The following is a 141,670-nucleotide window of genomic DNA, read 5'->3' as shown; positions in this document are numbered from 1 at the left end:
AGAAGGTCGGTGCACAATCAATGATTCAAGGGAACAGTTCTGAGGAATGAAATCTCACATGCGTTTGCATTAACCGACGGGCGCCCGTCTTCCGGGGACACCCCAGTGTTGTCTGCTGCCCCACCCCCACCTCCCTGCATGGACTTGAACTTCGAGTTCATTTTCAAGCCCTAAGGCACTGGACATTCTCACTCCGGCACTACTGTTCCCGATGATTTCTGAAGGGTCTCTTTCATGGCTGTAGATGACTCATTTTATCAACTATCTGCCATGAATTGTTCCCCATCTGTACTTAAATAACATTTCTCCTCTGATTATAAAAAGCCATGATAGTCACCGTACAAAATAAAATACCACAGGCACAAAGAACAACATGAAATGTCCTACAGTCAACCCCTCAGGGTTAAGTCCACCTGTTGCTTTTCATTCCGTGCTCCATGTTCTTATATCTGCATCACAAATCTGAACGATACTGAACTATAATCCCGCATCCCTGTGGCTTTTTCTTCCCCAGCATTGCAAGGTGAGGACTTTTGCCCTTTCTTTAGCTATTCTTTTGAACATCATTTTAAGAGCTGCATAATATTCCACCACATGGAATGCCGACTCCAGCCTGAGCCATCGCCCTTCCGCCAGACCCCCCCAGGGCCATGCCTGTCCTCACAGAGCCGTGGCAGTCGGAAGAGCATCTTCCTGTTGGTCTGGGCTGCTCTTTGGCTGGTTTGTGACGTGTGTGTGGCCCCCGTGGTCTTCCCCCCAGGGATTGAGGCTGACCCAGTCCACCCCACCACGGACGGCACCCACTTGCCTGCTGTGCACCAGGGCAGCAGAACTTGATTTCAGTTTGGACGGAGCGGTGGTGGGGTGACGGCGTGTGGGGCTCCAAACGAAGCCAGACTTGAAGATGTGCAGAAGGCACGTTGAGACACGCGGAACCATCCAGGGCCTCAGTGAAAGCTCTTCTGTAGGCCCTTTCCTCTGAGAGCATGAATTTACTGGGTTTTCCCAGGTTTCCTCCGTGCTCCTAGGGCGGGGGGCAGAGGGCCAAGTCTGGAGCTCCCCCGCCCGCCAGCCCCCATCTCTATGTCGTCCCGCCCCGAGGGCCCCGCGAGGCTCTTCCTGGTGGCCCGCCAGTCCCTGCACTCTGTGCCAGGGGATGTGCTTTCCTGGGTCCCTGCTCGCCACCCAGCCCTGCTCCTCTTCCCCCGACCTCTGCTGGGTGGTGGCTCCTGCCGCTGTCCCTGTATGAACACCCAAGTGTCTCCCACCTTGAAAAGCTGTCCTTGCTCACATCCTTGAGACCACCGTTGCTCACCCTCGTTCACTCAAAAGTCTGAAAAGAACTCGGACTCCACTGCTCCCCCTTCCCGGCCCCCACCTCCTGGTGCTCCACCCTGCTCCTGGGCAGGTGGCAGGGGGCTTCCTGAGCCACCCCTGGGGTCCTGGGGGCTCTTCCCTCTCCGAGTTCCTGCTGCACCTGTGTCACCCACCTCACCCTTGTTCCTGGAATCCTCTCTTTTCCTTCAACCCATCATCTCTGAGTTTATAGCCTACTGCTCACACCTGGGGCTCAGTCCTTGACTGACCACACCCTCCTCAGTCTGCGTCTCCCAGGGGGATGCTCGCCTTCACCTGGACCATGGGCCTCCTGGTCCTGATGGCTCTGGTGGGCAGCCTGCGGGGCTCTGGTCTGAGTATCAGATCTCAAGTTCTCATAGCCGCCCCATGGCCCAGACATGGTCTGAAAGCCTCCTTCCCCTGTGTCCTTGTCCCCTGGCAGACACCACCCTCCCTGGGTAACAGGAGAAGCCCAAGGTCATCCAATGGAGAACTCTCTTCTCACACAGGGGCTTGGTGTCATGAATCTCCCCTTGACCACTACTTTAACAAACTCTCACAAAATCTGATGAGTTCCTTTGATTCGAACCTTTTCCAACTGCCCTCTATGTCTTCTCCACGCAGGGTGTTATGTGGAACGTGCTCTTCAGTTTGCACACACTGCGGGGGGCGGGGGGGGTTTCCAGGGATATTCCTGTTGTGTGTTTATAATTTAACTCTACCTTCATCCGAGAACGTCACATCTCCTTGGCCTTCTGAAGGTACCCTCTCTTATCTGATGGCCGGAGCATTGTTTATCTGGACACATGCCCCTTGTATACTCGCAAAGCTCAAGGTCAACTAAGTTGCTTGATGGCTGTTCAAATCCAGATCCCTGCTGTTTCCTGGATTCTATTTCTATCACCTATGGACAGAAGGGATAGATAGTTCTGATTATAAATCTAGATCTGTGTTTTTCTCCCCGGGGTTCTGTCAGTTTCTCTTTTTGTGTTTAGAAGCTGTTATTGGGTGCATAAGCGTTTAGACCGTGTCCCTTGATGAGTTCACCCCCTATCACTTGAATGGCCGTCTTTATGTTGGGGAACATGTTTACTCTGAAGTCAGCTTTGCCTGATGTTAAGGGGCCACTCTGCCTTTAAGCCCTAGTGAGAGCCTGGAGCTCACGTGTGCATGGGTTTCCGTCCTCAGCCTCTGTGTGTCTCTGTGTGAAAGTCCACTGCTCAAAGGCAGCGAGGAGTGAGGCCAGCTCCCTTACCTGCTCCGACAGCTCTACTTCTTTTTTTTTTTCTAAAGAGAGAGTGAGAGAGGAGAGAGAGAGAGAGAGAGAGAGAGAGAGAGAGAGAGAGAGAATTTTTAATATTTATTTTTTAGTTATCGGCAGACACAACATCTTTGTTTTGTATGTGGTGCTGAGGATGGAACCCGGGCCGCACGCATGCCAGGCGAGCGCGCTACCGCTGAGCCACATCCCCAGCCCGACAGCTCTACTTCTAACTGGGAACGCCATGCACCTTTCCTGCGGTCGCCTGGTTAGGTTTTAGGCTGTCCCTGTGCCTCTTTGCCCTCTGTTCCTATTCCACCTTATCTGCCTTTTCATGAATAAATAAAATCTTTCTTTCGGTTCCTTTCCATCTGCTTCTTTGACTTCCTGGCTCTAACTTTTGGATTTGCTGTTGTAACAGTTGCTTTGGTGTTCACGGTGCCAACCTGCAGCCTGTCGCCACCTGCCTACAAGCCCCACGGTGGCTCTGGGTCTGTGACCCTGCAGTGCAGTCCCGTGTGGCATGATGGCCTTGGGACAGCTCTCCGTGTTCCTGCTGCACCGCGTCATCCGTCTCGTCCCCTCCTGACTTTATGTTACTGTCTCACATGATAAACTGCCATGCTGACTTAAAATATGTTACATTACAAAATAAATCATAAGAAGTCTGTGCACTGACCTCCATGGTTACCTTTTCAGCACCTCTGATTCCTGTGTGGAGCTCTAGACTTCCACCCATCACCACCCCTTCTTTTCCCTGAAGGATGTCCTTGAACATTTCTTACGGTGAAGGTCTGCCAAGGATGGATCCTTTCAGCTTTTCTTTTATGTCTGTGAATAGTTTTATTTTGCTTTTGTTTACAAAAAAAAAATGTTTTTCCACGCGTAGGATTCTAGGTTGACAGTATTTTTGTTTCCGTTCTTTAAAGAGGGCTGCTCCATTATCTATTCACCTGCATTGTTTCCAAAGAAAGTCTGTAGTCATCCGTGTCTTTTTTGCTGTGCATAAAATATTTTTTTTCTTGCTGCTTTTAAGATTTTCTGTTTGTTGCTAATTTTGAGCAATTCAGTTATAATTTGCTTTGCTGTAGTTCTGTTTTGTGTACTTTGGGTCTGATGAGTTTCTTGCATTTCAGTGTTTCTAGTTTGCATTAAAACTAGAAAACTGGAAAGTCGCTAGTCATTATTTTTTTCAACTCTTTTTTCTTTGTTCCCCCTTCCCAAATACAGTTATGGTAACTTAAAATATCTGTGTCTACCACTTTGGACATCTGTGTCAGCTCTGGTAGGGTTTTGATTGAGTCCCTCATTATGGTTGAATTTTCCTCATCTGCTTTGATTGGACACCAGACACTGTGAGCCTTAACCTTGTTGATGATTTGATATTTTTGTATTTCTGCACATAGTTATTGAGCTTTGTTCTGGGAAACAGTTGATTTCCTTGGAAACAGTTTGCTCATGTAAAGTAAGACCTTTCTGCTAAGATTTGTTTGATGGAAATAGAACAGTGCCCAGAGCTAAGTTGTCCCCCACTGTGAGGACAAAGCGTTCCTTCTCAGTGCCCCGTGACCTTTGCAGCCATCCTGGCTACCTGGAGCAGGCACTCATTATTCAGGGCCCCTGTGAGCAGTGGCACGACTAGATCCAACTCTTCAGGGTTGTTTTACACCTAGCTTCGGGCATGCTCCTCATATGTGCAGGTAGCTCCCTCACACCTGGGTGCTGGTTGATACCCAGATGGATTCAGGGTCCTCTGCTGCTCTTGCCTCCCTGACGCCCTGGGTTTCTAATGGAGTCCTACTTGGTCTCCCTGGACTTGAGCCCCTTCTCTTTACTCGGGGAGTCTGCTGAGCTCTGTGCTGCCCAGAGCTGGGGTGAGTGGTGGGCTCACCTGTTCGCCTCTCTTCTCTGGGGATCAGCACCCTTCATTACTCAGTGTCCTTGTGTGGAAGACCCGTGATCTTTTGCTCACCTTGTGGTTCTTACAACAGGAAGCTCAGTCTTGTTTCTTTTTCACCTTCCAGGATGATTCTCATCCTAACGGTTTTACTATAACACGTGTGGCTTGAAGATGGGGTCCTTGTCTTGTTCATCAGAATATGGTCTGCAGTGACCCAAGTCCTCATTTTGAATCTTCCACTCACCAATTATGACCTGGGACAAGTTACTTAATTTTCATGAGCCTCAGTTTCTTTACCAATAAAATAAGAATAGTAATAGTACCTCTGTTTGGAGTAATTTTGATGATTGAAAGATGCATGCAAAAAAGATACATGATTAAAAGAACAGCTGGGGCCTAGTTTTTTAATAAAAGCAACTATTGATCTAATAACAATACTCATTGTTGAATTTTGTACTCTGTTCCTCACAGGTAGAGAGCAATAGATCTAACCAAGAAATATTAGGATAAGTGAATGAGGCTTGGTGATTATCAGCTGTTAGCTGTCAAGACAGCCACACGCACCGTTCCTAAGTGGGATCCTTCATCTCTGTGCCAGGTGTTTCCTCACCATACCCAGAGTTGTGGTCCACCCTCCACCCAGGGAGTTGGAGAAGTGCAGATCCTGTCCACTTCACACACTGTTTGGGCAGCAGAAATTCAACTGTTGCTTGATTCCAAAGGCATAAAGTTGTCTGCGGGCAGTGTGGAGCCAGCGATGGCCTGGAGGGAGCTCTAAGTGGACAACGTAATGTGTGTGTCGGGGGGCAGACCTTCCCCATGCCCTTGACTGAGCTGGTGGCTTAAGATCGGCCTCAGACCACTGAGTCTTGGGTGATTCTTTCACGCTCCTCCCAGGGCTGCAGCAGCAGGCAGATCCCGATGAGTAGGAGATGCCGGGGCTCAGGAATGGTGTGTTCAGAGGGAGGTTTACTTGACAGGTTGTGTTGACAATGCCACCTGCATCACAGACTGCAGTGCCATAGCCCAGTGAGAGCTCTGCTCTTTCAAAATCCCCATCAGCTCCCATTCCGAGCTGGTGCAGATTGATACTGCCCTGAAAGGATCATATGCAAACAGTCTTCTTTCTGGTACATCTCATCACACAATTTTTGATCCTCAAGCACAAGTTTCTACATGACCGGTTTTCATTTAAGAATCCTTTTGGTTTCCGAACCGGTGGATGATCTCCTCTTCAGTTGTATTAGATTTTCTCTTTGGTGAGGTTTGAACTAAGAGCCTCATCTTCAAACGAGCCCCCGGGTCATTAGGAGAGGAGCTCACGTAGCCTGAATGAATGTGAATGTGGAAAACACATCCAACAGGGAGGGCTTCTGGCTCCCAGATCCACAGGTCATTTGTTGGAGGAGAGGAAAAAGGGCAGCACCCATCAGAGTGGGCGTTGGATTTATATCCCCATCAGGATGAGCATCAGAGATCTTTCTTTCAGACCATTGGGACATGACTTTTATGGGTTTTTAAAGTGAGGCAGAGACGGGAGAACGTGAACGGTACCGACTCTGTATCGACACGTTTGCCGAGACCGACTCGGGGGCACCCACAGCCCACCACGCACATAAAATGGGTCATTGAGCGAGAAAATGGGCACTTCTTGCATCTTAAGTACAAACTGTAAGTAATTAGCTTCATGCTCAAAAATGCTTCCATATCGAGTTGACGCCTCTGCTCGCATGATCTTATGTCTGGAAGTAAAGAAACCAAAGAGAAATCACCTGTCACAGTAGGCACAGTGGTGACCTTGGTCCCAGTTCCAGAGTCAAATGCATTCTCAGGTGGAGTATGGGATGCTTTTATTTATTTATTTATTTCGTACTCCTAAACCTTGTGTAGTGCACAGAATTCATAGCGGATGACATTGTCATTACATTTTTGTTATTTACATATTTGATATTTTGCCTTCCAATAGCTCTGGGATGGGTACAAGTGCTAATATGCCCTGAGTGTTGTTGCTCCACAAACAGCTTAGAAAGTGAGATTGTTAAACTGGGTGCAGTGGCGCACACCCGTGATCCTCGTGGCTTGGGAGGCTGAGGCAGGAGGATTACAAATTCAAAGCCAGCCTCAGCAACTTAGTGAGGTGCTAAGCAACTCAGCAAGACGCTGTGTCTAAATAAAATACAAAATAGGACTGGGGGTGTGGCTCAGTGGTTGGTGCCCCTGAGTTTAATCCCTGAAACCTCCCCCCCCCTGCAAAAAAAGAAAGTTAGATTGTTGCCACTGTGTCAACTTCTGTAGTTTTCTTTAGCTTATACCAAGTGACCACTCTTTCCCTGGTGGTGCCCCAGGTTCTTGTAGAGGACAGTGGGTCAGTGAAAGGCTGGCTGATGCTCCAGGTGGCAGCACATCGGGAAGGGCCTACAGAGGCGGATGGTGACCCAGGCAATGCTCTCTCGGACCGTGCACTCCTTGGCCAGGGGGGTGGTCTCCCCTTCTCCACCCCAGTGCCCCGTGGGGACTCCAGAGCCAGAGCTGCTTTGTGAACCAACAGATCAATCTGTGTGGACGTTTGACCCTAGGGCAGTTTTCATCACTCTCCTATTTGCTCACATGAAGACGGGTGTGTCTAAGGGTCACCTCTGAGGAGCTCTGCGGGGGAGAAAGCCCCTGCCTCTGACCGCCGTCTGTCCAGCGCCCTGCGGTGGCTTTCCCTCCACCCCTCTGAGCTCGGCGCCGTCTGCTCTTTGGCTCGCCTGGCGTGTGGCTGCTGGAACTTGCTCCTTTCTCGGCAGCAGCTCTTCCTGGGCTGGAGCTGGGGTCGGCCAGGGCAGGGCTCTCTCTCCTAGACGGGGACAAAGAGCGTGACACAGGCCAGTCCTCGGCCATCTCAGGGGGTTCCCTTTCGAGGTCTCCCATCTCCTGGTCTTTGACTCTGGTCTCCCATGTCTTCTTACGTACTCTGGGAAGGTTCTGGAATTCCCACACTTTTAAAGTATCCCATCTCCCACGGGGATTTGGACTGCATCCGAACCAGAAGGGAGTTTCTGGTCTGTGGTCAAGATGCGTTCAACAAGAATTCCCTGAGCACTCGCGGGCGGCAGGCCATGTTTCAGGAACAGGAGACAGAGCCGAGAACAGAGAGAGGTTCCCTGTGCCCTGGATCCTACTTTCTGGCTGGGGAGACCCACAGTGCACAAGGTCCCCAGCTGGAAAAGGAAAGTCCAGACGCCTGGTTAGCCGGGGCCGCAGTGCTTGCCTGGCTTGTGCAGACACGATGGTGGTGGGATGGGTGGACTTGCAAGGGACCTGAACGCGGTCAGTCCAACTTTGTTAGTGGGGTCTTCACAGAGTCATACCACCCCTGCAGTCCGCCCGGTCTCACATCCAAACCTCAGTATGAAAACGCGTTCTGTAGGTTAGATTCCTACTTAATCCTTTGAACTCTGGGCCCTGATGGGCCCTGACGCACTGTCTTTGAGGGCTTGGCTGGCGCTTCCTGGTCAACAGGTGCTCATGCAGCCCTTCAAGAGGTCACCACGTTGAAGGCAGAGGGGGCGGAGGCAGCCATATGTCGATGGGAACTGGGAACCGACACCTGCCCTGGGTCTGTTGAGACGGTGGCCCAGCGTGTCGAGCCTCCAGTGTCTCGGCTGGAGATGGCGTCCTCTTACCTTCCGTGCAGCACCTAGCAGAGCATCAGTGAGCCAGCGAGGGGAAGGACACTGCAGCGTGGGACACAGAGGCCATGTCTCGTTCCCAGACCTGTGAGCAGACTCCTCATGTGGCCAAGGGGACTCCACAGGTGTGAGCCAGCTAAGGAGCCCCACACTGCCCCATAGAGGCCCCCGTGATGGTGGTGGTGTGTTTGCTGGAGCGGTCCCCAAGTCCGGGGATGTGGCAGCTGGAGAAGCTACAGAAGGAAGGGCGGTGGGTGGTGTCCCAGGGTGCAGGAGGGAGCAGAGCCCACCACACCTTGACTCCACAGCCGGGGGACCACTCTGGATGGCTGACTTCAGGAACGGGAAGACAGCAGAGGTGTGTCACTGTGTCACCAAGAGTCACAGCAGCTGCAGGAGGCTCCCACAGGAGCCCGCGGGCCGACCCAGCTTGGGCTGGTCCTGCGCTATCCGCCCACTGGGCAGGCTCTTCTGGAAGAAGAGGAGCAAAGAAAGGGCAGCTCCCTGGGCCCCGAGGAAGCGCAGCACTTCTCTGGACCGGCAACGCCCTGCTCACCCTGGGCACCTGCACTTTTAAAAAGGGCTCGATTCCCATGATGTCCCTGTAAGAGGTGACAGAATCAGAGGTAAAGAGCTCGGGCGTGGCAGGCCAAGGGGCCCACTGGAGAAGGTGGCATACGTAGGCGACCACAGACAGGGTCTCCTCTCTCACTTCCCTCCAGCAGGTCAGGGTGGGCTTCCGCCACGACATCAGATAGGACTGGAGATGATCCCTCCACCTGTGACTGGCCAGCCCCAGGGCAGCGGCCACCCCAGGCACCTGTGGAGGTCAGTCAGCATGCTGGTGGGGACCCCTGACCTCCGGGTACTGTCCCCGGGAGGAAAGAGGACGGCCAGCAGCCTGGGGCGCACGAGCCCTCGCCCTGCAAGCCACAGCTCCCTGCCCCCTGGAGCTCCCTGCTCCCTGGGGCTCCTGAGCCGCACCCGGTCTGCCCAGGAGCTGCAGGGTGCTGCCGATGCTCCTTGGGTACAGAATGATTGGAGGCATTTATCTTTCCCACTTCAACATGGAAGTACCTAGTCAGAGAGCTGGATGAGGCTTTTGTCCAGGGCAAGGAGGGCGGTGGTGCTCACGGGTGGCCACCAGCCCCTGCAGCTGTGTGCCCGGTTTCTCCATCCACAGAGTGAGGCTGACGGTAGCCCTCTCTGTTCGCTACGAGGCTCCGTGGAGTCAGGGAGGGGAGGTGCGGGGCCACTCGGGCGCACAGCAGTGCTGCCGGAGGGCTGGTCCTGGCGCGGCACTGACCCAGGTGGGCGTCTTTGCCTGGACACTGTGTGTCCTGTTGGTTCCCTCACACCTGCCCTTGCACGGGGAAAGGACGGGGGTGCGTCAAGAGCCCAGTGTCCTGGGTGTCCTTGGAGGACACTGCTCCAGGCCGTGGGGAGAGCTGGTTTCTATGGTGATTCTTTGTGGACAGGAATGAGGGAGGGTTGAGGCAGCAGGAGCAGCAGGTGCCGAGGCGTGGAGGGGACCAGGGAGCCTGGCCCTGGAGGATCTAAACCACCCTCCTGCGCCCAGGGAGGGCCTGCGGGAGGGCGCGGGGTGGACATGGGGGCCGAGTGGGAACAGGAACGCTGGCTTCCTCTTGATTCCTGAGAAGGAGGGTAGGGGTCGAGGAGGGGCTGCAGAGAAAGTTTCACAGAAGAAGGGCGGTCGGCAGGATGCCGGTGTGGGGGGGCTCCCTGGGGTCCCGCAGATGGCCGTGCATGCCTGATGAGGTCAGAAAGGCACACTGTTCCCAGTGGCAACAGCCACAAAGCCCCTAAGTGGCCGTCCTGCTGAGAGTAGCCCACCCTACCTGCTGGAGGGAAGCGACAGAGGAGACCCTGTCTGTGGTCGCCAGGCGGGTGGGCCGCAGCGGGCACCCTCCTGTCTGTCCTCCGGCCTTGGCCCCGTCTGTATGCCCACCCCAGTCCCCTGCAGAGGCTCCTCCTTGGTGGCCTCTCCCCAGGTCCCCTGTGCTCTGGGTTCAGGTGGAATGGTAATTCTGCTCCTCCAGCGCTGCCCCTCTCGCTGCCTGCTCTCCCCCCACCCCCATGGTGCAGAGATCAGCTGGTCCTGGCTAGTTGACCAGAGCAGCAGGGAGCAGCAGCCAGGCTGGGAGGCCGCTCAGCAGGCGGCTGCCCCGGGAATCTCACTGGCCTCAGCACCTTCTTCCCCAGCGGCTGTGCACACCTGGATTCCTCTGTGAAGGGCTTTGAGGTGGGCTGTGTTTAATGAGCAGGTGCCTGCGTCCTGGCCAGTCTGCTGCCCGGCTCCGCTGGCAACACCGAGCGCACTGCTTAGAGGACTCCGCGTTGCTTCCTGTCCTTGGTCCCAGCTGGGATGGTGGCTTCTGCAGCCTTGTCCCCACAGCTTGCATGAGCGTGGGCCGCCACGTTCACCCTCCTGGCCCGCCACGTTCACCCTCCTGGCCCCTGCCCCGGGAGCCTCTGGACCTCTCGAGGTTTCTGTCCTGGCTGGTGACCGCCAGGTCCTCCAGGCTCTCAAGACCCAGCACCAAGGGAAGCCATGATGGTTTCAGATCATCCCTTCACGCCAGGTCACGGTCACTTCTCACAGGTCAGAGGTTGCGACCCAGGTCACCTGGACACCCATGAAGGCTGTGGGGGTTGACTGTGTCCCCAAGGTTCCAGCTGGAGCCAGTCCCCAGGGCAGCAGTGCTGAGAGGCGGGGCCTTCAAGATGGGCTTGGTCTCGGGGCAGCTGGCTGTCCTGGGGCAGCTGGTTATCCCTGGAGTAGGTTAGTTACTGTGGGAGTGGGTTAGTTACCCTGAGAGAGGGCTGCTGATTGTGGGAGTGGGCTGGTTATCCTGAGAGTGGGCTGGCTACTATGGGAGTGGGTTAGTTGTCCTGAGAGAGGGCTGCTGATTGTGGGAGTGGGTTAGTTATTGGGGAATGGGCTGGTTTTATGGTGTGGGTTCCTGATGAGCTGAGCTCTGCTTCCTTCCCTCTGTCCCTCTGTCCCTCCCTCCCTCCCCTTTGCCCTTTCACCTTTTGTCCTGGGATGGTGCAGCCCCAGGAGCCTAGTCAGATGCCAGCACCTTGATCCTGGACCTCCCAGCCTCTGAAACTGAGCCTAGGACATTTCTGTTGATCATAAGCCAGACGATTGTGTTTTCCCAACAGGAAATGGCTCAGCTGGATGGCCACAGGCCAGCTCCCTCCAGGAAGCCACCGCAGGGCTGGAGGACATGGCAGCCCTGTGGCTGCTGCCCTTCCCCTGGGGCCAGGGGTGAGGAGTTTTCCATGCAGGGGCTGTGAGTGGGGTGGGCACACGACGTCTCCTGTCCACCCTGAAGACCTCCTACGGGGCAAAGGTAGAAGATTTCTGGAGTTCAGTCATTAACCAGCACCTGTGTGCAGTGTGGGCTGCAGCCAGGGCCAAGCCTCAGCTCGGAAGCAGGACTCCTTATCAGAGGATCAGCAGAGGCAGACACTGGCCATGAGGTCAGCTCCCCCAGAGGACGTGGCCTCCTCCACTGCGTGGCCCTCCACGGAGTCTGGGGAGTTCCCTGTGCATGCTGCCTCTCAGTAGCCAGGTGGTGTTAGAGTGTGGGGGCCCCAGGACGCTCTCCCTCCAGGGTCCGGCAAACCTGGGACGATCTTGGCGTGAGGCCTGCCCACGCGGAGCTCACCTCTGCAGCAGGGAGCCCCCGCCATCCTGTTGGCCTTTGCTGAACACCTGGGCTTCCATTCTCAGAGGGTCCCCAGCAGGAAAGGGATGGTCCTTGCTTTCTGTGGTAGCCAGAGGAATGCTGGGCGAGGAGCAGAGATAAGCCCTCTGTTCTCCCTCGTGGGAGCGCAGACCTGCCCAGGTTCGTCCCACATGAAGGTCTGAAAAACCAGCCTCTACCTCAGAGCAAAGCCTGTCCAAGGAAGGGACATGACTTTTGTCCTTGGAAAGACCCACAGAGCACTCCTAGGCACATTCCCACCTGCTAAGTTGTTTATCTGCAAATAACAGGAGAGGTCTGCGGCACCAGGTGTCCCTGACTTAGTCAGGCTAGGTGGGGACCCATAGCAACCCCCTATCAGCCACCAATCAGCATGAGACAGGGGAATACCTGGGATGTCAGATGACCCCCAGTAGTTTAGGTGGTTGATAATGTGTTGGGAAACCATGTAGTTCAGTACAAACACCCTCTTGGCTTAAACCAATCAGTTCAAATGAATACCCCTTTTGTACTGACCAATATCCCCTACCCAACTTGTTCCCGCCAGTGAATGTGCTAATCATGTTTTAGAGTTGTTATTTGATTTTCCCGCGGTGTGTGATGATTTGTTAAGAGATGCTATGATGTATGTGGGGGTCCCTGCCTTCCCCAAAGAGTGTATAAAACTGCTGCAAACCCTGGGCTCGGGGCCTCTTGGTGTCACCAGTGGCTGTGTGTGTGTGCGGAGGACCCAGCTAGCTCGCAATAAACATCTTTTTGCTGTTTACATTGATCTTGGTCTCTGGTGGTCTTTTGGGGGTCCCAAATTCAAGCATAACAGGTCAACAAAGTTCTTACCTGGTTTTTAAGTGATACTTCCTGGGTCGTCCCCTGGCCACCAGCTGCTCTTAGAAACTACTTTTTTTTTTTTTTTAACCAAACCCAGTTACACTAAGGACACACAATTAGAGAAATCTAAAACACTCAGTGAAGCTTGTAAGACTTCCAGTGCTACGAGCTGGGCTCAGACCAGTCCTACCAGGTGTCTGGCCCCTCCCTCATGCTGCCCACCCGGCCCTGGTGACCCTCTCTTCTGACCACTCAGTAAAGACTCCATGGGCTGCCTTCCTTCTCTCAGCGCCGTTCCTGGTGCGGATTTTCCTTTTTGGATTATGAAAGTGTGATGAAGGGAGGGAAAGGCGGGGCACAGAGGAGTGCCGTGGTCCTTGGCTGGGGATCCAGGCAGCGGGAATGGGGCTCCCAGGAGGCAGTGACCAAGGAACCCCCTGAGATTCAACATCAGAACCACAGAGGCCGACGTTGGGAGCTAGGTCATAGGGCAGGAGAGAACCCCCTGGAGCCCAGTCAGCAATGCCAGCGACTCCTTCCCACTAAGCGCGAGTGTGAGCATGTGTGTGAGAGTGTGTGTGTGAGCGTGTGAGCGCGTGTGTGCATGTGTGTGTGCGTGTGAGTGCATGTTAGTGTGTGTGTGTGAGTGTGTGCGCATGTGAGCATGTGTGTGAGAGCGTGTGTGTGAGTGTGTGTGTGAGCATGTATGTATGCATGTGAGCATGAGAGCGTGTGAGCATGTGAGAGTGTGTGTGTGCATGTGTGTGCGCATGTGAGCATTATGTGCATGTAAGCATGTGTGTGAGAGCGTGTGTGAGTGTGTGTGAGCATGTGGTGTGCATGTGAGCATGTGTGTGAGTGTGTGTGCATGTGAGAGTGTGCGTGTGAGCATGTGAGTGTGTGTGAGTGTGTACGTGTGTGTGCATGTATGTGTATGTGAGCATGTGTGTGAGAGCATGTGTGAATGTGTGTGAGTGTGTGTGTGAGCATGTGTGTATGCATGTGAGTATGTGAGCATGTGAGAGCGTGTGTGTGTGCATGTGAGTGTGCATGTGAGCATGTGTGTGTGAGTTTGTACGTGTGTGCATGTGTGGTGTATGTGTATTGAGCATGTGTGTGTGAGCATGTGAGTGTGTGTGCATGTGAGTGTGAGGGTGTGTGCGTATGTGAGCGTGTGTGCATGTGATAGTGTGTGTGAGGGTGTGAGTGTGTGTGAGTGTGTGAGCGTGTGTGTGTATGAGCGTGTGTGTGTATGAGCGTGTGTGTGTGAGCGTGTGTGTGTGAGCATGTGTGTGAGTGTGTGAGTGTGAGTGTGTGTGTTCTAGCTGTGCTGGTTGGCTCCTGGGTACATATTCAGGATTTTTCCTTCATCTTTCTTCTTCCCCTTTTTCCCTTCACTCACTCGTCGTTTTGTCTGTTCTGACTGTAGAGGGAGAGTGTGTGTTCAGGTGTTTTGTCTGCTCTGACTGTAGAGGGCGAGTGTGTGTTCAGGTGTTTTGTCTGTTCTGACTGTAGAGGGCGAGCGTGTGTTCAGGTGTTTTGTCTGTTCTGACTGTAGAGGGCGAGCGTGTGTTCAGGTGTTTTGTCTGTTCTGACTGTAGAGGGTGAGCGTGTGTTCAGGTGTTTTGTCTGTTCTGACTGTAGAGAGTGAGCGTGTGTTCAGGTGTTTTGTCTGCTCTGACTGTAGAGGGCGAGTGTGTGTTCAGGTGTTTTGTCTGTTCTGACTGTAGAGGGTGAGCGTGTGTTCAGGTGTTTTGTCTGCTCTGACTGTAGAGGGTGAGCGTGTGTTCAGGTGTTTTGTCTGTTCTGACTGTAGAGGGCGAGCGTGTGTTCAGGTGTTTTGTGTGTTCTGACTGTAGAGGGAGAGTGTGTGTTCAGGTGTTTTGTCTGTTCTGACTGTAGAGGGTGAGCGTGTGTTCAGGTGTTTTGTCTGTTCTGACTGTAGAGGGAGAGTGTGTGTTCAGGTGTTTTGTCTGTTCTGACTGTAGAGGGCGAGCGTGTGTTCAGGTGTTTTGTCTGTTCTGACTGTAGAGGGAGAGTGTGTGTTCAGGTGTTTTGTCTGTTCTGAATGTAGAGGGAGAGTGTGTGTTCAGGTGTTTTGTCTGTTCTGACTGTAGAGGGTGAGCGTGTGTTCAGGTGTTTTGTCTGTTCTGACTGTAGAGGGAGAGTGTGTGTTCAGGTGTTTTGTCTGTTCTGACTGTAGAGGGCGAGCTTGTGTTCAGGTGTTTTGTCTGTTCTGACTGTAGAGGGCGAGCGTGTGTTCAGGTGTTTTGTGTGTTCTGACTGTAGAGGGAGAGTGTGTGTTCAGGTGTTTTGTCTGTTCTGACTGTAGAGGGTGAGCGTGTGTTCAGGTGTTTTGTCTGTTCTGACTGTAGAGGGTGAGTGTGTGTTCAGGTGTTTTGTCTGTTCTGACTGTAGAGGGTGAGCGTGTGTTCAGGTGTTTTGTCTGTTCTGACTGTAGAGGGTGAGCGTGTGTTCAGGTGTTTTGTCTGTTCTGACTGTAGAGGGAGAGTGTGTGTTCAGGTGTTTGGTTTGACTGTATTTGTTCTGGCTCTTGGGTTTTTTTTTCTCTTATCACTTCTTCTCTCCCCTCCTCCCCTCCAATCACAGACTCACTTGTCCTCTCCTCTTCATTCTCTATTTCTTTTAGTCATTCTTACTCCTTCTTTACAGCCATCACTTTCTACCTCTCCATTGCTTTAATCTCTGCCCACTTTTTGAATATTTCATAATTTCTTTTGCTTTCCTACCCCATTTCCTCTCCTCTTAATGAACTACAATTTTACTTCCCTAATTCCTGCCCCACCACTCATATGCTTCCATTGTCGGTGCCCTGGAAGACAGAACAGAGGACACAGAGCAAACCCACCTAAACATGGTCACATCACACTAGACAAAGGTGCCAAAAGCTGGAGAAAAGATGGACTATTCAACAAATGGTGCTGGCAAAACTGGAAATCCATATGTTCAAAATGAAATTAAGCCTCTGTCTCTCACCCTGCCCCCAGTGGTCCACTCAAAGTGGACCCAGACCTAGGCACTAGCAGAGACCCTCGCCTAACAGAAGAAAAATAGGCCGAATCTTCACCGCGTCGGCTTAGAATCTGAGCTCCTGACCAAGACTCCTAAACTCAAGAAGTAAAATCAAGAATTAATAAACGGGATGGACGCAAATTAAAAAGCTTTTTCTTGGCAAACGAAGCAATTAGTAATGTGAGGAGAGGGCCTGCCGATGGGGAGGACACCTCACCAGGTGGACCTGCGTGGACTCAGTGCAGGTCCAGTTCCTGGTCACTTACTGAGGTGGTGGTTCTCCATGCTCACCTGCTGCTCCCCTTGTGTGGTGTTAATGGTGTCCACCTCACATGGACACTGGACTCTTCATCCCCTGTGGCTGGTTTCCCGTTTTCTGAAAGGGGCTAGGACACCCCAACTTCACAGGAGGGGACTCACAGAGGGACTCACCCTTCCTGCCCACTCACTCAGCCAAGCTTCAACAGGACCTTAACCCACAGAGCAGGGGAGACGGGACCCCAAGACGATGGCTAGGCCCTGAGCAGTAGGGAGCAGAGGAGGGATCAGGCCCCACCCTGGGCTAAAAATCAGAGGAAGATTTCAGAATGATGGCTCAGAAGAACACAGTGTCAGAGCCGCCTTAACGGGGAGAACGGAATCAGGGCTTCTGCAGTGGAAAACTGAGGTGAGGCGTGAGCCCTTGAAACTACCCCCGGATCACACGGAGCCTAATGTGGAAGGTAGGAGACGTCAACGGCAGGGGACTGATTACAGAATATATGACTGTATACCAAAGGGCATCCTCACCAAGGAAGAGGAGGCAGCTTCCACAGATGAGCAAGCCCAAGACTTCTGAAAACCCCAGGAATCAGGCAAAAAAGCCTCCTTCCAAAGTTATAATCCCCCAACCAAGAACTCACACAGGGAAGGAAAGAAATTCCAGAGAAAGAATTTTAAATATTGATTATTAAAATGATTAATGAACTAAAAAAAAAGTCTCAAGGACAAATCAAGAGAGCAAAGACCACTTCAGTAGGATCATGGAGAGAAACTGCTCAGAACCCTGAACACAAAAGACAAATGGAAAGTGACCTGAAAATGTGACCAATAGACAACGAAGAAAACAGAGCTTGTGGCCTCGGAGACAGGGAGGCTGGAAAACTCAAGAGAAAGTAAAGAAAAAACGATCATCATCAGGATGTGCAAGAACTTTGGGACAATATTAGGAGAGAAAAGGTAAAAATCACTGGGATAAAACATGGCAAAAAAAATTACAGGCTAATGATGTTGAGAAACTTTTTAGTGAAATAATAGAAAGATTTCCAACCTGAAGAATGAGAAGGACAGCCACCTGCAGGATGGATGTGGAGCCCTAAATAGACAAGACTGAATGAAAAAGAGAACCTTTCCAAGACACATTACGATCAACTGCCTGACAGAGAATAGGGATACGAGGATCTCTTGTAAAAGAAACATCAGGTCACATTTAAAAGTCGATCAGTGAGACTCACTTCAGACTCCTCAACTCAGAACCTAAAACCCTGGTGGACTTGGAAGGAGAAGATCCAAGCTCTGAAGGAAAGTGATTGCCAGTCAGCGTTGCCATGTCCAGCAAAACTATCCCTCAGAATCAGGAGAAATGGAAACTGTCCACGATAAGGATGAACTCAGAGAATCCATGACCACTAAACCAGCACTACAGAAAATATTTCAAGAAATGCTACACAAAGAGGAATTCAAATACAAACCCCAGGGTTCTCAAATGGATAAAGCTCCCCAGAAGAGCAATTAAACAAATGAGAATTCAGAGTAAATAAATCCATGAAATAAACCAAAAGACTAGAATAGTAATAAACATTTTTCCGTAAGAAGTCTTTTTTTTTGTACTAGGGATTGAATCCAGGGATGCGTAATGACTGAACCACATCCCCTCTCCCCTTTTTATTTTATTTATTTTTTTAAATTTTGAGGCAGGGTCTCACTAGGCAGTTGACAGCCTTGCTAGGTTGTGGGGGCTGGCTTTGAACCTGCGGTCCTTTGCCTCAGCCTCCTGAGTCACTGGGATCACAGGCGTGCACTAACATGCCCAGAAATAAGTATATACACAGTCTTAACTCTCCAATGAAAAGATAGGCTGGCAGAATATATTTAAAAACTAGGCCCAACTATCTGCTGTTTGCATGAGACTCATAAGCAAAGAGGCTAAAAATAAAAGGATAGAAAAGATATGCCATCAAGTAAAATACAAAACCAAGCAGAAGAGCTCTTCTTATATCTGACAAAGCAAATTTTAAGCAAAATTAATAAGGTACAAGTGATGTCATTACATATTGTTCAAGGGACTAATCAAACAAGAAGCTGAAATAATAGTAAATATCGATGCCCTAAATATTGGTACAAAGAAATACAGGCTAAGGGCATATCATTCCATAAGTCAAACACTTTCTGATCCCAGATAGATCCTAATACAATAATGCTGGGTGAGTTCCGTCACTCTTCTCCATAAGAGAGAGGTCATCCAGACAAAATTAATAAAGACACTTGTAACCTAAATACACTATCAATCAAATGGACCCAATAGACATTTACAGGCGATTTCACCCAACAACATATACTTTCTTCTCAGCAGCTCAAGACACCACTTCCAATGTAGACCATATTTCAGGACACAAAGCAATTCTTGGCAAATACAAAAATATCAGTATTATTCCATACATCTTATCAGTTCAAACTGAATTGAAATTAGAAACCAGCAGCAAAGCCTTAGAGAAACCCCAAACAAAACAAAACAAAACAAAACCCGGGGAGATTGAACAACACTTCTAGGTATGGATCCTAGAATAAATTGGAGGGGAAATTCAAAAATTCCTAGAATTAAACAGGAACAGTGATAGAACATGCCCAAATCTCTGGAACACTGAAGGCACCTTGTGCCATTGGAACCCTCCAGCCCAAAGGAACATAAGGGCTATTGTTTCTCCAGCATCTGACAGAAATCAGATGAACCCTGGAGTGGTCCACACCCATGTCAGCCCCTTTGCCAAGGGAAAGTTAATACATTAAGTGCCCACATTAAAAAACAGAAAGATACCAGACGGATAATTTGATGCTATGTCTCTTGGCCCTAGGAAATCAGGAACTCAGTACTTCCAAAACCAGTAAAGAGAGAAAATAATATCGGAGCCAACACTAATGAAATAGAGGACAAATGAAGCAGAGTTTGTTCTTTGGAAAAATGAACAAGATTGATAAACTTCTAACCAAAAATGACCCAAAGAATAAGAGATTAGAGCCAAGTCAACAAAATGAGAGAGGAAAGAGGAGATATTGACATAGACAGTTCTGGAATCCAGAGGGTCATGAGGGACTATTTGAAAACTTACATTCTAATGAATTGGAAAATATAGAAGATATTGACTAATTTCTAGATGATATATATATCACTAGCCAAATTGAACAAAGAGGAAGTAAGACCCTAAATAGATCGATATCAGGCAATAAGATTGAAGCAGTGAGAAAAAGTCTTTCAACAAAGAAAGTCCAGGACCGGGTGGACTCTCATGTGAGTTCCACCAGACCCTTAAAGAAGAACTGGTACCATCCTCCTCAAGTTATTCCATGAAATGGAAAGGGAGGGAGCACTCAAACTCATTCTAGGAAGCTAGTATCACCTTGATACCAAAACCAGATAAGGACCCAGCAAGGAAAGAAAACGACCTACCAATATTCCTGATGAACATTGATGCAAACATCCTTAATAGAATATTAGCAAAACACATTAAGAAGATAGCACACCATGATCAAGTTGGATTCATCACAGGGAGGCAAATATGATTCAATATATGTAAGTCAATAAATCAATTCATTGCATCAGTATAATCAAGGAAAAATCACAATTATATCAATAGATGCAGAAAAAAGCATTTGAGAAAATTCAGCACCCATTCATGTTAAAACACTGAAGAAACTAGAGACAGAAGAAACCTACCTCCAGGTCACCAAGACAACATATGATAAGCCCAAAGCTAATGTCATACCAAATGGAGAAAAGCTAAAATTCAGGAAAAAGACAAGGAAGTCCATTCTCACCACTCTTATTCATTTATTTTTTTCAAATCTAGCCAAAGCAATTAGGCAAAAGAATTAAATAAAGGGATACAATAGGAAAAGAAGTCAAATTATCTCTGTTTACTGATGACAGGAGCCTATACCAATGGGACCCCACAACTCCCCACTGAAGACTCCTAGAGTAGATGAACAAATTCAGCAATGCAAGGGTACTGGTCTTGGAAATCAGGGGCCAGTCTCCATTCCTCCAGGGCTGAAAATCAAACGTTTGAGAAATGCTGGGGCAGGCGTAGGAAACAAGTTTTATGTAAGGGATAGGCTTATTTAAGGGATAGGCCTCTCCGGGAGAAGGGGACCGGAACTGGTATTTGTGGGAGTAGGACTTCTAGTTCCTTTATGGGTCTCAGGTTTCCTTCTCTCTCACCCCCTTCCTCTGTCTGGCCTATGTGACCCAAAGCAGGAAAAGACCCACCCAAGGGGAACTGGTTGGCAACTCCTTCTGTTGAAAGGACAACTCCCTGGAAGTGTAGGTGAACTTGGTAACGGGGATTGGAGTGGGGAGTGCTCCTTGTAGTTGAATGATCCCCCATCTTCCTGACCTGACCTCTTGTCACCTGTGCTGACTGTCACTATCTCAGCAGCAGGATACAAGATCAACATACAAAAATCAATAACTGTTTTAACACTCCAAGAATGAATTATGCTGAGAAAGAAATCAAGATAGCCTCAAAAATGATTTTAAAAAATAATCCTGAGGAATAAAACTAACTGAAGAGTTGAAAGAATTTCTACAATGAAAATTATAAAACACCGAATAAAGAAACTGAAGACCTTAGAAGATGGAAAGACCGACCGTGTCCATGGATAGACTGGGACCCAGGCAAGTGCACATGACTCCACATTCCTCCCTCAGAATCATCACAGGCCTTTCCCTGGGTCACTACAGTTCAAAGTCAATGCCTTGAAGTCCAGCTACTCTGACGTGAGCAAGAAAATGCGTATCCTGGGGTTCCAGTGTTGGGTTCAGAATCCTTCTCCATCGGAATCAGACTCACACCCCCAGAAGGTCGGCCTGGCTGAGGCAGAGAAGAGAAGGTCCTGTTCAATACAGAAAGATGAAGGACAGATGCACTGGGAGGGGTTGATGGAGAGACGCCTCTCTCTGCCCCACGGATGTCTGCTAACAGCCTGGACCTTAGCTTCCTCCTGGCAGAGATATTTGGTCTGGCCCATGGATTGCACCACCCCTGCCCCACCCACGCGCCCTCACCAGCGGCTCCTTCCCGAATTGCTCCACCTCCCCTGTGGACTCCTGCCTTTGAGGTCATGGGTCATGCACCCTGGTCTCTCGTGGCCGTGTTAACTGACCCGATGCTCTTTAGACCGTGGATGGAGGGCCTCGGTTGACTGTGAAGCCAGCCACTCCGCACGATGCAGCCCTCAGCTCCTCACCTGCCAAACAGCACTCTGATTCCCCACGTGGACCCGGGTATCTCCTGAGAGGACACCGGTCCCCTGGCCCGCAGGCGGCTCTCTCCCCGCCAGGCAGTAACAGCAACGCACTCTTGCTGGGTGTCGTAGAATCATAAAGCAGAACCCAAGGGGCTTCTCCCACGTGTGACTGTGACTCAGCCAATCGCCTTACAGACGTGGCTGAGCCCCACCCCAGCAGCACAGGGGACTGACGAGGTCTGCTCAGCTGGAGGAGGGAGGAGGAGGGAGGAGGAGGGAGGAGGAGGGAGGAGAGGGATCAGGGAGAATATCGGGCACAAAGGGAAGGTGACTTTACTCTGGAAAGTCTGACCTGGCTCTTGGGGGCCAACGCTCCCCAGCAGTGATCTCTCATTGCCCATGCTGGGTCACCCCCAAGTCAAACAGAAGGACCACGTTCCTGAGTCCTGACCCTCTGCTCCCATGAGCAGGTGAGCACGGACCGTGTACGCAGGGCTGGCTGGAAGCAGCTCTCCCCGCACAGCAGGCCCGGGCTCCACCCCGAGGTGTGTCACAGGCCTTGAGATGTCTCAGAGGCCTCCCGAGTCCCACCTCCAACTGAGAACCTGGATCTTGTTTCACAGATCCTCCCCCGGGCTTGCCGGAGTCACCTTCTGGGTACAGACCCTTAACCGCTCAGAAATCCATGTGAAATGCCTGTTGTGCAAGATGGTGGGGATCTCTTGACAGTTTACAGGCTTCAGAAGAACAGGCGTGGGACCTGGAGGAAAAGAAAGCCAGCCGTAGGTTCATGTACAAGGGTTTGTACTCTGTGGGAGTCCAGAACTGATGTACTTGGTGGGGCTTGTGCCGTCACGGTAATCGTGAGAGTGATAGCATTGCTAGCGGTGTGTCATGAGCACTGGTAATACTAGAGTAACAGCACAGTAACAGCAGAAGAAGAACTTTAGCAAGAGCGCCACAGTAACGTCTGGACCAGGGCAAGGTACTGTATAAATATTACTCTGTAGAGCATTTTCTTGGTCCAAATTCTTGTCTTCTCCATGTTCTGGCCTCGTGACCTTGAAGGAGCGATTCCACCTCCTGATGCCTTTCTGCCCTCACCTGGGAAGACCACACACCTGGCCCAGGTGACGTGAGCACCATTACACATCCAGCATGGAGCCTGCCGTGCGCGGGGCATTGGATGCTTGGTAACAATGTGGTGACCTCAAGACCTCGGGGCATGCAGAGATACGCGTGCCGTGGACTGCCTCTGGGCAGTTCAGGGGTGCACTGGTGAATTTTGAATGTCCACTTGAGTGGGCTTTGGAGGCCCAGACGTTTGGCGGAGCATCATTGGTGGGTGTGTCTGTGAGGTGTTTCTGGAAGACACCAGCATTTCAATCAGTGTCCTGAGTGAGTCTCCCTACCCTCACCAGTGTGGGCTTCATGCCGTCCACTGGGGGCCTGAGTGGAGAAAAGTCCCCCAGCAGGGCATCCTCTCTGCCTGACTGCTGGCCTGGACACCCCTCTTCTGCTGTCGGACGTGGGCGCACACCATGGTTCTCCGGGTACTGAGGCCTCTGAGCTGGACTGGAGCGCCCACCTGCCCTCCTGGGGGTCCTGCTTGTGTGTGGCTGTCGGAGAGAGAGACTTCTCCGCCCCGTCATCGTGTGGGCCAGTGGCTCTTCTACCTGTGGCTTCTATGAGTTGTGTGTCCCATGAGTCTGGGCTGGGCTGGCCTTGCTCTTGTCTCCGGGGGCTCTGAACTGTGTTGTCCTTGGCTGGGGCACCGTGGCTGGGCTGGTCCCCAACCTTCCTGTCTTCTTGGGCATGGCAGGAGGGCATGGGAGGGACTGAAAGCCAGTCAGTGCCAACCAGTCCAGTGCTTCCCTGACGCGGCTTGCAGATGGACTGACGCCCCATTGGTCCAGGCGTGTCTCCAGCCTAGGCCAGGGCGGGCAGTCATACCCCCGCCCCCCCACGTCCCCCTGTAGAAGGGCACTGCTGATATGGCCAAGGGTGTGGACCTGCGTGGATGCAGTCTTCGGGAATGGTGCCAGCGTTCGCTCCAAAGTCTGCCCGAATTCTCAGCTGTACTCAGGTGGGCTGTGGCCAGGAGTGGACTTCTCTGAGCACGTACAGAAAGTGCCAGACACCGTGGTAAGGTGACCCTTTGTCACATGGCCAAACTCTCCTTTGTGGGGTTGCAAATTTTAATACCCCAAATGAGTTTGAATCTGATGCGCTGATGTTCTTCCCTTCCCAGGGGGACGAGGAGGAGGTGGCGGTGTGTGGGTTGTGACATCATCCTGAGACATCTTATCTAAATCCTCCTAACAGATGTTTGGTAAAAGGTGAAGCTGAGACATAAGCCTCTTAGAGGTATTGTCGAGACTCACAATCGCCTGCCACACATGGTAGCAGCGCCCGTCCACCCAGGTGGCCCCCATGACACACCTTATCAATACTCCCCAGACTCGGCTCTGTGCTGCCAAAGCGCAGGTGACTTTGAAGCGGAGAAAGGACTCCTTTGTGCATAGGAGAATGGGGCGGCACAGACCACTGAGTGTCTGGAAGGGAGTCGCTATCGTTTGGACAGATCTTATCTTGCTTATTTTTTAGAAGAAGAATGTCAAGGATCGCCCAATCGTCTGTCCGGAAGGAATCTTGGGCCTCATGGAGTTGTCGTCTCTGCCTTCCTCGAGCCTGTGTGGAGAGTGCGCCCACCCTTCCCTGCACCCAGGAGGGCAAACCAGTGTCTCTGGAAGCCCTGCCTGTCACTCCCCTGGGTGGCTCTGGCCACCAGACGAGCCGAGCTCATGACTGATCTGCCTTTAACAGCCCAAAATGGGAAAAAATGGGAACCTGGGGAGGTTCCGGAGGGTGGGGTGGAGGGCAGGGTCTGCAGCCCAGGGACAGCCAGGGGGCTGGACGCTGCCCACCCTGGCAGGAGCTGCCCGGCCCCGATTAGCGTGCCTGTGGTTCTGTCAGGACTGGGCACCTGATCCTCGTCCCCCAGCACCCTCTCAGCTATGAGCTCCCAGGGCCGAGGACACAGTGCGTTGTACTGATCCTCATTTTCATGTCTCTGTCTGAGAAAGATCCTCAGAAGATGGGTGGGTGGTGTTGAGGGGACAGGGCAGGGAGGAGGCGGGCGCAGGGCCTCGCAGAGTTCAGAGAGCCACTTGCCTCCACCACCCAGGCTGAGGTGTCCGAGCAGCTGAGTTCTCACTCAGCAAAAATGTTTAAAAAGGATTTGGAGGAGAATTTTTTTTTAAACCTTAAGCAATATGATCACTATTTTGGTGAAATAAAACAAGATTTGTCTATTTATTTATCGTGAAACCACTGTATTGGCACGAGAGTGGTGTACACAATCTGTGTGATGAGCCAGCTCCTTACCTTGGAGGCTGGGTGCACCTGGGAAGCGCTTAGTGGGTGCACGTGCCGGTCCTGCTGCCTGCCTCCTCCCACCTTCTTCTCTTACCTTTGTGGTAAGAACTCTTAACAGGAGCACAATCCCCTGGGCCAGTTGTCAGCTGTGGGTGACATGTGCATCGGCTCCTGGGATTCACTGCCCCTGCGTGGAACTCTGGATCCTGTGACTGCCCCTCCCTGGCTCCCTCCCTTGGTCCCCCCCTTGGTCCCTCCCTGGCTCCCTCCCTTGGTCACCACTGTGCTGCTGTCTGGGTTGGCCACGCTGGGCTCCTCCTGTAGTAATCTCGCAGGGTCTGCCCTCCTGGGTCTGCCTCCTGCAGGTTCATCCAGCTGGTTGTGAATGGGGGTCTCCCTCCTGTTTAGGGCTGAGTGATGTCCCGTGCAGGGGGATGGGACACTTCTGGATCCGTCACCCATCCGCAGGCCCGAGGCTCCCCCATCTCTCCACTGCCACAATCAAAGCTGGGAGGACGTGTGAGGGCAGATGTGGCCAAGAGAGCCTTTGGCTGCACACCCAGAACTGAGATTGCTGCATCCCGGGGCAGAGCTCTTTGTGGCTCACAGGGTCCCTCTGGATTGTCCCCGAGTGGTGTACCATCAACGTCCTGGCAACAGTGGGCAAGGCTCCCTCCCCGCCTCAGCCACACAGCACTGCCTGTCTCTGGGGTGACGGCCACCCTGGCCACCCCCGCAGGTGGGAGCTGCATTTCCCTGACAATGAGCTTCACGGAGCAGCTTGCAGACACCTGTTGGCCATTTCCATTTCTTCTCTGGACCAATGTCTCTTTAGTTCCTTTGCTTATTTTTAGTTAGGTTGTTTGGTTTTCTGCTACGGAATTATAGGAGTCCTTTGCGTATTTTGGACCAGCAATACCACTGTGTCTCGGGTCATGTGTTCTAATCACATATTCTTTTCCTAGTACATTTTGAAATAAATGCCTTCCTGTGAACGCCAAAGGTCTTGCCACCCCGGGAACCCTCCTCCCACTGACCTGCAGCATCCAGGGTGGCCTCTGCTGCCCAGCCCTGGATGCCCAGGCTTCTTCCAGGCAAGTTCAAGTCCATGTGCTCCAGAAAGACCCCCAGGGCCTGGGCTGTGTGGAGTGGAAGGAGGCTGGGCCCCAGGCAGGCGCTGGCTCTCGGTCAGCACAGGGAGAGAGGTGCCCAGGGGGCCGCTTTGGGTCCAGGTCCCTGTGACCTGAGTGGACTCCCCTTCCTCCCTCTCTCTGCCTTCCTCCTCCTCCTCTGCAGCTGCGTGAAGCCCCCAAAGAAATGGCAGGCCGCACTCGAGCAGAGGCGAAGACGGCGCCCCTGAGGAACACTTGGGATATTTCCCCCCCAAAAAGCCAGGGCTCCCCGGAAGAGCCACTCGGCCTCTGAGCTCATTCCAACAGGGAGCTGGTCTCCAAAGGGGCCAGGGCGAGCATGTGCGAGAACCCGTCCCCAAGCCAGAGCTCACTAGGAGGGTTGGGGAAATAGGCCTTCGTCTCCCTCAGGCTTTGCTGAGCCGAGCTGGGCGTCTTCTGTACCAGGAAGGCAGGGGACCATGGCTGTCCCACGAGGTGAGTCGGGGGACTGGGGGAGAGCCAGGGCCAGTGGTGGAGTTGGGGGGGGACATCTGCCTTCAGGTGCAGGGGCTGGTGGGGTCCTCTGGCGGTCCTGCTTGCTGAAGCAGGCTGCAGGTTGACACGAAGCCCGGTGTCCGTACTGCCTGTGACACCACGGATGTTAGAGAGGGATCGGGGGCATGGCCCGTGGGTGGTGACTCTCCTGTCCCAGGCTGAGACCCGGGTGTCTTGACGCTGCGCCCAGTAGTTATCAGGCCCTGCTTACCTACCGCACTCTCAGGTGCGTGTGAGTCCAAGGGACAGAGCGGCAGGCCAGGGCTCCCGTTGGCCCTCTTCCTTGTGACCAGTGTGACAGTACGCTTGTCACCGGTGGACACAGTCCCACGTGGTGCCACAGTGAAGCATGTGATAAAATGATGGGGTAAAGTTAGGTAGTAATTAAGATGAGTTAATTATACATTTCTTGAAACTCTAATTAAGACTCCTTTAATGGATGTCTCATTTCCATCATTCTCAGGGCATTGAGACCCACGAAAACCGTTTTGTGAAAGCTCAGTGATGCGTCAGCAATGATATTTAATTCTCAGCTGAGTGAACTTTAATCAGCAGTGTTATTACAGGACCACAGAGCAGGGTGCCAACCTCGCTGCCAGGGACCACACTTTATTTATGGGGTCTCAGGGACCTCATCGCCAAGGAGTTCAGACAAGCAAAGAAATTTTAAAAAATCCACCCTTGAAGAGGAAGCGGAACCCTGGAGAAGGGAATCCAGCTGAAGAAACGCCCACTGGCTCGGGGACGGGGCTGCCTCCCAGTCCAGCTGACAGGACGCAGGGGCCGCTGCACGCAGGATGTGGGAGCCTTTCCCGTGAGCGCTCCACAGGAGAAACACGGCGGGCGCAGTTAGGGGCGCAAACCGTACGACTCGATGGAGTTCTGTGCATTGAGCGCCCCTGTGTGAGCACCCGAGGTCCCCGGCCGGCTCCAGGACACGGCCAGCACCTGTGCCCCTCTGCCATTCCCACCCGGCTTCCCACCGTCTTCTGGTTTCCAGGGGGACCCCGCTGTTTGGCTCATTTTCTTCTTGAACTTTTATTTCACGGTGACCAGAGGACACGCCCTTTCTGTCTGGCGTTTTGCCTGATGTCACCTCGAGGGACGGCCGCCTGGCTCTGGGGGCAGCAGGTCCCCCTTCCCACCACAGCGTGAGCACCCTGTGTGGATGGACATGGGATCCTTCCCCACCTGGGGCCATGTGCTGTGCCCACCCTGGGTCCGCGCTAGGTACTGGGCACCCACAGCTCGGCCTCTCTCTGGGTGACCCCTCCACATTCCAGGCTTCAGGTGCTCATGCCCTGAGGACCGCCTGTGACCCTGGGAACTTAGTTCTGAATCGCAAGCTCCTCCGTGGAGCGTCCCCGGGACTCCCCCCTGGGGTCGGTCACTCCCGCCTAGCGAGGGCCCCTCGGCGCCCACCCCCTCACCGCCCCCCTCACTGCCCTCCTTACCGCCTCCTCCCGCCCTTCCTGCTTCTGCGGCTTCACCCTTGTCCGGTGGCTACTGCTGCCTCAGAGAGCAGATCTGTGGCCTTATAAGGACAATTCCAAATGTCCCTGGACCCCGTGGGTCAGGAATTCAGAGCACCAGGGACGGCCTGTCTCCACTCCACGGTATCTGGGGCCACCAATGGGAAGATTCACAGCCGGAGGTGGTTGGCACTGGGACAAGAGTGGCATCTCCACTCAGCTGTCTGGGGTCCAGCCAGGAGGACCCAGAGACCAGGGTGGATGGCCAGAGCCCATCTGTGGCCTCTCTGCGTGGCGTGCCAGCCACGGGCCACCAGTTGAGTGCTCCGGGGAGCAGAGACAGGGTGCGTGGCTCTTTAGGAGCGGCCTGGCTGCCGGCTGCCCAGTGACGCACTGCAGCCACCAGCCTGCTCTCCCTGCTCTCCTTCCAGGGAGGACAGTGGGACTCGCCCCCTAAAGAGGAGGTCACCCTAAGGATGGGGGCCCCTTCTGTAGGCTGCGTCTTTGGGAAACAGTCCGCCGTCCTGCAACATCAGAAGTGCACCACCGCCATCTTCCTCGGGGCTCCAAGACGCCATGTCCCTCTGTATCACGGGTGCTGCTGGTGGTCATCTCTGCCAGGATGGCACTGGCCGCACAGATGTTGGTGCACCACAGGAGAAGCAGGTACTTAAGTTAGCTCATGTCAAGTGATTAGAACCCAGGCCACGGGCAGGACCTTGGAGGCAGCACCCGCTGTATGGGAGCCAGTGGCCAGTCCAGGCCCCAGGGCTGTGGTGCTCTTGCCGACCATGGTGCACTGCATCTGGGTGCTGTCGTAAGGGATCCTTTGAAGGCCAGGTGCATGGACCCACTTGGCCCAGCTTGAGTGGCGGGAAGGTGTTGCCCATGCACCGGTCAGCTGCCAGGGTGTGGCTGGGACAGCTGGGGCGAGGAGCCAGCATGCCCAGGCTGGCCCTGCCCTGCAAAGGTGTACATCCGTGCACGTCACCTGCCATGAGTCTGGGTGGCTCTTCACTCAGACCTCTTCGTCTCTGGTGGGGATGCAGCTGTAGGAAGCCTCACCGGGCAGTGACTGGGGCTCCCACAGCACTTACGTGCTCTGCCCAGCAGTGGCAGGGATGTCCCCTACCCCTTGGCCAGAACCAGTAGCACAGTAGCCCCACCTGACTGCAGGGGCACAGTAGGGCATGGTCCCATCATGTATCCAGAAGGAGGTCAAAGCTGGAGGGTGAGGGTAGAGTCTGTCCATCCCACACTCGGGAACGGGAGATGCTCCTGACGTTCTGTGTCCAGTCTTCCTGTCTCTGTCTCCTGTGTTCCCCGTGGCTGCTGCTTCCTGCCATCTGTCTTGGGCATCTGCCTCCTCTTTCAACTCCACTAATCACCTCTAACTGGTGAGTCTTAGAGGTCCCAATGCCAAAATTCTGGAGAGAGGACACAGGTAGGTCCTGCTTCACTTTTCTTGCCAGGTCATGGTCACCTTTGGCCCCAAGTTCAGTTGGACCTGGTTGGGGGATAGGGAGTCTCCAGGGAGCAGGGAACAGGGATCTCAGAGGAGGTCCCAGGGATTCACACTGTGGATGCTCACTTCCCCCAACACCTACCAGTCTCCATGACCCATCAGCGGGAAGAGGGGGGCAGGCTCAGCCTTGGTTCAGAAAGCTCCAAGAGCCACACATGGAAGAACTGATCAGAGGTGGGTTTGGAGCCGTCAGGACCTGTAGTGGCCTGCACAAGGCAGTCTTTGTCTCTGGGCAGACCCCAGGCCCAGGGCGCGGCACCGCAGAAGGCCGCGTGAGCCAGCGGCTGTGCTGTTTGTGTCTCTGCTGATTGCTTCATTTTGCTGGGCCCCACGCGGCCAGAACCCAGAGTGCTGTGTGCGGCCCCCGCGCCCCATCAATCACTTATTCATACAGTTTGAAGATTATAGCTGCTCATTTGGTACTTCCAGTCCAACTCGTCATGGCGCGTCTCGCGGGAGACATCGGCACAGCTGTATGAACACCATCGACTCCTTCTCCATGGCAACAGACTGGGAAGACGGAAACCCCACAGGCTGCCGCTCATGAGTGGGATGCGCACTCCCACCCGAGCCCGCCACCCACAGGAGCAGGGGGCGTGGGGGGTCTTCATTAGTGCCTCTGCCTTCCAGCCAAAGCTCGTCAGCTTGGCTGACGGGTGGCAAGCCATTTGTCATTGGCAGGGCAGATGCGCTCGGCTGTCGTTTCTAACAAGGCCCTCTTACCCTCCCTGGGTGATAAGATTCAATCTAGGGACTGTCTGTTGGGAGCCTGTTAGCGTCAACCTCGGGTCTGGTGGCAAATTTTATTAATCATACTGTGTTTCCAGCCAACTCCGGCTCTCCCAAGAAGATGGGCCATTATGGAGGGCCAGTTGGCAGGGGAAGGAGTGTGGCGGGAGGGGTCTCCCCGCGGTGCTCTGATGGGCTCAGAGTCTGCAGGGAGGTGGGAGGGGCCCTGCCACACAGAGTCTCTGCTGCTCGGCAGCCAGCCTCCTCCATTCACCTTCAGGTCAAGACGATGCACCTGGGTAAGGTCCCTGAAGAGGCATTTTGGACGCAGAGTGGATAAAAGAGGACACATCCATGGGCAGTGTCTCATAACCTTCTTTGTCTCCCTGAAGCCTCCTCTATCCAGGGAGCAAGCATAAACCCCTTCCTGTGGTCATCTGCTCTGGGGGTCTCAGGGAGCCCCTGCCGGTGCCGAGCCCCCGGATGCCTCCTGGTTCGAGCCCCGTTAGCCAGTCAGTGCGGATGGCAGATGAGGTATCCTGCCGCTTCCTTGGGCGGGCAGATGCCTCTGGGTTTCCTTTCGCTCCAGTGAGGAAGCTTCTCTCTTTGGGCAGAAGGCTCCTGGAGTCCCCGAAGTTGATGTTCTATTGTGACTCGGCCCAGTGCAGAAGTTGCCAGGGAGGCCGGCGGCTCCTTGAGGCCCGTCCACCAGCGCCGATCCATTATTAATCACTGTAAATCTGGAATAATCTCTACAAACATATTTTGTTCCCTACAAATATATTTGTGCCAACCTTCCCTAATAAATCTTGTGTCAGAGAGGCTATTGTCTCTTCGCATAGCGTCTCCCAGCTGAAATATTTAAACAACACATGAGCAATAATAAAAGCCTCTTGCTGCAGCCACTTGGCTGCAGGAGAAGAGGCTACGGTAGCGGTGGATTCATCACACACAGAGGGCTCCGTCGGAGGCTGTATTTTTCCTCCTGGTGGATTTTTTTTTTTAAGCTCGCCTTAAAAAACCGTTGAAGAAATCCATGTTTGCCCCTGACTTTCTGCAAAAAGGGCATGACATTATTCTTTCTAATGAGAAAGGATATAAAGCAACCTCGGAAAGGAAAAGGAGCCCTTTTTAGCCCCACGGCCCCTGGCCCTGGCCTCGGGCAGGATTGGAGGAGCTGGGTTCCCGGGGGCTTCTCTCCCAGCCTCTGACCTCATGCAATCCACCGGCACAATGGCCCCGAAATCTGCTCCCTGCTCTGTGATGAGGCAGGAGCTTGAGAAGGGGCAATCAGGAGGAGAAGAAAGCGGACTTTGATGGGGTGTTCTCAGTACAAAAAGGGATGCCCGGAGCCAGATCCTAAAGCTCTTTTGCCTGGGCTTTTGAGAGATGCAGCTCAGAACTTTCCTTTCCCTAGATGATTGTCTCTGAATTGCCCAAAGAAAATAGGTATCACACTAGACTGCCCCGTCTCTGCCGAGCAGGAGGCCACAGAGAGTGCCCAGCGAGTCCCGGTGGAGGAGACGGGACCGCAGGGCAGTGGGAAGGCCAGAGGAGACAAGGAGCCAGTCACAGCGCACACGGGACGGGAGGTGGGGAGGGTGTGGACCCGTGAGGGGCTGGAATCTGCGGGGACTTTGCAGCAGGTAGGGGCTGCTGTCCAGGGGAAATGCTTCTCAGCCATTAGAGGTCATAGCACCTGAGTTGACAGGGGACCCAGGGAGGGTGGCCGCGAGCTGCGAGGCCCGTGCTGGAGCCTGTGGGAAGGTTGAGTGCCAGCTCCTGGTCCACACATTCTCCTGTGGGTGACAAGGTCTGAGCCGCCCCCGTGAGTCACACACACGAAACTTAACGGAACGGGGAGCAGCCGCAGAGATGAGCTCCTGGGTCCCCGAGGAGCCTCTGGCCAGGACGGGAGCCGTGGTTCTGTGAACCGCAGTCAGCAATGAGGACAGTCCAGGTGACTGGGTCCCTTCTCAGCAAAAGTTCAGCCACGTCAGAAAGTGAGTCCACTGGGCCAGGCTTCACGCACAAGCGCGTTTCACAGAAGTTGGTTTCTAGAAAGTCAGAGGTCAGCCAGGCAGACGGGTGGGTGCTCTGGGAAACGGGCCTCTCGCTGGGTGAGTCGCGGCTGTTTGCGGAGGGGCTGGCGGAGTTCAGCCTCCCTGAGTGGCCGCGGCTTTGTCCAGATACCTCCTGCTCCCAAGGCGACTTCTGTGGGAGGAAGGGAAGCAAGCTAGTGCCTCACCCCAAGGTCTAGCAGGGGGCACTGGGGGGCCCTGGCACCTCCCAGCTGTCCAGCCCAGGTGGTGCCCACCAGAGGAGCAGGGCAGGTCTGGGTCAGAGACCTGGAGGGGAAACCGAGGCAAGGAGCCAGGCAGGGTCTCAGAGCAGAGCGGGAGGCAGGACCTCGGGGAACACGGCCCTGCCTGGGGCTCCGGAGGCTCAGCTGCCCCACCTGAGGGGGCACGTTTGACTTTGGCTCGGAGACAGGGCAACTGGCCCCTGAGGGCCCTGGAGAGCTGATGCCCAGCTAAAGAGGACCCTGGAGCTCAGAACTGGTGTTCTGCAGAAGAGGGGGTGATAGCCGAGTCTCACGAGCCTGCCTGGTGCCCGGCCCCCAGGGAGCTGAGCCTGGGCAGGGTCCTAAGGGTCAGGGGAGGCCTGCTGGGAACAGCTTCACTATTTTGTCCACCAGGCACCGTGCAGAGCCACGTCTCAGGAGAAGGCCTGCTACCAGCAGCTCCAGCAAGCCCTGGGCGGCTTTGGACTCTGAGGGTGGCCTCTGTGGCCAGGTCTCAGCCCGGACCCTGCATCCTTCCTTCTTCTTGGTCCCTGGAGTGTCAGGAGCTCTCACCGTGGAAGTGGGTAGAGGGACGGAGCAGCCAGCTCCCCCAAGGACACAGACGCTGGAGACTCACCGAAGCCTTCCCATGTAGGGGTCCCGCCAGTCTGTGGGAGGGTGGCCTGGAGCTGGGACCCGGGGGGACCTTGCCGGAAGAGAGTTGGACGTCCCTCTCCCTTCTGCGATCATAGGTCTGGGGATTCTTACATATCTCTGATGAACTATGTTCCCCTGGGGCAATGCCTCCTCCTGCCCTGTGACATGCCACCAGCCCAGGGACTCCAAATGCAGAGTCACTGTCTTTGCTTCTCCACCATCACTCAGGATGGAAACCCAGCTGATCACGGACTTCAACACGGAGGGACAGAGGCCACTTGAGAATGGAGCGGCACCTTCAGGAGAAAGCCCAGGGTCCCCCATGGCCACCTGGCGTCTGTGTGCTGTTTCAGATCCGCCTGGGCAGGACCGGGGCTCCCTGGCTCTGACGCCTCACGGCAGGGTTCACTCTGCAGATCCCGCCCCAGGTCGGCCTGTGCAGGCTGGGTTCCAGCGCAGATTAATGGCCCGTGGTTGCCAGCATGATTATTTCTAATAGGCTGATTTGAGAAATAAGCGATTAATCGCTGTCACCTACAGGGTAACATCATCTCTCTGCAGCAGGAGCCGAGCATCACCGCCTGCCCAGCGCTCTCTGGATCACGCCGCGGGAAGGCTCAGCACCCAGCTGCTTTGAGCATGTGGCTCTGGGGCTCCCACCAAAGGGGGTGACGACACCCAGGCAACCACCTTGGGCTGTCCTCTCCTTGTGCCTCCTCCTCCTTTCTACCACTCCCCTGTTTACTTCCTGTAAGTATCTCCGGAGACACAGCCCAGGGTTTGGGGTCACCGAGACCTAGATTCAGTTTGGATTCTGGATCCACCCCTTTGTTAGGTGGCATTCTGCAGTCACCCCTCCGGGTGCCTCTGTCTTCTGCCTGTGAATGGGGTTATCATACCCTACTCCAGAGTGGCTGGGTCGACGGCACTCAGCGCCTGCCGATGTCCTTTACCCTATCCTCCCTGACCTCTCCTGGGCCCATCACACATCTCGGAGGGGTCCGCCACTTCCAGCCCTCACCCTGAATCACGGTGTCGCTTGGCTTCCAGACAGTGGGTGGCTCACAGGGGACACTGTGGTCTCTTCTTGGTCACCCTTTTCTTTCTCGTTTTCCTCGTCCCTTAACTGCGTCTTTGTCCTGGGAACATACGCCAATGCCCAGGCAGACGAGGGTGTTATGTCCAGGGCTGAAACCTGAGACCAGCTCACTATGAGCTGGGGTACCTGGACAGCGCTGGCCATCCAAAGGTGCCTCAGCCAAGTGTCCATCTGAGCAGGAGAGCCACAGAGAAACGCCCAAGGTCCTTGATAGAGAAACATGGACCAGAACTGAGGGGAGTGGCTGACATGACGTGGCAGGGAGGACAGACTGCCTGGGACAGACAGGCCTGGGCCTGTCACCTCTGTGCTCAGTTTGAGGGGCCCCACTTCACATCAGTCTGGTCAAGTTCTTTCCTGTCTCTTATTGACTTAGTAAGAGTGAATGACAAAGATTGGCCCACCTGTCTGTCCACTGTCCATCTGCCCCTCAACCTGTCCTTTATCCACTCATTAATCCATCCATCCATCCATCCAAGCCACCAGTTTATCCTCCAACCCAACAACCATCCGTCCATTCACGTGTCCATTTATCCACACGTCCATCCATCCGTTCATTCAGCTATTTGTTGGGGAAGAAAATTTTTATTCAACCCTCCTAAGTTTGTATCTGAACCTCTGTGGCAAAAAAAAAAAAAACCCAGCTTAACAAGAGGAAAACAATAGGAAATGTCTTCTCATGTGAATTTCATGTCCACAGATATACCAAAGACACCCAGAGAATGGGTGGTTCTTTAAGAGGGCGTGCTGGATTCCAGGTCATTTGGTATCTTCAACAAAAAAAAAACCAGTAAATTCTTGGAGAAGTAGAAGGAAGGGGAAGGGCGCCGCGTCTCCAGGGGCAGCAACGTGGGGGAGGCTCCCTGGCAAGCTGGTTAACCTAGATTCCTCTGCTGCGTCTCCAGGCTTAGGGCTTAAAGTTGTCTTAGTGTTAACCTGTGTGCTCCCTGGAGGAGGCCGGACAGGATCCCTCTTGTCTTTGTAGATCTGTGTTCTGCTTTTCTGAAAATGGAGTGAGGAGAGCGTTCATGTACCTGCTCTTCTTGATCGGTTCAGCTCAACAGCCCTTCGTATTCTGGGATGGTGTGCTCGCCTCTCCCCCACATCCACCCACCCATCCCTGTGTCCGCCAACTAACTACCATCCACTCATCCATCCATCCATCTATCATCCCATCCATCTACCCTTCCTTCCATCCGTCCATCTGTCCGTCCATTCATCTGTCCATCCATCCATCCACCCACCCATCAGTGCAGGCATAACAGGCATCCTTAGGGCCCATGCTGGGCCATGCGCTTGGTATGGTGCGGATGCAGAGATGGTACAGAATCCTCGCGTCTCCGTCCTGCAGAGGGAAGCCTCGGCAGTCAACAGGGAGTGGCTCTGAGCTCAAAGGGGCGGGAACAACAGTTCCTCCGGAGGGACTGGGGCACCTGTGGAAGCTGATCCAGAAGAGCAATGCAGGCAAGCACCGTGGACAAGGCAAAGCAGGAGGCCTGGTGGCCTGGGCAGGGGCTGATCCCTGAGGGGAGGCATCTGCATGGGGACAGGGGTGTCCACAGGACCCTGAAGCTTCTGGACAAGGTGAGGCCCGAGGTGAGTCCAGGAAGAGGAGGTCGGGCAGGTGCCAGGAGCCCTGCACACACCCAGCTGAGCCGGTGCATCCCAGGCACATCAGGGAGGCGGAGCGAATGTGTGAGGCACGGGGTTGACTTCGTACCCAGGACCCTGGCTCGTCACTCATGAGGGAGCCCTGCCGAGAGGTGCCTCAGTCACGTGGCTGGGCGGGGACAGCCTCTCACAGACGGATGGCAGTGGGGAAAGATTTCAGTCCCTTCAGGGCTGGTGTTTCAGCAGCTCAACCAACACCAAAGCATGGCACGGGCTGGCCGGGAGCCAGAGGGTGTGCCCAGGGCGCAGGCTGCCCACTCAGCCCTCAGTGTTGCTCTTGGCTCATGGGCAGATGCAGCAGGCAGCTTTGGGGCGAGTGGGCGGATTGGCAATGCAGCCAGAGTACACTGGCTGTACGGTGTCACACAGATGCTTGGGTGGCACCACGAGTCAGGTGCTTTTATAACCCCCTGTTTACAAGGGAGACACAGAGAGGTCAGGCAAGCTTGCTGCTGTCACACAGAGGGCAAGAGCTGCACCCGAAGCCCAGGGAGCGGCTCTGGAGTCCACGTCAGGCCTGCTGTGCCGCTCGGACCCTGAACACCCTTAACTGTGGCAGATGGGCCTGGACGCCAGGCTCTTGGCCCCTGTGCTCTGTCTGCAGCGTGGACATGGCAGAGGCCCACTGGAGACAGCTCTCCTCGCTTCCTCCTTCCTTTCCACCTCGCAGACACACGTCCCTCTAAGTGGAAATCACAATTTACGTGTATCTGTTGCTCAGCAGCAGGGTTTGCAGCTTATACAGGTAACTGAGTAACAGAAGGAGAAACGAAGAGAGGCCAGCCTGGCTAAGTGGCAGGGGCCCCCGGCTGGGGCCAGCGACAGAGGCAGAGCAGCTGCAGCCCAGAGGCTGTTCCCTGCCTCACGCGGGGCCTCACACAGCGGCAGGGAGCTGCTATCGATCCTGGACGGCCATTTGTTATCAGAAAATGAAGGTGCCGGCATCTGGCGGGATGCGCGCTGTGAGTTTATTCCATTCAGAAAACTCACATGCACACACGCACACACACGCACACGCATGCACACACACAGGCACACACATACACACATTCATGCACACACACACACACACACACACACACACACGCCCGCACACGCCTGGCTCAGGACGCCTGTCCTGCTGGTCCTCCTCGTGCTTTCCTCAGTGATGAAGATGCTGCCTGTGCCCAGATTCTCCCCGGGGCCTGGGTCATGCTTGGCTGAGGGTGGCCTCTGAGGGGCCAAGGCTGATGACGGGGGAGGACTGACTCGGGAGGGCCTGGTCCCAGTGACGGAGTCACTCTAGCGGATGAGGCTGCCCCCAGGGTGGGATGATTTCAGGGCCAAGGGAGGGAAGGGAAGGCGCGGGTGCTGAGGGGCCCGTGTGCTGCGCCTCCTCCCTGTGGGCAGCCCCTCCTGCCCAGGGCTCCCTCCCGCCCCCTTCCAGGCTGTGTTCTTCCCTCTCTGCCTCCTCCCTGAGGCTCCCTGGCCTGCACTTAGTGGTCAGAGAGCTCCGCCAAGCTCTCCTGGCCGTGGTTCCAGGCCCTTCCACCTGCTCTGTGCCTGTCGGGCGCCAGCTCCCGGAGCCCTGGCCCCTCGGCCTAGAGAAGACCCAGAGGAGGGGGTCAGCTACAGCCATCATCTCCCCAATGCCAGCCGTGAGCAGGACCTGGCGGGGAGGGCTGGACTCTGAGGAGCTCCAGTGTCTGTGCCCTGCGGGAGAGTCTCATGGCACAGTGGACTTCACAAGGACAGGCCATCTGGGGGGCTGCTCAGGTGACCTGGAAAGGAGCAGTCTCCTGGCACCAGCCTTTCAGAGCACGAGAAGGGCAGGGCATGACAGGCTCCATGGCTGGCTTTGAAGATGGCGTGACCACAGGAGGGGACACGTAGAGGGGCACATGGAGGGGTCAGTCCTCTAGGACCTGAGTGACAGCCCGGGAGAAGAGGGGGACCTCAATCCTACCCCCAAGGGACAGGGTTCTGCCAACATTGAGAGGGGTTTGCGGGTGAAGTCTCCGCAGCCTAGCTGGGACCGCAGCAGAGGGCCTCTGACCACAGGGCTGGGAGCCGTCACAGGGCCGAGAAAAGCCACGAAGCAGCGGTGACTCGTGGAGAGAGACGACAGACAGAGGGGAGCCCCTGCACCTCCCCCGTGGCCTGTGGCGTCCTGTGGGAGGTCCAGCGGGGACAAGCCTCTCACGCTCTGAGACGACCACTTGGGGGCCTGACCTCTCCAGGCTACTCTCCCCTGGCCCCTGGCTCCCCTGCCCAGGCCCCGCTGGCCCTCATCTCAGGCCCGAGCTCTCCCCTCCCTTGGCCCCAGGATGATGCCCTCCTGGACCTCGACCACTCCCTCCCGCCTGCTCTCTCTCCTCCGTCCTCCTGCTCACGTGCCTCCTGCTGCCCTCCAGGGAGCGGGGTGAGTTTCCCGCGCTGCTGAAACAAGGGGCCACAAACTGGGGACTCAAAGGACATCCGTCTATTGTCACACAGACTGGGGCTTAGAAGCGGGGGTCACCTGCGGGCAGGGCTGGCTCCCGAGGGCGCCCAGCTCAGGCCTCTCCCTGGCCTCGTGGATTGGTGGTGGCTCTGCCTGTCCTGGGTTCGAGAGGTGCCACTCTGGGCTCCACCTCTAGCATCATGAGGTGCCCCCCTCCAGCAGGTCTGTGTCCACAGCGGCCCCTCTGTAAGGACTTCAGTCAGATTGGACCCATCCCCAAACCTGTTCCCCTATGACCTGACCGTGGCTTCTCATGACATCTGCAAAGACCCCGGGTTCACGTGAGGTCACGTCCAGAGGCACGGGGTGAGGACTTCAACATGGTTCAGGGTGGGACACAATTCAACCCAGAGCAAAGGTGGAGCCCAGTGGCCTCGTCTGGGCTGGGGCCCTGCAAGGGGCTCCTGACCCACTGCAGGGGCTGCGCGGCCTCCAGCATGGGTGACACATGGCGCCTGTCATTAGATGTCCCCCTCTCCCCCTCCCTCTCCCTCTCTTCCCCCTCCCTCTCCCTCTCTCTCTCCCCCTCTTTCCCTCTCCCCCCTTCTCTCTGCTCTCTCTCTCCCCCTCCCTCTCCTCTCCTCTCCTCTCCTCTCATCTCATCTTCTGTATCTCTCCCTCTCTCTCATCTTCTCTCTCCTCTCTCCTCTCTCCCTCTCTCTCTCTCCCTCTCTCTCCTCTCATCTTCTCTCTCTCTTTCTATCTCTCCCTCTCTCTCTCTCCCTCTCCCCCTCCCTCTCTCTCCCTCTCCCCCTCCCTCTCTCTCCCTCTCCCCCCTTTCTCCCCCTCCCTCTCTCTCTCCCTCTCCCTCTCCCCCTCCCTCTCTCTCCCTCTCCCCCTCCCTCTCTCTCCCTCTCCCCCTCCCTCTCTCTCTCTCTCCCCCCTTTCTCCCCCTCCCTCTCTCTCTCCCTCTCCCTCTCCCCCTCCATCTCTCTCCCTCTCTCTCTCTCCCTCTCCCCCTCCCTCTCTCTCCCTCTCCCCCTCCCTCTCTCCCTCTCCCCCCTCTCTCCCCCTCCCTCTCTCTCTCCCTCTCCCTCTCCCCCTCCATCTCTCTCCCTCTCTCCCCTCCCTCTCTCTCCCTCTCCCCCTCCCTCTCTCTCCCTCTCCCCCCTCTCTCCCCCTCCCTCTCTCTCTCCCTCTCCCTCTCCCCCTCCATCTCTCTCTCCCTCTCCCTCTCCCCCTCCATCTCTCTCCCTCTCTCCCCTCCCTCTCTCTCCTTTCCAATTGGAACTATGTCTATTCCTGCTTGTTTTTCTCTCTGCCACTTGCAGTACCTCACTAAAGACTCTTTAAAATAAGACCCTCCTCTTACACCCCATTCTCTACGCTGCACCCTGACCCTCTCCCTCTGGAGGTTTAAGTACCAACCAGGCGTCCACAGCTTGGGCCGGAGGTCAGGATGCTGTGACGTGCATCCCAGTGTCCTGATGTGTCCTACGCACCCTGCAAGAGCAGCAGGCCTCTGCTGCTGCCGCTCAGGGTCCACACCCAGCCCGCAGGCCACCTGCATCGGCCACCTGGGGATCTCGCGCTCTGGACCCGGGCACCATGGGGGGCCTGAACCGACTGTGGGTCTGTCCAGTCGCTGTGGGAATCCCCGTCAGTGAGGTGCGCAGGGAGTTCCTGCAAAAGGAAGAGGAGACCCTCTGCTGAAGGGCGGCAGGGACGGTGGGATGCCCGGGGCTGACCGAGGGCCGCGTTCCGTGGTCTGGTAAAGCCTGCGATGTCAGTGCTTCAAAGACCAGGGCCTGGGGAGTGGTCAAGCTGAGTCGCAGCCGAGTGGGGACGCCAGCGCCCTGGACCCTCCCGAGGCCTGGGCTGTGGCCTGTGGTGGGGGTCTTCCAGGGTGGCCTTGGGAGCCCACGAGGCTTTCCAGCAGCCACCGTCCGCCTGCTTTGTTTCTGAGACGGTGACCCAGCCGCCGAAGGGACCACCCGTAAGTCCAAGGATGGTTTCAACTCTCAGCTCAGTGCTCGGCACGGGGGGCAGCAAGGAGCACATCGAGGTCCCTGTCCCAGAGTTCAAATTTGCAAATGATCAACAGGACAGAGAAGCAGAATAAGAGGGTTTGGTTGGTGACAAGCACTAAACAGGGAGTGGACGGCAAGTGGTGCTGGGAAGGAGGAGAGAGTTTCAGCAGGAGGAGAGTAAGGAAGGCCTCCTGGGTCTAGACCCCCAGGGCTCAAGGTGGCTGTGGGTCTGGAGAAAGAGTTCCAGGCAGCAGGGACCAGTGCCAAGGCCCTGTGGTAGATAAAAGGGCCAGGAGGCAAAGGTCTGAGGAGGAAGTCGTAGGAATTGGAGGGTGGCAGGGAGCAGGACAAGCCGGGCCTCACTGGCCATTAAGGCCTTTGGCTTTTCCTGGGGGAGCAGAGAAGCTTCTGTCCTCCTCTGACCCGTGGCTCGCCCTGGCTGGGCTGCTCTTCGGCCCTCGCCACTTACGTCTGTGAATCTCTACAGCTGCCCAGTAGCTCCCTGTAGGGGGCCTGGGCTCCAGGAGCAGAGGCTCACGTCAGGTCCGTCAGGGAGGCCCAGCCTCGTCCCCGGGAGGGGCCTCCTCTGTCTCCGCCTCCGTGTCCTCCGGGGGCACTTGAGCAACCAGAGCCCCTGTTGTCAGGGGTGTTATCCGGGGTGGAGCCAGCGTTGACTGCATGTCCCCAGCCGGGCTGGCTCTTCTGCCCAGAACAGAAACCGCATCCCCTCGGCCTCCCCAGTCACAAACCAGCACAGGTGACCAGCAGGCTCCTTCCCCTGCTCCTCCCAGTGGAGGTCGCTTGAAGAGCGTTTCTGGGCCACCCGGAAGGGAAGGGCCAGCGGTGGTGCAGGGACCTGGGGGCACGTGTGTCGGGCCCTGGCCAGCTGGGCCTGCTCTTAAAGGACACCAAATCTGTGTTCACAAAGAGCACACGCAACACACACACACACACACAGACACACACACACCCAGAGATGCACATGCACACGCACACACAACACACACACACAGAGACACACTCACACACAGACACACACACATAGACAGACACACACAGAGACATACAGAGATACACACAGACACACACCCAGAGACACACAGATACACACAGAGACACACAGACACACAGTCACACACGCACACACAGAGACACACACAGACACAAACACACACACACACAGGCATGGAGTCGTGTGTGGCGTAATGATGGGACTCTTCTGAGAGGTGCTGATGCAGATTTGAGCCGCAGCTACGTGGACCCCACTGCCCAGGCCAGCCACTGGCCATGGCTCGACAGCCAGGAGGTGTGGGGCTGCCACAGGGGCAGTGCCGCCCATGGTCAGCCAACGTGCTTCTCACAGCAGAAGGAGAACACTCCAGAATAACAGGAGGAAGCAGCCAGCAGGGACAGGTGGCGCAATGAAACACGCGGTGCCCTCAGCGCAGGCAGGGGGTATGCGTGGCACCACGTGGCCGTGACGTTGTACCACGTGGCCTGGACACTGTACCATGTGGCCACGGGGATCCTCAGCTCTGCTGTGACCCACTTCTCTCCGCGTGGTCGGTTACCAAGGAGAACGTCACCTGAGTGTGGGACAGTATTTCTTGCCTGTAATTCCATGGAGCAATGGTGCCAATGAAGGACGACAGGAAGGAAGGAGCCGGGAAGGGAGGGCCCACCTACAGGAAAACGCTACTTTAGAATTTTCCGGAATGCCAGAGGGCTTGTTAGCAGAGGAGAATTCCTTCAAAGAGCGCATCGTAGACTCGGGTCGTCCGAGGGCATCTTTGATCCGTTCCTTGAAGCTGATTAGGTCTCAGTGGCCATCTCCTCCTGCGGAGCCTCCTGGACACTGGCACCAGGCCCAGTGCAGGACGTCGACCCTCAGCCTGGCTGGGACGGATCTCTTGATCGTCTGCGTCTGTGACACTCCGCTTTTCCACAAGAACCCCTCACTGTCCTGGGAAGCCCGGTGGGCTCAGGCGTCTGCTGAGGGAGGGCAGCCGGCCTGGGCCACGACAGGGAGGCTTCCAAGAGGACGGGCCTCCAGGCGGAGGGCAGCAGGAGCAAGAGCACGGAGGCCGCTTCCTGCCAGCCCAGAGGCCCCCGGGAGCTGCGTGGCCGCGCAGCTCAGCACGAGGGCTGTGCCTCCCCTGGCTTCTTGGGACCACCCAAGTCCACCCAGAGATTCCGGCGCTGTCTCCTGGCCTCTCCAGCCAAGTCCAGAGCTGGCCGGGACCTGCAGAGCGGCAGACGTGGGTCGCCGGGCTCTCTAGTCGGGGGGATGGGGGATGTGCCTGGGAGGTGAGGTGCTTGGGACAGGTGGGGCGCTGCCTCGGGGCAGCCGCAGGGAGGGCAGTGGGTGAGGGGTGTGTGGCTCTCTGCGGCAGGGCCTTCCTCACCTGGGCAGGGCCCCACTGGCCCTGAGTCTGGGATCCCTTTGCCCTCAGGTAGCCAGGAGGTCCCAAGTGAGCGTGCAGGGGCTGGGCCAGGCCAGGCACAGCTGGGTGCACCTCACCTTGGCCTCTCTCTGCACAGAATCCACCCACGTGGGGAATGCCCTGCAGGTTTGGCCAGAGGAGGCCTGGGATTGGGCCCCTGGGCCAGGAGCTCTGTGGCTATGTGAGAACCAGGCGGAGACCCTGCCTGGGGACTGCTACTGGGCCCCCAGGGAGCCCCTGACAGTGCCTGGGCATTGGGACTCTGGGGGCCCAACAGCGGGGTCCAGGCAGGGCTCCTGGGAACAGGAGTCTGCGGCTCTGCGCACCCCTCCCTGGCCCCCCCTCCCTGGCCCTGATTCTGGGGTTTAGTATTTTATTAGGCTCCTCCTGTACTGACTCGAGCTGACACCTGTGACACACATGTGACGGTGACACTACAGTCCCCTCCAGGCCCGTCACCGGTGGCACAGTCTGTGTCAGAGCTGCCCCTTGCTCTGGCCCGCCCCTGCACCACCCGACCAGCTGTGGCATGTCCTTGCTGCCAGCACTTGCGCTCCGAGTGGCCGGGCACTTGTCCACCTTCTCTCCTGCCTTCTGTGGGTGCCCTGAGTGGCCCCTCGCTTGGACAGAACAGATGTGCCTGGCAGAGGGCAGCTGCCCCTTCCCAGCCTCAAGGAGGGCCCCCCAGGTCTCCCCAGGCAGCTTCTCCCTAGTGGACAGCGGCTCGGGCAAGGGTTCCTTTATCTGGGGACTCTGAGGACCCCACCCAGGCTTTCAGCCGCACCCTGGCTCTCAGCCCTGGTGCTCACAGCAGCAGACACAGCAATAGCTGTTTGGAGGATGGAAGCCTGGACTTGGGGTTCCGGGTCTCCCATGACCATCTGGGGGGTCGTGTGCCGTGGGAAGGAGGCATGAGTCCCTGGCAAGGACGGAGTGTGAACCGCAGACACTGTGGCAGCCAAGGGAAGGGGCCGCTGCCTGGGAACGGTGTCCCTTGCCTCCGTTTGTGGCCGTGCAGATGATTCACTGTGTGATAAGATTGGGGCTCTCTTGGGATCTCAGGCTCAGTGCTCCCTGTCGCTGGGCCTCTTGGCTGCAGGATCCCCTCTCCGGGCTGGGCTGGCAGTGCAGTGCCTCTCCCGACTCCCCCTCGGCTGTTCCTTCCTGAAATCACAAGCGCCCGAAGCTCCCCAGCACAGTCAGCCCCCACCGCAGAGCTCCCTGGCCTTGGCTCCATTTGCACAGGAAAACATGGGGAAGTTATTCTGCTCTAATTAATTTCCCTTGGCTGCGTTTCCACCCTCTCTCGCCCTCGGAATGCAAACCTAAAACGGGCCCGGTGTGTCCATTGGGCTGCTTGCCCTGGCCACTGGTCCTTCTCCAAGTCGTTGGCCTGTCCCGTCCAGATGGAGGCCTGTTTCTGCTCACTCCCCCTCCTCTCCTGCTCTCAACCCTGGGTCCAGAGTCCCCAGACTGGGGATGACGGGTCTTTCTAGAGATGCACAGCAGGCCCATGCCGGAGGTGGGCTCTCCTACCTCCAGGTGGCCAGCAGCTCGCCCTCCCCTGGTGCCCAGCACTGGCTCCTGCTCCTGCTGGGGTGGCTGACCTGGCTAGGGGACGCAAGGCAGGTACTCAAGTGTAGCACTGAAAGCTCTCGCCAGGTCACTTGTGAGACAAGGGGTGGCGCTAAGGAAAGAAGACACAGTGAAGGTCCTGCAAGCCAGACAGCGGTCCCCAAGCTCTGGGAGGAGGGAGTCTTGTATCTGTAACACCCAAAAGATAAAGACTCAAGCACAAGATGGGCTTGAGGCTCTGACACCCCCTTGGGAGGATCAAGGACCACCATCTTCTCCCTTCAAGGACACATTCTCTGAAAGTCTAGGGGACCGGCCCCCCTCCCCGCCCCGGATCCACCCATTCCAGGGCCCCTCAGGGATCCCTGAGCACCACTCTTCCCTTGCGTTGATAAACAGGCGATAAAACCCGCACAGACTCGCACAGACTGGGCGGATCCCTCCACTCCCCTGTCTCCCCACAGCCAGTGGGAGGGGGGAGGACTGTGAGTCCGACAGTGCTGTTCCCAGGGCCGGGAGTGGCCTGCCGCTGGGTGTAAATCATCCTCCAACGTCACCTGGTAATGAGGCTGCTGTCAGTCATCCATCTCCTTTCTCACCCAGCCAACACTCCAAGCTGGCAATCAAGCCAGGCTCGATCACGACACAACTTTTACGGATATGAAAAATGGTCCTGAGAATTTATGGGGTGCCAAAGCCTTGGTGAGGGCCTCTACTTACAGCGTCTTGGGATTTCAGACTGGGAAAGGCGGAAAGCAGAGAGAGAAGGAGCCTGAGGGTGCAGGTCAGGAAGCAAGGACGGTCCTGGGCTCCCGTTTCCCTCCACGGTGCCCCAGGGTGGTGGCCGCAGCAGAGGAGGGGGGTCTCAGCAGCTGGACAGGAAGGTAGGGCCTGGCCTTCCACCCCAGGTCTCCTGCAGGTGGCCTTCCTAAGGAAATGCCTTCCGACACCAGCGACCTGAGGGAGGGTTTGTGGCTACTGACTTCTGGGGACACTTCCTCTCGGGCCCCTCCTCTCGAGGTCTGGGCTGGTCTCCCCCACCTTCTCTGGGCCTGGTTTCTTTCCTTGGGGGGCCGTTCAGACCACTCCCCACCCCAGCTGCTGTCCTCTGGTTGCAGCAGCTCCAGCTTTTCCCGGAAGGCATCGGCATGACTTGGCTCTCCCCAAACCCAGGACGGTGGCTTCTGGAAGGTTCTGTCCCCCACTGGGACAGCAGGAGTTTTACCCTGAATTCTTGAGGCCCGCCTCCTGACTCAGAGGAGGAACATCAGCTCTCGCCCATTAGGACTGCCCAGAACTCGCCGTGTCTCCTGAGCAGGGGCATTAATTCCAACACAAATTGAAATCACCGCTCGCGTCCCTCGGTGGGAATTCAGCCGGCAGAAGGCGTCTGAAAGTGAATTAGCTGTCCACCGAGGAATCAAAACCTCCCTCCTGGCAAAGTGAGAGGAAACGTCCGACCTTTCAGGACGATTTCCCTCCTTAGTCTTCTGGAGCCTCTCCCTTCCCAGCGAGGTCTGAGAGCGGAGTGGTCCTCCGGGGCCCCCGGATGTTAGTGGAAACCCCGGGGCCGGTCCGTGTTGGGTCTGCGAGGTCTTCATCTCCGAGGATGCTCCTGTTCTTCCCTTTCGTCCAGGCTTGCGCTGGTGGGCTCCCTGCATGGTCTCAGGAGAGGAGCGTACAGGGCTCTCTCCTCAGGGTCAGGACCGGGCACCGCAGAGGTCGCGGCAGAGGAGACCCGGCTGCTCCCCACACTCCGTCTGCCTTTGCCTCCCGACCCCAGCCTCAGCCTGGCTCAGGGAGCACACACGAGGAGGGGGCCGAGGGCTGGCCCTGCGTTCATCCACTTCTGCAACAGGGGTCAGTTGAGCACCTACTGTGTGCCATGCCCTGGGCTGAGCAAAGCAGGCCTGGGGCTATGTGGGGTGTTCATGGTCCAGCAGGAGCCAGGCGGCAAGCCGGTCAGTGGAAAGGGCTGCAGGAACTGCTGCCAGGAGTGGCCGTGGAGTCCCCAGGGAGAACTTGCTGTGGAGGTGAAGGGAGGGACGGAGGGGGGAGGGCCTCAGAGCAGGGACCCTCCCCCGAGAGCCCCCCAGCCCAGGCAGCACCTGGGAGCTGTGGCTCTGAAGGTGGCGCTCACTCCTGGACCCTCTCGGTGGAGCGGAACTGTCTGTGTTAGACACGAGCAGGAGGGCACGCGGGCCACCCTGGCCTCCTCTGGGGGCTGCCCTGTCCCGCGGATGAGACTCCCATTGCTGCTCTAACAAAACATCTCCCGTCAGGGCCCCCACCTCACCATCCTTCCCCAGCCCAGGAGGAGGCGGGAGCCACTGGGCTCTAGCCCATGACGACCCTTGTGCACCCTCAAAGTCCCTTGGTCACTGTGAGGGACAGTGTCTTCCGTTCATACAGGGACAGCCAGCCCGAGGTGCGTCCAGAGCCCTCCCAGGTGTGGACTTCGTTGGTCCCAGAACGTGACCTCACCTGCTCTCCCGGTGGCTCCCCTGAGTCTGGCCAGTGTCATCCCGATTTTTCAGCTGAACACCAGGGTTAGCGAGCCCCCGAGAGGAGCCTGGCGAGGTGGACTCCTGGTCTGGGGGTCCCCCGCTCCTGGCTTGTTGGAATAAGGGACCCTGTGACCAGCTCAGGGTTTCCTGGTGGTGCTTTTGGCCCAAGTAGAATTTGATGGGGGAACGGACAGGGATTTCATGGGCAGTGGGGGGGGGGGGACGGTCCCCTTGGTCTCCTTGGCTTGGGGACCAGCTCTGTGGATTCCTGTTCCACACCAAGTCACTGTTAAGAAGTTGATCTTTTTCTCTGAAGGGAGAGGTCTACCTCTGCATCTGCTGTGCCACCCGAGGCGCCTCAGGCTTGGGGCCTGGCCCTGGACGGGGTCTTTCTGGCTGACTCCGGTGGTAGGCGGCCACAGGTGTGGGTCTTCACTCCGCAGCCCTCTCTGTGGCTGCACATACACAGCCCACCCTTCCCCCCACGGGGCTCTCTCCCAGCTCTTGGGAACTCATCAAGGTGCTCCTGTGACAGTGGCCAGTGGCCGTCTGGATTCTCTGAGTGCAGCCCTTGCTGCTCAGCCACTGCGACTTGTCTTTAAAGTGCTCTTTCTCTTCCTCTCCCCTCCCTCCCTAACCCCTCCTCTCCCTAATTTCTCCCAGCCTGGCCTCAGGGGAAACAGGATTAGCTTCTTCCGCATCCTGGGCAGAGCTCTCTGTCCTTGAGACACACACCACAGGACAAAGTCGTCCCGACTTGGAGATGACACCAGGAATCTCAGGAATGACTGTCTCCGGAGTTAACAAGGGGATTCCGCCTCGGACAGAGACAGCTCTTAAAACCCCACTGTTCCCCCGATGGGCAGCCACAGCCTCTGGGACAGGAGTTCCCGGGCTTCTCCTTGTTGGCAAAGCAATAAGCCTTCTTTTCCCTTTTTCTCAAAGTCACGTCCTTGTTATTGAGCGGGCATCAGGGACCAGGACTGAGCTCTCAGTGATGTCCATGCTCCAATTTCCTGCCCCCCGTCCACCTCTCCAGAGCCACAAGCTCCTTGAAGAAGGCAACCTTTGTCCCTGCTGGAGTGTCCTGCAAAGGCAGGGCAGAGTCGTGCTGAGCTGGATGGCCGTCTTCCACGTGGCCAGCCTGTCTCCAGGGCGGGTGGGGGACCCAAGGGGCTTTCCCAGTTGTGGGTGTGAGTTTTCTAGAACTTGGTGTTTGTTTTCTGAGATCAATGAAGCTGAGGTGGGGAGTAGATTGGAAGGAGCTGGAGCGGGTCCCCTCTCCGGTTCTGAGGGCCAACCCTTCCCTGTTGGTGTCACCCTTAAGGACCAGGGAGCCATGGGGAGCTGGGTGTCTAGGTCTGGCCTGTAGCTGGCCCCAGGAGTTGACCTCAGACACCGTCCCTGCAGAAACCTCGGCAAGGACACTGAAAGAGGAGTCAGGTGTGACATGCAAATGGGGCTGTCATCAGGACGTCACCGTCTGCAGGGGATGTGATGGGGACAGAGTGTAGATGGGACTTGGCACACATATGCCCAAGGCACCCTCTGGGGAGCATGCTCAGCTTAGCTCAGCCTTCTTCCCTGATCCTGCCCCACCAGTCCACGGGGCAGTCTGGTCCCAGGGCTGAGTTTTCCATTGACAGCTGGCCCACGGGCAGTGACCAGTGAATCTGAATGCAGTCAGCACCCAGAAGGGGGAGTGGGCAGGAAGTCCATCTGCTGACTCAACTGTGGCAGATCCTCCTGGACAGGTGGCCAGTGTTGAAGCACGTGAGCCTGGGACAGGGGACCCAGCTGGGCTCTTGGCGGCAACCACCCTGGGCCACTGCACGAAGCTTCCGGAGGGATCTACCCCAATGGTCAACTCAGGCAGTACCCAGGGCGCATGCGAAACCTGGGGGGTGACCCCTGCAGCTGTGCTTGTCTGCTTGAGTTTAAATTTGGTGAACTTCAGAATGTCAAAAACCGGCCCTCCTGGGCTCCGGACTCCGCCCACTCGGTCCTTCTGGACACACCTCAGGAACACGCCGTGATGGCTGCCCGTCAGTGCTGCTGCTCTGCGCTCACTGGAGACTTCCAGTGCTGTGGCTTAGGGCTTTGTCACTCTGTGGATTTGATTCGCCACTTTCAAAGCTGATGGACACCTAGGCTGGCAAATGCAGAGACGATGGATGGAAAGACGTGTTCTCCAGGGTCGAGATTCCCGGCACGTTGTGCTTGGCCACTGGCCTGGTGACACATTCCCAGCCACCCCTGTATCACGTCAGACTGGACCCTGGCTTCCCCTTGAGCCTCATGCCAGGACGGTCTCCCTGATGGGGGGAGGAGTAGGTTTTATACATTTTTGGTCCTCGAGATTGAACCTAGGGGCACTTTGTCACTTGACCACATCCCCAACCCTTTTTATTTGTTTTTATTTTGAGACAGGGTCTTGCCCAGTTGTTTAGGGTAGCACTATGTGGCTGAGGCTGGCCTTGAACTTGCGACCCTCTTGTCTCAGCCTCCTGAGTGGTGGGATTTCAGGCGTGCACCTCTGTGCCTGGCCAGGATTGGTTTGTATTTCCAGTTCATCCTCACATCAGGCTGAAAGGCACAGCCCCAAGCTCTCAGGGAGACGTTTCAAGACAACGTCTTTGTAGCAATCTGCTGTCCCTTGGGATGCTTCTCCAGACAAAATAACAGCAGTGTGCTGAGAGCAGTTGTCATAACCATAATGACAGACGGTAAAGGGACCCTGGAAACCACGTCTGGGCGCTCAGTCTCGACTCAGGATCCTGGAGCTCTGACCCACGTGGCTCTCATCTGGGCCGTGGCTGTAAAACGTCTCATCATCAAAGGCTTTTTATTTGCTCTCTGCTTTTGTTCTGTTGTTCACTCACGAAGACAGACCAAATCACTGCCTACAGGGTGTGTGCAAGGGTACGAACAGAGCCCGGAGGTCAGCCTGCTCCTCCCGAGTCTCCAGAGTGCCAAGCGGGTTTAACTGGGTGATAACTGGCATCGTTGGTGCACCTGTGTTCACACACACGTACACACATGCACACACAGGTGCATGCACACACACACACACACACACACACACACACACACACGTGTTTGGAGCCCACTCCGGAAGGGTGGTCTTTCGGAGGACCTTGGAAATCCTGTGAGCAGCGCAGACCTAAGCAGGCAGGGCGGGGCTCCGAGCCAGGGAGACTGGCTGGTTGGTGGAGGCTCTTGGCCTCCAATCTCAGAGCATGTGGGAGGCTTCTGATGGGCAGGGTGGTCTTGCAGCAGCATCCATCCCTGGAGGGAAAGATGGGGGGGTCTCTACAGGCAAGATTTGGATCTTTTTGTTCATATTCTAAGAAGGTGCAGCCTGGAAAGACAAGTGCAGGAGAAATAACACTCGATTTTGAAGTAGGGAGAAGTGGGAGGAGGACCAGGAAGCCCCTGCCCTGTTGAAGACTCAAGTCCCCCTGTCCCTGAGTGACTCACAGGACGTCTAAACGCCATCCTGCTATGCTTCGCGGGAGTGTGCAGGCAATTTTGCCTTCTGATTTGGATTTGAGTCCCTGAAACTAACGACACTAAATTACTCCGTCAGCAAGAGCAGAGGCCTTCGCCAGTTGGGATCGCTTAGTGGGTGCTGACGGAGGTGCATCCTCCTGCGTGAACCAAGCCCCGGGCTGTGGACAGCAGACATGATCTCAGAGCTGTAGAGTCTCAGAAAACACCACTTGAAGACATCTAAATGGCTGGGAATTCTCTGACAAGACGGTTGTTGCTCCTCGGATGTGGACGCCCCCGCACACAGATCCGTCCCATCCCTGCTGCGAAACCCTGCGTCTGGGGTCTTGCACAGGCCCTGGGTCCACAGCAGGCAGACGCACGGCTCTTCTTGACCCACCGGCAAGCTGAGGGCACAGGGAAATGGCTGGCCTTGAATCCCAGGCCAACAGGCCCCGTGAGGCCCAGGGCACGCGGCCCGAGCCAGCCCGTGGTGGAGTTCTGGAGGAATAGGGACTGCCATAGACGTGGACGTGGGAGGGGCCAGCTGGAAGCCCAGGAGCAGCTGGAGCCCAGCGTGGGCCAGCACAGCAGCACAGCCCTGGGGCCGCAGCATGAGCCCTCTGGACAGAGGCCGCCAGGCCAGATGTCCCAGGGAGGAGGGAGGGACCCTGTGCTGGGGAAGAACAGGGAAGGGCAGGGGGAGGGGGGAGGCCTAAACCCAGGTTCACTGCAGTAGCCTCAGGGGCCGCTGGTCCTGGGGCAGCAGGAGGAGTGAACCCCCAGGAGGGCCCTTTCACTCACCAGGCAGAGCTGGCTCTGGCAGGAGAGGGGGATGGCTGAGAAGACCCCCCAGAGGTGCAGGCACACAGGGCCGGACTCACGGGGAGGCTGTAATGGAGCTTGAGCAGCCCCCGCCCCTGCCCCTGCCTCCTCCCACCAGCCTCGCAAGAGCAGGGTGGCCAGGAGGGAGGCCCCCTCTGAAGCCCAGTGGACATCAAAGGTGAGGATAGAGCACAGACTGTGAAAGTAACCCTGGCATCCTGCTCACCTGCTAAACGTGAGGCTCTGAGGATTTCCAAGGCTGGGCGCAGTCAAGCCGACCCCAGACGTGACGATACACAGACCAAGTTGATCCAAACCCCCAACAACTGACAGAGAAGAGATGCGTCATTTCTAGGCAAGAACACAGGACCGCAGCCCTTCCTGTTACTTAATATGCTTGGTGCTTGTACAGACTGAACTGTGTCCCAGAAAAAGATGTTGAATCCCAGGAATTGCTCTTTACGACCTGCAAATGTGACTTCACTGGGACACGGTGAGGTCTCAAGTTCCCGGCTCTGTCTTCAGCTTTCAGCGTTTGAACTTTGAGTTCTGTTGGGTCATGCCTGGTTTCTACTTTTTTCTCTTTGACCTTTAACACAGTGATCACAGTGACTTTATGGGCCCTGACTGATAGTTCCGATATCTGGTCATCTCTGGGTCTTGTTCTGTTAGCTGTTTCTCCTCTTGACGATGACTTCTGCTTTTTTCTTTGTTTTTCACGTCTCATGACTTTTGATTGACGCCTTATTAGTCCCCTAGGTGTGCCACAGTGGAATCCCACATTACCTGGCCCTGGAGTGACCAGGGCAGGGGAATATCCACCCAGAGTGAAAGAGCTTCATAAAGGAGGTGGCTGTGGAGACGGCTCTGGATTAGCTGGTCAGCATGTGAGATGATTCCTATCTCTAGGCAGTGGCCATCCTAGGAGGGACAGTACCCTCAGGGTCAGCAAGACCCTAAGATGTCAAAGGATCAGAAATACAGAAAGTAAAAAGACATGGCTAATATAACCTGAAAAAAGGATATCTAAGAAAAACATAGAGCTAAGCTTCCCTTTAACATCCAAGACCAGGACATCTTTTCTTGCCAGTTAAGTTTGACACACTTTTGCCATTGCAATAAGGTATGAAAAAAAAAAGCCACTCAGGTTATAAAAACAGGAGCAAGTCTGTTTTTGCTCACAGACAACATGCAGAAAAATCCAACAAAACCTACAAAAAGCTACTAGAATTAGTAAGTTAATTTAGTGAGATTGTAGAAAATCAGGTCAAAAATTAATTGTGTTGTGCTAGTAACAAGCAACTGGAAACTGAAAATACCACAAAAGTGTCATTGATAGCCTCCAGTTCCATTCATTTACTGGCAAATGCCATAATTTTATTTTTCTTTATGGCGGCGTAATATTCCCTTGTGTTGATGTACCACATTTTCCTTATCTATTCATCTATTGAAAGGCATGTAGGTTGGTTCCATAGCTTAGCTACTGTTAATTGACCTGCTGTGAACATTGATGTGGCCCCTCACTATAGAATGCTGATTTTAAGTCCTTTGGGTATAATTATGGCATTTGCTGTAAATGGAAGGTCCTGGAGGCTATCATGCTAAGTGAAATAAGCCAATCCCAAGAAACCAAAGGCCCAGTGTGACTTCTGATCTGCAGGTGCTGACTCCCAGTAGGTGGGGGTCAGGGAGAGGGAGGAGGGGAGGTTCATGGGATTAGACAGAGGCGAATGAGGGAAGGGGATGGGGGCGGGGAGGGGAAAGACAGTGGAATGACTCGGACATCACTCTCCCCCTGTGTTCATAGATGAATACACAACCAGGGTAACTCCACGTCACGTCCACCCACAAGAATGGGGAGGTACACTCCATGTGTGTATGGTATGTCAAAATGTACCTACTGTCACGTATAACTAAAAATAAAAGAAAAAAGGACATAAGTTAAGATGATGTCTTCAATAAATGCATCAAAATATGAATTCCTAGGAATAAATCTATCAAAGGATTTTTTAGACATGTGCCCTGGAAACTATAAAACATTCCCGAGGGAAATTTAAAAAGATGTAGATATGCAGAGAGATACTAAGTCCATGATGACAAGACTTGGCATCTCCAAGACACAGGTTCTCTGCAGATGGATCTGTGGATTCGGGGGAGTGCCGAGCAGAGGGTCTTTCATAGAAATCGACAAACTGATGCTGAAATTCACATGAAAATACAAAGGCCATGGAGCAGTCGAAGCCGCTCAAGGGGAATAGAACGGCCCCCAACACTGCCTGGTTCCAGACCTGGTGAAGCTCACAGAGCTGAGGCCAGGGGTGTGGGCATCAAGTGGGACAACGAGGTCAGCGGCAGGGAGCAGGCCAGGAACAACCTGCACAGGTGGGGACCTGATGTCCGTTTCTTTTTCCTATTCACATGTGTATCTACAATGATTACATATTCCTGCGAAATAGAACGGACTTGGATTTGTTCCTTGCACCGAATGTAAAAATTAACCAAAAATCGATCATAGACCAAAGTTAAAACTGTAAAACTTCTGTCAAAAACATGGAAGATCTTGGATTGTGACCTTGGATTAGACAAAGACCTTTTAGGTGCAACATCCTAAGTTCTTCTATAACAAAACACGTTGAAGAATCTGTCTCCATGACAGTCTACAGTACCACTCTCTATAAGATATGCTAAAAGAAAGTTGGATCATAGACTTGCAGAAAGCATTTGGAAATCATATATTTTAGGGTGGACTGCTGTCCAGAATGTAAAGAGAACTTTCAGACCTTGGCCCCGGCGGGAGCTCAGTGGTAGAGTGCTCGCCTACCACGTGTGAGGCCTGCGCTCGGTCCCCAGTTCCGCAACAAAACAAAACAATCAAAATTCAGTACAAAAAATGACCCAGTAGAAAAAAAAAATGGCAAAGATTTGAACTTAGGTTCAAGAAAAGTTATTGGATGATGTATGTATGGTGAGGCAGACTTTATTCAGGACCATGGACAGAGGTGCAGCGACCCTGGCAGAGTCTCACTGCAGTGGGGAGGAGAGGCCGGGCTGGGCTTTGAACAGGATATGGGCAAGTGGGGACTTCAGCCCAGGATGGAGCAGGGCCAGTGTCTAGAAAATGACTAAGAAGAAACATCAGGGCGGGGGGCTCCTGGCTGACTGAAGATGATCCAGGGGACCACTCTTGGTATGGGGAGGAGGAGGAACCCAATCACCATGGAAGGTGGTCAATATTCAGGAGGGCGTTTGGCTAAGTGGACAGGGGAGATGGGCTGGGGGAGGGTTCAAAAGCCTGCTTCAGGTTTGGACAAGCTAAGAATCTGTCACATACCCTTCACTAAATGACACACAGAGGAAAAGTAGGCACCTAAGTAGGTGCTCGTCATCATCAGCCGCTAAAGAAATGCAAAATAAAATCAAAAGGACATGTCACCGATTAGGTGTGAAATCAGTCCATTTAGGAGATGGACTCTATCAGGTGTGGGTGGGCATGCAGAGGACCAGGACCCCCACTCCCTGCTTGTCTGGTCTGGATGTGAAGTGCCCCCAAGCTCCTGGCTGATGCAGGGGTGTCCAGGTGAAGGGGCTGACCTGAGAGCTCTGACCCCATCAGTCCGTCCTAGTAGCGTGCACGTCCTGGTGGCAACTGCAGGCAGGTGGGGCGTGGCTGGAGGAGGGGGATACGGAGCTGCCCCAGAAGGTCACTTCTTCCCTATGTCCTCTTCCCCTTTCTCTCTCTGCCTCTGGCTGCCACAAACAGAGCAGAGCTTCTCCATCACACCTCTCCGCCACGAGGCTCCACGTCACCTCTGGCCCAGAGCCATGGAGCTGGCCGGCCATGGACGGTACCACGGAAACTGTGAGCCCCAAATAAGTCTTTCCTCCTCTCGGTTGTTCTTGCCTGGTACTTTGGCCACAGGGACGAGAAGCCAACTAACACTGTGCTGCTGGAGAGGTGGCGTGGTGCCACCATTTGGGGACACCAGTTTGGCCATTTCCTGAAGAGTCACACATGGGTCTGTCATAGGACATGGGCACTGTGCTCCCAGGCATTTCCCAAGAGAACTGAAAGCAGACGGCCTTACAGAGGCGTGTGCACCGATGTCCATAGCAGCTGCATTTGCAACAGCTGAAAACCAGAAGTGGCCCGAATGTCCCTCAATTAACCCCTAAGCAAACAGCCCAACTTGAGGTGTGGATGAGGAGGGCTGGGGAGGAGCACATGGTCACTTTGAGAGTGGTCTGTTTTGAGTGTCTTTCTTTTTCCTGACTGAGTAGTACTCGTGTCTGCAGAGCCCTGTCTTCCCACTTGCTGATACAATCCACTTCTCTGTCCCTTCTTCCCCGTCCTCCCACAGAGAGGCTTACCCAGGAGGGGTGCTCCGTCTTGCTCCCTGACATGCCCCAGGGCCTGGTGCAGACCAGGCACCACTGAGGGGTGTGTTGCTTGTGGAAGGAAGGACTGCAAGCTAGTGCTGGGGAGGGCCGGTTCCTGAGGCCGCACCACGGGGACCCACAGGACCCTGCAGGACGTGTGGACCCAGCTCCTGACACAGATCGGGGCAGTGACTGCAGCTGGCTGGCCACAGTGAGGGCTCTGAACGACAGCCAGCTTTGGGACACTGGAAGACCCGGCGTGGTCACCCAGTGGCCCGGACGGAGCCTGCCACTGACCCTCTAGGGCCCAAGTTTGGCAGTTCATGGCCACTTGCTTCTTTTCTTGATGATTTAAAAAAAAAAAGTTCAAGACCCTGATAAGACACGAGCCAAAGGTGTGGCTTTGGAGGAGGAGGACTGTCCCATTGGGCTGTCCCACTGCTGTCACCAGAGCCCAGCGTCCTCAGAGGACTTCTGCCGAGGACAGAGGCCTCCCGTCAGGTTCACTGCCAGCCCCATGGGGGAGGGCCACCCACAGACCTGCAAGAAAGGACGTGGGAGGACCCTCAGCCCCTGCCCTGGGAGTGTGCTTCTGCAGACGGGGCAGCGCTCCACCTGTGCTCTGCTCGGCTGCCACCGTCGTCCTCAGGCTGGGACCACGCTCCTTGGAGCGCCTGGTGAGTCTCCCTGGACACGGTCCCTGGGTCTGGCATGAGTGTGGCGTGGTCAGAGGAGCTCGGGAGGATGCCTGTTTCTCCTGGAGAACGGGCTGCCCAGAGACATGGGCTTCTTAAGCCCCAGGCACAGCCTCAAGCCGCAGACCCACGCCTCCTGCTCCCAGGGCTCGTGAGCAGCTCTGGTTGTCATCTGCCCAGACCGGCCACGGTGGGGCTCACTGGGGTGTCCACTCTCCACTGTGGACCCTCCAGGGTGTTTCTGGAAGCTTCCACCCTCTGCTTGTTAAGCCCTCCCTCCTGTCTCTGGCCCCCGATCGCCCATCCATTTTCTCCCAGGCGAGACCATCTTTCCAGAGCCTGGTGCGCAGTTCCACGTCCCATTAGCCTCCTGTCTCAGCGGGCGGCTTGCAATCCTATCACGTGTGCCCGGCACCCCAGCCATCACGGCGCTGCTGTCTGGTGGCGAATGGAGAGGAAAGGGTCTCAGTTTGATGACTCCAGCGATCTTGGCTGGATGTGGGCCGCTCGGAGCTGCAGCTTCTTGAGGCATTAAGCTAACGCCGGCCATTTGTGCTGCCTCAGCTGCAGGGGTGTGGGGGGCCTGGAGTGCTCAGGGGACCCTTCAGCCCTTTACTGTGCACAGAGAGCCAGCCGGCCCCTTAACCCCTTCCTCACCAGGGCAGGGCTGAGGCTGGCCCAGGCGCTGAGCCGGGCAGAGCCTGCTGGGGCTGTGGAGGGTGGAAGGGGCTGCTCTTCCCAACGACGGGCGTGGGGTCCAACTCTGCTCAGCCCGGGCTTGCTCTCGTTCTGAGCAGGCTGGAGAGGGAGCCGTCTCTGAAAACCTGGCATGGCACATTTTTTTTTCTTGTTTGCTTAGGATTTTTTCCCTGCTCAAAACTGTTGAAAAGAGGTTACGACATTGTTGGCTTAATAATTAGCGGAACTTTCATTTTTTTTATCCCTGTATTAAGACATCGCGTTCCCTAGCAGGGCCAGAGCCAGCCGGCCAGCCCTGAGGGACGCAGCCCGGGCCCGAGTGGGGGGGCAGCTCTTGGATCCTCCCCTGCTTCCCTCTAATACTGACCCTGGGCAGCACTTTTTTTTTTTTTATTAAATTAAATTACCCCTGAAGGGAAGTCTTCATCCAACACTCAGCTTTTGCAGTAAAATTACAATTATAGTACAGACTCAGAAATAAAAGCCCAGGGTAAAGCCTGTCATCGGAAGTGGTTCTGCCGTACGGCCGCGCTCGCCCTCCCCCGCCCCCCACAACCTGCCCCCCCACCAGGGCAGCCCCCCCAGCTTCCTAGTTGGTCTACAATCCCCAGAATGCACTGCAATAAAACTCCTGATCTGTGATATTAAATAGGTCATAAAAATGTCAGCAGGAATAACTTATTTTTTAAACTGTCATTAAAAATGATATACAATTAAGGCAGACCATAAAAGATGATTAAAACTACCGCCCTCTATAAATTCCACGGGGCTTGGGTTTTTTGCTGTTGTGTGCAAAATGGTCATCACCGGACATACATTTCAGGGGCAGGTGTTTTGGAGGGGACAAGCCGGGAGCACGGTACGGGATTTTACGTATTTGTCTTTCACAAGATAACAAAGACCGAGCGGAGCCACTGGGTGGGTGTGTTCCTGGAAATCAGCTGTGAGCTCTTCTAGAGCTTAGAGAACACCACCACGCGGGTCTGGGGATCTTTCTCCCACTCATGCCTGGGTGGCGCCGACCCTTGATTCGGGAGTCGTTTTACACGTGAGAAGTGGTGGGTTGTGTCTCTGTCCACACCCTTGCAGGCTGGGCCATTTATTTCACAAAACGGCTTTGATTTGGCTCGTGGTCCTGGAGGCTGAGAGTGGACGAAGGTGGCGCTGGCGTCTGGTGGGGGTCTCTGCATCGCAACATGGTGGAGGGACATGTGTTGGCTGGGGCCTCTCTTCCTGTAAAGCCACTGGTGCCCCGGCTTTGGGACACGCCCCACCTCAGCAGGATGGGGCAGGACTTGTCCTTTCTGGGTGTGGAAGACCCAGGGTCAGTGCAGGCCCTGCTGAGCCCCCGGACAGCTCCCCTCTGCTCCTCCGGGGACAGGAGAGCAGACAGTTTCCAGTAGGGCGACTGAGGGGTGGAGCAAACCCTTCACTCCGGTGACGATTCACTTGGAATCCTGTGGGGTCCTGGGCCTGTTTGCCCTTGGACTTGACCCCACAGCTGTGCCTTCCAGGCTTCTGGGTCTGTAACTGGTCTGTAACTGGGTCGGGCAGAGGAGAGCCTCAATGGCTGCATTGGGCTGCCTCACCTCGTGCCCAGCAGGACGGGCTCCTGTGGCTGCAGCTCCCACCGGGTGACCTGCACTCCAGGACCGGCCTCCCCCTGAGCCCCCAGCACCACAGGGGCTGAGTGGTCTTGCTCCTGAGCTCTCCGTCGCCTGTACCCCCAACTCCCTGCTTTAAATCCTGCAGGGCAGATTCTTGGGTGGCTGCTGTACCCCGACACGGAGCTGACTGTCACAAACTCAGGGCAAAGAGCACGTGAGCACGGTGACTAGCTGGCGCAGTGGGGAGCCTGGCGCCCCTCCACCTTGGCCACTGCCAACTCCCCTCCTCCTCCACAGGTCGACCGTTGGCCTGATGGACCCGAGTCCGTGGGGCAGGATTGGGAACCTCAGGCAGGGCTTCTGCGGTCTAGGGAGCCTTGGTGGCTTTGCCTGCACGGCACAGTGCTCTCTGGAGAATGTGGGGAAGTGCCACGTCCAACTCCATCCTTGGGACGTGGGCCTGGCTGTGCTGCAAAAATACAGAGAGCTCCCCAGGCCGTGTCCAGCTGCTGCAGGGACAGGCCACTGCAGGCATTGCTCATGGTCCTGGAGGGAGGGAGGAGGGAGGGACCCGGGGAAGGGTGAGAGGAGGTGGGGTGGAGGAGGGTCCGCCAGCCTGAAGGAGAGGGCCCTCAGTGGCCCCTCCAGGAGTAGGGAGGACTCAGGGTCCAGGCTCAGGCACATTTGAACCCCTTTGCTTTGTTTCTGGAGAGGGGCCATGCTGACCAACTTAATTTTTATTTTTTAACTTTTTTGGTTTTCAGGCATCCTCTGTCTCACCTCTGACTCTTCCCTGCCCCTTCCCCCAAACATCCGCTCCTCCTTCCCCGCCTCCGGCATCTCTGTGCTCCCAGCTGTTCCACCCTCACTGACCACGCGCCTTCTCCGTGGATCGGTCAGTTGTTCACCTGACAATGGGGGTTGACGTTTCTGTGTCCTGTCCAGCAGGTCGTGTCCCTGAACCCAATCCCAGGTCTGGCTGCACTTCAGAGGGACAGTGTCTGGAGTCACCTCTCCAGGCGGTCGGGGGCCTGTCCCCAGCTGCAGCGTGGTGGCACTGGTGGCCCTGCGAGGCTCCCGGCCTGACCTGCTGGCGTTTCTCAGTTGAACGGGGCAGCCCTGGCCCACAGCTCAGCTCCGGTAACTGTGCCTTTCCTGCCCTGGGGACCCCAGCTTCCTGGCTTCTTTAATCGGTGGCTTTGTGCATCTACAGGGAAACGGCCAATGGATTCAGAACTTCAGGGCATCAAAGGAAAATGCTAACTTTAAATGAAAAGCCTTCCCTCTGCCTGGTGCCCGGCCCAGGGAGGGAGGCCACGCTGACCAGCCTCCAGCCTGAGGAGTGAGCAGAGGGGGACATGGGGAGGTGGCTTCCTGGGGGACCATGTTCCGGGATGACTGGCAGGCGCTGATGGCCAGGTAGCAGCTTCTGTGTTTCTCTTCCCAGTGACAGGAGGGAAAGAAGCAGAGCTTGTGGAGCGTGGCATCCTGGATCCTGGTCCCAGCTGGGGGCTCCTGTGGGTCTGTCCCTGTCTCTGGCTTCCCATCCTCCCTCTGCTCATCACAGAAGGTAAGGCCAGGCAGCTCAGAGCACGCCTCTGCTCTGGACTGGCCATTGGTGGACCACCTTTGGCCTGCAGAAGTGGCCACATCCCGCGGTTGGACCTAGGAACCAGCCGGGGACACAGAGCAGGCTCCTCCACCCTCGGGCTTTCTCGGCTGCTGGGAGAGGGGAGCGAAGTCCCGTCTCACCCCAGAACAAAGGGTTATGTGGCCCTCGTCTGGACCGCTGCCTCGTCTGCTTCTGACAACTGGACTGTCTGGAAGTCTGGAGAGCCCTGAATACCCGAGGTCAGATCTGCGGCTCAGACGAGGAGAGGCCGCTGTTCCCTGAGGTCTGCCTGCTGGGCTCGGGGCTGGGGCTTGGGGGAGTCGTCCACACCCCACTCCTCTCCTGCACCCCCACCCAACCCCACCCTAGCCAAAGCCAGACGGACCTCAGAGCACAGGATCAGAGGGGGCTCCAGGGGGCAAGAGGGTGTCTCCACAGGGGACACAGGTGCTCAGGTGAGGACGTGGGCGTGGCAGGGCTGGGCCGGAGCTCCTGGCTCCTGGCTGCCTTGAAGCCTCACCTGCAAGTCCATCTGCCAGTGGGAGGGAGCAGGACGGGGAGTCTGCCACCCTCCACCCACCCCAGGTGTTTTCCCTGGGAGGAGGCAGGGGTCGCCCCTGAGTGTATGGGAAGGACCTGGCCGTGGAGCTGGCGGGAAGGGCAGAAGCCCCGCCTGCAGGGGAAGGAGGGAGGCCCGTGGTGCTGGGCAGGCCCAGGAGCCAGTGGGCTCGGCTCTCAGGCCCACGTCCATGGTGGAGCTGAGCCCCGTTAGGCTCTTGAGTCCACCTGGGAAACGGCAGCTCTAGCTGGGGTCACCAGGCTTGTCCCCATGAAGTGGCCTGCAGGAGAGCATTGCCCAGCACAAGAGAGGCAGAGGGGACGCCAGAATTCTTGATTTTCTACATCAGAAGCCATGCACGTGGTCCCTCTCCCTAGATGTCACAGTTTGGATCCTCAGTGCCCCCAAGCCCCATGTGTCGGAGGCTGGGTTCCAGCTCGGTGCTCCTGGGAGGGGGTGGGAGCTTTGAGGGAGGCCCTTCGGGGAGCCTTCAGGTCAGTGGGTGCGCCCTGCGCAGGACTGTGGGCCCCCAGTCTTCTGTTGCTCACTTTCCCCCGGCCACGAGGCCAGTGGTCTGCTCTACAGCAGCCCCCCACGACGGGCCGCCCCACCATGAGCTAGGGCAGCGGGGTCCACTGACCGTGGACTCAACCTCCAGATCCATGAGCCGAGTCAAACCTTTCCCGTTTTCCTGATCACGATCCGAGGCGTCTGTCATAGCGATGGAGAGCTGGCTAGCTAAAAGGGACGGAGGGACAATCTCACCCCGAGCCACCTGACCAGCTGGACCCAGACCAGGAGACTCAGTGCCCATCCCTGTCCCACCTCTGTTCCCGGGATCCCAGCCCCTGCCTAGTTCAGGACCCCCTGCCCTGGGGTGGTCAGTGAAACCCTCCGCCCTCGGCCTCTGGGAACACAGGCTCTGTCCTTGCCCTCCCACCAAGGCCCACCTGGCCTGCCCACCTGTCACGGGGACACTCAGCCCTGTACCTCCAGGCTGCCCAGCAGGAGGCCCCAGCTGCTCCCTGGAGGACCCTGCCACCTCCTGGAGGCCTGGCTCTCCTCTGAGGGAGAGGGCTCCCCTTCTGTGACCAGCTCATGTCAGGAAGCAGCCTCTGCTCCTCCTGCCACCTTGACCTTCCATGCCTGCTCCTGCCCTTGGGGAGGGGTCTGGAGGGCCCCCGGGATGTGCAGTTGGCAGGGAGGTGGACAGGAGAGCCTCCAGGGTCCAGGGCCAGACAGAGGGCCAGGGCAGGGTGGGGGCTGGAGTCATGATGGAGCCTCAGGGAGAGGCTCACAAGGGGCAGGACTCAGGGTGGTCAGACACAGTATCGCACCCCCGTAGCTCCCCGGCGATGGAGCCTCCGTCCCTGTCCCCCAGGCCTGGAGACAGCACCTACATGGCCTCTGCCCAGGTCTGTGGCCTGGAGCTGAGGAGCAGGTCCCACGGGTCCGGAGGGTGCCACCGAGGTGGGGAGGTGACCAGGGGCAGCTGGGACCCGTGGACGCTCCAGTGTGTGGGGAGGAGGCTGAGGGAGGGTTGTGGGAGGCTCCCGAGGTGGACGTCATCTGGGCTGGGGACAGTCAGGTTTTCAGCTTTTGAAAAGCCAATCTGACTTTCAGGAGGGAGAGGAGACAGGAGGGGTGGGCCCCAGGCGATGGGCGGAATGCGGGGCCCTTCCCAGCCAGCAGAAGCCCGGCAGGACGGCAGGCCCTCTCAGGAGCTCCAGTGTCCCCTCCCAGCTCTGCACCCCAGCAGGGAGGACCCTCTCATTCCCTGGGAGGAAGTGCCTGAGGAGCCAGGGTCTGTCTGGGGAGCTCGGGGCGGAGCAGAGTCTGCCCCTCCCCACACCCGCCCCCAAGGCTGCCCTGAGGCCTTGGGCATGGCCGTGCTGTCCCTGAAAACCCAGGTAGGGCCCTGCAGAAAGCCGGGGGTCCTGAGGGCTGCACCTGCTTCGGAGAAGCTGACAGGAAGTGGCGCAGCGGGTCCGGGGCTTTTCCAATTCAGACATCCCCCAGCCTTGTGCAACTAATGGGACGGGGCCGACCGACTCCAGGACCCAGGCGGTGGCTGCAGGCCGAGGGAAATGAGGCGGAGTGAGTGACAGAGGCAACCTTTAAACGAATGGTCCTTAAGCCCAGATGATGAATGGCCCGAGGAAGCAAGGTCCCGAAAATCACCGCGCAGAGGGGAGGAAGGCAGGCAGCCAGCAGGTGGGGGGCCGGGCTGAGGGTAGGCTGGGAAGACACGGGGAGCCCCGCCCAGGGAGGGCAGACGGCTGGGGGCCCTGCCCTGAGCCTGCCTTGGTCGGGGAGAGGCTGGAGCAGGAGAGGATGCCAGCCAGGGATTCAACATCAGCCCAAGGCTGAGCACAGGTCTGCCATGGAAGGGCCCTCCATTAGCAAAATGGGTAAAAATTACTAAATGGAAGCACAGCTTGGGGGTGTCTGGGGTGACCACAGAGGTCTGAGTCTGTGTGAGTCTTGGCCTGAGAGGTCTTTGTCCCCTTTTCTAGAGGATTGATTCCTTCCAGATCCCTCCATCTACATGAACCGTATATTAAACCACTTTCCTATTGCTATAACAAAGTACCAGAGGCTAGATATTCTAAAAAGAAAAAAGGATTCTTTAGCTCATGGTTTTGATGCTGAAAGTCCAAGATTGGTTGACTCCTACCTCTGCTAAGTACCTCATGGCAGGTGGTGTCCTGGCAGGAATATATATGAAAGGAATCAGAGGAGGAGACAAGAAGCCAAGAGCAGGGAGGGATGAACATTGCTCCTTTGTAACAACTTGCACTCTAGGGTTCCAGGACAGCCCACCTGAATTCACCACGTACACAAGCAGGGAGGGGGGGGCATGACAGGACACATTGGCACCATTGCAGACTCTGACCACCCCAGGGCTTGGACAAACCAAGGTCGCCCAGGGCGGGGACTCATGACCTCGGGCTGCTTTGTCACAGTGGCAGATTCTAGCACTGGCTTCGTGTAGAAGCTGCTTCGCGCACTGAGCCCTGAGCTTCACCAGCTGATCTAACCCTCCAGGTGACCGCTGCCCATGCTTTGCCGGGTCCCACTTAGGAGAGGTCCGGGGACTTCCTCTTGCAGCTACTGGGTCCTCACCCTGCTCGCCTCCCAGGGTGTGGGTGCCTGTTGTCCTGGAGACCCCCCTCTGGTCACTGCACTGTCTCTTGGCCCTGGATCCTGACCCAGCGTGGGGAAAGCTGCCAGGTACAGAGTGGGTAAAAGGAACAGTGCAGTGCAGAGGAAAGAGCTGAGGAGACCCCTGGACAGAGCCAGGTGATGGACGGCTATCCACTGCCGCTGGCCCGGCTCCTGGCCTGTGTGTGGAGCTCCCTCCTGGCTCCTCAGCGCCCATGGAGTGCCCATCACCCCGGCTGAGCTCTGCCATCTCGTTCTCCTCCCCCTGGGCCTACTTTGACCAGTGGCACATGGAGGTGGCCATGTGTGCTTCCAGGTGGACCCTGGGTGGATTCACGGCCTGTTTCAGGCCTCTCGGAAGCGACTCAGCTTGGACGGAGGCCATGGCGTCCTGCTGGAGGAGCCACCAGGAGGGGCCCCGTGGGCACGTGCTGGGCACCGGAGCCCCCCTGCTGGGCACCTGCCTGAGGTTCTGTGGGGTGCGCTCCCCTGCCCCCCTGGCTGGAGGCAGATTCACATGTGTGCCCCACTGGGGACAGACGGACACAAAGTTCAGTCCAGCCAACCAGCAGAAGCCGCAGTGACTGTTCTGAGTCCTGCACTGCTTTCCTACACCTCCATGGAGGCTTGGTGGGGAGGCTGGCCAGACAAGTGGGGAGGGAGGACTCGGGAGGAGGAGGAGCTGCGGGTCCATCCAGGGAGCCTCTCTATGGGGAGCAGCATTGAGCTCCCCTGTTCTCTCTGCTCCTAACACTCCAATATCGAGCTGCAGGGGTTACATAAGCCCTTCTGTATAGAACAGAAATAACTGTCATGCCAAGTGGCCAATTGAGTTATTTATGGCATTTTAACCGCTAGTTTGCATAGCTCTGCAGTTGATCCAGCTGATTACGCCTCAATCAGCTGCTAACGCAGGCACGAAAAAACAAAATAAAATCAACCCCTGTGCCGCGAGTCAGTAACCACAAATAGACACAGCCGCCTGCTGAACCCAGAGTGGACCCCGCATGACCACAGGGCAAGACCCGGGGTTGGCTGATGGAGGCCAAGCGTCCCTCCTCGGTCACCCAGGCCCGTGCCCCGGGTCTTCTGATGTTTCTGTGTAGAGATGCACTTATGAATCAGGATGGCATGGTTTATCTTTTACAATTTGTCCAAGAGACAAGTGGATGGGGGCTGTTTCCTGCCTCTCTTAGAGTTTGGGTCGGTGACACCCTTTAGCTCTCAGTCACCCACTGTGCCCCTGGACAGGCACTCTCCTGTTCCTTTAATTCTAGATTAGCATTTTCCTCTTCTCACTGCCCAAGGGTCCCCAGATTACTCACTCGAAGTCCCTCATCACTAGCCCCAGGTCCCCTGTGCATTTGTTCCTGTGGATACCTACTCTGGTGGTTTTGATGTCTGTCCTGGGAAACTCCTGGGCTAGAGAGCAAGCCAGCCTTCCACACTCTCCATTGAAAAACTCCATCTGACCACCCCACGCTCCAGCTCCTCCTACCTGACCACCCCACCCCTCCAGCTCCTCCTCACCTGACCACCCCACCCCTCCAGCTCCTCCTCCTCTGACCACCCCACCCCTCCAGCTCCTCACCTGACCACCCCACCCCTCCAGCTGCTCACCTGACCACCCCACCCCTCCAGCTCCTCCTCCTCTGACCACCCCACCCCTCCAGCTCCTCCTCACCTGACCACCCCACCCCTCCAGCTCCTCCTCCTCTGACCACCCCACCCTCCAGCTCCTCACCTGACCACCCCACCCCTCCAGCTCCTCACCTGACCACCCCACCCCTCCAGCTCCTCCTCCTCTGACCACCCCACCCCTCCAGCTCCTCCTCACCTGACCACCCCACCCCTCCAGCTCCTCACCTGACCACCCCACCCCTCCCGCTCCTCACCTGACCACCCCACCCCTCCAGCTCCTCCTCCTCTGACCACCCCACCCCTCCAGCTCCTCCTCCTCTGACCACCCCACCCCTCCAGCTCCTCCTCTGACCACCCCACCCCTCCAGCTCCTCACCTGACCACCCCACCCCTCCAGCTCCTCACCTGACCACCCCACCCCTCCAGCTCCTCACCTGACCACCCCACCCCTCCAGCTCCTCACCTGACCACCCCACCCCTCCCGCTCCTCCTCCTCTGACCACCCCACCCCTCCAGCTCCTCCTCCTCTGACCACCCCACCCCTCCAGCTCCTCCTCCTCTGACCACCCCACCCCTCCAGCTCCTCCTCACCTGACCACCCCACCCCTCCAGCTCCTCCTCCTCTGACCACTCCACCCCTCCAGCTCCTCACCTGACCACCCCACCCCTCCAGCTCCTCACCTGACCACCCCACCCCTCCAGCTCCTCCTCCTCTGACCACCCCACCCCTCCAGCTCCTCCTCCTCTGACCACCCCACCCCTCCAGCTCCTCCTCACCTGACCACCCCACCCCTCCAGCTCCTCCTCTGACCACCCCACCCCTCCAGCTCCTCCTCCTCTGACCACCCCACCCCTCCAGCTCCTCCTCCTCTGACCACCCCACCCCTCCAGCTCCTCCTCTGACCACCCCACCCCTCCAGCTCCTTCACCTGACCACCCCACCCCTCCAGCTCCTCACCTGACCACCCCACCCCTCCAGCTCCTCCTCTGACCACCCCTCCCCTACAGCTCCTCACCTGACCACCCCACCCCTCCAGCTCCTCCTCCTCTGACACCCCACCCCTCCAGCTCCTCCTCACCTGACCACCCCACCCCTCCAGCTCCTCCTCCTCTGACCACCCCACCCCTCCAGCTCCTCATCTGACCACCCCACCCCTCCAGCTCCTCCTCCTCTGACCACCCCACCCCTCCAGCTCCTCCTCTGACCACCCCACCCCTCCAGCTCCTCCTCCTCTGACCACCCCACCCCTCCAGCTCCTCCTCACCTGACCACCCCACCCCTCCAGCTCCTCACCTGACCACCCACCCCTCCAGCTCCTCCTCTGACCACCCCACCCCTCCAGCTCCTCCTCTGACCACCCCACCCCTCCAGCTCCCTCCTCTGACCACCCCACCCCTCCAGCTCCTCCTCACCTGACCACCCCACCCCTCCAGCTCCTCCTCCCCTGACCACCCCACCCCTCCAGCTCCTCACCTGACCACCCCACCCCTCAGCTCCTCCTCCTCTGACCACCCCACCCCTCCAGCTCCTCCTCCTCTGACCACCCCACCCCTCCAGCTCCTCACCTGACCACCCCACCCCTCCAGCTCCTCCTCCTCTGACCACCCACCCCTCCAGCTCCTCCTCCTCTGACCACCCCACCCCTCCAGCTCCTCACCTGACCACCCCACCCCTCCAGCTCCTCCTCCCTCTGACCACCCCACCCCTCCAGCTCCTCCTCACCTGACCACCCCACCCCTCCAGCTCCTCACCTGACCACCCCACCCCTCCAGCTCCTCCTCTGACCACCCCCACCCCTCCAGCTCCTCCTCTGACCACCCCACCCCTCCAGCTCCTCCTCTGACCACCCACCCCTCCAGCTCCTCCTCACCTGACCACCCCACCCCTCCAGCTCCTCCTCCTCTGACCACCACACCCCTCCAGCTCCTCACCTGACCACCCCACCCCTCCAGCTCCTCACCTGACCACCCCACCCCTCCAGCTCCTCCTCCTCTGACCACCCACCCCTCCAGCTCCTCACCTGACCACCCCACCCCTCCAGCTCCTCACCTGACCACCCCACCCCTCCCGCTCCCTCACCTGACCACCCCACCCCTCCAGCTCCTCACCTGACCACCCCACCCTCCAGCTCCTCCTCCTCTGACCACCCCACCCCTCCAGCTCCTCCTCCTCTGACCACCCCTCCCCTCCAGCTCCTCACCTGACCACCCCACCCCTCCAGCTCCTCCTCTGACCACCCCACCCCTCCAGCTCCTCCTCTGACCACCCCACCCCTCCAGCTCCTCCTCCTCTGACCACCCACCCCTCCAGCTCCTCCTCACCTGACCACCCCACCCCTCAGCTCCTCCTCCTCTGACCACCCACCCCTCCAGCTCCTCCTCCTCTGACCACCCCACCCCTCCAGCTCCTCCTCTGACCACCCCACCCCTCCAGCTCCTCCTCCTCTGACCACCCCACCCCTCCAACTCCTCCTCACCTGACCACCCCACCCCTCCAGCTCCTCCTCCTCTGACCACCCCACCCCTCCAGCTCCTCCTCCTCTGACCACCCCACCCCTCCAGCTCCTCCTCACCTGACCACCCCACCCCCTCCAGCTCCTCCTCACCTGACCACCCCACCCCTCCAGCTCCTCCTCCTCTGACCACCCACCCTCCAGCTCCCTCCTCCTCTGACCACCCCACCCCTCCAGCTCCTCCTCTGACCATCCCACCCCTCCAGCTCCTCCTCTGACCACCCCACCCCTCCCAGCTCCTCACCTGACCACCCCACCCCTCCAGCTCCTCCTCACCTGACCATCCCACCCTCCAACTCCTCCTCACCTGACCACCCCACCCCTCCAGCTCCTCCTCCTCTGACCACCCCACCCCTCCAGCTCCTCCTCCTCTGACCACCCCACCCCTCCAGCTCCTCCTCCTCTGACCACCCCACCCCTCCAGCTCCTCCTCCTCTGACCACCCCACCCCTCCAGCTCCTCCTCCTCTGACCCACCCACCCCTCCAGCTCCTCCTCACCTGACCACCCCACCCCTCCAGCTCCTCCTCCTCTGACCACCCCTCCCCTCCAGCTCCTCCTCCTCTGACCACCCCACCCTCCAGCTCCTCCTCACCTGACCACCCCACCCCTCCAGCTCCTCCTCCTCTGACCACCCCTCCCCTCCAGCTCCTCCTCCTCTGACCACCCCACCCCTCCAGCTCCTCCTCACCTGACCACCCCACCCCTCCAGCTCCTCCTCCTCTGACTACCCCACCCCTCCAGCTCCTCCTCCTCTGACCACCCCACCCCTCCAGCTCCTCCTCCTCTGACCACCCCACCCCTCCAGCTCCTCCTCACCTGACCACCCCACCCCTCCAGGCTCCTCCTCCTCTGACCACCCCACCCCTCCAGCTCCTCACCTGACCACCCCACCCCTCCAGCTCCTCCTCCTCTGACCACCCCACCCCTCCAGCTCCTCCTCCTCTGACCACCCCTCCCCTCCAGCTCCTCCTCCTCTGACCACCCCACCCCTCCAGCTCCTCACCTGACCACCCCACCCCTCCAGCTCCTCCTCCTACCACCCCACCCCTCCAGCTCCTCCTCTGACCACCCCACCCCTCCAGCTCCTCCTCCTCTGACCACCCCACCCCTCCAGCTCCTCACCTGACCACCCCACCCTCCAGCCTCCTCTCTCTGACCACCCCTCCCCTCCAGCTCCTCCTCCTCTGACCACCCCACCCCTCCAGCTCCTCCTCACCTGACCACCCCACCCCTCCAGCTCCTCCTCACCTGACCACCCCACCCTCCAGCTCCTCACCTGACCACCCCACCCCTCCAGCTCCTCACCTGACCACCCCACCCCTCAGCTCCTCCTCCTCTGACCACCCCACCCCTCCAGCTCCTCACCTGACCACCCCACCCCTCCAGCTCCTCCTCTGACCACCCCACCCCTCCAGCTCCTCCTCCTCTGACCACCCCACCCCTCCAGCTCCTCACCTGACCACCCCACCCCTCCAGCTCCTCCTCTGACCACCCCACCCCTCCAGCTCCTCCTCACCTGACCACCCCACCCCTCCAGCCCCTGGTCACCTGTGCCTGGGAGTCTGCAGAAGGTGGAGCTCAGGGCCATCTTTCCAGCCTTGCTGTACTTGGAGAGCCACCGCCCTTGGGCGAATCCCCACTGTGCATCCCCAGGGCATGCCCGCTCCTGTTCCCAAGGGACTGCTCCCCACTTTCCCTTCAGCTGCTGCCTCCCTGTGAAGTGCTCCTTCCCTGGGGCAGACCTCCTGCCCCCCACACCCCCTTCCTCACCCTCCTCTTCACTCCCCTCCCTCTCCCCCAAGGGGGAGGTCCACCCCTCCCATCTCCCCTGCTGGGCTGGTCCTGCCAGCACCCTGCAGCCTGAGCGCCAGCCCCCCTGAGAGCTCCCCCCTGGGACCCCCGTGGCGGGCTTCCTGCTCCTGTTGGGACACTGGCCATTGATGGGATTGTTGGCTTGTGTTCTCCTAATCTGTCTCCTTCTCAGTAGCTGAGGCAGGATTTCTGTGTCCCAGGTCCCCACACACACTCTTCAGGTGTGGACTCCTTTCCCGTCACAGGACTTGGAGTTCATTGGGCTGAATCTTGGAGTCAGTTTCAAAGTTTATTTGAAAAATTTCCAGTCATCATCACTTTGGAAAACGTTTTCTTCTCCATTCTCTCTCTCTCTCTCTCTCCCTTTCTTTTAACCAGCGATTGAACCCAGGGGCGCTGAACCACTGAGCCAGACCAGCCCTTGGTGTTTTTTTAATTTGACCAGGGGTCCTGCCAATTGCCAAGGCTGGTGTCGACCTCGTGGTCCTCCTGCCTTGGCCTCCCAGGCTGCTGGGATCAGAGGTGACCACCCACACGCAGGGCCTGCTTCCTTTATCTTCTCTGAGTTCCTGTCCACTGGGTGGACCTCCACTGGGCCCTTGCTCCTTCCCCCACCGACTCTGGTCATCCTCCTCACTCTCTTCTGCCTTCTGTGTATTGACTTCAGGTCCATTTTCTGGCTTACTCTCTTCAGTTGTGATTGGGAAAAACCACACAAACCCAAACACACACCAGTTCACTTTAAATTTTAGACTTTTTAGATTTATTTTTAATCTGCACAGGGTCTTGATTACCGTCTGAGCAGCCATCTTCAATGTTCATGTCATCTGGTGAGGTAAGCCTCGCTCTCCTGTGCCTCCTCCCACCTGAACTCCCCACCCCCATTAGTGACCACCCCATGGCACCGTAACCCCAAGCCAATCCCAGAAGGACAGGACCCCTGGACTCTGGAACCCAGGGTGCCATGGACCTCAGCCAATCCCCTGCTGTCCCCACCCCCAGCCTGGCCCCAGCGCCTCAGCCACACCTTCAAGCCCCTACCCCACAAAAGCGGCCATCCTAATACCTCGGGGCGTATCCACTCAGTAGAGGGATGCCTTTATTTGTCCACTTTGGCAAACCTTGTGTGGCCTCTGCCTGGTCTCCATCCTCTGGCTCTCTCACTTTCCCTTCAATCTATCTGGTCCTTTTTCAGAATTTCTGCACATTCTGATAACCGTCTTATCCACACACATCTTCAAGCCCTTCTTCCACTCTAGACACATGCACTGAGTGTTCCCTTCATGACACTCCCTTGGGAGTCCTGGGGAACTCTGTGCGGAGGGCCGTTTCTGGGACTCCGACGTGTGGGAGCCGGTCCCTGGCATGTTCTGTAGTTTCCAGTTTTGAGCTCAGGCGCAGCCCCGAGGGACTCCCTGGGGGCCTGGGCTGGGGGCCTTCCTCCCTGGAGGAGTCAGGTTTACTTCCCACCTGCACCTGGGGGCGCTCAACCCTGGGGCGCTCAACCCTGGGACCTGGTCCAGCGTGTCCTTGGGCTGAGCAGGGACCTGAACAGGCATTGCCACGCCCGGCGGCCAGCCACTCCTCCAGGACAGTCCTGCCTCTGCAGACCTCTAGACTCACACCAACAGCCGAGGCTGGCCTTGGCCTGCCCTCTGAGCCCCGACTGCATGTGGAGGCCCAGGTCTGGCCTCGACTCCATGCAGTTCAAACCTACAGCCCCACGCCCCTGGCTCTGGAGACCGTCCCCAGGCCAGCCGAAGGTCACCTGCTCCAGACACCAGGGTCCTCCACCTCCCTTGTCTGTTCTTGGCCCTGAAGGCTTCCTTCCTTCCGTGTGAGCTCAGCTTTTCAGTCAGTGCTGCTTGTGATCCATCCAGCATCCCCGGGGCTGGATGGCAGGACCTTGGGACTCCCCGTCCGTCCGTCGGCTCTGCTGCTGCCAGAAGCAGATTCTCGATGCTTCTCTAGTTCATTTTTTAAACTTTTCTTCTCCGTTTTAGTTGCTGTGATGGGTGCCAGGCTCGCCCTGGAGAGCACCCACCACTGAAGGCACCTCAGCTCCTCCCGCACGCCCCTGTTGGGATGGCCCCCTGTCCCACGTGGGGGATGGCCTCCTGTGCCACGTGGAGGTCCGGGCGTGGGCATCCCATCACGTGCTGCCGCCGCGTTTCCAGGAGCAGCCTGAGTCGCAGTGGTGTTCTCCATCCTGCTCCGTCTTCTCGCAGGGAATCGGCCTCCGTCTGACTCCTGCTTCGGGGATCTCGCCTGTCACTCTCACGGGTCCAGATGGAGCTTATTTTCATTTAAGGCCACACTTCCAGTCTGCCCAGCTGTGAGCCCTGCCCACGGAGAATACCTTTTCCCACCTCTGTGGAACTCATGTTTCTTTTCTCCTTTCCAGGTTTACCCCTCTCCCTTCCTGGGGGGTCTTCCATGGTGGGGATTCTGGATCTTGCCTCTGTCTTGTCCCTCTCTTTATCCCGTCTCCCTGTCCGCTGAGCGAGTGGTCCACCTGGTCTCCCAGCTCCTCTTCGCTCTCTGGCGCCCTGACTTCCCACCCTCCTAGCGCTCACCACTAACCTCTTGCAGTTTTAGATTCCTTTCCGCATCCGCCTTGACCTGCTGCGTGTCTTTAATATCCAGTCACCATCTGAAACGTTTTAAAATCTTTGCTTTAGATTCTCTCTGCGTCTGAATTAATGGGGTTCTGTTGGTCGGGGAGGCAGTCTGCTGTGAAGCAGCCCGTGAGCTGTCCGATGCCTCCTCTCTTCCATCAGGACTCTGTGCCGTTCGTCTGACAGGTGCGTCTGCCCAGTGGGACAAGATCTGCGGCCCTGCCTTGGGCTGCGGTGGGCGGGGGCCTGGGTTTTCCTTTCCTGGTAGTGGGGGCTGGCTCCAGGCAGAGACCCTCTTGCGTTGCACCTGGGCTCACCTACCCCTGTCTTCCCTCCTGCTGCACGGGCCACGGCCCAGGCCCTGTGGCATCTCAGGAGCGGCCTCTGGATTTGCCGCTGGGAGCTAAGAGGTGGAGGGAGGCTGAGGAGGGAGCAGGGCGACCTGAGAGCCTCCCCCAGCCCGGGCTGCCCGGGGCCACTCCTTTGCTTCTCTGGGGTGGGCTGGGGGTGGGGCTGCTTTCCTGGGGCCAGTCACCGAGGCCGAGTGGAGCTTGGGGACTGGGGGTGGGGCGCAGATGCAGAGAACCTCGGGCAGCTCTGCAGTGGCTGGACCCTGTGAAGGTGGCCAGGTGGCTGACAGCCTCCTCTCCTGGAGGTCACAGGGATGGTGCAGGGAAGGGGCTCTGCCGAGTGAGGAGAGGGAGGGGCTGCCAGTTAGACCAGGGGAGGGGCTGCCCAGCGCACTCAGCTCAGGGCTGCCAGTGGCTGTGAGGAACTGGCAGGGGCTGTGGGCACTGTCCCTTGGCCAGGCACCCATCCACTGTGGACTCTGACTCTGTTGCCCACAGTGCCCAGGTGACCGTCCACTGTGGACTCTGACTCTGTTGCCCACAGTGCCCAGGTGACCGTCCACTGTGGACTCTGACTCTGTTGCCCACAGTACCCAGGTGACCCGTCCACTGTGGACTCTGACTCTGTTGCCCACTGTGCCCAGGTGACCGTCCACTGTGGACTCTGACTCTGTTTCCCACTGTGCCCAGGTGACCTTCCACTGTGGACTCTGACTCTGTTTCCCACTGTACCCAGGTGACCCGTCCACTGTGGACTCTGACTCTGTTTCCTACAGTGCCCAGGTGACCGTCCACTGTGGACTCTGACTCTGTTTCCCACTGTGCCCAGGTGACCTGTCCACTGTGGACTCTGACTCTGTTGCCCACTGTGCCCAGGTGACCGTCCACTGTGGACTCTGACTCTGTTGCCCACAGTACCCAGGTGACCCGTCCACTGTGGACTCTGACTCCACGTTTCCCACAGTGCCCAGGTGACCTGTCCACTGTGGACTCTGACTCCACGTTTCCCACAGTGCCCAGGTGACCCTGTCCACTGTGGACTCTGACTCCATGTTTCCCACAGTGCCTAGGTGATGCGCACTCAGGGCCCTGCCTGTGGGCTGGGGTCCTAGAACCCGAGTTTAGCTGGATGTCGAGGCCTGAACGGGCTCTAGTGGGAGAGCGGCAGGGCCATGGGGTATGGTCCCCACGAGGGAGGGGAGAAAGGGCTCCGTCTCCCGTGATTCCTCATCCTCCACGCTGTGCGGGGCCCTTCCTGACGTGCACATCTCCGCCGCGGCGCAGACTGTCTTCCAAGCACGTCATGATGCCATCCATCTTCTTCATGTGTTGATGATCTGTTCATTAATAGATGCTAATTCATGCATTAGTAACTTTATTAATGCACTCCATGTTTATCCACTCTTTCATCTGACAGTGACGGTGGGCGCCGCGTACGGCAGGCGAGGCTCCAGTCCTGACCAGCAGGAAGCAAGGGACAGGCCCTGACCCCGTTTTTGTAGGAGGAAGGAAACAATGAACAGGCGATCGGCTGCATGGATGAGCGTGCATGCGTATGGGTGTGCGTGTGTACCATACACAGGCCTGCTGCGGTGAAGCAGGCCTATGCTCGGGAGGCTGAGGCAGGAGGATCGCGAGTTCAAAGCCAGCCTCAGCAAAGTGAGGTGCTGAGCAACTCAGTGAGACCCTGTCTCTAAAAAACACAAAATAGGGCTGGGATGGGCCTCAGTGGTCGAGTTCAAGAAAGAAAGGGAGGGAGGGAGGGAGGGAGGAAATACACAGGAAACAAACAACAGGTTCAGAATGGCCACTGTGTCCTCAGGGGTGACGGGGACTGGGAGAAGGAGGGTGAGGGAGATCAGGAGAGGGAAGAGCCGGCAAAGGGCAGGGCTCTGGACAGTCTGGCTCCACATGGGACCCACGAGGTTGGCGCCGGGGGTAAGGGAGGCAGGTGGACATGGGCACGCGGTGGGGGTTCAGGGCAGTCATGGTGTATTTGCTGCGGCTGTAGCTGGGTCATTTGTAAAGGATGAGGGTTTGTTCAGCCTTTGGAGCCCGGGAAGTTCCGGCCAAGGGGCTCTATGGAGTGGGGGCGTTTTTGCTGGTGGGGACTCTGCAGAGCTGAGTCTCTGTGGGCTGCGAGGGCCATGTCCAGGAGGTACAGCCAGGCTGGCCTTTCTAACTGGCCCCTAATCCAGTGATCTGCAAACAGTGACCCATGACCCAGCCTCAGGACCAGGTCCCACCTGGTGGCAACTCTTCATGCCTCACAGTGGGGACTAAGCTGCCGTGGGGACACTCGAGCCACAGCCCATGGTTGAAAGAGATGTGGGACAGCACTGGGTGGCCTTGGGCAGGGACCCCGCCGTGCCACCAAGCTTCACAGAGATGTCCTGCGCTCTGGGACTCATCTGGAGGTGTGTGGGGGCAGCTCGTGCCAGCACGGGGCACGGTGCTCTGAGGGGCGGGGAGCCTCACCCAGGTGGAGGAGGGATGGCGGCATGTGCTGGGCTGGAGCCCAGAGAGGGTTCTGACTGCCCAGATGTGGTGGGCAAGAGAGGGAGGGTCCAGGGCATCTTCAGAAGGTGGCCATTGTGCTCACCAGCTGTGACTCTGGGTGGAGTGTGCACCCAGGGGCAGGTGTGCAGAGCCCTCGGGTCTGGGTGTGGAGGTGCAGCCGTCCAGGCTGTGACCGGCTCAGGAGTCACCAGCACCGGGAGGGCATGTGAATCCGCAGGGACAGGCTGTGTGGCCCACCCCTGCCCATCTAAGGGTCAGCATCCACACTCCAAGGGCAAGCTGACCGGGCAGGCCGGTGACTTACACAATCCGTGTTGGACCTACCCCCAGAGCCTTGAGCCACAGAGACCCACGGGGAACCCTGCTTCTGTGCTCCGGTTGGTGGAGAGTGGACAGCTAGTGGCTGTGGGCAGAGGGCCCCCGCAGGGCCTGGCTGCTCCGAGTCTTGCTGGCCTCTCACCGAGGCACGAGTTCCCCTTGGTGTGAGGCTGGGCTTTGGAATGAGGTCCTTGGGGGCGCGGGGAGCGGGGAGCATGTCCTGTCCTGGTGCTGAGGTCTGCTCTGGGGAGGGGGCTTGGCCTGGGTTCTGCTCTGGGGCAGGAAGCCCCTTCCCCTTCCCAAGAGGAATTCCTTCAGAAGAGGAATTCTGGCTCCTGTGACTCACTTGGGAGAGAAGAAGGGGCAGGAGGCAGGAGGGTGGGAGAAGGCCAGAGACTGGCTTCTAAAGCCCTCCGACCACAGCGCCAAGGACTCGGTGTGCCAAGGCACCGTGCTTGGGGTATCTTGTTCTGGGCGTCAACAAGGTCCAGGAGCCGGTGCCAGGGCACTGATGTCCATGGAGAACCCAGACCGAATGGAGCAGGGAGAAATCGGTCCCGCATAATGTGATTTGGCAACTTGCTCCGCTCCCTTCTCTGGGGCATTCCGCACGTCCCTCAGTGCTGAACTGCACTTGGCTGGTAGGTGGTGTCTTTGTCCGCATTCCATCACTATAACACAACACCTCAGGTCATCCACTTATAAAGTGAAAAGGTGTATTTTGGCTTCCAGTTTAGAGTTCCAGTCCACGTTGGTGAGAAAGCATATCACGTGAGACACGGCAAGAAGCAAAGAGCAAGGAAGAGGAAAAGACTGGGGTCCCACAGTCCCCTTCTGGGGCACATCCACAGTGACCTAAAGACCTCCCACAGGCCCCACCTCTTAGAGGTCTGCCCCTGGCCAAGAGCAGCACCCTGGGACCCGGGTCCTTGGGGTCAGCGGACATTCACACTGTGGCCTGGAGCAGTTCAACAAATAGGAATCCTTCACCAGGCAGACAGTTCAGACTCAAAGCCCGAGGTTCCATGGTGGGGGTGAAGATTGGCTTCTGTGTCCTGAGTTTACTTAAGATACTGTTGATTTAAAATGGGCCAAGTTCATGTTGACGTTATTAATATGCATGCTCAAATATGTACAGAGCAGACACGGCACCAGCATTTGTTTTCTCACAACAAATACTCGGAATCCGAGATTGAACTTCACTGCGTCTTAGGTTTTGGATCAAAATCGGAGGTGGTTTCTTTTCTCCGATTCCCGCTCAGCTCCGTCGTCCTGCCTCTCCGTAATTGGCATCTCAGATGCTCCTCCACAAGGTGCCGTCTGTGAAAATCACACCCCCCCCCCAGCTCTTAAACTCCTCGAAGCCGAACTTTGAAAGGCCCGTCTATGGGTGCCTTGGCAGGGCGGGCAGCCGCCGCCAGGACTCGGGCGCTGGGATTCTGCTCATTAACAAGTTGTTAAATAATTAATAGGTTTGTGTTTAATTGCTTCTGTGTATATAATCTTGCTTTTTCTGAAAACCATCATTAATTTTCAGTTAGTTCCACTTGAAGTAACAAGGCCTAATGCTTCCAGTTGCAAAAAATGAATATTTATGAATGCTCGCTGTCTGAAGCTGGAGGAAAAATAGGATTATTCAGTTCCTTAATGTTTAAACAGGGCGGGGTGGGGGTGGAGAAACTTGTCCGTTTAGCCTCTGACGGGATGTTTATTTGGCAGGTTTAGGTCTCTGACCCCAGATAATTTCTCTAGAGGGCTTGTTAAATCTTGTCTGAAGTGGAAATTCTGTCCTCAAAAATTCCCATGTTTTTGGAGACCACATTTTGGACAATGCTGTGCTCTCACAGAAATGGAGCTGGACACGCGCCCGTGCTGGCGTGGACTCCAGCTGGACCACATATGTCACTTGGGCCCAGCCGCGCTGCTCTAAGACCACTGACAGGGTGGGACCACGCGGGGGCCTCTGGCTCCCACACCTGCGGTCCTCGGCTGTGGCACCAGGTTGATGTGGTGAGAAGGCGCGTCCTGCTCCGGGCAGGCGGAACAGTCCCTTTGCAGGGTCTTTCACCAGAAGGACCAGGACTGCAGGAGCTCGCTCAGGACCCAAGTCTGAAAAGCTGGTGTCTTCGAAGTTGAGATCAAGGATGGTCAGCAGAGGCCAGGGAGAGGGGACCTCGGGGACAGCAAGGTGTCAATCAGCAGGTCCTGGGTCACAAGGAGAGAGGAGCAAAAGCTCTGGGCGCTGCTGCCCGGCAGGTGACCGTCGATAGCAATGACGTAGGGAGGGTTTCAAGGCTGTGGGTGAGACCTGGGTTTGTGCCCAGGTTTTTTGCTGACCAGGGCTGCGCTGGACCCCACGTGGCTGTGGTTTCTCCAGGGCGGTTCTCACCTGGGGTGGGTGTCCTGTCCCCACCGTGCCCACGTGACCAGGGGAACAGGACCAGGGCCACCGTCCCCTCAGCGCATCAGTCGCGCCAATCCCAGGGGACGCAACAGTCTCTCCCTGTCCCCTAATTAGGTTTGCTGGTTCCTCACGAGGCTCATTATCTGCTGGCCACTGAGCGGGGGGCCGTCCACGTGTGGGTTCACTGCGGCTCATTTCTGCTGCTGCTTATCGACTTAAAGGGCTTCTTCTTCGCGCTCAGTGGAACGAGTCTGTGTTCTTACCCGGAGAGCGTCTGCCTCCCGGTTCAGCTTTCTTTGAAGTGTGTTTGGAGAAGCAGAAGGTTTTGATTAAAGAGTAGACAAAACGATGGACTGTTAATGAGTCGTTAACGGGGGGCGCTGTCCCTTTTTCAGTCGGAAACAGCTCTCATGATTTCATTTCGTGTATTCTAAAGTCTTACTCTCAGCTCTCAAGGTGTCTGAGGTCAACCTGTCCTGCCCCGCTACCCTGGGGGAGTCCCTCCTCGGCCGACGGCCCCTTTCCTGGTGACACTGGTGTCCAGCTCCCTGTGGTCTCTGGTCGGCCTGGGGAACCGCACGTTTTCAGTTCCATCCCTCCTCCTCCTGCTGCTCCTGGCCTTTCTCACTTCCACATGAACTTCGGAATCCACCTGTCAAGTCCCCAGGATCCTTATTAGAACTTGGCGTGGAAGTGCATGGCCTCTCTGGGTCAGTTTAGGGAGGACTGGCCACTTTGGGGGGCTGAGTTCTCCTGCTGTGAACGTGGACGTGGACAAGGAGCGGCGGGAAGGCAGCTCAGCCACTGGCTGGAGGCTTCTATCCCCTAAGAAGGAGAAGACGGAGAGAGGAGCGGCGAGAGGAAAATTAAGATGTGGAGGATGGATCCAAAACCTAAAATAAGGGCCTGATGGTGAGGGATCCAGAAAAGGGACAGGAGAATGGACACAAGGAACAGACTGAAAGCAATCCCAGGAAACGTCCGATATCAGGAAAGAGCTGACTTTCAGGAAACCACCAAATGCTAAGCAAAAACGATATAAATGTACGTTTTATTTTCTAGCATACATCTTATGCAAGTATCGCTTCTTCATGTGCATTTTAAATGCACACTTTGAAAGTGCAGCTGGTCCTCCATAACCACAGGTCCATACCCTTGGCGTTAACCAACCTCACACAAAATATATTTGAAAAAAAACCCGTGTCTGTGCTGACGGTGCACATTTCCCCGAGTCCTTAGTCCCTCAACAAGCGCTGTGCATAGCGACTCTTTCCACAGCATTTACAGGCCGGGGCTGTAGATCACCTAGAGAAGACCTGAAGGTTTGGGGTGGGTGCCAGGTAACCTACGGGTGCTGTGTCCTCCTGTAGAAAGGACACCAGCACCCACAGATGAGAGTCTATGCCAGGGTCCTGCACACCAGATGTGGCAGGGAGTGTTTGTTTTTAAATTTTAGCCCTAAATAGACAAAATTTTGAAATTCAAATTAAAAAAAAATCAATCCTAAAAATGTATCAAGGAAAATCAGACTTGGTATTAGACTGGCATCAGATTCACAGTTTTCAACACGAAATTTCAGAAAATAATAGGAACACGGTCTCCAAAGTCACGGAGGGACGGATTTCAACTTAGAATTGCATATTAAGTCAAAAACGTTTAAAAGAGGACACATGATCTCCCAGGCGTGCGTGTTTAAACCATGATCCCACCGGAAGATGTCCCTTAGGGAAACTTGAGCACGGATGTCACAGGAGCGAAGTGGGACCCTGGAAGAAGGACACCTGTGCCAGAGACAGGGCGAGAGGGGACGGGAAGGGCCTGCGAGCTGTGGCCCGGCCTCAGCCTCCAGGGCACCGTGTGGGCTGAGAGTGGACCTGCATGGCCTGGGCCGACTGGGGCTAGTTCCCAGAACAGGGTGTGGGGACTGCAGACTGCTGGAGAGGAGACGAAATAAGAGGTGAGTGAACCTGGCAGAGGCAAGAGGGAGGGACGAGAAGGGCGCGGGCCACCAGGGTGGGAGGGAAGGAGGGCAGGAAGGAGGGGAGAAGGCCCGTCCATCACCGTGAAGGAGTCAGACCTCAGTTTGAGGCACAAGAAACACACACACGTGCTAAAGGGCTCTTTCCAGGAGGTCACCTGAGACAAAATGAAGTGACAGAAAAGTAAAGAACGGTGGGTAGCGACTTCCAGAGAACACCACAATGGAGGAGCTTGTGCCATTATTGGTAGAGGTTTAAGAAAGACTAAATTAACACAAAGACAGAGCATCCTCCCGTTGTCTCAGAATCCTCAGTCACCCCATGACAGTGAGGGACCGGGGAACAGGGGCAAATGCCCCTAGCTACCGTGTGGCCCTCGCTCTCCCAGATGATCTTATGACCTGGGAGCCAAGGCGTCCTTAGAGCCGGCAGGGCTGGGCTTCCGCACTGACCCCGAGAGAGGAGGAGAGAGATGTCCACCGAGCAGCCCCTGCACATGCATAAAACTGACCCTCCTTTGCACAAGGAGCTGGCTGACCTGAGGTCAGCCGGGGCCCCAGTAGGTCCTCTGGGTTTATTCCCGTGCCGTGGTTGGGCGTGAGGTGTCCTGTGAAGGCGCCCACGTTGGCGTGAGGATGTTGGGAGGGGACATGGTCAGATGGTGGAGCTGGGACCTAATCTGTGGAGGAATCCGTCTGAGGCAGGAGGAACCTGGGAAGGTTGCGGTGGGTGGTCAGTACAGGTGGGCAGGGCAGGGCTGTGGAGGGTGGTCACTGGGGGCTGTCATTGGGACTAAACTTGCCCCCTGGCTCCTCCTCCTCTCCGCTTTCCAGCTGCCACGCCCCGAGCAGCTTCCTGCCACCTGCCCTCTGCCACGCTGCCCACCTCCCCTTGCGCCCAGAGCCATGATGGTCGGCCGTGGACTGAGCCTCTGGAACCGTGAGCTCCACAGAAACTTTTCCTCCTCTAAGTTGTTCTTGGGGGCATTTTGGTCACAGTTACGAAAAGTCAACTAACAGAAATTGGCCCTGAGAAGTGAGGCCATGGCCGTGACCAACCTCCTGTGGCTCCGAAGCGTAGGAACTGGCTCGTGGGAGGGGTTTGGAAATGTCTGGAGATTCAGGGGGGACGAGTCTTAGAATGTTCGCAGAGTTAAGGGTGATTCTGGTTGGAGTTTGGAGAACCAGATTACGGACGGGCTCGCGAGGTCTCAGAGGGGAAAATGGACCCATTTTGGAGTAGAGGCCTCACTGGACTAGAGGCCGTTAGTGTTCTGTTCTGGCAAAGAACTTGTCTCCACGTGGCCCACGTCCTGGGACTTTCTGTGGGGTGACTCTGGAGGTGGCGGGCTGATGAATGAGCAGAGGCACAGCCCCGGGCAATGGCCTGGGGTCCCCGGCAGGTTTTAGGCAGGTTTTCTGTCTCAGGAGCAGAAAGTAAAGAGGGAAGATTTGAAACGCTTGCAGTTTGGACAGAGGAGAAGCTCAGAGACGTTCAGGCCAAGTGTAGCAGGTTGAGTCCCCGAGGGCGGCCCCAAAGCCGCAGCGGAGACCCCCCAGGACTTAGAGATGCCAGGAACGTGGAGGGTCTGTCAGGGCTGCGTTCAGGTAGAGGCAGCCTAAGGGAGGGCCCTGAGGGTGGTCATCGGGGACCGTAGGGGCGCCCTGTCCAAACCCTGAGGAGATCCCACCTCACCACCCGTGTGCCCAGACACTGGACGTGGAGTTACAGGACACCACGCCTGCCCAGCGGGGTTTCAGCCCTGCTCTGCTCCCACCCCTTCTTTCTGTGCCTCTGTGTCTGCACGTGGGACAGGAATGGTCACTCTGCCACGGATGTTGGGCACACGGAGCTCGCTTTTGACTTTCACAGGGGCTCACAGGCGAGTTTGTCTTGAGTCTCCGGGGACATTTGGGACGTGGACGATTTGGCCATGCCGAAACCGCTAAGACTGCGGGAGATGGACTGAGACTATTTTGCACCGTGAGGTGGACCTGAGCTTTGGGGGCCGGGATGGAATGTTCTGGTTCAGGTAAGAGGCCCTGTGCGGAGGCGTGAGTGCTCAGGACGGTGACCCAGTTGGCGATTAATCCACTTGATGGAGTAATGATTTGAAGGTGCTCCTGCGCTGAGTCGTAACTGGGCAGGAGGAGGTGGCCAGAGGAGGTGGGTCACAGGGCCCTGCACTTAGGGATAATATCATGTCCCCTTTCCCTCTACTTCCTGGCTGCCAGGTGAGCAGCCTGGCTCCACCACACCCTTCCACCAGGACGCTCCACCTCCCTGAGCCAGGCCTGGCAGACCAGGGACTGAGCCTCGGAGACTGTGAGCTCAAGTCAGCTTTCCCTCCTGTAAGTGGCTCTTATCACAGTCACGAAAAGCTGACGGACACCACTTCTGGAGGCACCCCACCCAAACCCAGCTCTGGTGACGTCTTCTCCCAGTTCCCGGCCTTTGGTATGTGCTTTGCATCAGAATTTAACTTAACATTCAAAGAAGTCCATAACAGGAATCGATATAGCCGTTTTGTAGATGAGGAAATCGGGATTCAGAGAGGAAAAGCCATTTACCCACAACCGTGAAGCCAGGAGAAGGAGGAGACCTCAGTGCACAGCCACCTCGGGACCCATCTCACCAGCAGGGCAGCCGCCCTCCCATCGGGTTACCCCGATCCAAAGGGGGCCAGAGTGTCCTCCAACCCGCAAGCCCAGCGATGAACGCCCCCCGCCACCGCCTGTCCATCTCTTCCTGTAGTGGCTGCCCTGCACCTCGAGGCCTGCCTGGTCCTCAGGAAGCTGTGCTGTGACCACCCTGCTGTTCTGGAGGGAGCAGTCCAGCTCTGGGCAGGGGCGTGAAAGTTCCCCCTTGTGTCAGAATGGACCTTCTCACCAGGAAAGAGGGTGGCATAAAAGCGGAGTCTTTGTTTCCAGGGACATCTGGCTCTCCTGCCTGGAGGCATCTGGGAAACTGTCACAAATAGCTCTCGGCATTGCAGGGTCCATGTGGCCACGGTGCTGTCCACCACCAGGCCTCTGTCCATTAGGACCAGAGGTGGACCTTGTGTAAGCTTGCTTCTGCTGCGGATCCGAGCCCACTGAGCGGTGGCGACACACCAGCCTCTGAGACCTGCTGGGTCCTGGCCCCCCACCCCCCGTCAGGCCTGGAGGAGAGAAAGGCGTCCCAGGTGTGGGCTGCAGGTACCAACCCGCCTGGGCCGTCTGATCCAGAGACGGCAGATAAAGGATGCTGCGTAATGAGCTCTTGTTTGCAAATGCTCAGAGGCCTCCACAGTGGGGTTCCAGCCGAGGCTTTGTAGTTATTTTAAGATGATACAAATCGCTGATTCTATGACATAGAAAGACTGTTCCCAGGGCTGGCGCTTCCCCGGGACGGCTGTGTGGCTCTGCCTGCCTTCTCTTAACCTGCACGATCCTTCTGTCCAGCTAAAATGTCTGCAGAGCAGAATGTGGGTCCAGAGAGCATCCCTTCAAAGGCCTCCCGGCCCTGCAGAGCCAAACAGGAGTGTGCGCTAGGCTCCAGGCGCGGCAGAGGGCAGGACGGCCCGTCCCCCTCCAGGCCTCGGCCTGCCATTTCTCTCCACCTGCACGGCCTTGGCCTGTGCTTCTTGGGAGGCCCTGGCCAGGGTCAGGGGCCACAAGGATTCAGAGCCCGAGCTCCAGGACTGAGGTTAAAACTGCAGCCTGGGGGTCAGCCTCAGCGTGGTCTGTGGCCTTGGAAGGGATGACACGTGCCGCCCTCCTCCCTGCGTCCCCTCCATTGCAGGGCAGTGGCACTCAGCACCGCGGGGACAGGGTGGTGCAGCAGGGGTGACGCCCCTCCACTGGCCACGTGCTGTGCTGCAGCCTCTCACCGAAGTTTCGCCCCAACACTGAGCATCAGGGACGGCCAAGCTGTCGTGCAGCGGATTCACTCTGGGCCCAAAATTCGAGGGAGAACCTGCAGCAGAACCCTGTCTCGGCAGAACACCCAGAATCGGCAAAGCCACCGCGTCGGTGGCTGGGTCCTCCTGGGCAAAGGAGCCCCGGCACCAACAGACGCACAGAGGGGAGAGTGGGTCACGGGCCGTCTGCTGTCTGCCAGCCAGAGGAGGAGGGACGCCGGGGCGCCACCGGAGGGCCAGGGCGAGGGGAGGGGCAGAGGTGTGACTTCAGTCCCGGGGTCCAGAGGCCCAGGACCCAGGAGCCTCGAAGTCTGAGGGTGGCCCAGGGAGACGGAATTCCCCTTCCTGCTCCTTTGGGTTCCACTGGGGCTCTCTGTGGATGGGACCACGTCACCCACCTCCGATAGGGTGGGTCCTCTTCACTGCGCCGTCCATCAAGGTGCCCCCTCTCCTGGAAACCCCCCCCAGACACGCCCAGCAGGAGTGTTATACCAGCTCTGGGCGTCCCTCCGGGTGGACACAGGGCATCAGCTCTGAGACAGAGAGCCGATGGTGGCCACCAGGGGCTGGGGGAGCCTCAGGCGCGATGGCCAATGGGACAGGGTTCTTTCAGAGGTGATGGACGGGTCCTAGAACCACACAGGGGCAGTGGTCATGCACTGGAGGTGGGAAGCACTGCTGGACTGAAATGTGAATGTCGTCTCGTGTGTCTCACCAGGTTTTTGGAAGGCTCTGGAAGCCGAGGAGCCTGCGGCCCAGGCTGGGGCTGACTGTCTTTGGTGCTTTCTGACTTGCCGTGGCCTTGCTTTCCCAGCTCTGGAAGGGGGTGGGGGGCTGGACCTCCTGGACAGAGCAGAGTTAGGGGTCCCAGCGTCAGGCGGGAAGATGGGGCTCCCTGCCAGCCGAGAGTGCCGCCTTCAACACGGACCTCTGTGATTCCGCCAGCCGTGCCCTGAGGCTGGCCTGTCACGGGTCGTCACCAAGTTCACACCAGACGATGAGCCGAGGCGTCCCATCCAGAGGCTGAAAGCAACAAGGAGCCTCCTCTCAGAAGCCACAGGCCTGCTAATTTGTCCATTGGTGACAGTGGACCCAGCTTGAAATGTGATCAAGGGCTCAGCGGCTTCATCTTAAGGGCTCCTTATTCCAGATAATGGTAGTGAAAGGGAGGAGAGGGCGGGAGGGAAGACAGCCTCCATCACGGACCAGCAGGTACGGAGCCTGGTGGAGAATGAGCATTTAATCTCACTGCATCCTCAAGTAAGCAGTCGGAAGGCCATGTCGGATCAGAGAAGGTAAGTCTGCTTCCTGGAGTCACACAGCTGGTCACGCAGCTGGTCAGCGGCGGAGCTGGGTCATTAAACCCCATGTCTGCCCGACTTCAAAGCCTACGATCCTGTTACTGAACTCACACACTGACCCCCATCAGATGGCGCCTGGGAGAGGAGCCAGGAGGCAGCGGGAGGGTCCCTCCCTGTCGTGCAGGAGGACACTGGGCCCTGCCCTGCCCTCCTCGCTGGCCAGCTCTCCACCTCCGGCCTCTGCCGTGTCCAGCACAGTCCCCTCCCTCGTGTCTCCCCTCGTGTTTCCTTGGAGGGGTCTGAGTGCAGCCCCGGGCATTCTCCCCAGCCCCCTCCGGTCGTCAGAAGCGAGGACTTGTGCGCAGGGCTTCCTCGGCGCGCTCCGCCATCAGTGGGTCTGTGCCGGGCATCATCTCTCTCTTTTTTAAAAAAATATTTATATTTTTTTAATATTCATTTTCTAGTTCTCGGCGGACACAACATCTTTGTTGGTATGTGGTGCTGAGGATCGAACCCGGGCCACACGCATGCCAGGCGAGTGCACTACCACTTGAGCCACGTCCCCAGCCCCCGGGCATCATCTCTGAGTGCTGCCACCTCCACCAGCTTTCCCGGGTCAGGGGCAGGTGGGAGGCTCCCCCCTCCCTGCTTCTCTCCCTGGCCCAGTCAGAGAGGAGCACCCTGTTCCTGGAAGGTCATGAGAAATCCGGGGGTCACCCGTGCGTGCAGGAGGCCGGCTCCTCCGTCCTGGTGCATTGCTGCAGCCCCAGGTCCCCTGCCCGCCCCACCTGACGCTGCCGCCGGGCACCCTCTCCTGTGCGTCCACGTCGTGCTTGGCCTGTCTGGGAGCCTGAGAACATGACGCCGATATTTATAGAACCAGCTTTTAGAGTCAGCGTCCCATCCTCTTCTTTCTTGATGTTTTTCCCTCTGGGCTTGATGGTGCACACCTGCAATCCCAGCAGCTCAGGAGGCTGAGGCAGGAGGATCACAAGTTCCAGCCTCACCAACTTAGGGAGATCAGTCTCAAAATAAAAAGGTCTGAGGTTGTGGGTCCGTGGTCAGGCACCTGGAGATTCAATCCCTGGTACCAAATAGTAATCATGAAACATCCCCTGTGTGCACCTGGCCCCCGGCAGAGACTGAAGGAAACGGGATCTCCTGAGAAGTGGGTAATGAGTGCCATGACCCCACACTTGCTCTGTGGGACCCTGGGTGATGTGGCCAGGTGACATGGCCCAGCAACACGCGGCTCCCGGAGGCAGAGCTCCACCCGTCTCCAGGCTCCTCCCAGTTGCTGCCCATCTGTCCTGGCAGAGAAGACACACGCTGCCCCAGAAAGCCCACCCACCCCCTGCTGCGCCGGCAACGCCTGGTGCTCCAGGAACTGTGCTTTGAACCTTAGATTTTGGCCGAGGTCACACTCATTGGGCAGAGACTGCTCACAGTCACGGGCCACACGATGCCGTTTGGGTCGACCGCAGTGGTTCCACGAGATGGTAACGGAGCTGAGGAGTCCCCTGGCCCAGTGACTCGGAGCGCCATAGTGTGCTCCTCCTGTGTTGGGGTGGTGCTGGTGGGAACAGCCCCCGGTGCCAGTCCAGCAGTGCGTCCGACTCCAGACAGCATGGGACTCGGTAATGGGCCGGACCACTGATCCGGTGTGTGTATTTATCGCACTGTGTCCTTATGTTTGAGTGTAGTCTTGTTTTAAAAGGTCACTGTTGAACGACGTGTGTGTTCAGCATCTCGCGATGGCGAGGCCTCTCTTGCTCTTGGTTTAGCCTCAGGTTGCTTTGCTCATCGGGGCCTGGGAGCACCAGGCTAGACCGGGTGGACACGCTGGCAAGCCCGGCCAGGTTCGCTGAGCGCTCTTCCATGTGTGCAGAATGATGGAAGAGCCCGACCAGGATTCCTGGGAGCGTGTCTCAGCTTGGCCTGTCACTCTCTATGTCCCTGCTTGAGGCTAGGCTCTTCAGAGAGGGGCCTCGGTGCTGGCAAGGGGTAGTGCTCCTGCCGCTCTCTGCTCAGGTGGAGTCTGCGCACCGGGCCGTCCCTCCTGTGATGGTCTTCACACCTTGTCTTGGACTGTCTGGCCTCCGGCCGGAGGATCCGGCTCTGCACAGGTGGCCCTGACCCTGGTCCCTGCTTGTCTGCTGTCAGGGCTGGGCTCCACCGGTCCCTCCCCAGCTGCTGTGCGGCCTGTCAGTCATTCTCTCAGCTGGATCAGCCTGTGCTGGGGCCTGCCGGATCCCAGGCTCCTCCTCTTCCCTGCTGTTTATGACCTTCTGCTTCAGTCCAGCTCCTTTGTTGGTGTCCCTCCTGAGTCTGTTCACATTAGCCAGTCCCTCCTGCCTGCAGGTTGGCCCACCCTGCACTGCCTGAGCTCTGGGGGCCAGTCCCTGCACAGCGCAGGGGCTGTGGCTCTCCGGTGCCTGGTCTGTGAACACCCACGACCTTCTCCAGACTCTTTGACCCCATCGTCAACCTTGCCCCCTCCCATAGCTCTGGCAACACCTAGCGTCCCTCCTCCAGCTACCTGCACCCCAGAGGCGGCTCCCAAAACCCTGCTGTCCACCACCCACCAGCAGGAAGTGGGCGCCCAGGTTTCCCACTGCCCCTCCCAGGACCCCCCCACCCCGCGCCATCTCCACCTGGCGGCCTTGTCGGCTTTCCCTGACTCTCTGGCACCCTCACACGGCGTTGCCACGATGCCCTGGGGGTGTGGCTGGAAGTGCTGGCCTCAGATGCCCACCATGACGGGCCTTGGACTGGGAAGCCCCTTTAACTTGGGGACAAAGGACAATACACAGCCTCCTGGAGAACACGCCAACAGACACCTTGCCGCTGGGCCCGAGAAACCAGGAGAACCAATAAGTTACTCCTGGGAACCAGGGGCTTTAAGGGAAGTTAAGAAACCCGTGTGCTGCAGGTGCGCTGGTGGGAATCACTGATGAGTGGGCTTAAGGGTGGTGACCGAAATCCGAACCGTGGCCACAGTGCCATGCTGGGCACAGGGCAAGCGTCTCCTAACGAGTAGATCTGAATGCCAACCCGTGACACGGACTTGCTAGGGGACACTGACCTATAAGGTGGGCCTTGCAGTGAGTCTGCGTGTGTAGAAAGCTCTCTTCTGGGAACAGAAGGCAAGAGTCACCTCGAGTGGTCAGGCTGGGCACATGGCACCTGTGGATGATCAGCTGGCTTTGTGCCACCACCGCGTCCTCGGAGCTCAAAGGAGAGAGGCCACCATGAGGATGTTTAAGATCAGGTGTTCAGGGTGCCGCTGCTCATGGATGATTTGAAATATCAAAGAACAAAATGAGCAAAGGGACCCTTGACCCTGCAGGACCAAGTTCAAAGGCACCAGCCACGAGGTACAGAGCCCTGTCCCCATGCAGTGTCCCTCATCACGTGTCAATGAAATTATTAGGGTGCTGGAAAAAGTGTCTCAGTGCCTCCCCTGTTCCCACCAGAGCTCCCGTGTCAGCCAGGGCAGCAGAGCCAGAGCACAGGTCCCGACAGCCTGGACACTGGCCCCTGGAGTGGAAAGTACCCCCTTCTCTGAGCTGCCCCTCAGGTGGGAAGGCATCATGCAGATGGGGAAACTGAGGCCCAGAGAGGGTCCACAACTTGTCCAAAGCGCCACAGCCTGTGCGATCCAGAGCCGGGAATGTGCTCTCGGAAGCTGCGTTGTCCACGCCACCAACAAGCTCCCTCCAGAACCACGGCTCAGTCACCCGGCAGAACCTGACCTTCTGAGTCAGAGTGTGGGAACGGAGCCCACACGCAGCTGGAGTCAACGCGCTCGGTGCTGGACCGTCTGTCCGCGTGTTTAACTCGCGCTGAGTCAAACGGCCGTGGAGAGCTGCGGGCCATTTTCTCCCCACTGTGACTTGGCGCCTGCACCCGGGGGTCCAGGACCAACCCGATTCCGTCCTGACCATGGGGCTGCAGACTCTCCTGCTACGCCAACAGATGTCGTTGACTCTGCAGCGTCGCCCACTGTCAGAGCTGCGAGGCCATAAATAATCATGCCCTCCCATCTCCACTGCCACCGGGCGCCCCCCGCCCGCGGCGGCTTCTCTCCGTCCCGGATCTGATGCCTTCGGGATTCTCGGGACGTTTCCTATTATTCCCAGGATGCTCGTGGAAAGCAAATATTTAGACTACACGGGCATTATTCAGTTTGGGAACAGATTTTTTTTTTCAGGAAAATAAATGTTACTTAAAGCAGATGGTGCTGCTGTCTGAGGCTCCGCTTGTGGGCCCTGTCATTTATTTTTACACTCTCTGTGTGACACTATCTTTAAGCATCTCCTTATGACAGCCACAGATGTGTGTGAGGTGCTGTCTTTTTTCCTCTCTTTCCCTCTGGAAGGTCTGTGTAAAAGTACGATAATCCCCACACAAATCCCAATGTGGGTTTTCCCTCTAGTAATAATGAAAAAAGAAATTCGGTCCCTGGGAAGCCGTTACAAGACTCAAAGGGCTGCCTCCACCCTTTGGTGCGCCAGACTTGCCCAGAGCCCCGAGAGCGCTGGAGGGGCAGGCCTGCGTGCCCAAGGGGAAGCCGCCCCTCACCCTGCAGCCTGGGCTCTGGGCCTGGCGGAGGGTCCCGGCTCTTTGTTCTTCGTCAGCATTGACTTAGGGGTTCCCGAGAGACGCACAGGGTTGGTGCTGCGAGCTGGGAGTCGACCTCGGAATCCGTGAGCTTTTTCCAATTTGGTCGAAATCTGGGCACTGGGAGGAGACCCACCAAGCCCTGCAGGCAGAGTGCCGTAAGGGTGGCCAAGAGCCACCTGCCCCGAGAGCAGGGTGAACTCTGTACTTACCAGCAAGGGTGGCCTTCAATCTAATTTAGCTTCTCTGATTTTTGAAATGTGGTTACAGGAAGATTCAGCTGTCCAAGTGATGGCATGAGCGAGTAGCAGGGGGACGTGGTGACCCATCAATCTGCAGGGCACGGGGCACCTCGACTTCACTTCCTGCGACTTATTATTAATAACCATGAGGGATCCCAGCCACCCTCCCGGGCGGCTCTGATTTCAGATCCCAAGGCCGGTCCCAGTCACCCCGTTCAATGGCGCATCTTTGCACTTCCCAAGGAAAAGGGGTCACTGGGCCAGGTGTGAGCATCACAGACCGGGGGCTGCCCAACCTGAGCTTCCCAGCCTCCAGCCGTGGGGACCTGCTGGTGGGGGGCCTCAGCAGCCTGGAGCGCTGTGAGGAGTGGGCTCTGGCTCGGCCCCGCCCACCACTTCCTGGTCTCTGCAAGTCGGGTGAGCGAAGGTGGCAGGCTGAGACCCTGAGGGAACTTGGACACGAGTGACATTCAGGATAAACGTTCACGCCCGCGTTCACCTGCTGGACACGCCACACAGGCCTGTGCCTGCTTCCTGCCCGTTCCCCCTGCCCAGGCCTGGCTCCGGGAGGACTCGGGTCAGTCCCATGTTCTGTAGAAGTTAAAGCCAAGGAAAGAAGGAGGCCAGCCTCGGGCAGCTGGCCGCTTGAATTCACGAAGCAGGAGAGCTGTGACCAGGCCGGGCAGCAACGCAGGCAGCCAGGCGTGTGAAGCTGGGCCAGCTGGAGGGGGGACAGGCCCGGGAGGCCTTTAGACCACGGCAAGGGGCCGGGATTCCCTGGAGTGGGCAGAGGTCTGAGGGCGGGGGACAGATGGGCCCGTGGTCTTCGTGACCACTGGCCAAGACAGACCATGCTGAGCTGGAGGACACCCAGTTAGGGGAGCTAGGGGGTTGCTGCCGCCAGAGGAGGGGTGGAGGGGGAGGTGGCTCGGAGGGGTCACTGTCCCCAGAGGGGTCGGGGACTCAGGTCAGGTCTGTTTAATGGACTGGTCACAGAGCACGCCCCAGATCTCAGGTCTGACTGTCCGGAGCAAGCCACTTCATGTCGTGGGGAACAGCTGGGAGGCCGAGGGCCGGGGGGCACGGAAAGGCCACAGGAGGGGGCCGAAGAGACAGGCCGCAGAGATGGGCCGCAGAGACGGGCCGCAGAGGCGGCAGACCTATGGGATACACAGATCCAGGTCTCAGGGGGCGGCTGGGGCTGACGATGTAAAGATGTGGGCTCGGAGTTGGACCTCCACGGAGGTGGACTCCCCTCCATGAGGGGGAGACTCAGTGGACGTCCAGGCAGAGAAGAGCCGGGCACGGAGGAGCAGGAGCAGAATGCCTGGGGGCCTGGGCACAGAGGGCAGGTGGGCCCAGTGCAGGGGCGCTGCAAGACAGGCCTGAGCGTGTGCTGCCCCAGGCCTGCTGACACATGCCTCTGTCAGGTTTTGGTGAGATTGGAATTTGGACTGGGACTGAGTCAGGCAGACAGCCCTTCCCAGTGTGGCCTGCATCACCCCTGCCCACGAAGGCCTCACAGAGGAAAAGCTGGACTAAGGGGATTCTCCTTGTTTTTCTGCGTTTGACTGGTTTCTGTGCCAGGGGAATCATTTTTGTCCCTCTGGGAGTGACTCACTTCACTTAGCCTGCTGCCCCCAGTTTCATCCATGATGTAGCCTTCTTTTTTGAGGCTGAGTAGTATTCCACTGTAGCGTTTCCTTTATTCACCCATCTGCCCAGGCACATCAGAGCGTTCCCATCTTGCCTACCGTGAAGAGCACTGCCGTGAGCCCAGGAGCAGATGTCCCTTCCAAATGCCAATTTCAATTGTTTTGGGGAATATCCCGGCAGTGGGATTATTGGACCCATGGTGACCCTGATTTCAGTTCTGTGCAGGACTGCAGTGCTGTTTTCCACGGCCCTGGACCACTGTGAATCTCCTAGTGATGGACAAGGCCTTCCAGTTTCTCTGTGTGATAACATCCCCAGGGGTGAAGTGATACCTCCTCATGTTTGGAAATGAATCCTAAATAAGAAAGTTCCAGAAATTAAAAAAAAAAAAAAAAGAATCTTTAAATGCTAGGGAAAGGGAAATACAGACATCTGAAGTGTCTCGTCTGATAAGCTTCCACAGTGCCCCGACCTGGGTGGGTGACCAGGCCCTACCATTGCGGGGGGAGGCTCCGTGTGCCCCTTGCGGTCAAGCCTGCCCATCGCCTGCTGTTTCCGTGACGGAACACAGTTTGCCTGTTCTGGAGCACCCAGAGGCAGCAATACGACACTCGGGCTTCTGTGCAGGCTTCTTTCTCTTAGCTCACGTTTTTTTTGAGATCTCTCCATGTGGCAGCACGTGTGAGTGCCCATCCCTTCTTACTTTGGAGGAATGGTTTTCGTATGAACACGCCGACTGTCCTTTAGCTGTTTTTCAGGTGATGAACCTCTCTCCAGGTTTTGACTCTTGTTAATAAACTGCTATGAACGCTCACACCCAGAATCTCCGTCTCTCACGAGCATAAGTGCAGGAGTGGAGCGTCCAGTGCTTGCGGCCCTTTAAGAGAAGGTCCCAGGCCACTCCCCGAGCAGCTGCGCCCCGAGTTCACAAGGAGGCCTTTCTGTTGCTCCTCAGCCCTGTGCACGGCCGAGGCTGCTGGTCGTCCCAGCTGCAGAGGTTCAGAGACAGGGGTTCGACCTCACTGTTGGTGTGACGTGGGAGGACACTGGCCAGAGGCCTCTCGACGTCCAGCCCTCTCGGTGTGTTTACTGATCTCTCGCCCACCTCCGTCTGTGCGTTCTGAGGTTTTTCTCTTTTTAATGGGGTGAGGTTTGACTTTATTTATTTTTTCCCCACTTTACTATTGAACTCCTACTACTCTTGTGGGAATTCTCTATGTATCCCAGAGTGTCTTTGTTTTTTCCTATTCTATGTCTTACTGCATTAAGTCTTTCCATGAGTGGAAATTTCAAATACTGAAACTTGTCTTTTTGATGTTTTTTTCCCGTGTGTCCTGCCTAGGAACATGTCACCTACCCCCAGGTCACTAAATATTCTACACTTTTTCTCCTCGAGTCTGCATGGTGTACGTTTTCTATTTAAGCCTGTCTTCCACCTCCAATTAAACTTTGTGTAAGGTGCCTGAAGTGGAGATGGAGGCTCATATTTTGCAGTGTGAACATCTGATTGGTACCTTTGAAAAACTTCAGTGGACCCTCGTGTGTGAGTCTAGTTGAGGGGTCCGATCTTGTTCAAGAAGTCTATGAGCCTTTCTTAAGATGATTCAGGCTTAAGTCATCCTTAGCTGAGACGAGAAGTGTTTCAGATTTGAGATTGTTTTCAGATTTTGGAATATCTGCATATATATCATCAGCTATCTTGGGGGTGGAACCCCTCTAAACATGAAATTGATTTATGTTTCATATGATTGACTGAAGAAAATGTTATACAACATTGTAAATAATTTTCTGCACTAAACGGTTTCACGGTGTGGGATTTTCCACTGTGACATCGTGTCAACACTCACAGGTAAGTGGGTAGGTTCCAGATTCTGGAGCATTCCGTCTTCTGGGGTTTGCACTGGGGACTCTCCACCTGCCCTGTGCTGCCTTAGAATCAGGAATTCTAGGTCCTCGGATTCTATTCTTTCTCCTCATTGTGGCTTTGGCTATTTTAGGGGCTTTGCATTTTATATAAATTTTAGATTCCACCCATCAAGACTTACATAAATGCCTGCTAGAATTTAGACTGTGATTAAGTTGAATCTCTAGATCAATTTTGAGAGACTTAATATCTTAACAATATCAAGGCTTCTATTTCATGACTATCTCCGCTGAGCTCTTCTGTTAAATTTATTCTCCACCGTTTTCGTGATTTCCCAAGCTATTTTAAATGGAAGTGATTTATAAAATTAAATTTGCAACCTTCCATCTGATCAGAGGGGGACACTCTGGGATTGTGCATCCTGTGGGATGGTCAGCTCTTGTCCTGCCCATGGTGCTCCAGAGCCTAAGGCCATGCCTGGCTTGTCGAGTGGTCTGTCAGCCCTGGGTGGATTCCAACGTCTGTGCAGCTACATCCAAGGCCAATACGAGACAGGTAGCAACGGTCCTGGTTGGAGCTTTCATTTGGCTACATGTAACAAGGACACAAAATGACAGTGACTTACGCAAGATAAAGGTTTATTTTTCTCCCCGCTTCCTCCCGTGGTCCAGGTGGAAACGAGGGCTGTCTTGTGCAGCGTGGCCTCGGGCTGCGGTTCCCTTGAAAAGCAGGAGCACAGATGTCGCCCGGCTACCTCTTCTGCGTACCCTCCACTGTCGAGACCTCATTTAGCAGGTCCCCTGCAGCTGCAGGGAGGTTGACAGGTGCAGCCTGACCTCCATCAGCCTCCCAACCAGTGGAAATCCAACCACAACCGAGCAGGGAACAGGTGTGGGGGAACAGGCTCCATATTGGTCACAAACATCGTATAAAAATGTAGTAGGGTTCTTACCTTCTGTCTCATGACTTATTTTAGAGTTTTGCTGTTTTTAGAAGCTGCTCTCAGATTGCCACACGGGTCTCTTACTCACGCCCGTCTGCCTGGATCTGCGCCACTCCACTGATCACAAACAGAAACGCGACCAAGGCCTGATTCTCTTTGCCCACCTCGCCTTCCCGCTACGGTGTCCCGTGACTCACTTCTACCCGTGTCAAAACTACATTTCTTCTCAATGGTTCTCATTCTCATCGGCTTAATGGAGGAATAAGCTATAGTTAAAAATGTCTGGCCACCTACGTGCCGTCTTCTGTGCCTGGCACCCCCATCCGCCGCGTGGCCAGCGTTTCTACCTGGCCACGTCAGCCCGAGTCCTGCTCTTCAGTGGGTCCTGGGGGCGGGAGGTTCAGAGGGACCTACTACTCTCCAACTTTTATTTCCCTCTCACTTTTGAGAGACACTCTTGCTGGTTATCTAATTCTGCGCCGTTTCTTTGAGTGCCTTTAAACTGTCGTTCCCTTGTTTTCCGACCCTCGTTTCCTGAGGAGTCAGTCATTGTTTATATCGTTGCTTCCTGTATTTAATGTGCTTTTAAAATTTTGTGGTTTTTAAGATTATTTTTCTTTAGTTCTGGTTTTCAGCAGCGGTGTCACCCAGATGTCCTGGGCATGTTCGACTTTGGGTCTATCTGACGGTTTTCTTGCTCTGGTTCTTGGATCTGTCAGTGAATGTTCTCCCTCCAGGTTGGGAACAACTTGGTCATCGTGTCTCCCACGAGTTCTCGTCCCATTCTCTCTTTCTTCCTTTCCTTCTGGGACTCCCGGTGCGTGAAGGTCGGATCAGCTGAAGTCACCCCTCAGGCCCCTGGGGCTCTGTGTCTTCTAAATTCACCTTTCCCTGGTCTTCGCGTTGGGCATCTCTGTCTCTTTTGAAGTCCCCTGATCCCTTTCTTCTGTCATCTTCAATCTTCTGTGAAATTCATCCAATAAGATTTTGGTAAACGTTTCAGACTCTGTGGTTTTCTGTTCCAGAATTTTCATTGTTTATTCTCATTGCTTGATGAGATTCTCGATCTGCTCACTCTTCCACAACATTTATCTAGCTTATTCAAACTTTGCTAATCCCATTGTCAGTGTCAGGCCGTATTGCACTTACTCAATGTCCTTTCTATCGTGGGTAAAGTGTTCCTGCTTTACACACCACTGGCAATTCTGCTCAGCAGTCTGACATGGTGTCTCTAAGGGACCTTGTGGGGAATCTGCGCTGAGCTGCGTTCCTTGACAGACGTTGGGCCTGGTTCTCTGTGCTGACGAGTTTATAGGCCTCCTCCCTGTTCCTCTCAAAGCTAGGTTCTAGGTTTAGCTGAGGGGACAGTCCCAGGCTGGCTGTCACCCTGGGTCACGGCTCACTCCCAGTGTGTACCTTTCCTGGTGTCTGAGCTGGACGTGCAGAGGGGCAGGCGCAGCCGGGTGAGGCCTCCCGCAATGCCTGAGACGTCCAGCAGGGCTCTGCTCTGAGCCGCGAAACACCAGACACTCTCCGCTTGTATTTGGAGCCTGGTCCTGTGTGAACTCAGCCCTGCCACTGGCCAGGGTCCTGGGGAGCCCCACGTGGCCTCTCTGCCCTGCCAGGGCTCCTTCCTCCCAGGGCTCCTCCTCTGAGTGCCACTGGCCCCCGTGGTGGTGCCAAGCTGCAGTCTCCACCTCGTTGGCTCAGCAGGACCAACATGTGCTGCCTTGTCCCCAAGAGGAGAGCAGGGTGAAGGTCAAGTTCACGGCACAGGTGTCCCTTCCTCTGGAACGCCGTTGCGTTGCTGATGCCTGGTTTCCGTGAACACTGGCTTTGGATCTTGTCCAGCTTGAAGATGGCCACAGCCCGTGGGAGGGTCCCGTGCTCCTGGCTCCTCAGAGCACAAGCCCAGGCTTTCTTCCTCTCCGAGGGCCGTCCTCCAACAAGTGCAGCCCCTTCCCACGGTCCAGCGTGGGATCCCGTCCAACCAGACGCCTCCCCCCGGGCTGAGCCCCGCGGTGCTGGCCCCAGGCTCCTCCTGTTCCCCACGCCTCCAGGATGGGCTCAGGACATGAGCTCTGCCTGACCAGGGCAAGGACACGAGGCCGCTGCTCCCGCCTTTCCCTCCCGTCTCCTTCACTCTGTCCCTGTCTGTCCCTGGACCTCTAACTGCAGGATGATGGAACCTTCCTGGATCAGCCTGGACCGCAGCCATCATCCCCCCCCCCCCCACCTCCTGTGGTTACTGTCTGAGTGATCCACTTGCCAATTCATCGTGTCTTGCCTCGGGCTACCTGCTCTCCTCCTCTAGAACCACTGGCCATGTCTTCTTCTGTGCCTTCCCAGACCCCAGCTCTCCTCCACACTAGGCTGCCCGTGGCGGGGCCTCGGCCTGCCCTGGGTGGCTCATGCCGAGGAGCATGTGCTCTGTGGTCACGGGACCGCGGCCACACGCCAGTCTGGGGCATGAGCTGCAGATGCTGGGTCATCAGGCGGGTGCATGTTTTGTGCCAAGTGACTTGTCCTCTGGATCCAGGAAGAAGGTGTTTCGACTGTCCTGCTCTGAAGCCACCGGCCAGACCCAGGAGGACTCCCATCTCAGGGCTCTTGGGAGAACCACAGGCCTCTGGGCTGGGCCTGGCTCCTTCTCTTCTTTCCTCCTTTGAATTGGGTTTGGGCTCATTGATAAAGATCAGAGAAGGCAGCAATTCTCTGCCTCCTCCTGTTGCCTTTGGTGTCCTAGCAGGAGGCCGCAGGGACACTGGGTTTGAGAGGTGACATGGGGACAGATGGACAATGGCCTGGGCTGGGCAAGCGGCCTCCTGAGGGAAAGGGTCCGGGAGCTTCCCAGCCGAACCTGCAGCAGCAACGGGGAATTCTGTCTCCAGTCGCCTGCTTTTCAGTTCAGCTGCGATTCCAGCTGGGCCGACTCAGGGCAGTGCCAGCACGTACAACCCGGTGCCCCAGGCTTTGCTCAGCTGCCCAAGAAACAGTTACTCTAAAAATTTGAAGGTGACCTATAGATCCGTGGTGTGAATGCATGCCCTAGAAACTTCTTCCTGCAGGCACACACTGATGGTACTTGGGTGGGACCCCTGGGAGTGGGTGGGTGAAGGGTTGATCCACTCGTGGATTGGGCTTTGCTGTAAGAGCCAGCTCTCTCTGGAAGCTTGTGCTGTCTCCACCACGTGCTGATGTAGCAAGGAGCCAAGAAGATTCCAGGGCCTTGCTGGGACTTCCCTTCTCCAGAACCACAGCCAAATACTACTCCATGCCCTATAAGTTCCTCCGTCTCAGGCTTTTTGTTACAGCAGCAGAAGCAGACTGAGACGGCAGACTCCTCCGACACCTCCCTCTTTCTCTTCCTGCCCACGGTGGGCTCCATCTCTGCCTCCAGATTCTCACACTCAGCAAGGCTGGTTGGAGGAGAGGAGATCCAACTTCAGACTCTACCTGCACCTCCTGCTGCCCAGGCGGGCACAGGTGGTGAGGAACAGGCTGGCCTCACCCTTGATGCTGCAGGCCCCTGCGGACCAGGCAGCCGGTGGAGCAGAGCACACAGTAGGTGCTGTCCTCAGGGACTGGCCTGCACTGACCTGGAGGAGCTGGCTGAAGCGAAGCTTTCCCGTGGTTTGAGCACCCGCCCCCAGGCCCGGGAGCAGCGCGTACCTGGGTTTAGCTGGGCCTGTCTGGGGTGGAAAGGTGGAGTTTCTGTGCCGGATGAGCTTCTTATTGACCTGAGCAGTTGAAATCCCCTGCTCAGGCTGCACAGCTCGGCTCAGCTCACTGCTACGTAGAGTCAGGGGTCGTCAGAGAACAAACCAGCAGAGGCTGGTGGCTTGCGAGGGTGGAGCCCCGGGTGCCCGCTCTGGGCTTTTCACACTGATGCTCAGGTGGAATTGGGAGTAGACGTGGGGCGCACATGCCCAGCTCTGTCATCTCCAATGACGAGCCATACACCTGACCCCCTATCATCCCAGGCCTCACAGTGTCTGACTTGGAAGTGGATAAAGAGCAAAGATCTTTCTTATTTTGAGGCAGAAACAAACAGAATGAAGGGAGGCTGGAGCCAGATGAGCCCTACCCATGGAGCTCAGGAAGTCAACCCAGCAGGGAGAGAGGGACGTTCTCCCAAGCAGGGTGGGCACCAGGGCTCAGGGTCACGGGGCCCAGAGGACTTTGGCCCCTTGCTGACGTTGAAACGGGAGCCACTCATTTCTCTCTGGGTGGTGCTTGCCCTGTGCACTGGAAGTCCTTCTGCTCTGAGACCCAAACAAGCAGATTTAAGGGTTAGACACCAGAACAGCTGCCCTAACTATGTTGCTGCCCTAACTCCTCAGTTGGTGTGGTTAACTGGACTCGGTATTATGCTTTCTATGTGAGGCGTCCCCTAAAAGCTCATGCGGAAGAAAATGCAAGAAAATTCAGAGGTGAAATGATCAGGTTACGGGAACTTTAACCTAATCAGCGCGTTAATCCATCCATGTGGATGAACAGTAGGCAGGTGGGTCGTAGCTGGAGCAGGGGGGTTGATGGGAGTGTGTCTTTAGGGTGTAGGTTTTGTCCTCTCTGCCTCCAGATTGCCTTCCCCCTCCATGACCTCTGTCACAGTGTTCTGCCGCCCTCTGACCCAGAGGAACAGAGCTGGCTGCTGCGGACTGAGATCTCTGAGACGTAGCACCCATAGACCTTTCCTCCTCTGCGTTGTCTTGTCAGGACTTTTGGTCCCAGCAGTGAGAAAGCTGGTTAGAACACTGGGCTAAGCAGGGGGGTAAGTGCTTCCCAGAGACCTCACTTGGTCCTGAGCATCCAGGGCAGCTCAGTCCTCCGCAGCGTGACGTGCCTGCGCTGGCAACCCCCCTTGTTGACAAGGACCACCTTCTAAGAAGCACCCTTCCCCCAGGTCAGCTGGACCAGAATGTGTGCTGAATTTTATGCAGGATTTTTTCCCAATTATAATTATTTTTAATTCCGGGTCATGTCTGTCTTAGTATTTTCCTAATTCCATCATTTTATTGCATTTCTTACAGCATTGAGTCTGAGCTTGTCAGGAGTATTCTTGCTTGGGAGTCCTATTGGTACTCACGGAGCAGGAGCTGGGCATACGATCGAGTCTCAACTTCGTCCACTAAATGGCCTTTGAAGACAGCGCCGTGGATCCCCAGCCATGCCCCGACTCCCTGTAGGTGGGGTCTGCAGCAGTGGGGACACAGCAGTGCCACCAGTTTCCTCTACCTGGCCAATCATCCGGCCACTGTGACTCCAGGTGGAGATAGCTCTGCTGTCGGTGGTAGAAAGCTCCTGGGGAGTCTGACAGAGGCTGGGCCTGCCTGGAGCAGGCAGCCCTTCCTGTAGGCTTTGTGCAGCGTGGTGGAGCCTTCTGTAGGCGCAGGATGGACCTGTATGTCCCTTGCTCTCTCAGGTCCCGTCCCCTGGGCTCTTCCTCTGCTTGTGATGTGCAGGGTGACAGGTGGGCTCCCGGGGGCCGGGATGGAATTTGTAGGAAAGCAGCTCCTGACCCATCATTCGACTCTGGCGGACACACCTAGGTGTTGCAGGCCTTGCCTGGTGCCTTTCCTCTGCTGTGGTGGAGGTGGGGAGAGGAGCTGAGGCCCAGCCTCACCAAGGGAGGCAGGCTGTCGGCAGGAAGGACGCTCCAGGATGGACCCGCTCTTCCGACAGCAGCGGGGGCACCGGCCCGGAGGTGAGTGCTCTGTGAAGTTTAGGGGACACGGATGTTGGGCAGGTGGGCGTCCCTGAAGGAGTGAGCTCCCTCGGTGCAGCCCAGCCCCCCGTGGCCCGGGACATGGGTCCCATAGGGGCCTTCCCGTGAGCTCCGCGTTGTCCTTGTCCCAGGCTGCTCTGTTCTCCTGGAATTCCCTGTAGAGGTAACGGGGTCCTGGGCTCTGGGCTTCTTTAGCCCAAAGCAAACAAACAGAAACACCTTGACCTCCAGCCGTAACAGGCGTCCGAGGCCACCAGCAGGGTCAGTGGCAGGGCAGCGGCCTGGGAGAGGGGTGGGAGCCCTGAGCACAAGGAGCAGAATGTGGACTCAGAGGAGACAATCAGAGGGACCTGCACTGACCATGGCCCCACGACCCCTGTCCAAACACACCCCTCAGACCAGTGCTCCCAAGTCGGAGGCAGCGAGGCCACGTGGGGAGGTGGTCACAGCTGGGGTGCCCAGGACCCAATTTATGGACAAGATGAGGCTTTTGTCCTGGAGCCAAATGTGGAATTCAGAGGAAGGGGAAAGACCGCTGCAGCCAGGACGTGGACATGGAGGAGATCGCCTGGAGTTCCGGAGCAGCTGCAGCCCCTCTGTCTGCAGTGGCAATGCCCTCCCAGGTCAGGTACTGGACAGAAGCCTCTCCTTCCCTCACTGCTGTGCCTCTGGTTGAGGACACAGAGGGGGCCTGGAACCCCCCAGCCTGTCTGCCTCTATGGTGAGCTGTCCCTGGTCCTGAAATGGTGCCGTTGGGTGATGCCCACTGGAGGGAGCCCCAGGGATCTCTGTGTGGCTCCAGTGTGACTTTTTTGTGATGGTCAGTCTTATTGCAAGAGCCTCCACCACAGCACCACAGGGTGGTTCAGGGAGGCCAGGTCTCCCCATGCCAGCCTCCTCCAGCTGCAGCATCTCCACAGCATTGCCACCCTCCTGGGCCTTCCCATCTTTCACATGGACCCAGAGAACCGCAGGAGGGTTCTCTGTGCACCGTGGCTGGGGAGGAGCATAGAGGTGTGCAGGGTGGCAGGTGGGCTCCTGGGGAGCATGGGACTGGCTCCTGCTTCCTTCCCAGACCTCTACCCACCGCCCCCTCTTGCCCTGCACGGCAGGTATCTTGGGTACAGACCCCTTCAGAATCCAGGGGACTGTGTCCTGCTCTCTCGAGGACACTCTTGTGATGTCCCTCAGTGGCAGAGTGGGTCAGCACAGCACAGCCGGCACGGGGTGGTGGTTAGTGGGTCACCACGGAATTGATGGTCCTAATCCAGACACTCAAGGGTGAGGATCTGTCGGCAATGACCCTGAGAGACGGGAGAAGCACCCACCCGGGGGGAGGAGAGAGACCCGTCGCCCAGCACAGCCCCACAGGACCAGCCCCTTCTCTGTCCTGTAATGAAACACGGGGAGCTGGGAGCGTCACCAGCAGGAGCTTTGTTTAGCCCGCGGTTTGGAGGTGAAAGTTAAAATCAGGCGCCCCCTGGACTAGCCTTTGGGGACCCCAGCTGGATCCCATCCTGGTGGTGGGCTCATCGTGGGGTCACATGGAGAGAGGGGAAGACAGAGCGTGGGGAGGGGCCAGACGTTTAAAGCGGCGGCCCTGTAGAGAGAATACCAGGTCCCAGCCCTTCCGGAGGCCACACCCTCAGTGACGTCACCACCTGCCACCAGGCACTACCTCTTAAAGGTCCTACCTCCTTTCACATGGCCACACGAGGACCGCGCTACTGACACATGGTCCCTAGAGGGACACAGCAAGCCATATCCAAGCCACCGCCCATGTGCCACACCCCACAGCCCCAGCGTTCCTGTTCTCCTCTCCTCCCAGTGTTTGCACACACTCTGGAGTAGGTATTGGCCTGGCCAGTGGGATGGGCACACTGGTGGCGCTGGATCACCTTTGGCAGGTCTAAGTGGAAAACACGTGAATCCAAGAACGTCGGCCACCCCACAGTCTGGGAGAGCAGAGAGCCAGGTGTGGGGGATGCACGCCGGATGACACCCCAGAATTCACTGTGCACCCTGAGATGCCAGCCCTGCTGCAGGGTCTGCTGTCGGGACCCCCTGCACGTGCCATGGGCTGCTGGGCTCCCTTGCTGGGAGCGCACCCCATGTCCTGCTTCTCGGCACCATCAGCTGAAAAGTCAACCCCTGGCCGTGAGCCTGTGGCTGCTGGACCCCAAGTCACAGCTTGAGGCTGGTGGGGGGAGGGGAAGGCAAGAAGTCACCACCTGGAACTTCCTATCTCTGTGTGGCCAGCTCTGCGTCCCCCAGGTGGCATGTCCATCATGCTGGAGGGGTGAATAGTGTCCACCTAGCCCAAGGTGGCCACTTGGTCAATGACCCCCCAAATACTGGGTCCTGCTGCCTGGAACCTCAGAACATGTGAGTGGACATGGCAAAAGGAGCTGTGTCCTTTAAACTGAGCTGGGAAGACCCCATGGTGGAGCCCAGGGTGGCCTAAGGTAGTCACTGGGGCTTCGTCAGACAGAAGGGGATGGAGATTTGACATCAGAGGGGAGCAGGGGTGGAAGCAGGGGGCACTGTGAGAGGGGGCCATGAGCCAGGGATGGCAGGTAGCCTCTAGCCCTGGAGGGGTAGGGCCTAGGTCCTCCCCTGCAGGCCCAGAGGACGCTTTAAGTTTTTAAGACTTAGCCCCAAAGTCTTATTTTTGGACTTGTGGCCTCCAGATGTGTAAGGTAAGCCATATATGCTGTTTTAAGCCACCAAGTCTCTGGCAATTTGTCATAGCAGCCGCAGGGCATGAACACACTGGAATTTGTGAGTTGCACAGAGAACATTTCCCACCCAGGGTGGTTGAGAACAGTGGGCACTGGGGAGGAGGCCCACTCTTGCCCTGCAGCCAGCGGGCACTCGCTGCTGCTCCGCTGGGGAGAGAATAATCTGCAAAGTGCCCTTGGCCTGCAGCGCAGAGCCGGCACTGAGACAGCCAGGCCGAGATCTTTGCAGAGCTCCCCAGAGCTGCTGGGAGACAACAGGCCACTCGCAGGCTCAGGACTGAAAACAGCTCAGGCTTAAGGGCTTAAGGAATCCAGAGGAAAGGCAGAGGCCCCAGGAGGAGTCTGAGGAAACGCCAGCCATCAGCTGGAGCACTGGCTGCACACGGCTCCCCGGTGGCTGGAGGAGGCTGGGCCTCTGGACCTGCTGAGGGGAGGGGAAGGTCTGTCCTTAGATTCCACTCCCCTGGGGCTCAGCCCTGTGCAAAGCCCCAGGCAGCCTGTGTGCTCAGCCCTGGACTCTTGTCCTCTCCATTCCAGCACGTTCTTCCTGGGCATGGGGCATGGAGAGAAGAGCAGGGTGCACAGCTGCTTCTAAACCTCAGGGGGTGGGGTGGGGTGGGGTGGGGGCCAGGCGGGATCAGCATCAAGGGCTCCCTTTCCTCCTTCATGTGGGATGCTCCCAGACACAGAGGAGTGGGAAGGACTTTTCCACGGTGCACAGATACTGCCTTCCTAAGAGGCGTCTATGAACAGCAGCTCCAGTTTGGTGACCTGGGTATTCGCGGGATCAAGTCGTAGGTGGGAGGAGACAAGATGAGGAGCTCCTTGGCTCCCTGGCTCCTGGGCACTGTCTCCTCCTTCCCCACGCTGTGGCCCCCACCTGGGCCCTGTTAGGGCCATTTAGCCCCAGGGCTTTTACCTGATCTCCCTGTAACCATGAGTCTTAGCCCGATGTCTGTCACCCGATTGGGATGGAGGCTCCGTGGGCAGACCCACAGCTGATCCTCCAGCTGTGCCCCTCTCCAGCCTCCCCACACCCGCTGTGCCCCGCTAGCTCCCTGGGCAGTGCTTCCTTGGCACAATACCAGGGTCCCTCAGGGACTCGCCTGCTGAGGATCTGCCCCCTGCCCGGGAATCCAGACCCTGGAGACGCAGTCGGGACCCGGGGGGCTGTGTGTGCACAGAACATGTAGAGGCTGAGGAGTCTTCTTGGTGGAGCTTTATGAGGCCACAGGAAGGGCGATGTCACAGGAGGGCAGCCTGGCCTCTGTCCCCCACCTACCCCTCGGGGGATTCTCTGGTTGGAGAATTCAGGAGGGAACCAGCCCAGCTCAGCGGCTCTGTGAGGTTGGCCTCTCTGTGCAGCTGGGAAGGGCTGTGCCCTGCAGGGTCTGGGCCGCCCTGTCCCACCCCTACCTGAAACCAGAGCTGGCTGCTGCCGGAACCTTGCCGTGTCCTGAAGCCCCTGCCTCCCCATCAGCCAAGACGCTGGGGCCCTGATCTTCAGCTACCTAAATCCTACAGTCCTCGAAGTTCTCACCTTGATGAGCGAGTAGAGGCCTCATTTATTGGGCCCTGGAACCCCCAATAAGTTGCTCCACCCCTAGGTCCTGGAACACCAGCTGGCCCATAAGAGGACTATTTATTTTTACTTTAAATAAAATAAATTGTGTCAACCCAAGGCTTCTTAGAGAAATTTGTAAATAATGAGCCTCACAGATATCTGTTGATGTGGTTATTGAATTCAGTGGGCATCTATGGAAGTCCCACAAGTGCATAGCCTTCTACCAGGTCCTGGGTTCCTGGGCTTCTCAATCAGCTGACCTCAGGACACACGGTCAAGTCCAAAGGGAGAGACCTGTGTGGGGAGTTATCAGTGCTTATTATTTCAGAAAATGTCTTGACCAACTGGAATTTCCCTCCTGCAGGCCAGTACGCCCACGGGACCCTCTCAGGCTCCCGCCAACCAGAATCCTAGAGGTGATGCAGGGAGGGGAGGAACTGGAGGTGTCTTCTCGCCTCTGCGGGTTCTCTCCCACTCTTCATTTTCATCTTCTTCCTGGTTCGCTGTTGCCAAAGACAGAGGTTTGACTGTGAAAAGCTCAGTGTTTCCATTCTGACCTTGAATGGCATCACCGTTCTCGACGTCAGTTTTCTAAATGACCTAAGATGGATGGACTGGGATTTGGAATTGATTACGTTGGTGGATAAAGCGATGTGAATTTGGTTATTTGAAACCCACGAGGTAATGTGTGAGTGTGAGTGTGTGTGAGTGTGTGAGTGTGTGAGTGTGTGTGTGTGTGTGTGTGTGTGCACGCGTGCCCAGAGTTCTCCTGAGTTGGGGGGTTGGATTTCCACTGGGCTCATGGAAGAGCCACGCGGATCTCCTTCCTGGTGCCAGGTCGTGGTGAGTGCTTCTCACAGCTGATGGACAGGTCCTGGGGTGCCCTCTGAGAGGACAGGCCCTCTTATTGGCAAGAATACCGATGGATACTAATTGGAAGTCACAGATCATTTCCTTGAAGAACTCTCTGTAGGATTTCAGGAAGCGGGTGTTTGGGGAAGCAGAATTTAAAACATGAAGGTAAGAGTTCTCTGTAACTGGAGAGTTCCCAAGCAACACCAGGTACGAAGCTCATTAACCCTGCCCCCGCCTCCTGCACGAACCGCAGCCACGGTTTTGATTTTCATCAAGAACGGGGATTGGGAGGAACATGACCACTCTTGCAGAGACAGATTCTTCGTGTGCCTGCATGCCAAGGACGAGCGTCAACCCAACTCTCCTGCACCCTGATATTTGGGGGCTAACAAACCTAAAACTCAGCCTCAGTCTAAACTGCTAAGTCTGCCAAGATTTCAGATCACAGATAGCACTGGGAGACAGCCTTGGCCAGCCAGGGCCAGAGGAGGAGCAGCCGGGCCAGGCCAGGGGGCCCTCTGAGCAGCGAGGGGCTTGAGAGGTGAGCTGGTTGCCCCTTTTTACCTAATTGGTCGACAGCTGCTCTCCGCCTTGCTCAGCTCAGAGAAGGCGGGAGAGTGAACGGTGGTGCTGTGAGGGGACCGATGGCATTTGGTGAGCGGTTTGTGTAGCTGAGAGAGATTCCCGGAAATCCCCTCATGGAAGACTTAGAAACCTAATTGACTTAATTACAGGATGGAAGGAAGGGAATTACATGCCGGGGGAGACCCAGATGTCACTTTGAATCATTGTGCCTCCCGGTAAACTTTGCAAGTAGGAGAAAGGAAAGGCTTGGCACGTGGACAGAGGCAGCCCAGCTGGATACAGCTGTGGCCACTGGTGCCATGGCAATGCCAGCCAGTGGACAGTCACCAGTGCCGCGCTCTTCCATGGCCCAGAGAGCTGGCGCTCAAGGTGAAGTTAGCAGAGTTGGCCACGAGTGACAGGGGGCCGTGGCAGGTGGGGCAGTCACAGAAGTGCACCTTCAGGAGCCAATACAGGGAGTCTGTGTCTCTACCAGTCTGCATTTCACTTGCCCTGGAACGGAGATGTATGAGGGCTGGGAGCGTATTTCAGAATAAAGTGCACAGGCCTAGATTTACACACACACACACACACACACACACACACACACGAACTCAAATTTTCTCCAAAAGCATCCGACTATGGCTTCGCAGAAATGTTGATAGAATAAGAAATGAGCAGACAGCATTTGAACCAACCCAGATGGAAGTCTTTTGTGGTGTGAAAGCTCACCCCTCTCCCATTGATCTAACCCAGTAGAAATCTTACCCCCGTTTCTCCTTGTGGGTATCGGGACTGGGCCACACTGGCACTGGAGTGCTCCTCACAAGGCGGCCACGGGGGAGGGGCGTGGAACACAGAACATCCAAGGGGCTGCTTGTCATCCAGCCGCTCTGCCCGTCATTGCCCAAGGAGATTGTCCTTCCAACAGGACACGCCAGCTCTGCAGTTTAAATGCACTTCCAGCAGGGAATCCACTGTCACCCCAGGAGGGCAGCGGTGAGAGCCATCAGCACTGCCCACAGCTCCCCTGAGGGTGAGGCATGGGTGCACCTGGACACAGTGAGTCTCCCCTCAGTGGAGAAGCACACCTGCCTGTCAGCTTGGACTTCTGACTCAGGTGCTTTGCAAGATTGTCCCTCGGGCTTGGGGGGCGGCGGGGGGCACGTCTTGCTCAGCTTTGGCTTCCCGTGTGCAGCTGGGTTTCTGGCTCGCCCACAGTAAAAAGGCCAAAGAGGGTCCAGTCTTACATTCAATCAAGAGTTGCGATTTTTGCTGTGCCCACTCTGTGTGCCCTTCGTAAACGTGGAGCAACATGAAAGATGGACGATAAGATGGAGACTCGGTTTCTGGGCTGCCCAAACCCAATATTAAATTAAGCCGAAGGAGATAAGGCAGAGCCTGTGTCTGGAGAGCACAGAGGTTATCTTCTTTGAAATATTCTCTGGCCTGTTGTGTTCACTGAGCAGAGAGACACAGGGCTGCGTGTCTCCCTCAGCACACCCCTGAGCAGCTAATAGGCCCAAGGGCTCTGGGGCGCCGAGGGATGCATGGCCCCAGCTTGGCCCCCAGGGCCTTGGTCTCTTGGGCCACACCTGCTCACAATTGGGACTCAGTGTTCTGTAGGTGACTGCACACCAAGGGAGTCCAAGGAGAGCACTGAGTCGGCCAGAGTGGCTGAGCGCGTGCCTGGGGCCCCTGGATGGGGTGGTTGGGGCTGAGTGTCCAGTGAGTGTCCTCTGCAGGGAGCCGAGGGAGCAAGGTAAGGAGGTGGGGAAGGGGAGGCAAGGCACAGGCAGGAGGCTGAGGGAGGAGCCCGGAAGTTCCGCTCACTCACCTGCGGTTCCTGGACCCCACAGGTGCGGGCCCCAGCCCAGGCCTAGAGACACAGAGGCCCTAGTGGACGTGACCTCTCCCCTCCTGAGATCTCCCGTCTAGTCGCAGAGTCCAACCTGAACACACCACACCCAGGGGCACGCCCCATCACAGGGCGCGGGGACTGAGTGCAAGTGGCACAGGCGCGTGGCTGCCAACGGGCAGAAAGGGGTGCCCTTGGGAGGAGGGGCCGAGGGTGGCCTGAGAAACAGGGCCAGCTGCCTGGGGGCTGGGAGAATGGACCCCAGCAGGGCCTGCCGTGAGGAGGAGGGGTCAGGCCACAGGACAGCAGCAGGGTGACCAATGGGGGCCAGGACGTGAGCAGGTCAGCAGGGGAAGCAGGAGGGGTGCGTCCCCCCAAGAGGAGGAGGGGTAGGCCCCGCTGCCTTCTGCCGGGAGGACGAGGAAGGAGAGGGGAAGTGGCCTCTGGTGTTGGTGCCAGTATGGAGAGTCTTGGGTGAGACCTGGGGCAGGACTGGATGCCAGGCTCGTGGGAGAGACAGCGTGACCTGAGGTGGGAGGGCAGCCTGGGCACCTGAGGGCCAGGGGGGAGCAGGCAGCCCAGAGGGCACCACCCACGTCCTCTCTTTATAGAAGGGGCTTTGGGAGAGCGTGTGCCCAGGGACACGGCCGAGCAGGGAGGGGTGTGGGGGCTGCCGAGTGAGGTCCTACCCTGGGGGACACTCCTTGCTCTGTGAGGAGAGGCATGGAGACCCAGGCCACCTCCACGTGGCCCTGGGGTGCTGCCTGGAGGCCCTGGAGTGGGAGCTGTGGGGTGGGCGACAGAGGCCAAGTGGGCCCTAGAACACGCCCGCCCACCCGCCCAGGGCCAGCGGCCTCCAGCCGGGATTCCTCTGTGCAGTTACGAACCTGCAGCGCGGCAGGGGGAGCCGGGCCTCGTGCCACGGAGATTAGGGTTCCACCCCGAGTACCAGGGGGGGAGGCAAAGGCAGGGGAAGCTATTTCTTGGGAGCGTGGACCTCGATGGAGCCCAGGGAGGCCATGCAGCTCGCGAGGCCGTCTGGTAGAAGAAAGCACTGTGTCGGGGAAGCCCTTCAGTGGGACAGTGGGAGTCACGCTGTGAGTGCTCCGATGGCACCAGGCGTGGCCGCCTTCTGTGGTCCTCAGCAGCCCCTCGTGGACACCCCCAAGTGAACAACAAGCAACCTCGGTGCGGCAGGGGCGTGCCCCTGATGGAGCTGTGGGAGGAGGCCCACCCCCGGCCTCAGCACACCCCCTGATGCTTCCATCGGCGGAGACTTCTGAGGGCCCAGTCTCCCTGAGGTCTCCCTCTGCAAACATCCGGGACTCCCCAGCTAACTGGGCTACAGGCCCCTCCTGGCCTGCTCCTCCCGACACCTGGTGCTCCCAGCGGTGGCCTGGCCCCTCTGCGTCCCCAGCTAATGTGCTCTAACCAGCACAGCAGCTAGTCTCCCATCACCTTTATTGCTGCTGCAGGTTTACCAGCTGCCCGAGAAGGATCTTAGGCCACGCGATTAGTGGATGACAAATGGTCCTCTCCTTCTCCACGGTTGTCCCTCGGGGGTTCCTGACGCTGAGCAGAGGGAAACATTCCAGAAGATACGGCATCCTGAGCCACCGAGGAGCAGGGTGTAAGGCTCGATCTATAACAGTAAAATCATGATCTATAAAGGCAACAGGCAGAGAAGACAGAGGGCCAGAGTGATTGGAGAAAGATGGAATCTGCTTCGTGGTGGCAACGGGAGGTGACATCCGGGCTCGGTACCTGTCTAGCAGCCCGGGTGGGTCCCTGGCCACTTCATCACCGAGTCCATGTGTGCGCTGTTTATCTTCATCCACGTCAGAGCGGTGTGGACTGGGTTATTTGGGTTAAATCAGTTCTCCTTGACAGTCCTGGGCCCTGGTCCCCATGGCTGCCTGTGAGAGAGGCGTGCACCTTGCAGAACTGGATTTGGTTAAATAAAGGCCACAGTTCCTTCAGAGTTGAAGAGAAACGTGAGTCAGGGGTGAGACGTCCAGGGTCAGCCCTTACGCTGTTTGAGCCCAATCCCCCAGAGTCACTAAGCAGCAGTTCCCACCTGCAGGAGGGGCCGGAGACGGACCGCCGGCTGCGTCACTGGGAACCCAAGCTCTTGATTGCAGAAGGAACCCTCGGCTCTGGGGGGAAAATAGGTTTTGTGGATTTTTCTCTAAAAGGACTGGTCGCTGCCTAGCCAGTGTGTCTCAGGATGTGCAGACCCTGACCTGGTGCCCATCTCAGCTGCCCGGGTCACTGAGGGTTCCCCAGTGCCCAGGCAGGGGCTGGGTGTGCGGTGACCCACCCCACCTTTGAACCTGGATTTATTTTCACGTCTCCCCCCCCCCCATACCCAGATTCCCAGATGAATTTCCCTCCTTCTTTTTCATCAGATCCAATCTGCGCTTCCCAAACCAAAGTCTCCTCTGATGTCCAAGGTATAGTCACCCACTCATTCATGTCACTACTGTCTGCTTCTGGTGCCGACCCCGAGTTCTCCACGGACCCTCCAGGACCCCAGGTGCCCGTACAACGCTTACAGGACCCAGGGCATTCAGCTTGATCTTAGTTTGCCAACCTCTTCTCCTAAGTTACAGGCTCAGCGAGGACAGCACCAAGCCTGCTCCTCCACCTCCCGTCCCGACATCACAGGCAGTTGGTACATTGTTAAAAACTGGACAAAGAAAACCTGAAGTCCATTAATTCTCAAAAACCCATCAGCTGAATCAGCCATCCTCCTCCCCTAGAGTCAGAGCAATCAGAGGGGCCATGTCAACCATTCATGGTTAGAACATGGCTCATTCTTGCTCCTACGTCCCTGCTGGTGACAAATGGTCACCTCCTCTAATATTTCCCCTTCTCTTCACTCATCACCCATCTTGATAGGAGCGGCTGTTCTGCTGTTGATAGTATTTAATATTCCGGTCCAGCCTCCTCCGTGAGGGCTGAAGATGTTGTGGATTGGAATCCTTCACCAGCTGGAGTGGACGTCAGCTCTGCCACTGTCACTGCCGGGTGCTCACTGTCACTGCTGCATCTGGGCACCCCTTTCAGTGAGAGTCCTTGTCACAGGAGCCCCATCTGCTGTGTGGTGAGGACAGAACCCAGGGACTGGGGAGTGCGGGCGACTGCCGGGGTGATGGGAGGCACCAGCATCCTGGGGAGGAAGGTCAGGAGGAGGAGGGGTTGGGACCCTCGACGCAGAGGTAGGACCCTGTCTTGTGCAGAGAACAGCACCTGCCAGTCGCCTCGCTTGGTGGGTACTTGTGGAGTTAGTAATGGCCCTACCTATTCCTGCAGTCTGCAGCCAAGGTTTTCCTGTTAGTCTCTCCTAATAGAAGGGCCCCTGAGCCGTAAAGGGATGATTTGAAACCGACTGTGCTTTTGTTTTAACGCTGGCCCAGCAAAAATACCTAGCACTTTATAGGTGCTTGATAAATTTTTTTTTAATAAAGAAATCAATGAACATATCCTTTAGGAAGGCAACCAACAAATTATTTCTATAATAAGGCTCAAAGAAGGGAATTTTCCCTTGTTAAGATGACAAGGGTCCCTATGTTTCCATTAACCAAAGGCAATCATGCTGAGCATCTTGAGAGAGCAGGACGGAATGTAGATAAAGGCTGTTCCAGTGTGAAGGTGCTGCTGACCTCGGAAGAAGGCATCCGGGGAGATTTGAGATGCAGTAGGTGCCTCAGGCACCTCTCTGTTACCAGGGAACTGGGCATCGCCTCTCGTGTCCCTCTAAGGCAGGCCCAGCAGGCTCTGGACACGAGGGCATGACTGATCTGCAGAAGTCTCAGTGTGTCGACCTCATGAAAGACATAAGAGCAGCCCTGGTCTCCCCGCGGATGAGTAACACACGGGTGTCTCCCTAAGAATGTCCTCGTCACTCAGAGGTCTTCTTTTCTGTAGCACATAGTTGGGATGATGGGAAAACGCCCCTCTCTCTTGATGGACAGTCCACCTCTTCATTCACTGAAGTGGTTTTAAATCTGAAAGAGCCCAGCCACGTCTCGGGGGAACCCAGCTGCCTGGAGTTGGTGGCGCGGTGGCTGAGAAAGGCAGCCTGTGGGCATGCTCCCTCACACGGGAGGTTGGACCCCAGCCGAAGACCTCTTTGGCCATCAATTAGGCCACTCTGGCCGTGCTTGAGAGATACTTAGAGAGCTTTTAAAGAGAAACAATCGTGCCCAGCACTCACGCAGGGCTGGGAACAATGCCTCTTGCCACCAGACAGACTGGAGAACCTCATGACTCCAAAGGAGTTGGGTAAATCTCTCTGAAGGGTCTCCTGCAGTTGTGGGAAATCGTTAGCCCTCCACTAAGTGCTGCTCCGTGAGGCCCCAGGCATCCTAAAGCCAGAGTAGGGAGGTCCGAGCCTAGGGGACCAGATCTCCATCACCCCCGGGGACACGTGGGGTGTAGGAGGCCCAGGAATGAATGACCAGGCTGGAGAAGCAGGGGAAATGTGACCCAAAAGGAGGGCCAATCAGGAGTCGTTACTGCCCCAGGACGGTCGCACATGGTGGAGTCGGCACACAAGGGCGTCCAGAGGTCATGGGGCCGCCATGCTGAGCTCCAGAAATTAAGACCTGGAGTCCGTTAAAAAACCAGACCATCCCTCAATATGAGGCATCTTACTTTATTATTATTATCATTAGTGCCCCACAGTCACACGTAAGAGTGGGGTTCATTTTGACATCATCATAAAGCAGGGAATCTAACTGGCTCCATTTCGATCTCCAGTACTTCTACTCGCCCCCCCTCAACATTTGACAGATTTGTACATATAAGTAATGAACTATCCAAAAACCAAAACAAAACAAACAAGAAACAGACATCGAATTTCTAGAGAGAAAAACTACAAGGTCCAAGATGAAAAATTCACTAGATAGTCAACTGGACCTTGCAGAAGAAACAAATAAGTGAACTTGAAAATAGGAATAGAAAATATCCAAAATGAGATGCACCCATAAAGAGAAAGAAGAAGAAAGAGCATCCGTGAGCTGTAGGTCAACCTCCAGGGTCCTGTAGAGGAGGAAGAAGAGGGAGAACAGGAGGGAAAAGTATTTAAAGAAATAACAGACAAAATGTCCCACATCCGATGAAAACTCTGAACCCGCAAATCCATCAAGCTCAAGGACCTCAAAGAAATGTGGAAACACGAAACTCAAGTTAACAGAAGAAGTGAAATGCAGGCACATCTCATCCAAGACGCTCAGAATCCGCAACGAGGAACAAATGACCCCAGGGGCAGCTACAGAAAACAAAAGGATACACACAGCCAGGAACAGAAATCATGATGGCATCAGATTCGTAGCCAAACGCCATCCAGCAAGACAGCGGAGACGTATCTTTAAAATATTGAAGAAAGAAAATTGTCAACCTAGAGTTATAGACTCAGTGAAAAGATGTTTACAAAACTAAGCAAAAATAAGACTTTTCCAGGAAGACAGACACTGGGAGAACTCGTCGGCAGCAGAGCCACACTGAATGAGCGACTTCAGCGAGGGAAGCCGGCACTGGGTGGGACTGTGCGTGCACGCAGAGGCTGAGGAGCACAGCCGCGGAGCTCAGAGGGAATGGTACTTTCATTACGTAAATCCCTTTGCAATAGAATCAAACAACGTGGGTCTGGGTGTCGGGCAGAGCGTGAGGCTCGGTCCTGAGAAGCCAGGGTCAGGCCTCCACCACTGAAAGACGGCACGGCTGGAATACTAGTCATTTTTTATTGGGAGGTGACAATAACCCCTAGCCTGCCCCCAGATCTGTCTTCAGCCAGGCTCAGTTTTATTTAGCTTCCCGAGTTTTTCCTTTTTTGTAGGGCTTTTTTATGTCCAGCCCAGACAAAGGAGGTGCACTGAGGTCACATCAGTGGGTGCGTGCCCACCAGCAAAGGCTTACGGCGGCCTTGAGTCCCTGTACTACACCAGGGTGTTTCTGACCTTGGCCTCATACTAAAAACACAGCCTTCCAAGAGCCTAAGAAAGGGACCCTGACTGTAGCCACTTTGGGCCTTTCCTACCGTGGGGGCTGTAAGGTTAAAAATAAATAAATGCGCACCCAGCAGCAGCACAAAGGCTGGGAGGTGGGGAGGGAAGCTCACGGCCTGGGGTCCTCTCACCCTGTAGCTTGTACCGGGAAGCACCTGATTACAGAGTCATGTCGTAAAGACAGCTAAGGCTCATAAGATGACAAAGGAGACCAAAAATAATTAACTCAAAATAAGGCAGCAAAGAGCAAAAGGGAAGCAAAGAGCGCCAACAGAACGGCAGGCTCAGCCTGGGAGCCTCCAATGACACCTTGAAAGTGAACGGCCTACACCGAGATCGTCACGGACTAGGTGTGTGTCACCTGAAAATGCACAGGCTGAAGTCCTAACCCTCAGTGTGACGGCTTAGGAGTTGGGCTCTTTAGGAGACGACTGAGGTCAAGACCTGGAAGCCCTCGTTAATAGGATTAATGTCCTAATTAAAGGACTCTCGGGAGCTTTCTAGCTCTCTTTCTGCCATGGAAGGACACAATGAGAGGTTGTCGGTCTGCAGCAAGGTCTCACCCACCAGCTCCACCTTGCTGCACCTTGACCTCAGCCTTCCAGGCTCCCGACTGGCCAGTCATAGATTTCTGTGGTGTGTAAACCAGTCTATGGCATGTTGCTACTGCAGCCCAAACTCACGAGCACGGTCAGATTCGATGAAAAAGCAAGACCCAACAATACGCTGTCGACAAGAGACTCACTTTAAAGCCACAGACAGGTTAAAAAATAAAGGACAGAAACAGATACACCATGTTAACACTAACCCAAGGAGATCTGGAATCACCATCGTGCAACAAACTAGTGGTCAGGATCAAAAGAAATGAACTGTGGACATGAGCAACTCCATGGGACAGTCTCAGGATAACCAGCAGGCAGACCCCACACACCCAGGTATATAAGACTCCATAAGACAAAACCTACAGGAATGGAAGGCTGATGTGCTGGTCTCTGGGGATGAGGATGCAGGAAGGAGGAGTCACCAAGGCAGATGATGAGACTTGTGGGGGTGATTGGCAGGTTCCTACTCTTGAGGATGCACATGGCTTCTCTGGCATGTACACTGTCAAACATATCACACTGTACACTTAAATACGTGCCATTTATTGTATATAGACCTGAATTAAAAACATTAACTGACCGAAGCATAAATGAGCCCTACTGACTCTGCGGAGGGCGATATGGACCGAACAAGGTCCTCTGCACATTCACATATGGAAGTCCTGATCCCCGTGCATTTGGAGAAAGAGTCTCTATAGAGGTCATGAAGGTAAGGGTGGGACCCTGATCCCATGAGACTAGTGTCCCTATAGGAGCAGGAAGAGTGTCCCAGTGTGCCCACCTAGAATCAAGGACACAGCCAGAAGGCAGCCCTCTGCAAGCCCAGGGCAGAGGCACCTTGACCTGGGACTTCCAGAGCTGAGAGACAGGATATGCCACTCCCTCACAGTGTTCACCAGGGCAGCTGAGCAGACCCAGCGGGGTCCTAGGGACAGGGGCCTGCAATGCCTCCAGGAGGGTCCAAGCCTAGCCAGGCCTGTGTGCCTCGAGTCTGGGCTTGTTAGAGGCTAGTTCTGGCCCCACTTCAGGCTCTGGAGACTGGCTCTGGGATTCCTGCTTCTTTCTGGGCCTGGATCTGCATTTCATTCAGGTGGAACCTTGTTGTGCAGCAGTCAGACCAGATATCAGTCAAAACAGGGCTCGGCCTTCGTCCAGCTCAGCAGATACAGATGCACACTCTGGACCAGGCAGGGGGACAGGAATATCCCCATCTGTGTAGCAAAACTTGATCAGACAAGAGGAAGAACTTCCTACTGAAATTCCATACCCTCTCACTCAACCAAGCAGGGCCCTTTCAGAAAGCCAAATCCCTTAATGTGGCTGAACTCTAACAAGTTCTTGGGTGCTTTGTTTATTTATGGTTTTATACTTATATAAAACCAACAAGTAACTGATGTAAAAGCCATTGGATTGTGTGAAACACATTCGGGTTTCCAAAATGATGGCAAGGAATTTGATTTGCAGAAATCCATAGCAGGTCCAGCCTGAGCCCTGGAGCTGAGAGCAATACTTAGTATGGGCACCATCAATCTGGGCTGTGATTCAGCATATCTTAGAATGACAAAGAAAGCATTTCGTGGAGCTTGGCACACACGGAAAGCTTTCACAGTGTCATGACGTCATCTAGAAAGTGTCCGACACACTTGGAAGTTTAAAAGTAGGTGATTTTAGAGCAAATCCAACAAAGAAGAGTGCTGATTTACTAAGATCTCTCCTGCTTTATTCCATGTATTCTTAAAGTCCAGGAGTGTCTTCCTGGAAGCTTGCCAAGTGGCTCTGCCGTGTCTTGCATGTGATCCTTCCCCTTCGGCCTGCTGCATGTTGTCCGACATGGGACCGGCACACGGCCAAAGTCCACATGAACGGGCTGTGAGGAAACATGGAACTTTTTACCCAACCAAGTACCTGCCTGGAGAGCTGGAGGGAGACAAGTCAGTTACTGTGCCTTTAATATTTTATGTACAAAAAGCGCCATTTGTCATCTAGGTACATGGCTCTGTGACATTGTTTCCGATGAAGATGGTCCTAAATGAATGTTTAATGGCAGAACATGGTGTCTCTGCAGATTTAGAAACTGCAAATTAGGCCGGCTATCTCCATCAGAAACATCTGCCTGCTTCCATATGTCTCTCCAAGATGGGGAGAGGTGATATTTCCCTGGGTCCCTGCAGATGTGCGGTTCCATTTGGTGGCTCCTGAATGTACCGTTCCGAATCCTAATGGCATCCAAGCATTTAAGCTTTGCAAAAATGTGCCGGCTTGATTTCCTTCTGGCTCCAAAGTGACATGGCTGCATGGCTGACATCTTCGTGGATGGAAGGTGGGGAAACGGAGGCAGTGTGGTCCTAGGCTGGCGAAATGCCCACCCTGTGCCTCGAGACGCCGGACACTACCATCCCCAGGTGCCCTGGAGACGCTGTGAATGAGCTCCTCTCCAAAGTTTCAGCACACCAGCCAGCTCACATTTCCTTCAGGCGAAAACTCAAAGATGAAAGGCAACTCAGAACCTGGGACCCCCCTCTCCCACGTGCTCAGGCAGTAGCAAGCGGATTCCTTTTAAAATTCAAAATTCGTTTCTCAGTGCACTTCCTATTTGGCAAATCACTTCTAGCGCATTCATACTGCACACAATGTAATACAAAAAACATCTATTTGATATGACAATGTCTGTGATGTACTGTCTCATTCTATGAATAAACAGTAGCTTGCAGCAAAGATAAGGCATTGCTTACACACTAATAGGCGCTGGAGTGACGGTGAAGTTCTAAATGGACAGTACTTATGGTAATTAGTTAAAAACCACTGACGGAAACAAAGTCCTCCGCGAGAACGCCATCATTCAGACTTCAGCCTTCATTAAAGCGGGAACCACTGATTCTCGAGGAAAACGGTCTTTATAATTTCTTACTTATCTTCCGAACGAGGGGAGTGCCTGCAGCTGTTGCAGCATCTGGATGCTGGCTGCTCCCTCAGGTACCCCCTCCCCATCATACCTGCCGCTCGGGGACATTCCCCTGGGACCAGGCGCTGGTCTACGCCCACCCCGTCTCTCCTTTGCCTCTCTTCCTACGTCCTTCGTGCAGCAGTTGCAATAGTCTGAATGCTTCAAGCCAGTCTCACTGTCCCTTGAAGAAAATCCAAACACCTTCGCATAGCCAGAGACCCACAGGCCAGCCCCACTGTCCCCCTCTGTGTGTGCCCTGCCTTGCTATCTGTGCCATGGTGCCAGGTGGGTTCCATCGTGTCTGGACTCTGCTGCATCCCTGTCTCCCCTCTCCAGGGCCAAGTATCCCCTATACCGTCGTCACCACAGAGAGAGCTCGGCCCCCGTGTCCAGCACTGTGTCTGGTCAAGAGCATCTTCAGTTCATAACGATGACTTCCTGACACCAGATGCAGGATACTTAGAGTCTGTTGGCAGGAAGAGTTCCCCACGGGAGGTGTCCTACATACACTTGTCCTTGGTCTCTGTGGGGTGCTGGCTTTAGGTTTCCCACCTCCACAAAAGTCAGAATCTGCCGGCGGTCCAGTCGGCGACATGGTGTGGCTCTCGTGTGTCACTGCACTCCTTCCCCACGTGTTTTGGATGACCTCTGGGGTCCTTGGGCTACCTAACCAATTGCAAATGCTGCGTAAGCAGTCATCCTACTGTGTTACTTAGGGAATGATCACAAAAGAAGTCTTTGGCCATCTGGATGTAATTTTTTTTAAATATTTTTCATCCGCGGCTGGCTGAACCCACCGTTGTGAGACACCCCCAGGGACAAGGACTGCCGCACTCGCCCACATGGACCAAGGTGGCAGTTTGAGGGTGGCACTGTGCCTTCCCAGGGTGGCACTGTGCCCTTCCTATCCGTGGCTCAGTGAGGTGCCCAGGGGAAGAAAGGGCAAACACAAGCAGAGCTCCTGCTGGGATCTGGTCACCACCGGAAGGACACAGTGACCAGGGCGCTGCCCTTGCAGTAGGAGCTATGGTGGGCCTGTGAGCTGGGAAAGAGGCTGGCTTCACAGAGTGGTCCAGGAGGCCAGCGATCATGATGAGGACCATGAAATATTCATTAAAAGTCTGGCCTTCAAGAGCACGCTCCCCGGAGCCCTGCGCCGGGGACAGTGCGGCGGCTGTGGTCTCGCGGCGTCCAGGGGAGGAAGCGCTTTATTCAGAGATGTTTTCCTCTGTCGGAACAATGTAAATGCAGCGGTGATTTGATTCAAATCAGAGGTCCTCGGAGACGAGGGACACAATGCCCGGTGATGAGCATCCGTCTGGCGCTCGGGCGGGAGCAGGGTCCTGGGCACCTTCTTCCTCTTGGAATTTGCATCTTTGTGACTTGGGCATCAAAGCCACATCTCCGGAAGTCCTGCCTCCTCTTTGTGAGGGTTGGGGGGCCGCAGCGGGTATCAGCTCAAGTTCTAGACACCAGGTTAACCCTGGTGGGGGTAGGCAGGGCTGGTTGTGACCCCATGTGACAGTTTTAGTTTGAGAAAACATAGACATTAACATATTAAGCCATGTAGCTAGGGGAGATGGAGTGATATCCTGTTACTAGATCATCATTTTTGATAAACGATTTCTGCCAATCAATGCAGATAATAGAAATAACTCAATAGAATGGGCGTAAGTGTCCCAAGTCAGAGAAGCAGACCCAAAGAGCTGGCACACATTGAAAGACCCCCTCTTAGTCGGCTGGGGTTGCTGTAAGAACATGCCCTGGGCTGGGCAGCTTGCAGACAGCAGAAACTCACTTCCTCTGGTTCTGGAGGCTGGAGGCCGAGATCAGGAGGCCAGCAGACTCAGTGTCTGGTGAGGCCCAGCTCCTGGTTCACAGATGGCACCTTGTGGCCATATCCCCATAGTGAGAGCTGTGAGTGGCCCCCTCTGCGGTCTCCTCTAACGGGACACCAATTCCCTTCAGGAGGCTCCTCCTCGTGACCTGACCACCTCCTGAAGACCCCATTTGCCTCACGTCATCCCCTGGGGGATTAGGGTCTTTCTACATAGGAACTTGGGGGGCACAGGAGGCCATGGCAGATGCTCGAGCATGATAACACTCTGCACCAACTGTGTTGGCCCCCGAGAGGGAGGGAAAGCCGTCTCCCGAGGCCGAGCACCAGTCGGGAAGCTCTGGTTTCCATTGCACAATCCCAGGGAAGAGGTGCCCACTCAGAAAGAGCCACCGGCTTCCAAGAGGGTCTCAGAGGGACACTCAACCTGCACCCCGAAGCAAAGGCAGAACTGTGGCAGCACAGGACGCCTTGGCTACTGAAGAGAGTGGACACAGCGGCCATGACAGCAGCAAATGCAGGAGGTCTGAGGCAGGGGACGTGAGTGGTCCAGCAGGAGACGCCGCGACACAGGTGAACCCGGGAACCATGTCCAGTGACAAAGCAGGAGCATATGTTCACGGACGAGGCGCACAAGGAGGTGCCGGGGAAGGTCACAGGAGAACGAAAGCTCACCAGCAGCCCTGGGTGGCAGAAATAATGACGTTAACCTTTCGGCTTAATCTCCCCCATTTTTTCTGTGCGTAGATGTCCTCCAGATTTGTTTTTTGCAAAACGAGGCTTCGCTCGCATCGAGTGCAGACCTCCGTCTCCTCTCAGAGGTGAATTCAGCTCACGCGTCTCCCCGTGCCATTAATATTCCGGGGAGGCAGCCTTTCCCCGGCAGCTTGATAGACTCCACTTTCAGGAGTTTTTGAGTCTCAATTGAACTGTGTCTGCACCGAGGCTGATTCTCCACCATGGGGCAGTGGTCACTGTGAGTTCACAGATAAGACACAGTTGAATTAATTCCCTAAATGCCCACTTGCTTCTCCAAAAGATTAGAGGAGAATTAAAGGAGCAAACGCTGAGCCGCTCTGTGATGGAATCTGTGTGACTGATTGGGGGGCAGGCAGGAGAAGGGAGCAAGTTAATTGTGTCTCAGAAGTTCTTAGGCCGGGTCGACCTCCGCCGACAACAGAGCAAAAAGCTTAGTTCCAAATTTCCTCGTAGGCAGGAAAAATCAGTGCTCCAAGAGGCCGGCAGCCCTCAGCCTCTCACGGAGAGGCCCAGAGCGTCTTCCAAGAGGGTTTCCCGTGGGAGTCCTCACACAGGTGCCTGCATGCTGCTGTGATCCCAGTCCCTGGTCATGGTTTCACTGGGTGTCCATGTGATGGTGTTATGTTGACCCTGAGGCCCATCAGGGACAAACTGTAACCTGAAGTTTATCTGGGACAGGCAGGACTTGAGTCAGGAGCGGGCAGCTCCCTGGGTGAGTGTGCTCATAGTGGGACTGGAGCTTCAAGGTCAGAGTCAAGGGAGTGGCTGGCCCTCTGGTTTGCCAGCAGAGTGCCGAGGAGCTGGACAGGACCCTCCCTCGGGGCGGTGCTTGGAGCCCGCGGAGTACTCTTGCCAATTGTCATGCTCATGGTCTGTGGCAATACCCTACGTCCAACCTCAAGGCAGGGTCTCTAGGGAAGCCATGCCTGGTCCTCCCGGTCCTAGACCTGCCTCCTCTGCAAAGCAGGAGCCTGGCTGCCTGTGCCCAGGAGTGCCCTGCCGTCCCCCTGCCACACTGTCTTCCCCTCATGTGCTCCGGTGTCCAATGTCCCTGTATCCTTGAGAAGAAAGCATCTCTCTGTGTTCCTGATACCAATTAAGTAATGAGTGAACATTTGAGGGGTAGACACAGGTGGCAGTTGAACATGTCAGGGGGTGTGGAGGGGACACGGTGGGCCTACAGGGTGGAGGGTTAGAGACCGGGCTCATGCGCTGTCCAGCGGGACAGCCAACTTTTTCTGGCAGAAATCTTTCCCCAAGGAGCATCTCTGGACCAGACGGGTGTGTGTTGGAGGTAGGTTACTCAGACCTGTCCCTGCCATCAGAGATTCTCGAAGGGACTCCAGCGCTTCGTTGGATGTGACGTCTGATTCATTTGAGAGACCGTTGCAAATGTAACCCCAGAAATAGGGTGGGTTAACTTGTGTGGTGGGCTCCTTGGGGTAGAGGGGGTGCAGAAGCCCCATCCACACTGCCCTTTGGGAAGGCCGAAGCCCTCCTGGACAGCCACACGGCCGCCCTGGACTCCCGAGGAAGCTGTCCTCACAGCCCCGCGGTGGACAGTCTCTGCTCAGTTCATTACGAGTTGATGGATGTGTGTCGAAAAGGAGGGGCTGGGGGGCTGCAGAGGCCCCTCTGACCTGCGCACAGGAGCGCAGTTGGCGTTCCTCGTGCCCCTCTCCCCGCACCCCCGTTGATCCTGTGATCTGCGTCGCAGGCCTCGGGTCCACAGTGAAGTTTTACAGCTCGGCTCTTAACTGGTTCCCGTCTATAAAACCAAAGACTGACAACAGATTAATAAGTGCCATAAAATGTCTTAAATTCTTAACCATTCACTCAATTAGGTGGAAAAAAACACCACAGTGTCTAATCGTGGGTTGCCCGGGCTTTGTGCAGAGCATTACATTTAAAGACTGTGGTTTATGGAGGAGAAAGCTGGGACAGAGGTGGAGGGAGCGATGGGGGTGAGCCGTTCCGGGGAGCGATAACAATGGGTGCACTCTGACGCCCTGGGTCCAGCCTGGCACACGCATCTCACGACACTCCCGGAGCACCTCAGCACTCGGTCAGAGCGAGGGCTTCAGCACCGGCCACCCCTTGCCAGCCAGCTGTCCTCGGCCCTCCATCATCCCTGCCCCCGCCCCCCGCGCATAAAGCCTGCAGGAAAGAGTCAAATCACCCTGACTCGTCACCCTCCCTTGCCTGTCACCTGGAATTTGCACCCCCGTCACTACCAGAGTACCAGAGGCTGCAGGTTAGCCAGTTCCTGTCCAACCTCAGGATGCGCTCCCTCCCACTGCCCCTGGACCCCGGGAGCCTGCCCCAGGGGCATTTTTCTGGATGGGGACGACAGATCCATTCTCAGGGCAGAGTCAGCCTCGGAAGCGGACACTCAGCTCCGCCCCACAGGCTTTCTGCACACATTTCATCTAATTTGGACGGAGACAGACCCCGATTCTAGGCTTGTTTCTGTGTGTTGGGAGGGGGTAAAAGAGAGGGGCTTGCAGTCCTCAGTCTGGTTCTAAGCCCCTGGGCACAAGGATCCCCTCCCTTGTCCTCCTGAGTGGCCTGGGTGACGGGCGTGCACCACATCGGGCACTTCTTCCGAATGCAACAAAACCCCCACAGGACCCTTCCTCCCTTCCATCTGCTCACACCAGTCATTCTGCTGGGGCCACCCCACTGTGATGAGCAGGTGACCTCCAGGACCCCTCCTCCAGTCACCTTGTTAAGAGTCACAGGTGACCAGCACGTGCCCTCAAACGTCCCCCTGCTGCGTTTTCACTTACAAGACGGCATTTCAACTTCTCGGCCACTTCTGTGCCCTCCGACCTCATCTTCCTCGACCTCCACATTCCAGTCTGGCACAGAGAAGGATCTGACAGTGTCCACCCACGCTGGGCCCTGAGATGGGTGGAGTTCCCCATGGGTTCTTAGGTCAGGTTCTCTACCCAGGAGGGAGTGAGAGTCCCCGAGGCGGGTGGGCGATCCAGACATCGAGACAGTGTGGCGGACGGCTGGCTCTTCTCTCTCGTCAACGCTGCCCCTGAAGGGGAGGCATTCAGGTTGCCCCAGGGTCTGGGCTGGGAATCCTGGACAACATTTAGCTGATGAGCAGAAGATGCGCATCTTCCTCGTGGCTGGAAAGCTCTCTCTGGCGTGGGGTGATGTGCTCACAGGGCACACGGAGCGGGGGGTGAAACGGTTTGCGGACACGATCCCATGCCGGGTGCTCAAGCAGGGATTCTGCACACATTTTCATTAAATTTAGTCTGAGATAGACTAAGAGTGCCCACACAGGGACTTATGGCCCCCAGCCCGGCTAGCGGCTGTAAGTGCCCGTCAGAGCTGCTGTTGGTATTGGACTCTGAACTGCACCTCTTATAAGCATTATTTCATTTAAATCTAAGAATGAGCCAATGAGGTAGGATGAGTCACTTTCCTTTTCTCTTACAGAATAAAATCAGGGCTTAAAATTTTGTCGTTTTTCTGAGGGCCTTGAAGTTGGCATCAGACCCAGGCTGGCCTCCAAGTACGTCCTCCCTGACCACCTCCTTGTTCTGAAGCTTGGGGAAGTGGTGGGCTGGAGATCAACGTCCCGCCGGTACCATCCCAGGTTCCACCATTTGACCCTCAACGATTCGGTCTCCACTTGGTAGGAGGACCGGGACGCTGACTGAGGCCCTGGAGGCCATGCTGACATCCAGAACTGGGCTGTCCTTGGGCACGTCTGCCTCTGGGCGACTGGGAAATCATCTCTCTCTTCCCTCCCTGGCCTTGGGTTTCATCCCTTCTTATGACCAAGAAGTGGCGTGGCTTCATGGTGTGCCATCTGGCCAGTTCTTCAACCTGGTACCAGAGTGCCAGAGGTCCCTCCCGCGGAGCACCTGGACAGAAGGACAGCATGAGAGTGTCCATCATTCCGAACGCCACGAGGCACTGCCAGCCATGTGGAAATTAACTGCAGGACCGAGTGGTGGAAAGGCGTGTGTCTCTCGCCTTAAGGTCTCTCTTGAGGGCGGGCAATCTGTCATTTATGGGTCTGGCTGAGTTACATTGTTTCCTATTAAGATGAGTCTAAATGAATCCTTAATAACAGGACACTGTATCTGTGCAGACCCAGAAGCCGCCATGAAACTGGCCACCTCCATCTGGAAAGTTGGTTTCTTTCCAGGGCCATCTATTACTGCGGAGGGAGGAGCTGCTGAGGTCCCTGCAGATGTGCCGGCACAGCTGGAGCTACGGACCCCTGCCTGCCGGTCACACGGTGGCTGGCTTCTGTCTGAAGGAACCTCCTGGGACCCCAGGGGCTCGGAGTCAGAGCTCAGATATTCCCTCCAGGGCCCGGGTTGTTTGACCCAAACCACCGTCACCCTGGCCTTGTTCCCAGCCCTGGCCTCTGCCTGGGGGTCCCTATCCCCACTCTCGCCTTCTCTCCCATTCCCTCCGGGCAGCCAGCAAGTGCTTTTTGAAAATAGATGAGGTCATCCTATTTGCTCGAAGTCCTCCCAACCTCCCAGACCCCTGAACAAGTCCAAATTCCTAGTGCTTTGGCCCCTCCCCAGAGCGCTCCGGAGGCTGCCCCTTGGGTGTTCAGGACCACCCCTCCACCCTGTCCTCCCCAGGCATCCCCTCCAGCCTCCTGCGGGCTCAGCCCCTCTCCCGGGGGAGACAATCCTCTGAGCCTCTACCTGCACAGTGCCACCCGCCCTCCTCTGGGAGGTGACCCATCCCTTCCCCTGGGAGCCTCCCTCCACACAGGGGAGGCCTCTGCCCCTCTTGGGACAGCACAGCTCCTCTCAGCACAGTGCCTGTCCCACTTGCCATTACGCCTGCGGGTCACTGCTGTGGCCTCCCCTCTCCAGGAAATACTGAGGCCGGTGGGCGCTGGCTGCTTCTGCTCTGTGTGTCTGGAACCCGCCGGGCCCCTGCAAGTCCTACTGCGTGACACCAGTGCAGGAGGAACATGTGTTTTCCAGGGGGACAAATGATGACTGCCTGTGTTTTTCAGCTCTTGTGACCCTCCTTTCCTGGATGTGCACATTTGAATTTGAAAAAGATTGTTAAAACCTCACACTCAAGATAAAGGGCGGAAGTATCAGGCCGCTGGAGGAGCTGCAGATGTGGATTCTGGCAGGAACGTGCACCAGCTGTGTGTCCTTGGGCAAGCCAATTCCCACTCTGGTCCTTACTTCCTCATAAGTCAGACAGAAATAACGGCACTTGCTCTGCCTGCCCACGGGAGTGTCCTTAGGACGACGGGAGAAGGTGCAGAACTGCCGAGGGGAGTCCCAGGAGCGGTGCAGAGGGGCAGGAGTGCTCATTCCCAGCCCAGCACCTACTCCGGGGGCGCTGCTCTCTGGAGCCGGACCTGAACATGGCATCGTGCCTCTGGACGCTCTGTACGACCACCCACGGTGGGTACAAACATTGAGCTGAGTGGCTGGATTGCGGGTGACAGCAAATAGCATGTGTGTGACAGTCTCTGGCAGTGACAGGGAGGGGACAGAGCAGGTGTGTAAGGTGTCTGTCTTCCTGCCTCGGGTTGACTTAGAGCCGGGGAAGGGACTGACAGCCCCTTGGGCTTTTCATTTACGGAGGTGGCTCAGTGACAGCATGGAGACCCTAATGCTCTTTCCAGAGGTTTATTACTCAGGTTTCCTGCGGCGGGCCACACAGGGCCACTCACACGGGGGCTTGCTGTGCCACGCAGGGCCACCCGAGAAGCAGCGGTGTTGGTCAGTAGTGAGGGGAAGCTGAGCCCAGAGCTGTGGGCTTGCTTGGGCAGGTCCTCGTCCCCCACCCCAGCTCAGGCCTTGCCACTGTGCTGGCAATGCCCACTCTACTCTGGGCACCGCCTGAACCCCCTTTTCTGCTGGGGACCCGAAACTGGAAACTCCCAGTGCCCCGGTGACAGTGGCAGATGGTTCTTACATGACAGGCCTCCAATGCCACCATCATGTCCCCATCAGCAAGCTGTGGCAGGGACAGCTCGGGGGGTGGGGCTTGGGACTCATTCTGGCTGTGGGAGTGTGGGTAAAAGTGACATTAGACACTTCCAGGCCTGACCTGTAGAATGAGTGATTCTCTCTCCCTCTTGGTCCTCAGGAAGACTGCCGTCCCACCAGAGCCACAGGATGAGGTCCCCCACTCCCCCTGGGAAGCCTGTCTTGGCACATCTACAGACTAGCAGCACATTTTGGGGAATAGAATGGACTCACTGCCTGGAAAAATCTGTCTGATGTCCAATTGAATTTAAGAGATGATGCAATTGTAAAAAGTCGCTTTGTAAAGTCCCTTTAAGATGTCACCATTCCTACCTTTGGTTATGGAGGTCTGGGCTCAGCTTCCCTCTTCTTCTCAAGGGCAGGACTGGGGTGTGGTGAGTTGCCCTCCCCAGCCCCCACCTCCCCACCTCCCCATGCCCCCACCTCCCCACTCTGCGCAGGTTACAGAGAACAGGTGCTCATCTGGGCCCGGCTGGGTGACCCCCAGCTTCTGCCAGTGATTCCATTCAGCTGCGCCTTGGGTAAGTATCCACTTTGTTTTTGTATCTTCTACATCTATTTTCTCTGTAATTAAGCAAAGTGGGTGTGTTCCTCAATTTCCAACAAGTGATTAGGGTAATGAGGAACCTGAGGAAGAGACTGCGCATCTCAGTGCATCGCAGTGCGTCTCTCCACCTACTGTGCTTCCTGTGGAGATGGAAGCCCTCGCTGCAGGACGGAGGTGCACACGCCCACACACTGGCACAGAGGACACAGAGGAAAAGCAGGAGTTGCATTTTATCTGTCTCACACTCTAAACAACCATTGCCTTAAAAAAAAAAAATCAAATTATCCCAAGAAGAGAAGGAATAAACTATGAAACGCCAGAGGGGAGGAAAGTAATCCAGCATCAACTTTGCCAAAGGCCTCAAGTCAGCGCAGGAGCAACGGCCCCAGCGACAGCCACTCTGAGTTAATCAGCCCTGTGTATTCAGACTGTGTGCGAGAGGACTCTCATTTTTAAGTTAAATTCAAAAGCCCATTTAGAAAGTATCAGTCGGCCCCATAAACTCAGAACTGTGGTTCTCCAATTCAAAAGGAGTCCTCGTGCGCACTGCTCATGTCTATATCCTCCCGATTATAGCGAGTTGTAACCTTGCATATCATTCTCCCGCGTAATGTGACACGAGAGCAATGGGCAATTTCCACATCAAAAATCGCAGGGCGGAAAAATGCCCAATTTCCTAGGAGGATGCTCGGAAGGCACATTAATATGATGGAAACCTTGCAAACATCACAAAACGTGCATTTCCACTCGGCACAGGGACCTCGCCGTTTGCATAATTCCAGCTGGCTGCCTCTTCCCCTCTCCCCCCGCGTGGGCAGCTGAAAGAATTATACTGACAACTGCTCTTTTCCTAACGTCCTGCGTTTCTGAATGGCCAGAGCCGCGCACAGGACCAGGAGGGTTGCTCCGCGCGCTCTGCCCCAGCCTAGGTGGAGCGGCCGGTCGTCCGCGTGTTGATGCGGGGCCTGCGGGAGGGCAGCTGCCTCACCCAGAGAACGTTCACCCGAGTTGACAAAACGCTGGCACGTAGTATGTTGGGATGTGAGCATGTCGTCGTCGCGTGTGCAGAGGGGGTATGTGGTATGCATGGGTATGAGCGCGCGTGCGCGTTATCTTTCTGAGCAGCCCTCCCCTGTGATAGCTGAGGGACTCTAAGGACCGTCACTGACCACAGGCCTCCTGGACAGTTGTTGTGGCTCACCCTCCTGATGTCACTCCGGGCACTAAAGTCACATCAGAGAGAAGCCTGCACTGGGGAGCAGGTGTAGGGCGCATTCGGGTGCAGGTTGGGATCTGAGCAGCCAGCAGGTGGTCCTCGCGTACACGCATGCGCAGTGCTCTCTCTCCGCGGCCTGGCCCCTGGATCTCTGCGTCATCCCCAGGGCTCTAGCCCAGGCTCAACTTGGCCTGGTGTTTTGTTGTTCGGGTCGGGGTGCAGCCTGGTCAGGAGCGCTCAGCCGCTGGACGGGAGTGGAAGACCTGCAGATGCCACCCGTGGGTGGGTGGGTTCGCTACACCCCAAACACTTGTCTCCCCGGGAGGGCTTTTACTGTTGCAGACAGAGACGTGCTGGTCACCCCAAGCTCAGTCCAGCTGCCGGCGGAGCACGTTTCCCCAGCATCCACCCTTCTGCAGCAGTGTTCTCTGCTCTAAGAGCGCTGTCCCTCTCGGGCCTCTGAGCCACAGGACTCATCCTTCGCCCTCACACATAAGCCACGGCCTCCAGCCCTGGGCTCCGCGCCTCCCGGCCCCTCACCAGCCTCTCTTTGTTTCCTTCCGCTTAGCTACTAACATAATATAAAACGGAAACGGATATGCAAAAGGCACTTTCTGTTTTAATCAGGTTTGGGGGAAATATGTCTAACATGCCACTTTACCAGCGGATAAAGTGTCTGACATTTACCAGGCTCCAGTGAATCCCGTGTAACATCTCCATGTTGAAATGCCACTCCACATCCTCCAACCCGGAGTTTTAAAAGCCCTTGTCCTACAAAGTGTTATCATTACTAAAAATATTAAGCGGAATCTTCGTTTGGAGTCGGCGCTTGTGCTGGAATACAAATCACCCCTTGAGAGGGAAGGCAGCGGATCTTGCCTTTTGGCAGGAGGTGGAGGGAGGAGGACTTGACCCAGGCAGGGGACCCACCCTCCCTGCTGGCCTGGCAGTGTGGTGCTCCCTGACCCAGGCCCTTGGTGTCCCCTGGGCATGGCTGTGGCAGCCCAGGTGGTGGGAAGAACCTGAGTCCTGGGTGCAGTGGTGACCACCTCTTTCTGGCCACACTGGAGACACCCCTGGTCAGCTGGGTCAGGGTCTCAGGATATATCTGTGCAGTGAGGACCGGGGTCAGCAGGCCACCATGGGCTATTGCTTATTCCCCCAGGGCCTTTGCTTTTCCCCTCTGCTGTTCCAGCTGGGCCTGGAGGTGAGCCCCGAAAAGCACAGTGAAGTCAGTGCAGAGGATTTGGGCACAGAGAGTAGCCTCTGGGGTGTGCTGACATTCGTGTGCCCTTGAACTCGATTCATGGTCCATGGAGGGTGATGTCCCTGACCCCATTGAAGGATGGTGTTCCCCTCCAAAACTCCTATTCTGCTCAGTGTAGTGGGATCAAGAGGCGGAGTCCTCCGAAGGGTGGAGTCATGGGGGCTGTGCTCTGTGAGTGGCATCAGTATCCCCATGCAAGGGCTGCAGGTAGAGGGCAGTGTGCTCTTGTCCTGCCCACCACAGGAGGACACAGCCCTCCTACTCAGGAGGACCAGCAGCAAGGCTCTGGTGTGGAAACGGAGAGCAGTCTTCTCCAAACACCATCTTCCCAGACTCCAGCATCACTTACAATTTACCTAGTCTCAGGGGTTTTGTGGTAGCAGCACAGACAGACTAACACACTCGCATGTCATTAACCATGGCCCTTAATGCACCTCAGAACTCAGGAATACAGGCAAACTCCTCTTTCCTCATGGCCAGCTCCTCTGGGCTCTGCTGCCTGGACTTCCTGTCAATGACTGGGTGGTGTTAGAGGGAGAGTCAGCCCAGAGGCCCTTGGACTGGACTCGAGGTCCAGGCCACTCTGGCCCTCTGCTCCTCTGTTGAAGGGGTTCCCACCCTGGAGGGTTCAGATACCTATTGGAAAGAGGAGGGAGCCTGTGGTGAGGGGCAGGATGAAGTCATTCTGTCCTGGAGGCACTAGGCGCTGTGCAGGTGGTGAGGCCAGGGGGTTTCAGAGTTGTGTTCCCAGGGAGCAGAGTGGCCAGACGATGTGGCCGTGGGTGATGGGCCCGGCCCATGAGATGGCGAACAGCAGCCTGGGCATGGAGAGAGACCAAGGAGAAGCTGCGGACAGGGGAGCCTGAGAATAGGCTGGAGGTTCATCTGTGGGCAGCAGAAAGCAGAGCTGCCAGGGGACACCCTGTGGCTGTGTTGGCACATGAGGCACAGCAGAAACGGGGCTGCCCTGTGTGTGAGACCCCGCTCATGGTGCCAGGGGCTGTCTGGCACCAGAGCAGCCAGGTAGGCCCTGAAGTCTTACCTTCCAGCTGAAAGAGATGCCACCACCCAATAAGTAGTGAATCAGGGCTCTTGACTGTGCCTCGGGTGAAGGCCTGGGGTGTGCCGGGCACGTGAACACAGGCACCTGCCCACGCTCAGACACCCCGGGCTCTGGGGATTTCCTCAGACCAGACTTAGATTCCCTAGCTGACCCACGCAGATGGACTTGGACGCATGGAGATATTGATTACACGTGGGAATCTTGCTTTGGGAGAAGACTCTGTGTGTGTGTGTAAGTGTGTGTGTGTGTGTGTGTGTGTAAGATGGGAGTAGCTTTGTGGGGAACTGGTCAGGAAGTGTGTCTTTCTGGGAAGGCAGATGGTCTTGAAGGAGGGGACTGAGACCCAGGGAGCCATCCGGCGGCAGCTGCCTCCTCCGCGTCTGCCTCCAGAGCCTCTAGAGCACATTCCGTCTGATTGCGTGCTCTCCAGCCCCCTCTCCAGCCCCTCTCACCCAGATGAAGTAAGTGTGGAACAGACTCTTCTGCTTAATGAGAATTTAAATTTCCAACTTGGTTGGAGGCGCAATCCTGCAGACTCGGCGTGATGCACATTTCTAAGAGTTCAGCTGTGATAAGAGGTGCCCTGGTCCCAGGCTCTGCCTGCGGCCCCTCCCGAATGAACGCCCCCTAGGGGACCTGAGCCAAACAAAGTCACCAGGAGCTTGATAATGGCATCATAGCAATAAGAGCATTTATTGAGTATCATCTGTGTGCAGAAGACAGATGCTGAGGCAAATCTTTGTGCTTTCATGGCTCATAGGACAGCACAGGGGCTGGGGCTGGGGACGAGCTGGCTGTCTGGTTTGAGTCCCAGCTCTGCACACGGAGTGATGTGACCTTGAGCAACCTCCCCGCCCCACCAAGTCGCCTGCTTGCATCTGTGAAATGAGAAGAGAGCGCCTGGTGGGGAGTCAAGAGCTGATGCATGGAAAGCACCAGCCCCCGAAGCACCGCTGCCGTTCTCCACGGGAGCACCGTCATGCCCGACGCCATGCCAAGGCGTGCATGCCAAGGCGTGCAGGTGTGGGCATGCCGCGTCCGCCTAAGTGCTTCCAGGAAGCCTCCCTGAGCAACTTCAAAGCATTCTCCCACACCTTCATTCTGAGTTGTCTTGTTTTTGTGTTTTATTAGATCAAACCCCCTGAAATCCTTTTGAGGAGGAGGATTCTACCCCTCAAACACCACTGAGGTCCTCCAGGTCTCCCAGGGAAGGCTGAGGGCGCTCTGAGAGGGGCTGAGTGCCGGCAGCGGCAGAGATGGAGGAGGGGGCTGGGGGGCCTGCAGACTCGCCCTGGGAGGGACCCTGCGCCCTGCAGAGTGATTCGCTCACGTTCCTGCAGGAGGCGCTCCCGGGCCCCTGCTGCTGCGGATGTTCTTGGCTCCTTTGCCCTTCACGGTTCTCCCTCCCTCTGCTTGCTCCCTTGGTGCAGGAGCATGTCACTGCTGGGTGGCTTTAGGGCTCCGTTTCTCCTGCTCAGGGCCCTGCCTGGAGCTGGCTGTGAGGGAGACCTTGACTTCAGCCGGATCCCTGCTGCTTCTTCCAGATCACAAAGAACAATGGCGACCCCCCCACACCCTCCGCCCACCAAGCACGTCATCACCCATGTCTGCTGCATGCTGGGGCCCAGGTGGGCACACAGGCACCTTTAACCCTCACAACCACTGGGTGGGATCATGCTCTTCTTGTCCATGTTGATGTGAGGGGACATCACGGGGCGGGGGCACAGTGAGGGCTCCATGGAACCAGGGTTAGGAGCCCCTCCTCGCCCTCCCTGGGTACCCTGTGGCCGCTCTCAGGAGCCAGACAGCCTGAGGGGACTCCCTGCAGCTCCAGGGGAACTGACCTCCTGGAGTCTACACAGAATGAAGGACCAAGAGACCCAGAACTTATGTCTCTGTGTCTCTGGGGGACTCCCAAGGTCAGTGCAACTCTTTGGATATATTTGTCCCATTTCAAATCCACGAAGATATACCAAGATTGTGGGAAAGGTGTCCTCTGAGAATCATGAATGGCATTCCAGCAGGTTTCAGCCTCTTGCTGTGAATGTCCCTTCCCCAAGGGACAGAGATTCTGAGTCTGGTTTGTTCCCTCCCATTATCTCTCTGATCACGTGGCACTCCTCGACCCTCCTTTGCAGCACCAGGCCACCAAGCTGAGACTCTTCATCTACTGGTGGTTGACCCTTTTGAATTAGGCTTCTGGAAACCCTGGGATAGTGTGCTCATTGGAGGTAGCTGGTCAGCAGGAGACGGTAAGAAAGGCTGGGCAGCTCCGTGGTCCCACCAGCGTACGACGGGTGCAATCACGATGCAGTCCAGGCTGCTGTCACGACCCGGTCCAGGCTCCAGTGTGACTTGGCTGACTCTTCAAGGCAGGGCAGAGGCTTCTCGGGAGTCAGGGTGCACAGGCAGCCGGGTGATGGGAAGAAGCCAGGGCAGCTGTAGAACGAGGCCCACGTCCCCGTGACCTAGGCACATTCTCCTGCCTTCCAGCCTCTGAACACACGGAACACACCTTCCTTCACTCCAGCTGCCCCCGAGGTGGACATGTCAGGGGACCCAGCAGAAGGACCCAAGCCAGGAAACTCACCTGGGGCCACACTGCTAACTCCAAAGCAGACTGGCATTGCCCAGACTGGTCCCCTGATATCCTTTGGGCAGTCCCAGGACCCACACTGTGTGTGTTTCCAAAGGAGCAAGTTCACAGGGCCCCTGAGCAATAGTGTCCCCGTGATTCCCACCATTGCCTGGGCCTCTGAGCATGGGTCATGGACACCTGCGTGGGGGCCTCTCATCAGGCGTTCCAATCTCAGGAGCTCTGGTGGGAGGTTGAGTGTGACATTTTAGGAAAACACACACACACACACACACACACACACACACACACACACACACTTCTGGGGTCTTGGACTCCCAGGAATTTGCAGGAAGACACTCTCAGAAGCCTTTTTTCTTCTTGGTTGCTGACACGTCTGTTATTTTCTAAAGCAAATGACCTTGAGTTTCCCGTCCTGCTTTCATGATGGTGGAACCTGACGGTGCGCTTTGATGACACGTGGGTGAGTGGCAGTTCCCCCCATAAACACAGCCTTCCCTCCCCAGTAGCCGGGGCCTACCGAGTCAGAGAAGCCCTGTGTTCTTTGGCAAGACAGACACCGGGGAGGGAGACAACTGGCACTGACATCAATGCTCTCTGACTTATTTTAGAGAATAAAAAAGAAAATATAATAGAGATATGCGTTTTTTTTTCCTTAAAGAAAACGAATTATTCTTTGAAAGTTAGTCAATCTCTTGGGGGCACAGTGTGGAAAATTAGATTTTAATGGCTTTGAAATTGAGGTTCCATGGGTCAATAGTAGTGGATACTTGAAGTAAAATGACAAATCTATTAGAAGAAAATCAAACATTTTATTGCTCATCAGAAAGGGAGTCGGAGGACAGCGAGTGCTCTCTGGGAACCTTTCTTCATCAGGAGCCATCAGAAAAGCATACTTCTGGCTCAGTATTTCGAAATCCATGGGAGAGGGTCACTCCTGGGCTTCTTATCCCCTCCCCGAGACATGGAAGGTTCCTGGTTCTGGCCCACAGAGTGGAATTCGCGGGAGGCCAGGCAGGCGCTTGCTGTGTGTTTCGTCCTGGAATGCACAGAGTGACCCTGTCTTGCCCACCGCCAGCTTGTCACCATGGGTCCTGGGCTGCGTGTGCTCCGGCTCTGTGGCCTCAGTTTGAAGCAGGTAGCTCCTTCCCCTCTGGTGGGTTACGAGGCGGGCAAAGCCGCCATCTGCAAAGCCAGGTCTGGCTTTTGTCTTGCATCTGGGACTCAGAATCTGATTTTTTAGCTGTTTCACACATCATTCCTAATGCGTGGACGCAGCCGTGAGGTCACGCACTTCTCGATTCCTCCAACAGCATTGTGTGCGTCCCGAGAGCCGAGCGCCGTACTGGGGGGTGGGATGCATGGGCAGACCCCTCGTTAGACCTGATGGTCTAGGCAGAGACACAGACACAAACAAAGGCTCAGCAACCTGCTCATTTCCAGATGGGACACCCGCCACAGGGAGAGCGCCATGCGTCGCAGAAGAGCATCCGACCTGCCGGTGCGGGGAGGGCAGCTTTCAGAACCCAGCAGTGCAGAGGGCCCTTAGAAATCCGCGCCTTCCAAGCAAGTGTGCCTGGGGCTCCGACCACAACCTGGGAAGAAGAAGTTGTCACCCGTGTCCCCAGTGAGCTGAGTGAGAGACAAACTGGCTGTTTTCCATGGCACAGCTAATTGGGGACAAAGTAGAGAGTCTCGCCACCCTCCTGGGCCATCTTCCACAGTCAGGAACGGGCTCAGGAAGAAAACTTCATCAGCTTAGTCGCTGGGGACAAGAGGGACGAGGACAAAGCCGATTCCCAGGACACTATGAACAAAGCAGTCGAGTGATGCTTGCAAGAGAACTCCGGGCGCGGGTGCAGGGCACTCCCCAGGCAGCTGGCTCTCTGCCTTGCTGGGGCCTCTGTGGGCAGCAGGGCCGGGCAGTGTTGCTGTTGGTGGCTTTGACGGAGTCATTGAGCTCTTCTGGTCACATTTTCAGGTGACTGGATGCCGGATGGGAAAGAGAGTGAGCTGGTCAACTTAGTGATAGAATCAAGACCTGGAAACCTCCATCTGGAGCAGGAGGGCCCTGCTCCTGTCCCCTGCTCTGTCCTCAGCCAGCCCTGTGGGCCAGTGTCCACTGAACGAATGCACGAGCAGGTGAAGGAATGAATAACAAATGAATGGACCCTTGCTGAAGGGAATCAACAGAGGAATAACCAACGTGTGCGTGCCGTTGGTGGAATCCGCCGTGGCTCTGGACGGTCACCGTCTGGAAGTCGGAGCCTCTCTGGAGCCTGGGTGGAAGCACCATCTTCCTGCACAGATGATTCTCAGCTGCCTGGCTCAGGCCTGCGCTTCGGGGCCCACAGTGGAAGGAGCCTTGACACCCAGCAGCACAGTGACTCCGGGTGTCTGGAGGGAAAAGGTGGAGAGTGTGCCAGAGGCTGGGCTTCTCCTAGGAACTCTGTGCGGGTGCTCAGGGGCCCTGGGGCGGCCTCACGTGGCCAGGCACTGACCCTGAGGATTCTGCACAGTGATCCTGGTGGCCTTGCCTGCAGCCAGCTCATGTCCCCATCCCTCTGCCCCTCTGCCTCGGAGGCACCTCCCTGGCTCCCTGGTCCCAGTCGGTCACCCTTGCAGACTGGCCACTGGGCCCTCCCACCTCAGCCCCGGGGGCACCTGGCCCTCCTGCCTCTGCAGCCTCACCTCTGTTTCTCCTGCTTACACTCTGCTGAGGAGAGTCTGACGCAGGTCGGGAGCTCCCAGGTCCTAGGCTCTCTGCTTCCAAAACTGGCGTGCCCCCCCCCCCCCCGCCCCAGGGAATTTTCCAGCTGCTAAAACCTTCCCGCTGCAGATCTTCCACTTCCCATCACCTGTAGGAGAGTCCTGGGGATGCTGAAGAAAATTACCAAAAACAGTGCCACTTAAGAAAACAGAAATGTCTCCTCCCACAGTTCTGGAGGGCAGAATTCCCAAATCAGGATATTGGTAGCCACACTTTCCCAGTGCCACCAGGAGAGAAAACTTCCTGGGTCTTCCACTCCCGTGCCTCCTGGCCCACCCTGGCTGCCTGAGCCCTGCAGCCTCCACCTCCACCTTCCCTTCACCTTGCCCTCTGCTCTGTGTGGGCCAGGCCTCCCTCTGCCTCTGTGCTCCTGTGGACCCTGAATAACCCTGTGCATCTCCTCCTCAGGACCCTCCCTCTGCACATGCCCACGTCTGCCAGGAGCCTTTCCCATGTCTGGCAGCTCTGTGTGCCCTGGAGCCTGTGTCCTGGGGGCCCTTGTCCAGCACCACCGTTCTGAGGGAATCCTGTCCAGCCTTAGAGCCTGCCTGGGTCCTTAGCTCTTCGTCCCCCGCACGGGGTGGGGGGACCCTGGTCCTGCTCGGCACTCACTCAGTACTGCCCTCCTACCTCTGCCCTCTGCCCTGCTGTTCCCTGGTCTGGAACGCCCTTCCCTGCTTCTCCTTCTGAGCCTTTACCTGCCTCTGAACTCAGCTGGGAACCCCACGCCCATGGGCACCCCGCTGTGGGCCATCCTCACCCAGATGCTCTTCCCTCCCCGGAAGCTTCTGGGAAACTGCTCCAGCTGCACTTTGCGGGGGTGGGCGGAGCTCGTCCTGCTGCCGCCCCATTGGCTGGGGTCCCCAGGGTGCGAGGTGGGCAAGAGGCGCCTGGGAAGCCCAGGGAGGGCCCAGGAGTGGCCCCAGGTGGCCTGATTGACTTTAGAGAAACTGAGATGGAAGACAGCACCTCTGCCTGGTGCCGCGTGCCGAGAGGAGGGGAGCTCAGCGCAGGCCGCAGCCCTCTGCGGGCAGGCCAGGCTGGGGGGACGACGGCTGGCGTCTCAGACGGGAGGCCTCGGGGAGAGAAGAGCTGGACTCGTGGTCCACTGTTCAACTTCAGCTCACACAGGTTCTATGGGGCTTGTTCCCTCCCCCGGCACCATGACCCCTCCTGCCCCCCCAGTCAGGTCCAGGGGCCCACTCAGGAGGCCCGCAGGCCAGGTGCTGGGGTCAGCTGTGTCTCCCACACTTCACATGGAGGAAGCGTGATCCTCAAAGTCCTGTGTTCATGGTGGTTGGTGCTGGGACCTTGTAGAGGTGGCTGGGTGGGAGGTCCCTCTGCGCTTGCCCCTGGACCATGTTATAACGCAGGAAGGACACCCTTGACCAGAGGCCAGGCAGGTGCCAGACGCATGCTGTTGGACTTCTGGGACCCTGGAATTAAGAGCTAAATAAAATTCTATTCTTTATCAAATCTCAGTCTCGGGCATTTTGTTACAGCAACAGAAAATTGACCAAGACACCAGGGGTCATTTGTCCCAGATTCACAACTGCCTGGAGGTAGGTTTGGGATTCAAGCTGTTCTGTCCCTGCTGGGAATCCAGGATTGTCCCTCCACACTCTGCCCGTCTCTCAATCTAAGACCAAGACTGAAATCGCCTCTCCCCACAGATGGTTAGACGGTGATAAGCAACAGGGCCTCAGCATCCACTCAGCGAACAAATGCTCTTCCTACACCGAGGTGTTAACCTGGGGCCCTGACTGAGATCCAGAGGAGACGCTGACTGTGAATGAATCATCTCAAGGGGCGGTTCAGTACACAGAGCCCGGGCTGTGCCCCCCGCTGAAGCATGTACGGGCCCTGGCGGGAGGCGGCACTTCCCTCCGACCTCCCTCCTTCTCTTTCTTTTACTAATTAAAACACAGCTAATGCCAATTAAGCACCACCAAGAGCCATTATTGCTTTTCTGTTTACCCACAGACCCGGGTAATGCAGAGAAATGAACTGGAAACCCCTCACTTGGCAATTCTGTCGCTGCAACCTGGGCATGTTGGCAATTCCGTCGCTTCACTGGGAGGCAGCCCTGGTGCTTGGTCAGAGGCCTGCCGTCCTGGGGGCCAGCCAGCCGCCAGCCCCTCAGCCGGGATAGGGCTGTGCAGGTGGGGTGGCTCTCAGGTCAGGGGCTCCCCAGGCCAGCAGGAGACAGCAGCCCCGCCTGAGCTGTTGAGGTCACACAGGCTCACAACACTGCTCCCCTGAGGACCTGGGAAAGCCACACAGAGCCGTCCACTGCCACCTGGCCTGCAGCACAGGAGAACCAGGAGAACCAGGAGAGGGCCCGGGGACATGTGGGCGTCCAGCACAGCCCCCACCACTAGTGGGGGTAGACAGGTCACCAGGGCCTGCGCCACTCTCCCAGTGATGGGTCCCCTGGGAGGACCAGGACATGCAGGTATGGGGAGGGGCAGTTTTTCTGGGTCTGACCACCTGGCTGCAGTCAGAGCTGCATGGAGGGGGTTTAAGACTCCTGACTCCCGGCCACACCCGACCAACAGAACCAGGACTTCTGATGTGCTGCTCCATTCCAGAGGGGCCCACTCCCTCCAGCACCCAGTGAAGCCAGTGGTCTCTGAAGGCGGGGACGGAGCACAGTTTGGACTGACCGTCTCGTCCCCTCTTCGAATGTCGAGGCCCCGGTCCCCAGGATAATGGTGTTGGCCACAGGCCTTGGGGAGATCATGAGATTTAGACAAGATCATGACTGAGCAGGACAGGAGGATTGTGTGTACACAGAGGAAGAGACCGGCTCCTCCCTGCACCGTGTGAGGGTGGTCTGGAAGCCCAGGAGAAAGCCCTCACCAAGATCCAAATTGTCCAGCACCTGATCTTGGACTCCCAGCCTCAAACGGTGGGAGATGATGTCCGTGGTCAAAGCTGCCCAGTCCTCGGTATTTGCTCTCGCAGCCTCAGTGGAGGATGATCAGACCCGACGAAGGTCGATGAAGGTCATGGAGCCGCTGGCACTTGAGACGCCTCGGACACAGTGGAAAGGCCTGGGTGCCACCTCATCCACCAGGCAGGTGGGCTGCAGCCACGAGGCCTTCCCCTGGGGGCCCAGCCTGCGTCCAGTCTCAGGTGCTGCCCACTGAGAGCGTCACAGATGCCCCGTGAGGCCTTCGCTGCCCAACAAGGTGTGTGGAGGCCCAGGCCACAGGCGGCGAGCAGAGCCCACCTCCCGTCTCCACGGCCTGTGCTTCAGAACAGAGGGTCCTGCCGTGGGCATGGATCCTGATCCTGGGAAACGTGATCCAGCTCCTTCAATAGCTGCAGACGCCACCCACTCCTCCCTCTTCTCCCAGCTGCAGGAGGGGCTGCAGTGGCTCTCCCAGGAGACCAGAGCCCAGGGCCACACAGCCTGCCCACCCGGCTCTCGCCCAGCGTCTTCCCCAAGAGGGCCAGTGTTGCTTCAGACCAGCGAGCCGTGGTGAGTGGACACAGGCCAAAAGCCTGAGGCGCACTGACCCTCGGTGAGGGTGAGGATGCCCCTCTTCTGTGGATCCCTGAACCTGTCACTGTCTTCATCCGGCAGCTCCCTCATGAGCAAGTAGGTCCAGCTGGGGTTGGTCACCCACCAGCCGGACTCGCTGGAGATGAGTTCACGTCAAGGCTGATGGCAGACTCTCGAGAGTTCCACGGTCATAGGAACAATCTCTTCATCACAGGGAAAAGTTCCTATTCCAAGGAACAAAGCCGAGCCCAGATCTGGGAAGAGAAAGAGGTCTCGCTGGGCACCGTTACCCGGGTGACCGCCTGGACTGGGTCCTGGAAAGACTGGCCTGATCCCGGTCCTGGGAAGCAGTGCGGCGACGGATCAGTGGTGTCTGTCCCGGGTGAGGGACTGGAGGGCAAGTCCAGGTGGGGACCCTCTGCTGTGCTGACCTGGGGTCCCAGCTGGATCTTTTCAATGAAGCATCATCCCCGAATGTTTGCTTTTTAGATCCCACATCCTGCCCATAAAAAGCCACTGTCATTTCAGACAGACCCCAGCCCACGACTGGCCATCAGGGTCACCTGGCGTTTCTGCCTCCTCAAGGGCACCTTGAGGGTGCAGTGAGAGGAGGGAGCCCAGGGGGGACCGGAAACGGCCCGGAGCTGCTGCTGAAGCTGCCGGAAGTTCTGCTGCGGAGGAGGACAGGTTTGTGGGAGGCGGCGGCCGTGGGAGGTGCACTTGGAGAGCTCTCTCCGCTGGCCCACATGCCGTCTCTCCTGGCAGGAAGCGCTTCCGCTCGAGATCAAGCTGCTCCTTAATAACCAGGGTGAATCAACATCCTCTGATCCGTCCTAATTTTACACCGAGGTGATTACCCAGTATCGGTGGTTTAAATATTTATAGAAACAGAAGCTTCTAATGGCTGACTCAACTTCCAACGGCAGGTGACGGACGGCGGCCACACATCTGAAGACCAGACCCCGCCGAGGGCACCGGGAAGGGGACCCTGCCCCAGAGACCTGGCAGCTGAGCACACACAGCGAGACCTGGCGGGGCCCGTGGGGGGGCGGCTCCTGTGGCCAGGGAGCCGTGGTCCTGCCTGGTGGTCCAGCTCTGGGTGCCCATCAAGAGGGGACGGGCTGGGGAGGGAGGAGCCTGCTGAACTCCTACTGCAGGAACCACCGGGAGTGACCCTGGCGCTCAGCGGGGCTGCTCTTCACCGGGTCGTGTTTCTCCTGCAGCCATGCTGCCTGTGGAGCGGTTCATCCCATCCTCAGACGTGGGAGTCGGAGGTGACTGCGCAAGTTCCAGGTCACAGGTCAGAACTGAAGGCACTGGGACTCCGGAGCCACAGGCTCACGTTGCTCCCGGCTGGCCTCTGTGCCCTCGGAGGACACAGGTTAGAACAGCTCCCCAGTAGTTATTGCCTGGAATCCCCCAGCAGCAGCCTCCTTCTCCCAGAGGGACATCTGGGTCCAAGTGCCACAACCCATGTCCCTGCCTGTGCCCAGAGAAGCTGCCCAAGATGAGCGTCCGCAGCAGCAGCCCTCCCTCCTGAGCAGATGCCCGCAGACGCCCGATGGGCAGAGACGGGGTCTCTGGGCACCCTCGTCCACTGCCCTTGCACAGACACCTGGCATTTCCGTGGGCCACCGAGGACGACGACACCCAGCCAGGTGTCAAGTGCTCTGACCCAGGACGGTGACTTTCAAGCTGTCAGTCTCTCCCAATCACGGGGGCCGCCAGGTAGTTTATGTTTTATTTAAGTCACTCTTTTCTCATTCACAAACTCCTTTGGGGAAAACAAAATTTCCGTCGTAAACAGTGTTAGTAAGCAAAACGAACTATAAAAATAACCAGGAAATGAGGAGACGAACGTCATCGAGTCCTAGTGCTTCTCGGCCTGCTGCTGGTTCCTGTCCAGCCAGGAGGTAAGCGGAGTGGGAAGGACGTTCCGAGGAACCAGCCCCGACTCAGAGTCCTCCGCGATGGTGGAGAGAGGGCAGGAAGAGGCAACAGCTTCTCACGGCAAGAGGCTGCACTCCTGGTGCCTCTGCATGTCCACAGAGCACCTTGATGTCCACCTACTTACTGTCTCTCAGCACCCCAGGCAGACACCCAGGCCTGGGGACAACCACCCAGGAAAGCCAGCCGTTGGTTCCAGGGGACCCTTTAGGGATGATGGAGAGAACATGAATCTCAGACCTTGCCACACAACCTGGGTACCAGAAGTCACTTTCCTCCTTAAGCTGGGACCGTGAAGGGTCCTGCTGCTCCGGTTCCACTCCAGGTCGTCCGGGATCCTTCTGCTCACCAGCACCCGAGTCTTGGGAGGGAGGCGTGCTTAGGGTCTTGCAGGATCTTGGGGCTCTGAGCACACGGGGCCGGAGTTCTTCTCTTGCCCTACTCCTGGGGACAAGGCCTGGAGCTAGGGACCAAGGCAGATTCCAGGCAAATTCACCCAGGACAGGAGCCAGCAGACAGTGCCCAGGTGGCCGGGGGACCAGGGGCAAATGCTGAGGGCCCGGGTGCCGGGCAGCCTGGGTTGGCATGATGCCCTCTGCTCACCAACACAGGCCCTGACGAATTCACCACCCAGTGATTCTGATGCCCAAAGGGAGCAACGGAGTCCTTTCTCCCTGTGGGCCTCATTAATCTTGTTGTGATCACTCCGTTAAGCCGCGTGTTTGCACCGAGCCGCGCTGGCGGTCTGGCCCTAATTACACAGAGGTGCAGGACCCGGGCGTAATTGCCTTTGGGCTGGTGGAAGGTGTCCCGTCATCTCTCATTCCTGCT

This window comes from Urocitellus parryii, chromosome 11, assembly GCF_045843805.1.
Source record: "Urocitellus parryii isolate mUroPar1 chromosome 11, mUroPar1.hap1, whole genome shotgun sequence".
Lineage (NCBI taxonomy): Eukaryota > Metazoa > Chordata > Mammalia > Rodentia > Sciuridae > Urocitellus > Urocitellus parryii.
The sequence above is the reverse complement of the archived record's forward strand: the minus strand, read 5'-3'. Positions refer to the sequence as shown.